This window comes from Monodelphis domestica, chromosome 8 (assembly GCF_027887165.1).
Source record: "Monodelphis domestica isolate mMonDom1 chromosome 8, mMonDom1.pri, whole genome shotgun sequence".
NCBI classification, from domain to species: domain Eukaryota; kingdom Metazoa; phylum Chordata; class Mammalia; order Didelphimorphia; family Didelphidae; genus Monodelphis; species Monodelphis domestica.
Window position 1 is genome coordinate 41733321 of NC_077234.1, and position 144179 is coordinate 41877499.

General features: G+C 39.5%; 2 protein-coding genes across 6 annotated transcripts; one reads left to right on the forward strand and one right to left on the reverse strand.

The window, feature by feature from the left end:
* Window positions 1-18546: 18546 nt before the first annotated feature.
* MFN1 (mitofusin 1) lies at window positions 18547-59773 on the forward strand. Of its 2 annotated transcripts, none has more exons than XM_007501968.3 (18): window positions 18547-18679; window positions 25215-25335; window positions 28421-28556; window positions 37273-37435; window positions 38316-38440; window positions 39207-39315; window positions 39650-39757; window positions 40748-40901; window positions 41006-41073; window positions 47343-47464; window positions 48329-48455; window positions 48561-48665; window positions 49355-49457; window positions 49988-50217; window positions 51242-51394; window positions 55307-55503; window positions 56532-56666; window positions 57815-59773. In XM_007501968.3, exons 2-18 carry the CDS (start codon window positions 25221-25223, stop codon window positions 57882-57884), a joined length of 2220 nt encoding a protein of 739 aa, XP_007502030.1. In that variant the 5' UTR covers window positions 18547-18679; window positions 25215-25220; the 3' UTR covers window positions 57885-59773. The 2 variants fall into 2 exon arrangements, with proteins under 2 accessions (XP_007502030.1, XP_007502031.1); XM_007501969.3 differs by having other exon boundaries at window positions 18637-18769.
* Window positions 59774-60917: 1144 nt separating this feature from the next.
* On the reverse strand, window positions 60918-109375 carry GNB4 (G protein subunit beta 4). 4 transcript variants are annotated; one of them, XM_007501972.3, is made up of 11 exons: window positions 108971-109108; window positions 98388-98441; window positions 87225-87327; window positions 77452-77490; window positions 75770-75876; window positions 73288-73351; window positions 71605-71767; window positions 70683-70749; window positions 70387-70588; window positions 65357-65573; window positions 60918-64848 (listed from the first exon to the last, which is right to left on the reverse strand). In XM_007501972.3, the coding sequence occupies exons 3-11, from the start codon at window positions 87279-87281 to the stop codon at window positions 64742-64744; spliced, it is 1023 nt and encodes a 340-aa protein (XP_007502034.1). In that variant the 5' UTR covers window positions 87282-87327; window positions 98388-98441; window positions 108971-109108; the 3' UTR covers window positions 60918-64741. The 4 variants fall into 4 exon arrangements, with proteins under 4 accessions (XP_007502034.1, XP_007502033.1, XP_056663041.1 ...); XM_007501971.3 differs by lacking the exon at window positions 98388-98441 and having other exon boundaries at window positions 108971-109375; XM_056807063.1 differs by lacking the exon at window positions 98388-98441 and having other exon boundaries at window positions 87225-87323; window positions 108971-109111.
* Window positions 109376-144179: the final 34804 nt, after the last annotated feature.

Below are 144179 nucleotides of genomic sequence, written 5' to 3' on the forward strand. Positions count from 1 at the left end.
ACCTATTTTGTCAAGAATTTGGGAAAAAGAAGGCAATTGGAGTTTCAGAGAAGTTGGGCCTGCATACATTTCAAAAGCCTGTGTGACTGTGAAAAGTAACCATTTTGAGAGCAGTGTTGAGTGCAACTAATCTGCCTAGTGATACCACACCCAAAAGAAACCACTCCTCCTGAAGGGAGGAGGCAACTCTTAAAGGGCCAGACTTAAAACCATTTTTTTTTCTGTTGCAAAAAGCTTTTCAAGATAAAAGATGGCAAAGAAACTATTACTTTCCATGGGTTATCTAGCCTGGATTGCATATTTCTTTTATATGTTTTACAACTTATTTTTTGTCATGATTCCGGATTATATTTATTTTCGGCTTAGCATCTATGAAACTTTGCAATGGCTGAATATAAGTATGTATCGCTTGATTTCATTCATTCCCACATATGCTGAAGCATTATTCTTCTTAACCCAATTATACTATGCCCTAAAAAAAGGTGTGCATCTAATTTATGGGAAAAAAAGCAAAAGATAATGAAATGGCTGTGACTATTTTAGCCATGAAGGAGGAGATAATGCAACTAAAGGAAATGATGAAGCAATTGACTGAAGTGAAACAATGTGGCAAAGGTATTAACACACAACAAGACATACCTAAAAATAACAATGTAGTTCAGCAAGAAAATACAGATGGGGCTGAAGGTGGAATACCAATATTGCCATTAAGACATCAAACAAGCCTACAACCAGATAGCGGCATAATTTATATTAAAACACATAAACCATTTACAACAGCTGACCTTAAAAGTTTGAAAAAACAGATGCCTTCCTGGTTTTCAGAACTGATGAGATGTTTAAGAGAATTTAAAAGAGCAATTAGACTTTATGATCCAGATTTCCAGGACATTGAAATTCTTCTCTCAGAATTATTTTCAAAAAGGGAAAAACAACAATTCATTGATGAAATAAGAAACAATCCAAATTTAACATCATGGCTAGAGGAAGGAACAGACTTAGAGTTATCTAATAATGAAAATCTATGTTACCTAAGAAAGGCCAGAGAAGACTTATTAGAGGCAATGAAAAAGTTTTTCAAAAAGACCAGATACTTGGGGAAATTTTGAGAAATTGAGAAAAGAAAGCGGGGAACATCCATCAAAGTTCCTCGATAGAGTTATTGAAGTAGCAGAGGATATGCTTGGATTTGAAAATTTAACTGAACAAAATCTCCAACACATAAGGAGACAATTTGTGAAAGGCAGTAACACACCTATTAGATCATATTTTAAACTTCAATACCCAGATTGGGAAACACTAAGTCTGGAATATTTAAGAAAAACTGCAACTTACATATTTTCAGGTCATAAAGAAATGCTAGAGGGAGTTCTACCAAACTCCTTTTACGACACAAACATGGTACTGATTCCAAAACCAGGCAGGTCAAAAACAGAGAAAGAAAACTATAGGCCAATCTCCCTAATGAATATAGATGCAAAAATCTTAAATAGGATACTAGCAAAAAGACTCCAGCAAGTGATCAGAAGGATCATTCACCATGATCAAGTAGGATTCATACCAGGGATGCAGGGCTGGTTCAACATTAGGAAAACCATCCACATAATTGACCACATCAACAAGCAAACTAGCAAGAACCACATGATTATCTCAATAGATGCAGAAAAAGCCTTTGATAAAATACAACACCCATTCCTATTAAAAACACTAGAAAGCATAGGAATAGAAGGGTCATTCCTAAAAATAATAAACAGTATATATCTAAAACCAACAGCTAATATCATCTGCAATGGGGATAAACTAGATGCATTCCCAATAAGATCAGGAGTGAAACAAGGATGCCCATTATCACCTCTACTATTTGACATTGTACTAGAAACACTAGCAGTAGCAATTAGAGAAGATAAAGGAATTGAAGGCATCAAAATAGGCAAGGAGGAGACCAAGTTATCACTCTTTGCGGATGACATGATGGTCTACTTAAAGAATCCTAGAGATTCAACCAAAAAGCTAATTGAAATAATCAACAACTTTAGCAAAGTTGCAGGATACAAAATAAACCCACATAAATCATCAGCTTTTCTATATATCTCCAACACAGCTCAGCAGCAAGAACTAGAAAGAGAAATCCCATTCAAAATCACCTTAGACAAAATAAAATACCTAGGAATCTATCTCCCAAGACAAACACAGGAACTATATGAACACAACTACAAAACACTCTCCACACAACTAAAACTAGACTTGAACAAATGGAAAAACATTAACTGCTCATGGATAGGACGAGCCAATATAATAAAAATGACCATCCTACCCAAACTTATTTATCTATTTAGTGCCATACCCATTGAACTACCAAAATACTTCTTCACTGATTTAGAAAAAACTATAACAAAGTTCATTTGGAAGAACAAAAGATCAAGGATATCCAGGGAAATAATGAAAAAAAACACACATGATGGGGGCCTTGCAGTCCCTGACCTAAAACTATATTACAAAGCAGCAGTCATCAAAACAATTTGGTACTGGCTAAGAAACAGAAAGGAAGATCAGTGGAATAGACTGGGGGAAAGCGACCTCAGCAAGACAGTATACGATAAACCCAAAGATCCCAGCTTTTGGGACAAAAATCCACTATTCGATAAAAACTGCTGGGAAAATTGGAAGACAGTGTGGGAGAGACTAGGAATAGATCAACACCTCACACCCTACACCAAGATAAATTCAAAATGGGTGAGTGACTTAAACATAAAGAAGGAAACCATAAGTAAATTGGGTAAACATAGAATAGTATACATGTCAGACCTTTGGGAGGGGAAAGGCTTTAAAACCAAGCAAGATATAGAAAGAATCACAAAATGTAAAATAAATAATTTTGACTACATCAAACTAAAAAGCTTTTGTACAAACAAAACCAATGTAACTAAAATCAGAAGGGAAACAACAAATTGGGAAAAAATCTTCATAGAAACCTCTGACAAAGGTTTAATTACTCATATTTATAATGAGCTAAATCAATTGTACAAAAAATCAAGCCATTCTCCAATTGATAAATGGGCAAGGGAAATGGATAGGCAGTTCTCAGATAAAGAAATCAAAACTATTAACAAGCACATGAAGAAGTGTTCTACATCTCTTATAATCAGAGAGATGCAAATCAAAACAACTCTGAGGTATCACCTCACACCTAGCAGATTGGCTAACATAACAGCAAAGGAAAGTAATGAATGCTGGAGGGGATGTGGCAAAATAGGGACATTAATTCATTGCTGGTGGAGCTGTGAAATGATCCAACCATTCTGGAGGGCAATTTGGAACTATGCCCAAAGAGCAACAAAAGAATATCTACCCTTTGACCCAGCCATAGCACTGCTGGGTCTGTACCCCAAAGAGATAATGGACACAAAGACTTGTACAAAAATATTCATAGCTGCGCTCTTTGTGGTGGCCCAAAACTGGAAAACGAGGGGATGCCCATCAATTGGGGAATGGCTGAACAAACTGTGGTATATGTTGGTGATGGAATACTATTGTGCTAAAAGGAATAATAAAGTGGAGAAGTTCCATGGAGACTGGAACAACCTCCAGGAAGTGATGCAGAGCGAGAGGAGCAGAACCAGGAGAACATTGTACACAGAGACTAATACACTGTGGTATAATCGAACGTAATGGACTTCTCCATTAGTGGCGGTGTAATGTCCCTGAACAACTTGCAGGGATCCAGGAGAAAAAAACACCATTCATAAGGAAAGGATAAACTATGGGAGTGGAAACGCCGAGAAAAAGCAACTGCCTGAATACAGAGGTTGAGGGGACATGACAGAGGATGGACTCTAAATGAACACTCTAATGCAAATACTATCAACAAAGCAATGGGTTCAAATCAAGAAAACATCTAATGCCCAGTGGACTTACGCGTTGGCTATGGGGGGTGGGGGGGGGGGAGGAAAAGAAAATTATCTATGTCTTTAACGAATAATGCTTGGAAATGATCAAATAAAATATATTAAAAAAAAAAAAAGAAATGCTAGAGGAAAAGGATGAAATAATAAAAGAGCTTAAAGCCAAGCTCAAGGAGGCAAATAGCTCAAGTAAATATAAAGAAATTGAAGAAATAAAAAATCTAGTCACTCTGCAATCATACAAACTCACAAGAAATTACACTTACAGCAATCAAAGGAGAAATGTACCCAGATGTTTCCACTGTGGAAAAATGGGTCACATGGTCCAAGACTGTTATTTAAAGGCACAATTATTCCAAGCTAATAACAAACAAAGGTCTTGGAAAAGCATTGTAAAGTATAGCAGCAATAATACACAAACAAATGCAAAATGTTGTAATTGCCATTGCAAGAATTCATTGCAAGCACCACATTTAGAAACCATGGAGAGATACATCCAAAATGGAGCAAAACCACATTATTCACAAGTAGTCTCAGGTGCTGCCAAACAAAGTCAGTTATGAAGCCAGGTACATGGGGTAACATCAAAAAGGAAAAATGGGGAAGGAAATGGAAAAAAGGAAAAGGACAGAGACTGCATGCAAATAGAACTTGGGGTTCCAAAATATTCAAAACTAAAACTAAAGAACAGATAGAAGAAGAAATCCAATTAGATAATGATGTAAAAGAGATTAAAGAGAAAATTTTTGGAACAGGAGAACAAGCTACAAAGAAAGGGGAAGAAACAGAACTGGCAACAGTCTGTAATACACAAACTGCAAATGAATTAATTGAAACACATGAGCAAACAACAGAAGGGTCCAATGGGAAGGAAAATGCAATAACAGAGAACATTCAAATTATCAGACCTCCTGGAGACAATGACTCTGAAAGCAGGGATGATATTACAAAAGAAAATACCAATGACATAATAGAAAAGTCAACCTTAAATCCTTATGCAGAAGAATTCCAACCAATAGTAACTGCACAAGAAAAAGCAAACACAAACATTGTTATGCCATCTTTAAGTCTCCATGATAATGCAATTCCATTGCAAACTGATGATGAATTGCGAAATGAATGTTCAAGGCAACAAGAAAAGTCTGTAGAAGAAGAAAAAAACTGGGATTTGAACAAAATAGAAATAGAGGTGCCTATGGTCCAAGTGTGCCAACAAAATAAGAACACAGAACCAAGGGTCATGATAAAAGTGAGTAATGAGATCTACCCAGCTCTTATCGAAATAGGGGTAACTAAATCTGTTTTAAAAACATCTGCTGAAGACAGCCAAATCACAAGTTATGTCCAAGTTAAAGAGCTTGCAAAAGACTTGGGGAATATAGAAATCACCAAGTAAGAGTCAATGCAAGACACAAATCACACAGAATCACTATATTCAATAATGTTTGGTTCAGGAAATGGAGAAGACCAAGAACCTTATGAATATATCAAACCTTACAATCAAGATCTCAAAGCTTTACAAGAGGAGACAGATAATTACATTAAGAACTCAAATCAAGAACAAACGATCCAGTCAGAAGAGTTAGTTTGATCTTTTGAAAAAAATTAATTTTTTTCCAAAGGATCATGAAAACATAATCAATTTAAAGATTACAATAATTTGAGGATAAGAGAAAGAAAAGAATAAAACCAATAATTACTGGACGCATTGACAGAAAGCCAGTTAGGGGGCAGTCCCCTTTGGCATGAAAGTATGCATACAAATAAATGTTCATTAACCACACCCAAAGTTCATTTTTGTGCAGCTTGTGGTCTGGAGGGTTCTTCATGATGGCTTCTCCAACAGTTCAGTTTCTGGATTCAGGGAAGTAGCATCTTCTTTACCTAAAATTCTTCTCAAAAGGAATTTAAACTTTGCAATTTAAATAATGATATTTTTTTACATTCCCCCCGTTAAGAGGGTGATATAAAAAAAAAAGGGATCACTTAGGGATGCATGGCTGAGGTATGAGGTATATGAATCAATTGGCAAGAGATATTAAAAAGACATCAGAAAAATAAAAAAGAAAAGAAAAATTTCTGGATGAAAATATAGACTATCAAAGTCTTATGTGTAAAAATTTTAATCTTTACACTGCTAAGATTCTGAATTAGACTAAGCAGGACTGATATAGAGTAGACGGGAGTGGGAGAACCCTCCACCAGCCTCGGGGCCTGGCCTCAACTCTGAAGCTGAGAAGAAAACTCCAATCCCAACTGGTTATTAAACTTTATATTATTTGAATTCACAGTCAGATAAGTGGACTATCTTTTCTGGTCATAGAGGGAGCTGAACTTCAGTTCAGTCATTCCAGGACAAACAGACTTAATGGACCCCTGCTTCTTCCTCTCAGGAGGGGGCATCTCCCTCCTTTGCTTCACCGAGAGATATTCCCTCTCTTCCCTCAACTCCTCCATACCCCATACAAACCTCCCATTATCTCCCATTTTTTCCAATCCTCCATTTCCTTTCCTAATAAATATTAGTTTCTTAATTCCCTCCTTTCTTTATCTTTCTTTGGCAAACAGGGTCAAGTGAATTTCCCATGGTCACACAGCTAGGAAGTGTATGAAATTAGATTTGAAACCAGGACCCCATCTCTAGGGCTAGCTCTCCATCCACTGAGCCATCTAGCTGCCTCATCTTTCGTTTTCAAAGGAGACCAATGATATCACAGGATGATGTTTTGACTTGCTTATGAATCGAATTTAAGTGAGGCAGAGTTGCACAAAATGATCAGCCATACTTTCTCTTCTGAAGCACTGAAGTCCTGTGGCAAGACAAAAATGATGCATGGCATTGGCTTGGGAATGCAGTGGATGGTTTAGCATCTTTGAGGTCTGACCAAGCTCTAAGCACTCTACAGCATTGGCTTCAGCTGCCTTCATGGCTAATGGAACAAATTATCCTCATCCACTGGAGGAAGTCTTCACACACTTGGGGCAGATGTCTTCCCAACTCACTGATGGTTTTGAGGCCTGTCCCTTATCCTGATTTGGCCAGTCTGCCAAGACACCCGGTTTTACTGAGTTGTGGCTGCTGGGCATGCTATTACTTCTTGGAGCCATAGGTGAGAACTAGGTGAAAGGTGCCTCCAAAGGTGAATAAACAGTCCTAGAAAAGGCTCAGTAAGCCCTCACACCAGAGGTGCTAGTGCTCCCTAAACACCCCACATACACTTCCAGGAACTTCTATTTTAATTGGAGAGTTGACATATAGAGGGAAATGGTGGCCAGGGAAAGGAGTTAGAGTAAAGGAAGTCATTGTGGTAGGCAGAGGAACAAAAGGGCACTTAATTGATAAAGCCCTTTCCACTGTCCATGATAGTACTAGCATGGCTGTCAGAGCAAGAAAAAAAGAAGATGGTGGAACACTGGTTAAAAATAAAGAGTCATGCTCCCAAAGAAGGCTGAGCCCAGTGACTTATGGTCTCTTCTGGTGGTTTGGAGAATATGCAATGTTTGACTTTCAGCCAAGGCCAATAGATTACTTTAAGGTCTCTCTGGTCTTTCTAGAATAAAAGATAAATGAGGAGAGGGGTCAATAAACATCTCCAGACCTGGAGTTAGGAAAACGAAGTGTTTTCTCAAAAATAACACAGAAGGGCTTCAATGTAATAAAACAGGTGAAAAGGGGATCTAAAAGGGCAGAGGGAAATCTTGGATTGTAACAAGAGGTTGCAGGCCCGAAGAAGGATTTGCCAAAACAGACTACAGCTCACTTTCTGGTAATTTGTCTCAGCATAAATGATACTCTTCCAAGTAACCTAGAAAACACTGCCAAAAATTACAAAATCTTGGGTAAGAAACTGAAGACTTTAAAAGCTGGGGCTGACATTTTCATTATTGCTGCCTACTGCAGGTATAACATTCAGCTGAGAAAAGCTAATCTGAGGAATGGTTAACAATAGAAAGGACTGTTATCCTGGGACATAAAACTAAGAAAATGATGGAGAATCTCTTGCGATTTGTCAAACCAGATAACTACTCCTCACTTTAGGTTCATGTCAGCAAACCTATAGCACGCATGCTGGGGGAGGCGCTCAGGGCCCCAGCACAGAGTTCACCAGAGTTCTTTATTAGTAAGCTAGAGGGATGCAGGTTGAGGCTGATCCCCTCCCCCTTTCCACACAGTTTGCAATTTGGGTACTTGATCTCTAAAAGGTTCACCATCACTGCTTTAGGCAATTCATATGGGCATAACTGATACTACCAGAAGCATGACAAAGTCTTGGGTGAGAAAGTCAGTAAAAAATCATCTATTAAGAACTTATTATTTGCCAAGCCCTGGGCCAAATTTTAGGGTCATGAAGGCAAAAAGTTTTTACCCTCAAGGAAGGGAAGAGATGGGGGAGATGGCATGTGAATAGTTTTGTACAAATTATATACGCAGAGGGTTAGGAACTAGGAGCCCCAGAAAACTCTCTTGCATGGGATTTAAGCAGGAGATTTAAGCTATCTTGAAGGAAGCCAAGATAACTAAAAAATAAAGAAGACTTTGGGAACACCAGTAGTTTTTTCCACTTCTAAGGTCCATGAAAAGTGATGGAGTGGATGGGATATGAACAGTTAATTAAGATGGTGTTTCAGAATGAGATTTGGGTATGTGAGCCACAGACCTCCTCTTTGCCCCACTCCCTGGAATCAGCACTTATAACAAGGGTTGATAAGATTGTGTTTCCTCGAATCTAGCAAATCTAATTAAAAGGTTTTTAAATGTTAATCTTAAGATCTTAGATCTAAAATTGGACTCAAAAGACACAAAGAAAAATGTGAGGTAATCCTTGCCTTCAGAGTTAAAATTCTATTGGAGAATGAAACCTGAACATAGATAAGATCATATCATCAAAACCAGCAACCCCCTACATCCTGCCTTTTCCAGCTCCCTTTTGGATGTCTTCTTCCCAGTAGAATATAAATTCCTTGAGGTCCAGCCATAATTCTTTGCCAAAAACCCCCAAACTCCATTGATAGCTATGATCTACGAAGTCACAGTCTGATAGAACTGACTGAATGACTGAATAACAATAACAAATAACTTAATAAATACTTGTTTCTTCCTTCTTTTGGACAGAATATTAAAACTTGGGAAATTCTCTTCAAGGAGACATAATAATTGAGCTGAGACTTTAAGGGAACTAGGGCTTACAGGAGACAAAGGGCAAGAGGGAGAGCATTTCAGGCATGGGAGAGTTTGTGCTGAGAGTTGAAAGATAGCAGATAATATAGCCTGTTTAGAGAACTTAAGCAGACCAACTTAGCTAGAAGGCAGAGTTTGTGAGGGAGTGTAATATACAATTAGGCTGGAATGGTAAATGAAGCCAGATTATGAATAGTTTAAAAGGCCAGAGTGTGTATTTATCTTAGAGGAAACAGGGAACCATTCAAATTAGTCCATTAGCAAGATGAACTTGAAGTTCTAACACAAAGATAAAATTTTTTCTCTGGCCAAGTGCTATTGAGATTTAACTGAACAAATTTTTGGAGTAAGCAATAAAGCCCTGGACTCCTTCTCTTGACTTATCCTCATATTGGCAAGTTGGGTCCCCAGAAGGTGCTGACTACTACTACTATTTTCAAAAAGGTTCAAAAAGGGGATGGGGAGTAATAGGGAGGGAGAAACAGAAAGAATATTGGGAGAAAACAAAGAATTTGGGAGAAGATCAATGAAGGGTAAATTAAAGAAATTGTGTCATCAGTGAATATTAAAGACCACCTGGATAGAAAAAGGAAATAGAGGCAGAGTTCTAAAAACAAACTATAAATCTGTCCCAGAGGCATGATGTTGTAGTAATAATAAATTTCAGTTATTTGACTGTCTTGTCTGTTGGAGCTCTCTACCAAAAATAAACAATTTACTGACTTGCCTTAAGTATAATTTCATCTTTCAAATGGTAGAGGAAGCAACAAGAGGAAATTCTATTCCAGATCCAATTCTTAGCAGAAGAGGGAATTAGTTGCTGGTGTACGAATGACAGAAACCTTGAAGGCACAGTGACCATCTATCTTAGAGTATTGGGGATAGAGAAAGAGGGAATTATGAGATCGTGTGACATGCCTCCTAGATTCGGAGAGAACAAACTTGAATAGATACCAAAAAAAATAGAAACTGTTTCAGAGGAACGAGGGATTGGACAACCTTAGGAATAAAATGCGGAAGAGAGAAATACTAATAATTCCACTCATAAAAAAGGGAAGTTGTCTGAAGAGATTGATGACTACTTGGGGAACTTGCCAACCATTGTGTATGTGTATGTATGTATATATATACATATATACATATATATGAATATATATTTTTTTTAATATGCAGAAGGTAGAAAGGAGTATTGGGAACAAAGATATAACAAGGCAATATAAGAATGGCATGAGGAGGCAATGCTAAGCTTGGAGTGAGCTATGATGGTGAGGGAGAACTTAAAAAAAAAAGCTCTATTTAAGAAACAAATATCAAAAAAAGTGATAGGACCAGTGGTCAAAGTAAATGGAATAATAACAATGGATGGGTTGTTGTTGTGAAGTCCTTTCAGTTTTGTGGGGTTTTGCTGGCAAAGATACTAGAATGGTTTGCATTTCCTTTTCCAGCTCATTTTACAGGATGAGGAAACTGAGGCAAATAGGTTTAGGTTCCTCACCCAGGTTCACACAGCTAGTAAGTGTCTATAGTTGGTTTTGAACTCAGGTCTTCCTTATTCCTGACCTGGTACTCTATCCATTTCACCATCTAGCTGCCCCAGATCATGGAAGACAGAACTGCTCAGTTCTCATTTGTTGCTGTCTTCACTGTCAAGGAGATTTACCACTGGACTGGAAAATACAAAAGTGTCTGCTAGGGAACTCCAGAGAACCTAGTGTAAACCTTAAAATTTCTTAGACTTATAAATGTTGGAAATTTCACCATTGGGAAATTTCATATTTGGAAAATTTCTTACTGATAGTGTATTGGAATGTGAACCCCATTGGCATGGGAGGTTCCTTCTCCTCCCTTCTTAAGATTACTTTAGGACAGAAACCTTTTGCTGAACAATGGAAAGGGCTTTGACCTATGCTTAAGCACAGAACAGGAATTTCTTTGAGTCATGATTAATTTTAGAATTGATACAATAGAGAGACTTGGAATGACAGAATCAGGTCTTGGAAAATACAATTTCCACCCCACTCAGTCCTAACAGGATTTACGAAGGGCTGCAGCATAGATCAAAATTTAATTATTTGAGAATATGACCTCCAACAGACATGTGCAAAGCCCAGACCTCTGGGCGGTCCTGGGTTAAGCTAGAGCCACCATTGGCACAGGGAAAATGATGGACAGTGATTGGTAGATGTGAGAACTGAGGGGAGGGAACTTGGATGGTTTCCTTAAAGAGAGAGGGGTCTGAGGACTGGGGGTGTTTGGAGAGTTTTGGCGCTGAGTGGTTGGAGAGGTGCTCTGAGAAGCTTGCTCTGAAGGAAGCTGAAGGTGGGGGCCTCTGAGACTGTTTCTCCATTTTGGTCACGTGAGTAATAGGGACTGATCTCTTTTCTTTGCCCCAGCTATCTAAGGGCTTAGGCCTTTTGGCCCAGCCTAAACAGAGGGGGTATTTAAGCCCTATTCCCTTCTCTCCCCTTTCTCTCTCCCTCTCTCTCTCTCTATCTCTAATTCCTTTCTTCCTCCTGTCTGTAATTAAACTCTATAAAAGGTTGACGGCTGACTTGAGTTTTCATTTAGGAATTACATAGCTGAATTCCTTGGCTATCCTTAAATTAATATATATCAGTCTTTTAAAAGTGATTTCCTTGTCACACTAGCTGTCCTTGATAAATTCAAAACGCTTGGCCTAGACAAACAATATCCTTAGATATTGAGAAACCTTTCAGGTGTTCTGCCACCGTGTGTATGATCTCTGAAGGGAGGAAAAGTTATTTATTTTAGAACTAAAAAAGGGTAAATATTCCAATTTTCTCAAAAGGAGAGAGAAAGGAATCTTCAAACTATAGTTATATGAGCTTAAATATATTATTAAAGAGTTGGTTAGTAAGTAGCCAGAAAAGGAAGCATGGATCACCACAAAGTGTCATAATTTAAAATTTTAGCAAGGACAGGTCATGATGGACTAACCTAATTTTCTCTTTTGATAGGGTTACTAAACCAGTAAATACGGGTAATCATGTCCATATAATTTTGTTACATATTAGCAACGTTTATTTGCTAAAGAATCTCATACTATTCTTATGGAAAAGCTGGAGAGATGTGACTTGGGTGATAGTGCTTTTAAACTGATTCATAAATGAATGGCTTAATGGGCAGACCCTCAAAGTAGTCATGGTTCCATGGGCAGCTAGGTGGTGCAGTGGATAAAGTGCCAGACCTAGAGTCATCTCCCTGAATTCACATCTGGGCCCATTCACTTACTAGCTATGTGGTCCTGGGCAAGTCATTTCACCCTATTTGCCTCAGTTTCCTCATCCAAAAAATGAGTTGGGGAAGGAAATGGCAAGCCATTCCAGTATCTTTGTCAAGAAAACTCCAAATGAGGTCACAAAGTATCAGACATGATCGAAAATAACTGGATAAATGGTTCCAAGAAGACATGGAAATAAGTCTCCAATGGAGTGTTCTGGGAAACCTATATTTGACCCTGTGCTATTTAACATTTTTATAAAAGGCTTGGATAGAGGGCATGGTTATCATATTTTTGGCTGAAAATTGATAGGGACATCTTAAAAGGAATCCTGGCTTTTCTTTAAAAAAACAAAAACAGACGCTTAAATGTGGAGTAGAAGGTGGAGGATGGGGGAGTCAAAACCAAGGTCCTGGTACAGAAAGAAGCAGAGATGGTGGTCCTAATGGAGAAAGCTTGGCTCAGAAATGGTTGAGAGGAACATCCATGATCATTAGATGAAGGAGAAAACATTAAAAGTAAAGGAGTTAGCCAAAGTTTCCCTTAGAAAGTAGCACATTAGCTAAAGAGTTGACTGGAGGATAAGGAGCATGAAGGGGAATAATGTATAATTGTTTTAAATGAGTGTTGCAGACAGGTTGTGAAGGCCTTTACATGCCAAGCATGTAAACAGAACATTGGGGAGAACATTGGGCCCACAGTCAGGAAGATCTGAGTTTGAATTAGCCTTAGATACTTAATAGTTGTATCACCTTGCATGTCACTTAACCTTACTTTTTCCACCTGTAAAATGAGGATAATAATCATTCTTCTCAAGGTTATTGTGAAGATCAAACGAGATAGGATTTGTAAAATGTAAATTCTAGCTATTATTTTTTCCTAGCTAAAAGTTTTTCAGCAGGTGAATGACCTTGGAATGCCAGTGACCCACTTAGCCAGTGACCCAGTTAGGATGCTGTCGAAATTGCTCAGGTGAGAGTTCACTCTGATGGCCCTCTAAGTGTAGGGAAGGAGATAGAGATGTATGTGTCCACTGGAGGGTCACCAGGGTAGTGAAGGACCTCAAAAGCATGTCATCTAAGAAGACAAGATCTAGGAAGGATAAATAAAAACTGGCAGTTTTAAAGTAGTTGAAGAGCTTTTAGGTGAAAGATTTTTTTCTGCTTGGCCCCAGAATGTAGAATGAGGAACCAAGGATAGAAGTTGCAAATAGGAAGATTTAGGCTTCCTGCCCTGAAGTGGACTAGCCAACTTTAGGAGGTGGGGGGTTTCTCTGTTACAAAAGATTTTCAAAGAAAAGCTGGAAGATCATTAATGAGGTAAAGAGAGTAGTCTCCTTTAGTACTCCTTGGAGCTAAGAGTCTCTGAGCTCCTTTCCAGTCCTTGAGATTCTGGGACTCTTAAATTATCAATAATCTCCACTGCTGAGGAGACCAAGCTATCACTCTTTGTGGATGATATGATGGTTTACTTAAGGAATCCTAGAGAATCAACCAAAAAGTTACTCGAAATAATCAACAACTTTAGCAAAGTTGCAGGATACAAAATAAACCTGCATAAATCATTAGCATTTCTATATATCTCTAATCCATTTCAGCAGCAAGAATTAGAAAGAGAAATTCCATTTAAAATCACCCTAGACAATATAAAATACTTAGGAATCTATCTGCCAAGACAAACACAGGAACTGTATGAACACAACTACAAAACACTTTCCACACAGTTAAAACTAGATCTAAACAATTGGAAAAACATTGATTGCTCATGGATGGGACAAGCTAACATAATAAAAATGACAATCCTACCCAAATTAATTTACTTATTTAGTGCCATGCCCATTGAACTACCAAAAAATTTCTTTACTGAATTAGAAAAAACCACAACTAAGTTCATTTGGAAGAACAAAGGATCAAGGATATCCAGGGAAATCATGAAAAAAAAATGCAAAGGAAGGAGGATTTGCAGTCCCAGATCTCAAACTATACTATAAAGCAGTGGTTATCAAAACAATTTGGTACTGGCTAAGAGACAGAAAGGAGGATCAGTGGAATAGACTTGGTGTAAATTATTTCAGCAAGACAGTCTATGACAAACCCAAAGACCCCAGCTTTTGGGACAAAAATCCATTATTTGATAAAAACTGCTGGGAAAACTGGAAGACAGTGTGGGAGAGATTAGGTTTGGATCAACACCTCACACCCTACACCAAGATAAATTCAGAATGGGTGAATGACTTGAACATAAAGAAGGAAACTATAAGTAAATTAGGTGAACACAGAATAGTATTCATGTCAGACCTTTGGGAAGGGAAAGATTTTAAAACCAAGCAAGACTTAGAAAGAGTCACAAAATGTAAAATAAATAATTTTGACTACATCAAATTAAAAAGTTTTTGTACAAACAAAACCAATGTAACTAAAATCAGAAGGGAAGCAACAAATTGGGAAACAATCTTCATAACAAAAACCTCTGACAAAGGTCTAATTACTCAAATTTACAAAGAGCTAAATCAATTGTACAAAAAATCAAGCCATTCTCCAATTGATAAATGGGCAAGGGACATGAACAGGCAGTTCTCAGCCAAAGAAATCAAAACTATTAATAAGCACATGAAGAAGTGTACTACATCTCTATTATAATCAGAGAGATGCAAATCAAAACAACTCTGAGGTATCACCTCACACCTAGCAGATTGGCTAACATGACAGCAAAGGAAAGTAATGAAAGCTGGAGGGGATGTGGCAAAGTAGGGACATTAATGCATTGCTGGTGGAGTTGTGAATTGATCCAACCATTCTGGAGGGAAATTTGGAACTATGCCCAAAGGGTGATAAAAGACTGTCTGCCTTTTGATCCAGTCATAGCACTGCTGGGCTTGTACCCCAAAGAGATAATAAGGAAAAAGACTTGTACAAGAATATTCATAGCTGCGCTCTTTGTGGTGGCCAAAAATTGGAAAATGAGGGGATGCCCTTCAATTGGGGAATGGCTGAACAAATTGTGGTATATGTTGGTGATGGAATACTATTGTGCTCAAAGGAATAATAAAGTAGAGGAATTCCATGGAGACTGGAACAACTTCCAGGAAGTGATGCAGAGCAAAAGGAGCAGAACCAGGAGAACATTGTACACAGAGACTGATATACTGTGGTACAATCGAACATAATGGACTTCTCCATTATCGTCAATGCAGTGTCCCTGAACAATCTGCAGGGATCTAAAAAACACTATTCACAAACAGAGGATAAACTGTGGGAGTAAAAACACCGATGAAAAGCAACTGCTTGACTACAGGGGTTGAGGGGATATGACTGAGGAGAGACTCTAAATGAACACTCTAATGCAAATACCAACAACATGGAAATGGGTTCGAATCAAGGATACATGTGATACCCAATGGAATCGCAAGTCGGCTGTGGGAGAGGTGGGGGATTGGGGGAGGAAAAGAAAATGATCTTTGTTTCCAATGAATAATGTTTGGAAATGTCCAAATAAAATAATGTTTTTTAAAAAAAAACACGTTAATATTAAAAAAAGAATAATAATCTCCACTGTGTTGATGGGTCCCAATATCCACATCTAACTCCACCCTTTCCTAACAATACTGCCCAGCTCTAATAAGGGTGGTATCCCTGGCATCCCCACCCCTCACAGACTATGTTAATTCCTGCCTTGATGGGTTAATAATACTGTTTCTGCTCTACCAAGTCACCAATGCAAATTCTACATTTCCTTACAAACTCAGCTCCTCCTTACTTTTTCAGACACCATCCAATACATAGATATTTGAAAACTTAGGATTCCTATAGTACATATTTGTATCACACAATCTAGAACTTGTTTTATTCCTTCTTTTCAATTACAATGTAGCTTGGAGTGAGGACATTTATATTTTTATCCCATATAGTAATCAGTCCCTCCTGGGAATAAAGTTGGGATTTACTAATGTGCTTAAAATTCTCTTTACAAATGAACTCTGAGACAGCCAGTTTGTTTACTTGAATACAAGGAAGTATTTGTATGTAATAAAATATTTCCAGCTATCACATTGCTAGCATGCAGTCCTGATGAAACTCTACAGGTTCCCAGACTATCTGGGTGAATTAGAAAGTTTAAAAGGGTGTTTTGGATTCTATAGGGGGAAAATTTTGGACTTTCTAGGTCTTTTCTTCTCAGCTTTCAGAGAATTACACATTTTCAAAAATCCATGGGTTTCTCAAAGGTTATGATGTTTGAGGTGGGAGAGAAACAAGCTTTTTAGACTATAAGATAAAGACTAAAAAGTTCCAAGTTTTTTTCCTAGCTATATGACCCTGGGCAAGTCACAATCCCAATTGCCTAACCCTTAAAGGTCTTCTGTCTTAGATACATGATTTTAAGACAGAAGGTAAAAAAAAATTTTTTTTAAGTTCTTTTCCTATGAGGGATATTCCTGATTGGTAGAAAAAACTCGCTACACTCATTTCCTGTTTTCTTTTATCACTCGGATTACCAGAATTGAGTGTTTGGAACTAAGTCATTCTTATGGTATTTTAAAATTAGGAAATTGTATTTGCACTGGTAAAACCGGCTTTTCCGACAACATTCAGCTTCAGAGAATCGTTTTCAGGGACTGACTTTTCTAAGTGAGAGACTTGTTCGCCAGAAGTAAGTCAAGGAGGTTGCTGGAATTCTCCTTATAACATATTGGGATGAAAACAGATGCAAATATTCCTGGAAAAGGGGAGAGTTTCACTAATTATGCCGGTAATGTCATTTTGACATCTGTCTGGAAAAGATGTAAAACTTTTCCCCGTTATAAGGCAGAATTAATAGAGGGTAAATAGCTTACTCACACTGATGGTGTTATGGGTGTGGAAAAGATACCCTTGGAGTTCGGGAAGGATGCCTTTTGCAAGCATGCAATGACTCCAAAACTTAGCTTAAAAACAAAGAGATTTATTAATTTAGAAAGTAATGTTGAGAGTGGCCAGGAGGATAGCAAGGTGGGGAGCAGTTCCTTGGGAGGACAGCATGAAAGGAAAGGCTGTTCCCCCAAGAGGACAGCATGAAAGGAAAGGCTGTTCCCCCAGACGACATCAGTTCTGGGGATTTTATACATTCTTCACAACTGTTAGTCACTCAGGCATGAGGTGGGGTGATCGTACTGGGGTCTGCCTGGGGACATAAAGATTCCTTAGTTTTAGGGGACAACCAGATGTCTGATAGGATCGAGGTGCGGTCTGAAGGTGCATCTTTCTGACCATCTAGAGGATGATCAAAGCAAGATAGTCATCTCTGGACTCTAGGTGGGGTCGTTGGCTGTTTTTAGTCTCAGAGTTAGAAAAACAACAAGGGAGTTTCCTTGGCAATAGCTCGCCTGGGTTTCTGGGGTACAGTGCCCATGTCAATAGAACCCTACCTCAGCTGGCTGGCTGACTCCGCAGGACCCAGACCTAATACACCCCCGCCCCGTTCAGGGCCCTCCTCCAGAGGCCTTTTCTGCTCCAGGCCACCACAAAGACCCTGGGAAAGATGGGATTTCCATGCACAGGATCTTATTTGGAAGTAATTCCCCAGGGGAAGCTTTTGAAGGGCGGTACTGTTCCAGGATCTCAGACTACGGGCTGGAAGGGACCCAGGAGGCCCAACCCCTTCCGGTTACAAACGAAGAAATTCAGAGGTCACGGTCTCGTTAGCGGCCCAAGGTCGGCCTCCCAGTGTGGGTGGGGGAGATGGGTGCTCCAAGGCCAGCCTCTTTCCGGGGCCCTCGGTTAATAGCAAGAGCTGTCACTTCCAGGGAAGGCCCCAGATAATTGAAACCACGAAAAACTTTCTGAGAGTTGCGGGTGCTCCTGCGGGGAGTAGGGTCTCCAACTCTGGAAGAATCCCAGCCCAGGTTCGAGACCCACGTGGGGCTCGGAGCGTGATGAAGGGGAATCACTTTCGGGTGACAGCTGGGGTGCCTTCTAAAGTTTCCCCGTGCCTCTGTTCCTGAGCTTGCTGGTTCGGATCACCGACCCAGCGCTAGCGTGGTGTCAGCACCGCCCACGATCCGGGACGCTCGGTCGCGGAGGCCCGATTCAATGCTCACAGAGACGCCACCATTTCTTCCGCCCTTAAGAAACATGGCTCCCACACGGACGCGCACTTCCGGCGTCAGAACCATCTAGAGTCCAGACCAGGAGGGCAGGACCGGAAACCGATCTTCCCCTTCCGGCCTTCGCCCCGCCCCCATCGACTGAGACCTCCTCCCGGCCCCGCCCCCCAGCCTGGCCTCACCTTCTCCCGGCGCGGGACGATGAGGCTTCGCGGGCTTCGTGTACCTGGACAGCTGCGGTTACCGGGTTACGAGTAGGGCCGGACGAGCCGTCGCAGGTCAGGCTTTGCCGTCCTCCCTCCGTCCACGATCCCCCTTACCAGCCGCTGGCCCGTATCGCAGCCCCTCTGCCAGCGCCACGGTCCCAGGTTGGAGTGGGGCGGGAGGAGGGGCGGACTGCCGGACTGCCAGCACATTGTGGGGGTAGGGGTCGCCCCAGGCGGGCCGTTGAGGTTCTCTTTCCTCACCCCCTGGGCCTGGCTCGATGAGCCCCGATCCGAGGCGTCGTAGCAGAACCATAGGGTCCTAAAGCAAGCGTCGCGAGAGGCCTTCGGGGGCCCAAGGGGCCTGCCCAAGTTTTCGTAGGGATCGAGTGCCATGGCTGGGCTTGGGAGCGAGCCCTTCCCGAGGCAGGGAGAGTCTGGGGCAGAAGGCCCCTCCCCGCACTGGGCTGTGTTCATTCTGTATGGATGCCAGACTAGATAGTGATTTTAGAAGCTCAGTATGGTGCCAGGCGTGTAGTAGGCGCTCAATAAATGCTCATTTCTGACCCCCGTCTAGGATCGCGGGGTGGATTTGGAGCTATTGCCTCCAAAGTAGAAGGTGAGGTTTTTGAGGCTTTGGGACTGGAGGGTTGTCATTCGGATTGCTTGGGCTTGTATGGGCTTTTCTTGGCAAAGATACCAGACTCCAGTGGATTAAGGCAACAAAGATTAAGTTTTAAGACTTGCTAACGATCACACTGGTCTTGAGGTCAAGCAATCTTTCCTGTCTCCAAGCCCAGCTCTTTATTTAGAGCCATTTAGTTGCTTCTGGGCTAAAAGGTAGCAGGAGCAGGTATTTCATAATGAACAATATAGCCAGCATTTATAATACTTATTTGCAAATCCTTTTACTTTTCATATTTAACCCTCAAAGCAGCCTTGTGGGGTTGGTGGTACTATTATCACCATTTTACAGATGGGGAGAGAGAGATGGGTTAAGTGATTCACCCAGGGCCATACCCCTAATAAGAGTCTTAGGCAGGAATTTAATTTAGGTGTTCCTGACTTAAATGCTTGTCAGTTACTTGATTAAATACTTGCTCTAATGGTTACCACTTTGTATGACTCTAGGCAAGGCCCTTTCCCTCCTTGTCTGTTTCTCCTTCATAAAAGGAGTTAGACTTTCTAGTTCTAAATCTGGGGTGCTTTCCCAACTCTTGAGGATCTGTTCCAGTTCTTGCCATTGTGCACCTTGGTCCTGTCCAGTACCTGGAATTCTCTCTTTGCCTTGGTTCAGCTCTGTTACCTTCTTTGGGAAATCTTTCTCTGATCCCCTGGGGGTTAATGATACTTTGTCCTTAATTATGGATATACTCATCTATGTACACATTTTCCAGCAAAATTTAAATTTCTTCAGCACTGGGACTACTTTTCCCTTTGAATTCTCAATTCCTTGCTTATCTGTGGGTCCTAATAAAAAAAAAAAGGGGGGAGATTTCTCCTGTACCAACAAATTCAAATAGTCTGTGATTACACCCATGCTTGTTCTGTCTCTTCTAGAACCTCATTTTTTTGTGGAAGGGGTGGGGGGAAGGACCATCCTGTTCTTACTTTATCTGTGGTTAATGCTTTTACTCCCCTACAACATCTCTGCTGCCCAAAATTAGACCTAGTGGTAGTGATTTGCCCTTGGTGACTTTAATGGGAAGAAGCCAAGAGAATCTTTTTATACTCCCTGAAGCAGTTAAAGATCTGGCTCTAAACCTCAGTACATTTTTTTTTACCCTGTATGTCCTTGTTTTTTGGTAGCCAAAGTGAATGTCCTTTGCTGTCATGTGTTGCTTCTGGGACTTGTGAATAATTTTGTCAAAGCCTATTCAGGCAGACCCAGTCCCCTTTCAGAAACTCCCTGAATAAAGTTATTGTTTACCAACTTGTTATCCAATGCCCTGGATGACTTAAAAGCTTCTATAGTGACAACATAATTAAAATGGTTTCTTATCCCTGTTAAAGGGCTATGTGTAGGACACTTGTCTAAGAATTAGAGCCAGTTTGACAAAAATAACTCCCAGGTTTCTCTAAAACTTTTCTCATTTAAAACCAAATGTGTGTTGTTGTTTTTTTTTTAACCCTTACCCACCATCTTAGAATTAATACTGTGTAGTTTCCTAGGCACATGAGCAGGGCTAGGCAATGGGGACTAAGTAGTAACTTGCCCAGGGTCACATAGCTAGGAAGTGTCTGAGGTTAAATTTGAATCCAAGGCCTTCCATCTCAAGGATTGGCTCTCAATCCACTAAACCATTTAGCTGCCCCCAGCCTTTTTTAATTTCTTAAAAAAGATTTTGATGTCTTTTTCCTTTAATTCCACCAGGAGAGAAATTAATAGCATTGGAGAGTGATTGTTTGGTCCTTTTAAAAAAGTAGAGGTTTTTTTGTCTGCCCTAATTCCATTTACATTCTTGTAAGTTTTAGTACCCTTAAAACATTTAGGAAAATGTTCTCCTGAAGTCTCTATAACTTAAGAGAATAGAATCATAGAGTTCGAAGGGGATCTTAATATTATCCAGTCTAGAGGGCATCTGCCTAAATTTTTACTACTAAATGGTCTTGTTAATCCTATAAACTAAAAAACAGACTCCTTTTTCCTTGTCTTCAGGTCATCTTCCCTCTTTTCCTCTTCCCATCTCCTAGTTGTTTGAGCATCTTATGTGAGTGGGAAATTTTTGTTATTTTATTAGTTCACATCATAACGTATTAACCCAAATATGATGTGATATTTTTTCTCCCAATATGTACCTTTGAAAGTCAACACACACCATGTTTGAGCACTTTTAGCTTTGAAACCATAAGTTGTGTGTTGCATGCCTCAGCATATGTAAAAAGCATGGCTATCTCCTGGGGCAGATGGGAAATGGTGACCAAACCCTGTCACATTTAATACTAAAGGTGCCTAAAACTAAAAACAGTGTGGATTAAAACTACAGGAAATGAGAAAACTGGAATGACTGTGATGTTTGCAATCATAGCTGATGGGTGAAAACTGATTCCTGACTCCTTACATAAATTTAAGGCATAAAATATTACCTAAGGAAAAGTTACCATCAGGAGTGATCTTTTGTGTGCGGAAAAGGAATGGATGAATGAAGAACTTCTGTTAGATTGGTTGAATGTGGTCTAGGGTAGGTGTTTCTAACCCTAACCCTAAATATGTTTCTAACCCTAAATACGATTCTAACCCTGGGTGCCTTACTGCCTCAGAGAGGAATACTCTTACTGGATGTAGTCCAAGGGTCACCTGACTAAAACTGTGAATTAGAGAATGGCTGAAATGCAGATGGACCTAGTTAGATGTAGTAATTAATAAGTCATTCATAGATTATTTGAGGAAAGAATATAATGAGTGGATGTTGGCCAGAAACCATGAATTTACTACATCGGGAAAAATAAAGAAACCACTGGTCACTGTATTAGGGAACTGGATTAAAACCACTTGGGACAAAATCTCCACTGAGTTCATTGTGCTTGGATTTTAAAAAAGGTATATCAAACAGCATGGATGGTAGTGAAGATGGTGATTTGTGGGAAGAAGAGGGTGATAACAATGGCTGGAATGATGTTTCCACTTTGGGTGGTGAGGACTTTGGGTGGTGAGGAAATAGAAGAGGAAGGAGAACATACTGTAAATATTGGAAGGTAGTTTCTCACACGTAATTATAAAAGTAATACATATTTAATAAAGGTGTTGGCATTAAAACTTCTTTAACTTGTTTTCAGGACCTTGAAAAAACTTCAAATATAAAATGCTTGCATTCACAAGTTAAGAGAAAATTGTCATTTAAAAGGAGAAAATAAAATGGGTGTTTACTCTTTCTGAGTTACCCTTCAAAATACTTGGGATCTTACTATATTCAGGGCCATATTATATTTGGGCTAATATACTAGTCCCCGGAAAACATTTCTCTGATCTGGCTCTGACTCCTGTCCAGATTTGAAGAGAAGTGATCCAGAGAGGATGACTTGCCCTCAGCCCCTCAAGCATGAGCAGAGGCAGGATGGGAGACTGGTAGTCTCTGCACAGTGTATATATATTTCCATGGTGTCTTGATTGAAATGAAACTTGGTATTTTTCATTCTGGTGATATTGTCATTCCCCAGGACCTTCTTCTGTAGTGGGGAAAGAGCACTAGCTCTATAGTCAGAAGACCTGGGTTGGCATCCAGTCTCTTTAGTTATGACCTGTGTGACCACGGGCAAGTCGTTGAGTTTCTCTCTGGGACCCAGTTTGGTCATTTTTAAGATGAGAGGGCTGGACTAGGGCTGTCAAGGTTTTATCTAGATCTAAATACTGGGTGCTGCTTAATGATTGGGGACGTCTATGGAAAGGTTACAGTTGGACTGGGTTGTTTGCTGAACAGATGAGCTAAATGGGCAGAGTCTTGTCAGTGGAAGGCCCAACTTAGAGGCCCTATAACTTCCTCTACCAAAGGAGGATCCACCCACCCACTCGGCTGTAATTTTGGCCTTCCATTGTATTGAAGGCAAAGGGCAGCAAGCACTGTGGTGCACCAGAGTGTACAAGGGCTCATTTGGCAGCCCATTCAAGCTAGGGTCTTCTACAGACAGGTTCCTTTATATCAATTATACATTACATGCCTGAAATGAAACATTTAACATGATAGACAAAGCTCTTCTTTTACAATTCATCTTTGCACTAAAATGTTCTATTATTCCTTGTAACTTCAGTAAACTCCAATGGTTTCGTATTCCCTAGGATTAGTCAAGTTGGCAGAAAATATTTCTTAAGCACATCAACAAGCTGAGAGAAAGACTGTCCTGGCCCTCAAGGAGATTACAATGTAATGGGGGGGAAGACCACCTTGGAAAGGTAGCTGCAAAGGAGTAGAAGGAAGGGCCTGAGGCAAGAGTTTGACCACTAAGATCAGAACTAAAGGTTAGAGGCATATCCAGGAGGGAATTGGGCCCAGCTGGGCCTGAGCTTGTCCCCCAAATGAAGGCCTGAGAAGGAGCAGTGAGAGAAGAGGGGGTGGTGGGGAAAGGGATGTTCCTGGAGAGGAGGCAGCCTGGTTATGGTGGCTGTAGTAAGCAAAGAAAGACTGCGTTAAGCAATCCCCTAATAACATGGCAAAGATCTTGGCAAAGAGTAAGCAGGCCAGAAGGGAAGGAGGAAATCCATTGTAAATCCTCTGGTTGGCATTTAAAGTGCTTTATAGCCTGACTCCATCTTACCTTTCCAACCCTTTTTTTTTCCATACATAGTACTTGGTACTTTCATACACAGTACTTCCTCACAAGGCACTCTAGCTCCCTTCTCATACCTTGGCCTGGACACACGCCATACCTGGAATGTTCTCCTCACTTCTGTTGCTCAGAATTCTTCCCAAGGAAAGCTACCTTTAACTGGTCCCTCCCCTGCCTCTCACCAACTCTTGAACTTCTTGCAGTCTGGTTTCTGACTTTATCCACTTGATGAAACATTTATTAAGCATTTGCTGTGTGCAAAGTAATATGCTAAGTGTTGCAGGCATACAAAGACAGGCCAAAGACAGTCCCGCCCCCCCCCCCCCCCCCCCAAGCAGTTCCCAGTTTAACAAAGAGACAACATGCAAAAATAACTGTTCAGGAAACCTATATTCAGGATATCTTGGAAGTAATCAAGGCCCTAACATTAAGAGGGATTTGGAAGAGCTTCCTGTAGGGGGAACTTTAACTAGGACTCGAGGGAGCTAGAGAATCTGGGAGATGGAGATGAGGAGGGAATTTCAGCAAGGAGGACAGCTGGTGAAAATACCCCGAGTCTAGGGATGGTGTGTGATTCTGCACAAGTCATTTAACCCTGTTTACCTCTGTGTCCTCATCTGTAAATTAAGTGAGAACAGAACATGGCACACCAGTCTAATATCTTTGCCAGGAAAACCCCAATGGGTTCATGAAGGGTCTGACAATTCAAGGGACTGAACACCAACAAAAATAGACAAATGATGGGACCTGGAGCAGTTTGAACCAGTTGGGGAGGCCTGAGATTGGAGGGAGGGAGATGAGGGTCTTGTTCAGGTGGCTGAGTGGAGGATGAACTGCAGTGGGGTGGGGGGAGATTTGGGGCCAGAAGACCCTCACTGTGCACTGTTGGGGCAATCTAGGCTTGATGTGATTAGGGCTTGCAGGCCTTGCAGTCAGAGTTGGTGGTAGTGTCCTAGGAGGTGTGTGAGAGATGTAGCAGGCCTTAGAAGGAGGTAGAGAGGGAGGGAAGAGGAAGAGTTATTTTCCCTTTTAGATTGAGAGCTTTGAGAGAGCCAACTCTTGCCTTTCTTGGATCTGATTGTTAGCTTAGTGTTTGACACTTCAAAAGAACCCTTTCCTGCCCCCAGTGGCCCTGGGAAAGATTACCTTTTTTTCTTTTTTCCTCTTAAAATAGAAGCTTGTTGAGGGTCTGAGCTTTGTTTTTAACCTTGCATTCCCTGTGACTGATACATAATAAGTGCTTATTTCTTTACCCATACAAGAAAGATCTTATGTGTTTTAATAGCTCACTGAAGTCTTTGTGTTTGCTTTCCTTTAGCCAACTTGGTAACATCTATTTTTTTCACAGTTAAAAATGGCAGAAACAACCACTTCTCCACTGAAGCACTTTGTGTTGGCCAAAAGGAGAATTACCGCCATCTTTGACCAGTTATTGGACTATGTCACCGAGGGCACAAGTTTTGTTGAAGGTTAGTTGTTACAAAGTTGCTTATGAAGCATTGAGGCAGAAGAAGAAGATAGTCACATATGTGAATTCTGTTTTTAAGCTTCCAGAAAATTTTGTTGGGATATGTATAACTTAATATAAATCTTAATATTAAAAAATACTTTGTGTTTTCCAGGTTTTTATTGTTTAAGCTAAATTTGGAGCAGTGAAGATATTTTGCTGAAGGAGTTTGGGAGTTACATTTTTTTCTTAAACCCTTACTTACCTTCTGTCGTAGTATGAATTCTAAGACAAAAGAGCAGTAAGAACGAGGCAACTGGGGTTCAGTGACTTGCTCAGCATCACATACCTAGGAAGTGTTTGAGGCCACCCAGGACCTCTCATCTTCTGGCCTGACTCCATGTGCTGCCTAACTGCCCCTGAGAATTACGTTCTTGAAGCGATAGAAACTTGAATTTCTAGTGATATGTCATCGAGCCATCTTGGGCTAGGCCCCATCTAACTTTTAATCTTTCCTTTAGAGCTTACAAACATTGTGATCTCATTTTGCAGATGATGCGACTGAGGCTCTGAGAAGCCAAATTACTTTTCCAGGGTCACACTGTTGGAGTCAGGATTCAAAAACAAGCCTAGAAAGGTGTTGCAAGTGATAGCAGAGGGTTCAATAGGTCTCCATCCTCTCAAAGTTTGATTATGAAATTCGTGTGAAGATGAAATGTATGGAAGGTTTATGATGGGGGGGGGGGTCTTCTCTGACTCGCCTCACTCAGAATTGTTCTCCTTTCATATATAAATCAGGAGTGACACGTTCCACCAATGAATTACTTTGTGTTTTTTGTTTAAGATGCTGTATTGGGTAAACAGGGCAAAATTGACTTGGTTCCCTCTTCAGATAGTTTCCTGGTCACTTGTTATTTTGTGAATGAAACCACAAGGGGAGTTTTTAAAAGTTTTTTTGATTTTTTTTGTTTGTTTTTATTTTCCTATTAGAAATTAAGGAGATCAAGGCCATAAAACAAAATGGTATATAAGATGATGCCAACATGTGCATCTATGATCCCTAAAAAATGGAGAACCTTACCACTCTAGCTGTTTCTGAGGCTTAAACAGGCCTGGGGTTCCTCAAGGTTATCAGGTAGAGCTTTGGGATGAAGAGGGACACCTTAATCTCTTGATACCCAGAGCATGGGACAGGGGCTCCCAGGCTCTTAATGGCATCAAGAACCCTGTAGTGATAGAAAAATCTTAATGGTGTTGATTTTGGAAATCCATTATTTCCAATAAGAATTTAGCTACTACTATCTGAGGGCTTTCTGTTTAAGAGGTAGTGTGAAGATAATGAATGGATCAAAAAAAAGAAGAAATTAGGTGGAAAGAACAACCTACATTAAAAAGAAACCCAGCTAATTCTTACTATTGGATTCATTCACTGTTGCAGACAGTGCAAATTTTATTTATGTCATCAGGTAGAATATGGTGAGATCTCTCTTAGTCTGAAACTTGCCTCCCTATCCCAGGTAAACTCCCAGTTACCCAATTTATAATATGGGAAAAGTGAGACCTTATTTTAGGTCATTCAACCCTCTCGGATAGAAAAGCTAATAGTAATGCAGGCTCTAATTTTCTAGATAGCAAATTGTCTTTGACTTAAGGCAAAGAGTTATAAACCAAACTCTAAAGGTTCTTGTGAGGTCTTCAGATTTGACTAGGACACTTGTAGCTGTTGTGTGGCCCTGAGTAAGTCACTTAACTCCAGTTGCCTAGCCCTTACTTGGCTTCTGCTTTAGAGTGATACTTAGACATAAGGTAAGAGTTTCTTAAAAAAGAAAAGAAATGAAATTTTCTTAGAAGTCTTGACCAATCCGGTCATTGACAAATACATCCCATTCCCCAGAAGATCAGATTTCCATTTTTAGAGTTTAGCATACTCTATAAATTTGAAGTCTACATTACTTTACAAATATCTTGCTATTTATATGAGCTAAAGCAATTGTATATAACAGCTAAATGGTGCATTGGAAATAATACTCCAGTATTCATCTCCCTAAGTTCACATCTGGCTTCAGACACTTATTAGCTGTATGAACCTGGGCAAGTCACAACCCTTTTTGCCTCAGTTTCCTCATCTTTAAAGTGATCCAGAAAAGGAAATGGCAAACTGCTCCAGTATTTTTGCCAAGAAAATCCCATAAAGACTCACATGTGACTGCATAACACTTGAACAAAAATAAATATAATTTTTATGTGTTTTTTTTTTACATCACCATAGTTTTCCCTAATAGTCCTCCCTGACTCCTCAAAAAGCCATCCCTTATAACAAATAATAATTTTAGACAAAAAAAAGAAAAAGAACAAGAGCAAATATCAGCATAATGTATCAGTACACTGAAAGAGTGTGACAAAATGGGTAAGAGAGAACTTTTGTGCCCCTTCTCCCTCTGTAGAGTTGATGGGGCTGGGTTTCTTTGTCTTTTCTCTGGCTCCATGCTTATTCTTTAGAATGTTGCCATGTTCACTTTTAATATTATCTGCATGTGTTTTCAATTTATATAATTTAACCCAAATTCTAATCATTGTGTATATCATTTTCTAGACTTGACTTGTTCCATTCTGCATCATTTCATGTTGACCTTTTTAATCTCCTTATTCATTACATTTATCATTTAATACAGCATGGTAATATTCCATTATATTCATGTACCATGGTTTTTTTAAGCTATTCCCCAACTGATGGGCATTGACTTTGCTTCCAGTTCCTTTCCATCACAAAAAGTTATGCTCTAAATATTTTTTATATATGAGGTCTTTATTTTTTTATCATTGACCTCCATGGAATAAAAACCTGGACTATCAGGGTTATAGAAAATGGATATTTTAATCATTTTATTTGCCTGATTCCAAATTGCTTTTCAGAATGGTTGTGTTGATTCAAAGCTCCACCAATGCACTAGTGTGCCTGTCTTTGCACAACTCCTCCCACATTGACCCTTATCTTTTGTCATCATCTTTGCCAACTTGTAGGGCAGGAGAAGAGATAGCAAGGGTATAATTACTATGTCATTAATCTTGAATGCAGTATATCTTATCCTTCGTTCTTATTTTTATAGCAACATTTAAGAATCCAGAACTTGACCGGATAGCCACTGAGGATGATCTGGCAGAAATACAGGGGTATAAAAATAAACTCTCAGTCATTGGGGAGGTGCTATCCCGGAGACATATGAAAGTGGCATTTTTTGGCAGGTAATTATATTTTTCCTATTAAGTGTCATATAGTTGTTAAAGTAAACAAGATTCCATTCCCTTTATTGAATTCCCAACTTTGGCAAGTCAAACTGTTCATTTGTTCTCTTAAAAAAAAAAAGAATTATTTTCAGGACACTTAACCATTTATTAGATAATTTGTATTACAATACTGGGATGTCTTTCTATAAAAATAATTATATTTCTCATGGCTATTGTAATGGTTGGAATGGGTGGTCACCAAAAATTATTATTAAGCTTTAAGTCACAAGACAAAGTTAATAGCTAGATTTATTAATAAGAAAAAGAAAATAAGAGAGAAATATAGAAAGGAGGTGAAGAATTTCCTAGCCTAATAATCCAGAGCCCAACAACTCAGTGTCTGTCTCCAAATCTTAGTCTCAGAAAATAACCACCCCACCCCCTTCCTGCTGGGTCTCATTTTATTAATCCTCATTACACCCACTAGCTCTCTTATATCACTCCCCAGGAACCAATCATAATTCCTCAATTGGCCTGGCACCACCCAGGGGGGCAGTGCCTGTGGATTCAATTCCCTGGTTGCTGATTGATCCAAATTCAAAACAAATGGAAGGGAGGTCTAAATCCCTGATTGAACAAATCAGAATACAAATTCCTCACAATCCTCCCTGTGATTCTATTGGGAGATGAATGAGCATGTTGAAATTGTCTCAATTGAGGGTCTTGGGAGATTAACATGCCTAGTCTCCCTAATGAATCATTCCACATAACCAACATATATCTCTAAGGATTCTCCCACTAAAGGTGTATAAAACATTGCCCTATCTAAGGGGGAATTACAGCAATCTGGGAACAAGAGGGAAATAAAAAAGAAAGAAAACAAAAACAATAATTAATAGACACATTGAGAACAACAACAAAAAAACAATCAGGGGCAGACCCCTTTGGCATAAGGGTTTACATCAGAATAAATGTGTTTAACTCCCTTCAGTTCATTCTGGATCTCTTGATGCAACATGAGGTTTCCTCAGGCATCTCCATGGCACCCTCTTCAAAAACAATTCACCTTCCCGATTTGAGGTGCTGGCGAGTCTCTTCTAAAATTTCTCCAAAAGATTTTCGAATTCTGGATTTTAGGACAACCATACAATTAAATCCATGTGCTATTTTTTGTATAAGTAAAACTTGGCTTTGGTTAGGGCCAGTGGGCATCTTTGGTCTTAATTCTTTGGCATGAACTATAAAATAGGTCATTCACAAATACATGTGAAGTTGAATTATTTTTTATCTATTAAAGATTTTAATCAGCAGAGATTGCTTTTAGTTTTGAGGTGAGAAGAACCTAGGAGTCATAATGTGGGAATTTAATTGTTTTTTCTTCTGTGTTCATTAGGAACTATCAGGCATGTATGATGCAAGTATTTTATTGGCAGGGTGGAAAGGATGGGGCTGGGGAAACTCAAAAGGCGTCATAGCCCAGAGAAGGATGGTGATTACTTAGTCAAGTATATGCTGTCATAAGGAGGGCAATTCTCTTACCTAGGGAAGGACCATGTACAGTGATGATACTTTACATTCCTATCTATTCTGTCATTTGATTCTGAAAACCCAAGTCAGGTGTAGCAGGTATTTTAGACCCATTTTCTTGCTGAGAACAATGTGGTTCTGGAAGTGATGGTTTTCTTTTGCCTACAAAATCCTCGGGTCTTCTCCAGGCCTACAGAGGCTTTCCTTTGACCTTCTGCCTTTCATCCTCTTTCTCCTCTCCTCCTTTTTATCATTAGACTTCTTGGGGATTCTTGTTCACACCCAATCACTCCTATTGCCTGTCTTCACATCATTGTTGTATGGAGGTCAACTTGAGATTTGTCAGCATATTGGATGTGAGGCATAAGGGAGAGCCATAGAGGATTCTGATGTTAGGAGCTTGAAGGACTAGCTGCCAGATCTACTCAGCAAGAACTGATTAAGTGTCAGGAACTGTGCTAAGGAAGGACTGGGGTTACACAGAAAGGCAAGACAACCCCTCTCTCAAGGGGCTTCTGTTCTAATGGGAGACACACATTCTCTCTCTTTTTTTTCTCTCTTTCACATATACACAGAAATTAACTGGGGTGGTGGTTGGGGGAGGCACTGCTGTTCAGTGGGACTGAGAAACTTGAGGGAAGCCAGAAGGCAGAGGGAAAAAACTCGGACGGGGGAGTCAGTGAAAAGTCAGGACATGAGTATCTCATTCAAGGAGCAGCCAGGAGACCAGAATCACTGAATGTCTGACTGTTAGAGTGGGGAGTGGGGAGAAACCAGAAAGACCAGAAAGAGAGGAGGCAGCCAGGTTCTGAAGAACTTTAAAAGTCAAACAGAATTTTGTATCTAGCTTGGGGCAAGGATTCACGCTGGAAGGTCCAGGAATGAGGTGTTGAGGGACTGGACCAAGGTGGGGGCAGCATTGGAGAAGAGGGCAGACATGGCGAAAGATTGACTTGGGAGGTAGGGAGTGAAAGTGAGGGGTTGAGGATAACAGCCAGGTTGTGAGCCTGGGTGACCTGAGGGAATATTGGTGCTCTCAGCAGTAGTTGGGAAATCTGAAAGAGGGGAAGGTTTTGTTAGGGAGAGAGAGAGAGATTTGAGGTCAGTTATGGGCAGGTTGAGTTTGAGACATCCAATAAAGCAGAAAGGTGAGAAAGTTTAGGACTGGATAAATAGATGAGAATAAATTGTAGAAAGACAATATTTCAAGCCATAGGCATTGAGGAGATCCTGGAAGGAAATGCTGTGTATAGAGAGAAGAGAGTGAAAGAAGTGGAAGTATTGACTGTAGAGATGTAGGATAAAAGCCAGCAGGGACAGAGGTCACCTGAAAGTGTTTTTTGGTTGTTTTTTTGTTTGTTTGTTTGAGGATGAAGGAGTCTTGGGGAAATGTTTTTAGGCAGTAAGAAAGTAACAGGTACATTGGGAGAGGTGGAAGATTATTGAGAGGATGGGGAGGATGGAGGGAATAGTCTTGTTGGAGAAGATAAGATAGGATGGTAGGGGTATTGGGTGTGTTTGTAGAGAGGTTTGCCCAGGTAAGGAGAGGGGCCACTACTTAATCAGAGACGACAAAGGAGATAGTTTGTAGTGAACTGAGATGAGGGAGCTCTAGATAAAGGCCATGAAGTATGAGTCAAGGTTCTGTAAAAATTAAAATTAATCTCAAATAATAAAGGAATAAAAAAAAGTAACAAAATATAAAGACCACATGCCCATGGCTAATCAGCCCCTGAACTTATCATCCTTGCCTTCAAGCCCAAGAGAGCAAGCAGGACCGCCTGCTGAATATTTATTTCTTGTTTACAGGAAGTACATAATGACAGGAAGTCAGTGGGTTCTCGGAAAATGTAGTTCTTTTTTAGGATAACAGATTTTCAATTATACATTCCCCCTTGATGATGATTGGGAGACTAGTCTCTCCAATTGATCATTTAACATAATCAACTTTTAAATTATAGTAATTTGGGGATGCAGTGGAAAAAGAAGAAAACCAATGATTGCTAGGCTCATTGACAAAAAGCCAATTAGGGGGCAGACCCCTTTGACATAATAGTATACATACAAAACAAATGCATTCAACCCCACACAGTTCAAATCACCACATCCCAAAGCTCACTCTGGATTTTATGGTGCAATGTGTGGTCCGTGCAGGCATGGCACCTTCTCCAAACAGTTTACTTTCTGGATTCAGAGAGGTAGCATGTTTCTTATCCTAAAATTACTCTCAAAAAGAATTTAAACTTTGCAATTTATAATAATAATAATAATAATAATTGTACATCCCCTCCGAAGTGGGTGTTGAAAAACACAGGGATCACTTAGGGATACATGGCTGTTATGAGGTATATGAATCAATTGGCAAGAGAAATAGAAAACATCAAAAAATCCAAGTAAAAGAAAAAACAACCTGTGGATGAAATATAAAATATCAATGTCTTATGTGTAAAAATTCTAATTAAAGGAAAAATAAACCTATAACAGGTCCTTGAATCAGGGCCCAATTAAAGTGATTTAAGCAATTATGTACTTACCGAATCAATAGCCAAGACTATAGAAAGTTTGCCACACAATGAAAGACGGAATAGGGACTAGATTATAGGAGCAAATGGGAGCCAGGATGGAGCCAAAATAATTGATGTTATATATTTGATATAGAGTGTGTGTTACAAGGAAGTCCTGCATTTAACACCTGTTAAACAGCCGCAACCTCGAGTCTCACACATGATCAAGTTCTTGCAGTCTTTGCGCAGAATGTCATCAATCCACGTAGGATTGGTTTGGTCTCTTTGACCTTATGCTTGATTGGCACTATACAAGTAGCTTTGTTCTTCTTTGGCACTGTGCAATGACTCTTTATTTCCTTCTCCTGGAATCAGACAAAATCATTAAGCTAAATGCCATAATTTTTTAAACAATCAATGGCACTATTTTTATAGTCTAAAGCTTTTTGGGTATGCATTGATATTAGGATAAATATATTTTAAACTTATTACTGCAAAATTAAAATTAAAGAAAAATCTTTAATACTGTTGACATGTACTTCAAATAAAAAAGGAGAGAAAAGATAAAACCAAAGTACTATATTGCACATGCAAGCAAAAACAATAATAAAAGTTTTTAAAATAAAAAATATATAGCTTACAATTATTGACACACTGTGTTAGCTAGGGAAAGGTAGAATACAAAGGTTTCTCACCAAAAATGAGATCCATTTTCTCTTCAAACTTGGCCATGATCCACTCTGTGTGAGTATAAATGATTTTCTCAAAGTAAGTTTTTTATAAAAGAATAGTAGTACAACAGGTAATGCACATTCAAAACGTATCAAAATCTCCTAAGTTATAATAGTCCGTTTAATTATAATAGCAAACAAACATTATCATTAGGATTCACACAAGTCTGCTGCATGACATTTTAAAAAAACCTTAGAAGCTAATGGATACTTGTCACAAGTTTTTCAGGTATAGCAATCTTTCAACCTTGGCTGAGATTTTTTTTTTTAATCTATTACTGTCATCATTACAGAATTCAGCAGAGGAGTCTAGATAAATCAGATCTCTGTACTGTTGATGTTGGGTCTAAAAAACATTGCCAAGAATCTAGATCATTCTGGTGGAAGGATAGAGTAAGCTGAAGAGTTACAAATGGGAGATGCTCCCTCTTGGGAGCCATCCAGGGGTACCACACCCTAGGAACAACTTCCCAACTTCTCTGGTATGAGACTGTTATGTCTCATCCATTTACATTTTTACAAATGTGGAGGTGGGGATTATAATTGTACTTCACTTTAGCTACTAAACGGACCCTTTACAGCTTATTACAAATAACTCAGAGGCAGGCAAAATGATCAGTCAGAGTTGTTGAAAGAAAAAATATCTAAAAATTATGTCTTAAGACCTTTTAAAATCAATTTGAGATATTTAGCTCATTAAATTCTTCAAAGTTTGTAGCCAGGTTGAGTTCATCTATCATCTATGTGACACTTAACATAAGCAAAAATGGGGGGGGGCTGTTTTTATGGGTTTATACAATGATATTTTGTTCAGTATAGTTATAGGGGAAAGGTAACAGAATATATCCAATATTTAAAACATAGTAGATTAAAATGATTCAGTATAACAGAATAGTATTGATCAGATTAATATATGAACTTAAAACAATAAAATTAAATCGTAAACAAAACAATCAGCAAAATACAAGAAAATACAGAGACTTTCATAAAACAATGAAGTCTGAAAAGGCTTAAAATTTTCACCTCCAGTGTCTTTAAAGTTCCTTCTCTATCTGTTCAGATTCCTTTTGTCAGAGCTCTGGGATCTCCCATAGTGGGAGGACATAGTTTTGAGGAATCCCAAACTGGATGACCCTTAAGAGACTGGGTACACCCAAATGGCAAAGAGTTGCAGGGAGATGAATTTCTCCCTTGAATCTCAGGCAAGATAATTGAAAGGATCAGTGCACCCATGAATGATAGAAAGGAAAAACATCCTAAAACTGTAAGCTGTTTGAAATAGGCACGGTAGTGCTCTGTCATAGTGTACCATGCTTGCAATTTGATTTCCTGTTTGGAAGAGTACACTTATTCCCTTATCCTCCACGCCCTCCTCCTTGAAGGAAAATGCTAGGGAGCAGTTTGTTTCCCCTGCTACATGGATAGGGAGTTAGGAGGCTAATCATTGCCTAAGGAAAATACACCCTGGTTTTTACCAGCTGCCTAGAGAGTGGCTCCAAGTTTATGAGTTCTGAAGATACAGCAGCAGCTACCAGCAGCTCAGCAGGACCAACAACAGTGGTTGGGGTTGGGAGCTGGAGATCAGGAGGAGGATTCAGGAACAGAAGCAGGCTGCTGGGATTTAGCAGCTGCAGCAAGTGGAAACAGGAGCAGTAATGCCAAAGGCAGCAGCTGAGTCTCTGGTCAAGTCCCTTAGAGTAAAATAGCTGGATCAGTAGGGAGGGTGATGTGACAAGGAAATCACTTTAAAAGACTGATATATATTAATTTAAGGTCGCCAAGGAATTCAGCTATGTAATTCCTTAATGAAAACTCAAGTCAGCAGTCAACCTTTTATGGAGTTTAATTACAAACAGGAGGAAGAAAGGTATTAGAGATAGAGAGAGGGAGAGAGAAAGGGGAGAGAAGGGAATAGGGCTTAATTACCCCCTCTGTTTAGGCTGGGCCAAAAGGCCCAAGCCCTTAGATAGCTGAGGCAAAGAAATGAGATCAGTCCCTATCACTCATGTGACCAAAATGGAGAAACAGTCTCAGGGGCCTCTACCTCCAGCTTCCTTCCGAGCAAGCTTCTCAGAGCACCACCTCTCAGAGCAAAAACTCTCCAACCACCTCTAGTCCTCAGACCCCGCTATCTTTAAGGAAACCATCCAAGTTTCCTCCCCTCAGTTCTCACATCTACCAATCACTGTCCATGTCTTCCCTGTGCCAATGGTGGATCTAGCTTAACCCAGGACCGCCCAGAGGTCTGTGGCTTTGCACATGTCTGTTGAAGGTCATATTCTCAAATAATTAAATCTTGATCCTTTGCTGCAGCCCTTCCTAAATCCTGTTACCCTGAGTAGGGTGGAGATTGGAATAATTAAATTTTGACCTATGCTGCAGCCCTTCCTAAATCCTGTTACTCTGAGTAGGGTGGAGATTGGAATAATTAAATTTTGATATATGCTGCAGCCCTTCCTAAATCCTGTTACCCTGAGTAGGGTGGAGATTGGAATAATTAAATTTTGATCTATGCTGCAGTCCTTTCCATTGTTCAGCAAAAGATTTCTGTCCTAAAGTAATCTTAAGAAGGGAGGAGGAGGAACCTCCCATGCCAATGGGGTTCACATTCCAATACACTATCAGTAAGAAATTTTCCAAGTATGAAATTTCCCAATGGTGAAATTTCCAACATTTATAAGTCTAAGAAATTTTAAAGTTTACAGTGACCAGGCAAAAAGTAAGAGAGGGTGACTGGGCAAAAAGTAGGGAAAGAAAAAAAACAACGAACAAACAAACCAACTGGCAGGAGTAAGGCAGCAACTGGTCGCGAGGGTTGCAAAAAGCCTTGGCAAGAAAAACGTGGCTTAAAAACAAAATTTAGTCTATCTTAAAAAGATTTGAAAATTCTTTTTTCTAACTTCTGTTTGCCATAAATGTAAAAATTAAAATCTCAAATAATAAATATTTTAAGGGATTTGTTAAAGGATCATTAGAAATAAAGGGGAAAAAAAGGTAACAAAATAAAAAGACCTCTTGCCCATGGCTAATCAGCCAGTTCAAAACCCCCTCACTTACCATCCTTGCCTTCATGCCCAAGAGAAAAAGCAGGACTGCCCAATGTCCCCTGTCTACAGGAGGTATGTAATGACAGGAAGTCAGTGGGTTCCTGGGAAATGTAGTTCTTTTTTTAGGGTAGCAGATTTTCAATTATACAGTTCTCAGTGGAGAGTTTTTAGGGAAGGGAGCCCCTGAAGACTTGAGGAATAAAACAGTTTGGAAGAGCTGCTGTGGGGAGGCATATAAAAGGAATATGAATGTACTGTAAGAAATGATCAACAGCTTAATTTAAAAAAAAAATTTAGAAAGGCCTACGTGAAATTATTATTAAAAACAAAATGCATAGAACCAAGAGAACATTATATTACACCTACAGAATTAATATTTTAAAAACAACTTGTGAGAGTCCATCTTCAGGAAAGAACTAATAAATAGAAGCATGAAAGACATAATTTAGAAATATGTTTTTTGGGGGGTTAATGCCTTGTATGGTACAGGGAAAGTGGGAAGAGGAGGAGATACCTGGGAATTTTAATGTACCAACAAGCAAATAAATTAATTTTTTAAAAAATTGCTATGCAGCAGTAAGACTGGTTGAGAACATGTAGCAAATTTATAGTGGATACTTGACACAATTTCATGATTTTTATCCAGTTCCATAGTCATGGAACTTCATAAAAGAGGTTAAATTGATATCCATATTTCAGATTTAATCCTCTTCCCCTAAAAAGAAAACTTTAAAAGTAATATTTCTAAATTTAGAGGGACATGAATAAAAAGGGGTTAAAATCTTACCACTAAAACCAGTGGCTACATGCAGTTTGACATTTTAAGCCCTAAAACTTCATAGGTTGCAGATGTCTTTGAAGAGGAAGAGTTTTTATTCTCAATGTATTTTTCTGCTTCTTCTCCTTTCATGTTCTCTTGATTCAGGACAAGCAGTGGCAAGAGTTCTGTCATCAATGCGATGTTATGGGACAGAGTTCTTCCCAGTGGCATTGGCCACACAACAAACTGCTTCCTGAGCGTGGAAGGAACAGATGGAGATAAAGGTTATCTGATGACGGAAGGATCAGATGAGAAGAAAAGTGTCAAGGTATGCACTGTCATTGGAGAACTTGCCTGGAAGTATTAGCTTTTCCAGCTCTTTATTCTGTGTACTTTTTGTATTGCTGGTGAGGACTAAGACGTTTTCTGTCTTAAATATCTTTCAGTATCCCTGAAATTAAATATTTGTGGAATCATTCATAGTTGATAATTTAGATTCTTCTCGAATAAAGGAGACCTAGACATACATAGATAAATGCAGCAGCAGGTTTTGGAATCAGCTTTGGAATCACCTAAACTTTTTGTTGCTTTTTTTCTTTTGGTCCTGACTTGTGACTTCATCAGGAGAGGGTACAAAGTTCCTCTCCCTCACAGCAGACCGGCAGCAGCTTAGGTACTTAGTTGAAGAGAGTTTGGGGCCTTGAGCTTTAGGTTTAGTCCATATTTGCATAACTATTAGGTGTCAGAAGGTCGAATTGATCCCATGTTTTCCTGACCCTAAGCCTGGCCCACTAAGCCCTCTTCACATATGGCCTAAAGTTAAAATACTCAACACTTAGGCCCTGAGATGAAACCCATAGCCTATAGATCGTGGCCTGCCCATTGAATATTTTTCACAAGTTACTGAAAATTCCACTGAATTCTCAGGATGAGTGGTGTCGGGAAGGCTTCAGCCTAACCTGACCCTGAAATAGCTTACACAGTCTGTAAATATGACTTTTACTCACATTGTCCATCATTTTACATCCAGATCTAAGTATTCTCCTCAAAATAAGTACACACAGACTTTGCATTCTAGACAATAGAATAACCCAGGACAATGGGCAAGAAACAATCAGCCTTATTTATTTGAGAGGAAAATGGGCATCCTACTTGCTTTGATTTCTGCAGCCCTTGAAGACCTAGAAACCCTTTTGTTTTCTTTTCAGACTGTTAACCAGCTGGCCCATGCTCTTCATATGGACAAAGATTTGAAAGCTGGCTGTCTTGTACATGTATTTTGGCCTAAGGCAAAGTGTGCATTATTGAGAGATGACCTGGTTTTAGTAGACAGGTAAGTGTGTGTTCAACTTGTTTTGTTGACTTTATCAGATATCATTTAATCCAATGCTTGGAAAAAATTCTTAAGGTTAGAAAGTGGAAAGGATAAAGTATTGAGTTTCTTGGACTAGTTTTGTTAGTGTTGCACATACAGGGACCAGCTTTGCATTTTTCAGGTCTAGAGTAATAGACGTCCTGTTATACCCTCATTAAATATTTCTCTCCATTTTGTGACCATTTTTGTTTTGGAAATCATGTTATCAACAATGGAATATGATTTTAAGTAGAATAGATGTTGTGCATATTGCAAGTTTTTGGCCTACTGTAACCTAGGAAATGCTTACTTTTATAGGTAAGAAAATAATTTAACTCCTAGGCCTTGAACTTATAATTAGAACCATTTCTTTATGGAAATTATTTTGGATGATCTACTCTACAGAGACTACAATCTACTTTACTTTGTATTTATGTTCTCAGTTTATAGAGTAAGAGTTTTAAAAAATATATTCTTTCAAGGGGCAGCTGGGTGGTTCATTGGATAGAGGCAGGCTTGGAGATAGGAGGTCCTGGATTCAAATATGGCCTTAGACACTTCCTAGCTTTGTCCATGGGCAAGTCATTTAACCCTATTTGCCTAGCCCATACCACTCTTCTGCCTTGGAACCAGTACCTAGTATTGATTCTAAGACAGGAAGTGAGGGTTTTTAAAAATTATTCTTTGAATTTTTACTAAAAAAGTCATTTTGTTGTCTAACCAAATGTTTATTTTATCCCAATAGTCCAGGCACAGATGTTACTACAGAGCTGGATAGCTGGATTGATAAATTTTGTTTAGATGCTGATGTCTTTGTTTTGGTAGCAAATTCAGAATCAACACTAATGAACACGGTACGATTTGATCACATTTCTGTCTTTTAATGTTGGGATTCATTACTCTTGTTAGTGATAATTTTGAAAAGTGATAGAATAAAAAAAACAATAATTATTATGTAGAAGTTAGTAGCTTTCTTTTACCACAAAAGACTTGTCTCTTGGAGAATTTCCAAAGTTTTGATAGTTTTGTTCATCCTTGACTTCTTGTGATCATGGTGATCTTTTCCAATGTTTAAATTTTTCTGAGAGATCCAAAATGTTTGTGTCATAGTAACTAAAATTTAGCTTTTAAATGTAAATTGACAGTATATCTTTGAATAAGTGAGTTGTATTTTTTGGCCTCTTTTAGGAAAAACACTTTTTTCACAAGGTAAATGAGCGACTTTCCAAACCTAATATCTTTATCCTGAATAACCGATGGGATGCCTCTGCCTCAGAACCTGAATATATGGAAGATGTGAGTTGTTTTCTTAATTTCTGAAGTGATCATAGAAGCATTGTATTATCAGTTCAGGAAATTTATCTGCATTGTAGAGCTAAATGTTATAAAAGCTATGCCTTTGGCCCATAAACACTGGTTTAACTTTTAGCTGAAGCATAATAGAATCTGCTCCACCCCTTTACCTTTACTCCCTGCTTCAAATGTGTTTCTTTATAGAGAGTATATTGTGGGATTTCTGTCTTTTAATCTACCCATTTTATGGGTGAGATCATCCTGTTTACATTCACAGTTATGATTATATAACTGTGTTTCCCTCTCTTATTTTCCCTAGTTTATTTTTCTATTTCTCACCTTTCAGCCTTTCCCTGTTCACAAATGAAACACTAGTTTAGAAAAAAATAAGGTGTGCGTGATCTGGATCTGAATATGAACTCCTTTAAAGGAAAATATAGAACAAGATGAATAGTTCTAAGTACTTTTGTTTCTGGATATTTTAAAGAAGATATTGAAATAATATAAATTGTATTACATTTGTTTTCTAACTAGTTTTATTCTAATATGTCATCATCTTTCCTGGATATTTTAGAGATTTTTTTTTTACCTTTGACTATAAAGGGTGAATATAGTTCTTATTTGCAAACTTTAGCTACCAGAGAAGGAAAATTTCTTTGACTTCCTGAGTCACATTGAAACAAAACCAGCATCCTCTGGCCAGTAGAATTTAGTATAGGATTGTGGGACTGGAATTTGAGGGAACTACCAAAATATGAAATTACCTAATTTGGTGGTCTTGTGAAATGGACCTGAAGGACATCATGGGACCCTGGAGAAAGGCCATGGTGGATACTGGATGTTCTTAAGGGCTTTAGAGATAATGATCATGGAGCCAGAAGGGGAATGCTAGAGATCACTAATCTGGGTCCAATACCCTCATTTTGCATGTAAGCAAACTTCATTTGCCTTTGCTCTTTCTTCAAGGTTTTTCATAGCTTTCACTTTCTGCAGGTTCGTAGGCAGCACATGGAACGATGCCTGAATTTCTTGGTGGAGGAGCTCAAAGTGGTGGATCCCTGTGAAGCACAGAATCGCATATTCTTTGTTTCAGCAAAGGAAGTTCTCAGTGCCAGAAAGCAAAAGGCACAAGGGATGCCTGAGAGTGGTAGGTAGCACTGATCGAGAAGGTTTGGCAGGAGAAGTTTCTTGCAGATCTTGACTTAAAAAAAAAAATCTCATCCTTATAGAATCTTTACCTAACTATTACAGGTGGAGCACTTGCTGAAGGATTTCAGACAAGATTCCAGGAGTTTCAGAACTTTGAACAAATCTTTGAGGTAGGATTTGTTTGGATTTCCAACTTCTTCCTAGGTAGGTGGTAAGATGCCATTGCTTTGCCGTTGTCGCATTAATTTTTTCCAACCTGGTCTGTCATTATTGGTGTACCACAGAAAGGCTAGAAAGAAGAGAAGAAGCTGGGACTCAGTTAACTTGTAAGCTTTGTAAAGTGGAGAATGCAAAAATGTCTCTTTTCCTTCTTTCTGTGTACTTTAATTAAAACTAGTGCTCTGTTTCATTTCTGAACAATATTGAAAAAAATACTCACATTGTACTCTGTTTTAAGGTCAAGTTTGCCAAACAGTCTTTATTAACATTATTCTAATATCCAAGCATTTCTAGCTTAGAGAGAATGTCTAAATCAGCACAGATCTTTCCATGCCCTTGGGCATATGGGTCTCCCCCAACATGATTTGAGGTAACATGGAATCTTGAACAAAGAAAATCTCAAAATATGTTAAAAGTCCAGTTTGAGGTTAATGTTCTACTTCTCCAAGTAGAACACTAGTCTCTTATTGCCTGTGTTCCTTCCCTCACTCATCTCCCCTCTAGAATTGAAAGGTCTCTAAAGGAGAAAGAAAGAATGGGAAAGGTAGGTCACAGGTCAGTCCCTAAAAGCACTGGGGGAGCAGTTACTGGAAGAAGACAAAGGTGATCGTTGTTCTGGGTTTGGTTTCTACCCTTCAATGTTTCTGTCCCAGATAGGCTTTTTATACATCTTGAAAAGTATGGAAGGACTTTTAGACTAGAGAAATGTTTGTTGCTATTTGTGGAGAAGCTGAAAAGGAGATTTTTGGATATGCTTCTTGCAGACTACTTTTGAGTCTTACTTGTCTCTACAAGAGCCATTAGATGTTTCCATTCACTTTTTTCTTCCCAAAGCCAGCCAATATTATCTTTGTCTAGTAGTCATGATCTTTAGAATACAAAGGTAGGGGAGAGGTGAAAGGGGAGGATCACCCCTTGTTCTCTCTTTAGCCCCTTTGAGATAAGAACTAGTATAGGGATATAGACAATGCAAGGCTTATAGAAGAGCCAGGTAAAAAAGAATTTCACTGCTGTACAGGAACATAAAACCTATGGTTTATTAGAACATGATATGTCAGTCTACAGAGATTTTACTTTTTAAATGCTTCCTTCTGTCTTAAAGTTAACACTAAATGTTGGGCAGAAGAGTGGTAAGGGCTAGGCAGTGGGGGTTAAGTGACGTGGCCGGGGCCATATGGCTAGGAAGTTTATGGGGCCAGATTTGAATGTAGGGCCTCTTGTCTTTTGGACTGGCTCTATCCAGTTACACAGCTGCTCCCAGAGAAGAGATTTTGAAGAATGAGGTTTGAAAACTCCAGGCCTTCTCCAGTCAGTGATTTTCCTTTGTTGGGGTGCTCTTTGTACCTTGTCTGAATGTACCCTGGCTGGTTAGGGAGAAATTCGAGCCAGTTGCCCAGTATGGTATGTTTCCTGTGTGATCTTTCTCCTCTCCTGCTTGTGGGAAGCTAGGATGGAGCCCAGATTACTAAGAGTTTTGATGCCTTCTAAGGCAGACAGCTATGGCGCTGCTTGGCCAAACTTCCTCTCTCTAGCTAGAATGTTAATCCTGGCTTTATTTCTCCTGCCAGCCATCACACAGTGAAGGGTGTGAAACAGCATGGAGGTTGAGGGGAAAGGGTCTGCTCTGAGCCTGGTATTAGAAGGCTGTGCTGCGGAATCTGACCTCTCCTCCTTCTTAATGGGGAGTTTGGTGGTCTTATCAAACCCTGAGCTGTTGGGGAGGTGCATAAGAGTTTCTAGGGGTGAGTACTTTGGCAGAATGGATAGAGAGCTGGCCTCAGAGTCAGAAAAAAGTAGGGCTCTGTCTGGTATGGTTTCTGGCAGCGTCTGAGGCCTTAGCAGCCACTCAAGCTCTGCTGGCTCCTCAAGAAGGGGCTCTCCTAAGTTTGTGGAAAGGCAGCCATTTACTGCCACAGATTCCTAATTTATAAGCAAAGGAGATGCCCACAGAGTGTGGGGTACCAGCAATAAAACGAAGACAGTGAGTGCTTACTCTGTGAGCTTTGGATGCACTAACAAGATACAGGAATACACGGAAACACAAAAACCACCTTGCATTTAAGAAACATCAGCTTTGAAATATATAGTATAGACTGTTAACGGCGTCCAAAAAAAGCTATTGGGAAAGGATAAAAGTACAGGAAGTTCCTTCAGATAGGCATAGTTATACGTTGCCCTGAGTGTACTACAACAGGCTGTGTGATTATTCCTGGAAACCAAGATGGAGTTACTTGGGTTCAGAATCAATTAAGCTTTAGTATAGTTAGTTGGTGCCAGGATTTTCCTTCACTGAGAATTCCCTACTAATGAAATAATAGTTCCCAAACCTTTTTTCTCCTGTACCTTTTTTACGTTTTCCCAAGGACATCTCTCAGAGGAGAGTTGGGGTAAGTGGAATAGACTATGGGGTTAGTTTTAGATCAATTGATATGTTTTTAAAATATATTCAGAGCTTCTTGGTGCTTCCACTAAAAAAAAAAATCTGCAAATAATCAACTTTCAAGATAATTGTGTGGCCTGAAAGCAACTTGTGCATTCAATCATATTCTCAATAAATCTTTTTATACTTCAGAAATACTCAAAATTATTGCCATAAAATCAATACTTTAAGTATATATATCTTTTTTCTTTTTTTTTTTTGGCCAGAGACTTATGTGAGTCTTAATGGTTTCTGCTGACCCATGAACCTAGCTCTTTCAATAATGATTTATGGAGGTGTGGGGCGGGTCCATAGATTCATCATGTGGTTTGGTAATTAATAAAGTAACCTACATAAAAGGGAATGGATCTCTTAAGAAATGATGGTTGACTTTTCTTAGAAACTGGTTGGATCCTAAATGAAGTGAGTTGAATTTTAGGAAGGAAAATTCCCTTGATGGTACTACATTCTGTTACCTCCCTATTCTGTCTGGGAACTATTAATTATACTTTGATTAGGAAGTTCATAGTTCTTTCTAGAAAAAATTTAGGGCCTCATGATCTGAATACAAGTTGGAAATCTCATGTTGTTCCTCTTGTTGCTTAAAACCACCTCAATCACTGCTTTGATAGCACCTCTGTGCTTTCCATCAGTGCTGCTCGGGGGACTACTCTTTATAGCCACATGGGGCTTCTTTTAGGGTTTTCCCCTTCTGTCTCCATGTCACATAGGAACGATGCACTACATGACTTTTGCCATCTTGTGAAAGATGGAATTCCTAAAATGGAAACAACTGGCCGATTCGAAAAGTCAAAGTCCAGGAGTGTCTCTGCATGAGGGACTCATTTCTGCATCTAGGAGCTGCTCAGTGACTGTTGCCTGTGTTGAGGCATCTGAGGGGTTTAGGTAGCCAGTGGGAGTGAGCTTTTGACTTCTAGCTTTGCATCCTACAGTATTCGGTCAGCTTCTTCTTTTCTGAGACTTCGCACAGCTAAGAGTTTCTAAAGAGAGGCGTTTCTTAGGCCAAGAACACAAATGTACCAGATTCAGTGGGACAGTTTGCTAATTTGCTGGGTTTTATCCTCAACAAAGGTGTAATGTGGCTTAATGTTGTGGCGTATTTTGTTTTGTTTTAAGGAAAGTTTTATTTCTTGCAAGGATTATGTAGAAAAGCACATGAATCAGATTACAAAGAACCGCCATACTCAATGGATCTTAAATGCTATTTTTGACAAATTTAGTTAAGGCTTTTGTGTTTGTGCAGTATGAAAAAATGACTTCATTTGTTGTTACTTCTTTTTTAATGACAGTTTTATTACAGAGAAATTTACTTTCTCCTCTTCATTTTTTTTTAAACTTTATTTATCTGTCTGTTTCCTACTAACTTTTGGGGCTCTTTTTTCCTATCCAGTCTAGCTCTTAAATTGTGCTGTTACTTTATAAAACTGAATCTTCATGGCTGAAACCTAGATCTACTTCATCGAGGAGCATTTGCCTGCCTTGTAATCATTCTTTTTGCTTTTTTTCCCCCCCTCTTTCTAAAATTTGTCTTTTCTGCTTTCATCATATAATTTTAAGATACTTAACTAGGGATGTGTATCCATAAGTGTCCATAAGAGATCATTTACAACCCTTTTTAGTGATTGGATAAGCTAAGACATGCATTGCTACCAGTTTTGAAGAAGTAAAATATGCATTTGTTTAGAATTAAAGTGTCAAACAAAAGTACACGATTCACAAAACTCCCCAGTGCAGCTTGAACCAGATGAGAATTCATTGAGAAGTATTTAACAAAATTAATAAAAATAGATTTTAATGGGATTTTCTTTCTTTAAAAAAAAAAACCAACCCTCATTTTCTGTCATGAAATTGATACTGGGTATTGGTTCCAAGGCGGAATGGTGGTAAAGGCTAGGCAATTGGGTTACGTGACTTGCCCAAGGTCACACAGCTCGGAAGATTCTGGGGTCAGATTTGAACACAGGACCTATTGTTTCTATGCTTGGGTCTCTATCCACTGATCCACTTAGGCGCCCCAGTGTTTGATTTTCTAAGTGGCCCTAAAGTACCCTTGAGTGGCCCTTACATAGCCCTCAGGTATCCTTAGCAATGTTTGGTGGCCTTGTTTCTATTTACGTTGGATGTACCTGCTGTAGGTCACCTGCTTATGTTAAAAATAAGAATGATGCGTTCATTCCTTCAAACAACCCAAGATATGGGAGAGTCCTTGATAGCAAAGTAGGAAACAAGTTTCAGGTAGGTTTAGAAGGGGATCATGCATATACGGGGGGAAATGACTTAACTCGGAGATCATCAGCGAAGACCCATGAAAAGAATTTACCAGTCATAATAAATTAAAGCTTTTGGCTCCATTCCAACATAGAGTGAGTAGTTCTTGCTCTTATATACCTCAAAGACAAGGAAGGGGGGAGTGCAAAATAGGTTGAGGAGGGATTCAGTCTAAGAAGAAAAGCAACGTTAAGAGAATATGGTCAGTTTTAAAAAATAATAAAGAATGACTTGGGCAGCCAGTTGAGTTACTTACTAAATTATGACACCAGATCTAGTGAGCGCCTCCTGAAGTCTGAAACCAATTCAAGAGGCTCTAGAGAAAGAGAAAGCTTTAAGACACTTAAAGAAAAGAACAGTTTTTACCCTGCCAGAGACACTGTCTCTTACGGATAGAGATATGTCCTCCAGTCCAGGAAGAGCTCTGACACCTACTGGCTGGATGCGAGTGACCCTGCGCAAGTCACTGAACACTCTGCAGACAGTTCTCTGAGACCGTGGCTGACGAAGGGTGCCAGCCTGCCAGGGTTCGTGGAGCATCCTTATTTGGCTGCCCCTACTTAGGAGACTACCCGGCCCTTTCAGACTTCATCTCCCCAGGACTCAACTGAGGGAGCTCATTTTAGACTCAGGAAGTGGTACAGACCGAAAATAGAGGCTGAAGAATGCATAACAAAAAAGACTACGGCTCTTTGGTATTTCCTCAGCTTTTCAGGGCCAGGGTCATAAAGAGCAACATGTTCTTTTACAAAACATACTTTGATAGCAGACTGTTTGGCCTAGTGCAATATTTCTTGCATTATTTTGAAAAACGTAATGAAATTTTAGCCACTTAAGTATTCAAGTTACCATTAATTAGCCCCTACATTGAGTTAAAGGTAAAACGAAACCAATTGATTTTGGCCTTGATTTAGGAGAATAAATCATTGGAGTCATATGGTGTTATAGCTGTCAGAAACCAGATGTATTTGTATTCATGGTTATGAAAATTGTAGGAGTTGTTTTTGAAAGTCGTCAAAATTAGAGTTTAATTTGAATCTGATTCTAGCTATTTTCATGACTATTTCAGCTAGGTTTTGAAGCATAGAATTGTGAATAAAATGAAAACGAACTTTCCTTGTTAGGAAAACTTTTAGGCTACCTGCTTTAATGTAGGAAATTGGGGACTGGTTAGAAAGATTAAATAGGTTCATAGTAACAAATATTTTATGTGGGGGAAATTATCCTGCTTTGTGTTAGAATTTTTAACTCATTATATCACCATATTTTCCCTTTTTTCTTTTTTTTAATCTTTCATTATGCAGTTGACCGTGCACATTACTGTGGAAAAATACACAAAGATAGAGACTTGCTGTTAAATCTTTTTAAGTTTTGAGTTTATAAATGCTTGATTTTATTTGTTTATTTTGGAGGGGAGGGTTTTACTTTGATACAGCAAGTTTTTGTGTTTTAAATTCCTGAACATATTGAGATGGAATTACAGTAATGTGTTGTGGCTTGGGCCCCTCGCAGGAGTGTATCTCGCAGTCAGCAGTGAAAACAAAGTTTGAACAGCACACTATCAGAGCTAAACAGATAATAGATACTGTGAAAAACATAATGGATTCAATAAACGTGGCAGCTGCCGAGAAAAGGTATGATTTCATTTTGTTCCAATGAAAGCATGTTAATTTTTAGTAATCACTTAGATTTCCAAAGTCAACTATTTAACAAAATACGTTAAAATATAACATTACAAAATCACCTTTGATTTACTAAGCATTTTGTTTCCTTTTATGGATAATAATGTTCACATGTATTACAAAGTAATCACAACTCAACTGTAAGTTTTTGGTCCACAAAATCAGTTGTCACTGAGATTCCCATTTTTTTATAGGGCAGAAAATACATTTTCAATAACCAGAATATAAACCAATTTAGCAGCATATGAAATGAGTATGGAGGGAATCGGACCTGCTGATAGGAGAATCAGAATTTTTGTAGGAGTAAATAACCATTTTAGGGGCAGGGATCATTATTTTTAGTTATAAACTATTTGATTTTTCTCAAGGAGTGCCATAGAATTGTTAAATTAAGGAAATTTAAGCTCTGTTCTCAAAACTTGATAGGAATAAGAATTTTGGCTTAGATCAGTAAATTAGATTGCTTTACACTTTGTGGATTTTCCAAATGCTTCCCCCAAAACAATGATTTATACCAGAAATTAGCTGATTCACTTAGTATTGGAGTGCCCCCTTGGTGTCTGGCCCTGTGGGAAAGCAAAAAGGAGGGAGGGGTGACCCTAGCATTCATGGAGCCTGTTAGCAATAGTAATGACTAAGTTAAGTTCATTTTAATCCTTCAGATTGCTAATGGTATCTAATGTATTTCTAACATAGTTAGCTGTTAGTTTTTTTTTTTTAATTTAATTTCTGTGAGCAGACTTAGGCTTGCTTAGTTGCTTTAATTCCTTTGTATATGCCTTAACTGTGTATTGTTGCCCCATAATGATACCTTAGGATTTATTCACTGGAGGAGAGGGAGGACCAGACTGACAGATTGGACTTCATTAGAAACCAGATGAACCTTTTAACCCAAGATGTTAAGAAAAAAATCAAAGAGGTTACGGCTGAGGTAGAGAGCAAGGTATGTGCATTTAAGAATAGCCTCAAGGGGCTTGTCTTGGCAATGGTGGCATTCTGGGATGTTTACGATGTTTCTCAATTTCTTGACTCCTTCTAATGCTCTCAGGTTTCCTGTGCCATGACAGATGAAATTTGTCGCCTTTCTGTTTTGGTTGATGAGTTTTGTTCTGACTTCCATCCTTCTCCAAGTGTGCTCAGAATGTATAAAACTGTAAGTTTCATGGCCGCCCAGTTCTCATGGGCGTTATTTCCTTATTTTATACTATTGGATGTAATCTTCTTAGGGTCTTAGTAAATCCCAGTTTTATGTCTGCCGACGTTTTCAGATAGACTCACATGTTCGCCTCCACGTATCCTTTATTTGCTTTTAGTCTTTATTTCTATGTGTTAGAGAGTTACAACAAACATTAAAAGAGTCCACTCTAGGCTTAAACTGGAGTTGTCTTTGCCTTGGTCAATAGAATGGAGTTCATTAACTATTTTTTTCTATATATGATGCCTAACTTGGCTGAAACATTATCCAGGATTTTATTCCTTTTAATATTTGTCATTTTAGGGATGACAGAACATTCCGTTGAACTCACTACCCTATACATAGGTGCCTAATAAATGTTTGCTTAATTTAATCGAAGCTGCAGCAAGGAGAGGCTTTCCTCCCTAAGCAAGATGGAGGGGATCTTTGTGTGTTAGCAGGTGATGAGAAGCAGAGGAAGCATTTTTGAGGGGAGGGAGAGAGACAGACAGACAGACACATTTGTGAAACTATGGAGAAACATAAAAAAATGTAAAACATGTTAGCTTTTGTTAGGCTTGAAAGATTTATATTGTAAACTATTATTTTATGTCTGCCCTGGGATATAATTGGTTATGAAAAATAGTAATATATACATTTAACAACAGGAACTAAACAAGCACATAGAAGATGGTATGGGAAGAAATTTAGCAGATCGCTGTTCCACAGAAGTCAATGCCTCAATGTACCAATCACAACAGGAAATGATCGGTAATAGTTTTGTTGCCCTAAAATGGAGATTTTTTTTTTTAACTTAAAGGGTTTATTTTGTCATTTGACAAAAATTGTGTGCTTGTCCTTGAGTTGTTTGAAAGTCATATTACTGTGAACTCTTTAGTTGTCAGGGGTAATACATGATTGGTCATTTTTCTGCTTTCTCATACAGTTCTAAGGGGTTTGGTATTATTTTGAAGGTAAAACAAGTATAATCTTTTTTTTTTTAAAGTTTATTTAATTAATTAAGGGTATATTTCCATGGTTACATGAGTCATGTTCTTTCCCTCCCCCTCCCCCAGCCAAAGATCAATTCCATGGGTTTTACATGTGTCATTGACCAAAACCCATTTCCATATTATTGATATTTGCACTAGTGTGATCGTTTAGAGTCTAAAACAAATATAATCTTACTGTATACTTCAAATTTGTGGGAAATTTTTTGTAGAAAATTATAGAAAAAATTTTAAACACACAAAACCCACTCATACTTGAAAGGAGTGTTGTTTTTTTTTTCTGCTTTTCAGAAAATTTGAAGCCATTGCTTCCTGCTGGTATACAGAATAAGCTTCATCTATTAATCCCTTGTAAGAAATTTGATCTCAGCTATGACTTGAATTGTCACAAGTTGTGTTCTGACTTCCAAGAAGACATTGTATTTCGGTTTTCCTTGGGATGGTCATCCCTAGTTAGTCGTTTCTTGGGCCCTACAAATGCCCAGAGGGTCCTCTTAGGATTATCAGAGCCCATTTTACAGGTATAGTAAAACTTGTTAAAATTCTGCTGGAAACTCTTCTGTTTTACTGTATATGATTTTAAACAAAACCAGATCCGGCACACTCATGTATTTGTTAGCACATAGACCAACAGTTGCTTTCAATCTGGCTACTCTTCCTTTTGATATACAGAGTGTGTCTTTGAGAGAAAATAGGCCCTTGACTTTGGGAGATCTCGATTCTCCTTAAGCCTTTGATAGGTCTTGGTGCCTCTGGAGCTGGCACACAGTTACGGGAAGGATGGGGCTTTACTTGCTGGTTGTGATTCACGGTGACTGAGCACGTTAGTGCCTTTGTGGCCACAGACTTTTAAGATGCAGAAAGTGTGCCTGGAACACTTCCTCTCAGAGATAGGAGCCACAAAGTAAGGCCAAGAAGACCCAGAATGAAGGGCAGCCATTAACCTCTCAGACCACCAGGACAGCCGAGTGTCTTGTGAGATGGTCTCTGCCTCGAGGCTGCTTGTCCTTCCTTCCCTGCACCACGGCCACCTCTCCAGTGTGTGCCAAAGGTGTACTTGATGCACTCAGCTACAGGGAGTCCCGCATCACTGGCTCTCTGGCCCAACTGTTGTCTTTGATACTCTTCAACTTTGAAGTAAACTGAAATGCAGGATGACGTCTTCCAAACTGCAGTTATTGACCCAGGAAAATTGGGACTACAGTCTGCTCACTGTTTTAGCCAGTCCATTTTTCACATTCTTCACAATTAGCTTTTTGAGGTTGTGGGGTAGTGGGGGTACAGATGACTTTTTTCTGCATTATTTATTATTAGTGTTTCCATCTCCATTTTCCTCAGAAGGACTTCATGAACTACTCACTAAGGGAATAACTTCTTTCCTTTAAATTCAACAACTTCTGGAGAATTTGAAGGCTAAAAGATAAAGATAGGGTCTCTGTGCAACCAGTCATGCAGCCTTGAGAGAACTAGTAAAGGGGGCGGCTTTTAGTAGAGTTTTGTAAATATAATAACCATCTTGTTCTGTTTGTTTTTCCACATTGCCAGGTTCCTCGATCTATAGCTTCTACTCCCTCTGCTCCTCCTAATCCTGCCACACCAGATGCTGTGTCTCAGGAAGAACTGATGGTTACCCTAGTGACAGGGTTAGCTTCTTTAACGTCAAGGACTTCCATGGGCATCATTGTTGTTGGGGGAGTGGTGAGTAACACTATGCTCTCTGAACTACAGCCAACATTTGGGTAGTGCTTTATAGGACTTCCAGGAAAGGGGACATCCTTGGCTCTGATTCCAGGCTCAGTGATAATATTCAGGAGTTTTATAGATTAAAAGTATACAATTGTGAAAAGTGTGATCACAAATAAAAATATCTCTTTGAAAGATGTACACTGTACCAGATGATCTTCAGTATTAAGGAACTTGTTTCTAAATTGGATGGTTAATAATATGAAACATAATGATTTTTTGAACATTTTGCTTTTAAAATACCTTGGATTTTGTTTTTGTAGCTCTGAACTCTCCCAGGTATGTGGAAGTAATAAATCTGAGATTCACAGCTCCCAGGCAGTTAACCTATTGTGTGGCAGATTGGGAGATAAAGAAAATGAATTTACTCATTTAATTTTATTTGTTAAGATAGTGAACATTGGAAGCTTGTCTTATCTGTGATTATCTTTAGTGCATGAGAAAGTTTAAGGTATTCCACGGACTGCTGGGAATTCTTCTTTGTCACAGACCTACAAAATTTGAGAGTTGAAAAGGACTTCATTATGGCCCAAAAGTTTCACCCATATGTGAAGGGAATCTTTAGCTCTGCCATAACTAACGGGGGTTATCTAGTCTTGGCTTGGAGGAAGAGCTCCAAGAACTGGGGAGCTCACTGGGAGGTAGCCCTTTGCCCTTGGGCACACTCTCATTGTTAGGAACCTTTTCCTGACATTAAACCTACTTTGGCCTTTTGTCCACTGGAGTCACATAAAACAAGTAACATAGAATCCAGGTTTTTACCATCTGGGTGCTCCTTCTTGAACACTTTTCGGCTTATTAATAGATCCTTCTTAAATCCCTTAAACTCAACCCAGTAGTTGAGATAAGGAATCTACTGGAACTGCCAATTCCTTATTCCTGTAAGCTCCATCTTCTGTTTCATTGAATTGTCATATTACACTGCTGTCTCATTGACCTTGGAACCCACTAAATCCCCCTGGATCTTATTGAAAACAAATTACTTTCTAACCATGCCTTGCCCATCTTATTTTGGTAAAGTTCATTGATTTTGTACCCAGGGATTTTTTTATCTTACTAGATTTGAATCCAACACTTCTCAGCCTATCCACGTACTTTTTGAACCTGATGCCGTCAGAACAATGTGTTAACTGTCCCTGTAGACTTCATGTCGTTTGCAGGTTTGAGGAGCACTCCTTCTATGTTTTTGTCAAATTCATTGACAGGAATGTTAACTAAATATCTGAGGGCCCCGTGCAGATCTCTGGGGCACTCCACTGGAAACCTTCTGCCACATTGGCATTGGACAATTAACAAAAACCTTTTGAGACTGGGCATCCAGTCAATTCAATTCTGAATCCATCAATTTCCATTATCATCAAATCCATTTCTCTCTATCTTCTCTAAAAGAATTGTAGAACTAATCAATACACTGATCCACAAGTCTCCAAGAACTCATGAACAGTTCTGCCTACCTCCAGAAAGAGCACAGAATGAACTCTTTTTTTTCTACTTGATTTTTTCTTGCTTTCCCACTCCCTCACAACCTGGCTAGGGTAACTTCGTATGTAGAATGGGTATTGTACTTCTTGCCTTCTCAGTGAGCAGGGAAGGGACTAGAGAGAGAGAGAAAATAGGGAACTGAACGTTTAAAGTGAATGTTAAAGGAAGAAAAAGTAGATCGTGCAGACACAGTAGTTGTGGGGCTTTGAGGAAATCATTTAATCTTCTTAGCCTTAGTGTTAGTACTCTGTCTTTATAAAATGGGGATAATAATTGTTTTTACATATTCAGTGAACTCAATGAGATAAGGAAGCTACAACACTTTGTAAACCCTATATTTAAAAGAAAAAAAAGAATAGTTTCTTTATCAAAAGCTTTGCTAGAATTTAGTTAAACCTCTATCCCCAACAGTCTCATCTACTCATTTAATAGTCCTCACAGAATTAGTTTGGCGTGACCTGGTCTTGATGAAGTCATGCTGGCTTTTTCTAGCCTGTTTCCCCTTTTAGATGGTTGCCAACCATCTCATTTAGGATACCCTGGTATTGGAGTTGTTGTTACTGACCTGGCAACCAGTGGTAGGGTGGTAAAGTACTGGACCGAGAGTAAGAAAAAATAGCCTCGGACATTTGTTGCTTTGTATCCCAGTTTCCTCATCTATAAAATGAGATTGAATTCAGTGACCGCGATCTATTGATCTCTTGAATTCAGTGACCGGGATCTATTGATCTCTTGAATTCAGTGACCGGGATCTATTGATCTCTTCAATTTTTTTCTCTTTAGAAAATTGGGTTATTTGCAATTCTCCAGTATAATGTTACTTCTCTAAAATGACCTTAAAAACATCACTGACAATGCTTAGTAGTCACAATTACATTTCTTTCAGAAACCAAAGATGTTCATCAGGGCTAGGTGACTATAAATTAATTTTTTTTTAATTAAAATTAGTTTTTTCTCCCTCTCACTATTTCTCACTTCTTGTAAAATAAGCATACTCAAGCAAAACAAATTTCCACGTCGGCCATATTTTCTTAAAAAGTTTTATTCATTAGGGCGGTGGATTGAAAGCCAGATGGGAGGTCCTGGGTTTAAATGTGGCCTCAGACACCTCCTAGCTGTGCGACCCTGGGCCAGTTACTTAACTCCCATTGCCTAGCCCTTTCTGCTCCTCTGCCTTGGAACCAATACACAGTATTGATTCTAAGACAGAAAGTAAGGGTTAAAAAAAAAGTCTTATTCATTCTCTACCACCCTCTTTCAATGGGGGGTAGCTCCTTTCATATTCACTAGCCCTCTGGAATCCTGGTTGGTCATTGCCCTGAGTTCTTTATAGCTCTAAGGGGTTTGCTTTTGAAAGTATTATTAGTTCTGTATTAATTGTTCTCTTGGAGACTGCTCATTTTACTTAATTAGCTTATACAGGTCTTGCCAGGTTTCTCTGAAGCTGTCCCGGGCATCATTTTTATGTCCCAGTAGCACTCCACCATATACATAGGCCACGATTTGTTCAGCCATTCATTCCCTAGCTGATGGGCACCTCCTTGGTCTCCAGTTCTTTGTTACTACCACCTTGGTTCTATAGGTGCACCTAGTGGTGGAATTGCTCGGTCAAAGGGTACACCCAATGTAATGAATTTTGGGGACCTAGTTTTGAATTGCTCAATTCACAGCTTGCCCAGTAAATAGTATATTAATGTTCCTTTTCCTTGAGAAGTGCCTCGGAGCTCTCCAGCGCAGTGAGGTGCTTTTGCTTCTCTCCACAGTTGTGTGACCTGTGTGGCCTCTTGCTGGCCTCAGTTTCCTCAGTGATAATGATACTAGCACCTACCTTTGTGAATATCAAAGAAGTTAATAATTGCCAAGTGCTTAGTATGGTGTCTGGCACAGAGTAAGCCAGGCCTAAAAGTGAGCTGTCAGATTTTCCTTATAAGCAAAAACAAAGCCAGAACCGGCCATGGCGTCTTTTATGCCATCCAAGCTAAGGCCCTTGTCATCGTCTTGAGCTTCCCCCTCCCGCCTCCGCCCCTTCCGTGCTTGATGCGCTGTTCTCTGCAGCCGCGCCCATCCTCAGACCTCTTGGGCGAGCTCCCTTTGCACCCACGTCGGTCTCCGGGTCTTCAGGAGGGCATTCCTGTTCTCCCTGCAATGCCCATGGAGCCCCACTCCGCATGATCCGGGCCCTCTGAAGAAGAGGCTACACGTTACTTTGCGCACGAGTCTGAGGCTCAGCAAACAGCAGGCCGGCCGGGCCGCTGGCTTGGAGCTTTGAGCTCGGGCGGGTGCGAGTCTTCCTGCAGTCCCCGTGGGATAGTGACGGCCCTCGAATGGAGCTGCTGCCCCGTTCAGAGGCCCCACGCAGTGTTTGCTCTGCCCTTTCTCCTACAGGTCTGGAAAACAATCGGCTGGAAGCTCATCACCGTGTCCCTCAGCATGTACGGAGCGTTGTATCTCTATGAACGGCTGACGTGGACCACGCGAGCCAAGGAGAAAGCCTTCAAGCAGCAGTTTGTCAACTATGCCACGGAAAAACTGCAGATGATCGTGAGCTTCACGAGTGCCAACTGCAGCCACCAAGTGCAGCAGTAAGTCACAGCCGGCCTGGAGGCCCCACGAGACCCGCTGACTCGGCCCGGGCCTGTCCGGGGTGGGCGAGGCTGAGGTGTGAGGCCCGGCCTCCACCCTCGCCCGGATCTCCTCTTGGTGCCTGGAGGTCAGGGAAGCAGCCGAGGGCCTCTCACTTTAGTGTTGATGGACAGCATGAGCTTCCCTGGGAACTGAAGGCCCCGTAGACTGCTCCAGGGCAGGGACCAGCTCAGGCCTGGTGCAGGCGGCACCTCAGGACTTGTCCACTGATTGTGTGCAGGGATGGACTTGGGCCCATCTGCTGGGCCAGGATCTCCCATGTCCCCGGCCGGGGGTGGGGAGGGGCAGTTGGGGACCTCCTGGGCTTCGGGCTCCCCTGGCCAGCATGGAACACTGACGGCCCCTACTCAGTAGGGAGTTGGGCTGTAGCTTCCTGCTCTAGAAAACCAGGCTGAGGTGGACCAGAGTCACCTGATTCATAATTAATGAGATAAGTTCCATGAAACTAACCTGGAAGGTAATCAGTGGGACAGGAAGGCCGGGGGGAGCCCGAGGCGGCTTCAGGGACAGGATCTGAGTGGGAATGAGGAGAGTCCTGTCTAAAGCTGAGGAGCCAATCCGGGTCAGAGCAGGCCGAGCAAACCCCGCTTTCCTGGTAGCTTTGGTGTCGACCATCCAAGCTGCCCCTTCTGCAAAGTGGCATTGAAGCTTTTGTTTCTGTTTTAAATTTGTTTGTTCAAATTCACAGGTATCTCCCTCCCTAAACCCTCTTTTCTTATTTGTTTGTTTTAAAACTTTGCAACTTAGGAACAATTCTAAGGCAGCAGGGGACGCAAACAGGGTTAAGTGACTCATCCAGGGCCACACAGCTGGGAAATGTCAGAGGCCAGATTTGAACCCAGGACCTCCCAGCTGTAGGCCTGCTGCTTTAAATGGTATACTACGAAATCACTTGCCCTGTCCCCCAAGTAAAGCAGACTGGCTGAACGTGGTTTTCTCCTTAATCTGTTTTTTCTTTCTTAAAAAGGGAAATGGCCACAACTTTTGCTCGGCTGTGTCAGCAAGTCGATATTACCCAAAAACAGCTGGAAGAAGAAATTTCTAGGCTGTCCAAAGAAATAGACCAGTTGGAGAAAATACAAAGCCATTCAAAACTTTTAAGGTATGAGCCGTGGAGAAAGTGTTTTCTAACAAAATACAGTCATTTCGTCCTGCCGCTTTGATGCAGAGCCATAAAGGAGGGTCATCCTGACATAAACTAGCGAATTGGTGGTACAGTGTTGACTTTTCAGTGTTGCTGTTGGAGTTGGAGTGAGAGAAGCTGTTTTATCAGTAGGAAAAACATTTGTTAGTGCGGCTCTCAAAACCGAGAATTGGGTCTCTTGGGAGCTCGGTATATCGCGCAGGCAGTTAAAAGCCGTTTCAATGAAATGAAAACAGCGTTTGTCACTTGGAGTGGCGAGATGGTCCCTCGTGTGGGCTTCCAGGGCTTGACCCTGGCTTGTATGGTGTCGCCTGGGATGGTACAACCAGCAGCAGCAGCGTTTCCCGCAGCATTCAAGGGTTGCTGCGCCTCTGGGCTGGGCCAGGGAGGCAGGGTCACACGGGTGTCGAATGCTGGGCAAAGCCTGTCGGCTTTCCAGGCCCACGCTTGGCATTGCTTCTAGGGCCGGGGATCCTGGTGTGTGCATGGTTTTCTCTCTCTCCCTCCCTCCCTTCTCCTTATCTTCTGGCTTGGAATTGCGCCAAGGGTCAGTGCCAAGGCAGGAGAGTGGTAGCAGCCAGGCATTTTCCCAGGGTTTGGGAAGTGTACGTGTCTGGGCTCGTATCTGAACCCAGCTCCTCCCGGCTCCCGGCCTGGCCCTCCTACACTGGGCCAGCTGGCCGCCTCGGGGGTGCCGCCTTCTGTCGGACTTGTTCGGGGCTCCGTTGACACGCGCCGAGTGGCACGATTTTCCAGACCGGCAGAAAGACTGGACTTTTTACAGTAGCGAAGTAGGAAGCTGCGAGTACGTTAACTGGCGGCCAGATAAGCCTTGTTCATCTCTGACTCACTGGAGAAATCTCCCATTAGCCGGAATCAGGCCGGCCTCCGAACAGGGAGGACTTGGAGAGCTTGGCCTGCTTCATCGGATGGGCCAGGAACGGATTTTGGAAGTTGATGAAAGACTTTGTGTTCTGGCTACTTGCAGGGAAGCCATAGAGAGCGGTAGTGGCGCCGTGACGTCTCTTTCTGGCCTGTGGGCCACAGTGCATGCTTATGATCCATAGCCTAATTTGGGGTCATCTTTTGTCTACTTTTAAATACAGAAATAAAGCGATCCGACTTGAAAATGAGCTGGAGAGTTTTACAAGGCAGTTTCTCCATCCGGGCAAATAGAAGAATCTCAGCAGACGGCTCTGGTGGCACCGGAGGGAAAGCAGGACTTCTGGGAATGATATGGACTATGCCTGTCGAATATTGCAAATCAGGGTATAGATTGTGGCAGTGAACATTCTCGAGGTGTTTGCGTTTCATTAACAGTGGTTATGTGGTATGTCTGTATCCTTACGTGTGAGGGGGATAAAGAACCAAATTTCTTGCTGATTTAAAATAATGAATGAATTTGTGAAAGGAAGTACCACTAATTGTGATACCCATGGCTGGGGAATGGGGTCTTAAGCTCTTTAATAGGGCTGTTTGATTCTGAAAACCCTGCTTCCTGGCATCCAGGAATTACGAAAGGCCATTTCAGTCCTATCTTTTCCAGGATAATTTCCAATAGCTTCTTTTATTGAGAATAACCAATCTTTAAAAAATTACTTCTATTTCTCTAACAGCCCAGAAGAGGAAGATTTCTTAAAGTGTGTATTATTAATGCAAGTAACATTCATTTTTGTCACCGGGCAGGTAAGCAGAGAACAACCTATTGATAGGTTTCTCACTGTTGCCCATTATGACTGCCTAACACATCACAGGCCTTGTCATCGAATTGTTGTTCACTTAAAGTGGGATTTGTGGGTGATGGAGTGATCTCCGGCCTCTGCTGGGCTAAGGAACAAACGGCATCTGTGAACCTCGTGAAAGGAAGCTGGAAGGGTGCGATGCACAGGAAGACAGCCTGGCCACCTAGAAGAGTCATGATGTGGAGGAAGAGGAGCGTTTATCAGGACGGATGGCCCTGGGCTCCACGAGGAGCGCCGGCCACCTGGGCTTCAGGGTGAACTCGCCAGCTTGAACAGCATTTCGTCTCACCAGTGTGCTTGACTAGACACAGAAGTGTCATTCAGTTTGCTTGTATCTCCAAAGTGGGTTGAGAGTTAGTGTAGGAATGATTTTGTGACTGGCTAGCCAGTTCTGGCCAGCTTTGACATTTTACTGGGGAAAGAACAACTTCAGATGCCCTTATTTTAGGTACCAGAGCTGAGCTCTTTCCCTGGGCCGTGGCTGCCTGAGCAGTTTTCTGTTGAGAACATTTTACTGTATATAGGGATTTGGGGGATTATTCATTCAGTGCTTCCCTTTTTGTGCCTTTAAGGCTTCTGAATGCTATTTATTATTCAACCTTCTACAGGCAGGGGTGCCTATATTTTTAAAGAATAAATAGCATTGTTTTTGGCCATTAAAAGCCTTTCAAATTATTTATATATTTTTATGCAAATTAAATGTTTAACAGGATAAAACCATCAGGTCTGGAACTGAATGAAAAGTTAACAAGTTGTATGGATTGGCAGTCCCAAATAACTTGTCTCACAGGGCCCAACTGAGGAATGGGAGAAGTGGAAACACTGGGTGGTCTTTGACTGAATTAACACACTACCCTTTGGTCCAAATTGGCGTTGGCCCTCAGTAGGAGACAGTTCTGTATGCATGTGAACAGCACAGGGGCTTTGGTTGCATCAATCTGATTAATGTAGCAATTATAAACATTTTCTTCAGTTCTCTGAAATAAATAATTGCCACCTGATTGGACATCTGCTGTGTGCATGTTGGAAATAAAACAAGATGGCTGAAGACAAAACACAATCAACCCCCCAATCCTGAAGCCACCCCAAGCCCTTTCTTGTTTAATAAGTCGGGGAATGACAAAGCCTACGACTTGCACAGAAATTATGTCATTTTAGCACTAACGGGGTTCAGATTTTTGCAAGATACTCGATGTCTATTTTCTATGTATGTTTGCAAGATCATTTATAAACTTTGTATAATTCTCAACTTTTTACAAACATTATAGTTAATTTTATAGCTGTTCAAACTTGCGAGGGACAAAATAAAAACTATACCCATCATTTGCTTGATAGAAAAAGTTTATATTGGCACTTGGCAAATCATGCATCACTTTTTTTCCCTTTAAGATCCTTACGTTCTGTCTTAGTATCCGTTCTAAGGCAGAAGAGCGGCAAGAGCTAGGCAATCTAAGGGACTTGCCCAGGATCACACAGCTTGGAACTATCTGAGGCTAGTTGGAGTTGAGGCCCAACTCCAAGCCTGGTGTTATTCATTTTGCTACTTAGCTGCCCCCATGCGTCGCTCTTAGCTTTTTTTGTTTTTAAACCTTTACCTTCCTACCTTCCCTCAGTAATGTATATTGGCAGAAATAATAAGAGCCAGGCAAAGGAGGTTAAATGACTTGCCTGCCATCACACAGCTAAGTTTGTGAGGCCACATTTGAACCCAGAATCTGCCTCTAGGCCTAGTTCTCAACTCACCGAGTCACTGAGCTGCACAGCAAGCTTCTGGGGAAGACCACCATATCCCCCTTTGTAGTTCTGAACTGTTTGTTAAACTAGTGTCCTGTCAACGAGGCTGGCGTGGGCAGGCTAGAAAGGATCTTGGCTCCCTGCTACTTGCAAAAAGACTCTGGCATATGGCAAAGCTAACCTGTGACAGTTGAGCCTGATAAATTACTACTCATCAATTGAACAAATGTTGCATTGGAGCCTTTGGGAAATAGAGGTACTGTGCATTTTGTTTGAAGTAGAGTTTAACTTCATTTGTTCTTCATTTAATGCATGCTTAAATAAAAAAGTCTAGATAATCCCACTCATTCTCCCTTTCTCTGCCTGGAAGGAAAGCCTATGGGCATCATTAATAGTCCCATCTCTGGGGAAGTTTACTTAAAATGATCAGGGCCACTCCTTGGGAGAAAAGGACTCCTGGGGGCAACTGGGTGGGTAGCTCAGTGGATTGAGAACCAGCCCTAGAGATGGGACGTCCTAGGTTAATATTCTTGTAATTTGGAATTTCCAAATAGTTATCAGAACCAAGCAACCAAGAGTCACCTAATCCTAATCTGTCTTTACCCAGACAGACATTTTTCAAAATCATTCAGTTTAATTCACCGTTGGGCGACGTTAGTCCATGTCACATATACAAAGGCTGAATCTTATATCACAACTGTGGGAGGGGAAAAAGACCCAAGCTTACAGAGAGTCTGGTTAAAAGCACTTATTTTATTGGTTACAATATCAACTCATGGCACCATGTTTCACTGAGCCACTGTACAAATACAAAGATCAAATCCATTGGAAAAAAGCTATAAACAGAAGTTCATAGCAAGTGACCATTTTCACAGGGAAGTCATTGATGCAAAAGCACTATTGGAGAATGCACGGCACAAGTCCCTGGTTTTTATTATTAGCTTAAATTAAAGCTGTTAAGATGTGGATACAGACACACTCCAAAGGCAGTGTGGAATTGTTTGTAATCTTTACTGACTTGTCTGGTCCAAGTCAGCACAGAGTGTGTAAAACAAATATCCTAAGTAAGATGAGAAGAAATATATCGGAAATTTGACTATTATACAGTGACTGCAAAACAAAAGTTTTTAAAAACCAATTACGTTTGGACTCCTTTGGATGTATTATGTAGTACAAGTGTTCGAATGCCTCTTTGAAAGGAGAAAAAACACAGAATAGAGCACCATTGTGTAAGTAAAACAAAGGCTTGAAATATCTAAAGACTATTCCACTGAAGTCCATATTAGTCAAAAACCTAACATACTGTGTGTGGTACAAGATTTGGTCAGGCACATTTAATCTGTTATCAATTATATCAATTAGTAACACTTTACACATTTTACCATTACAACACTGCATTAACATTCTGCATGTATTTTACATAACCAGCAACTGGATAAAAAGGCCCGGGGTGCCTCCAAAGTGTAGGAAGAAGTTTTACCAGCATGCATGCCAGATTACGGAATACAAGGTGCACCACCAGCCCATGCTTGCTTAATTTATACACGAAATGTGACCTCAAAATCAGTCATTCTGCGGCCCAACACAGCAGACAATGCATGTTTTCACCTATTCTAACTAACCAGTATTTTAAAGTATAGCACTATGGTCTAGTGGCTGCTGACTGTCCTCCGAACAAAGGGAGAAAACAAATGGAATGTTATTCATGTTCCTCTTATAAACATAAGACACGATGTCACAATGGAACAGGCGGCACAAAGATGAATCTGCCACGTCCAGATGAACTGGCAAAAGACTTGGCCAATGCCATGATTTTGTTCGTTATAATGGGAGGTTAGAAATATCAGTTTCAGACATTGTTGTTCTATTCTGAACTAACGTATAAGCAGTCTTTTCACTCAGGAAAATTCCAGAAAGTCCTTCATAGTTATCAGAACCGGGTATACAGTGTCATTGGTTTCGTTCCGTTTGGGGGCTGACCCCAATCCATGTAAAACAGAATGAATTCTGAGTACAGAATGTTAAACTTCAGCCACACTTAGAAGTTTCTCATTTAAACCATGAGGCACAAATTAAACAGCAGAAAGGGGTCCCTAAAATACCGCTTTGGAAAGATTGATTTTCTGTTCCTGTTGCCCGCTGCCCACTGGGACCCAACAGCTCTGAAAATCTGAGGACAAATTTATTTCCCTATGACACAAACTACCAGGCCAGGTCACCTGAGCCCTTTGCAGAGACTAACAGTTAAAATCTGTTGGAGAGGAAGAAATAAAGAATCAGACTTTTTCGGAACCTTATTATGCCAGTAGTCATCTTGTTTTAAAGTGCTTTATGCTCAAATGTCAATCACTGACATTTATAGTAAGAAACAGCTGAATAAATTTTAGGATTTGAGAACAATTTTATTTCTACCAATGCAACAGAAATTGCTAATATTTTTGATACAAATGGAAGTGGCATTTGAATGGCATTAAGTTTTCTTTTCAACCAATTTAAAGATCGGTAGATTTCCCTTGTGTGTGTACCTTCCGGTCAACTTTAGGAATACTTAAAGAATAATAGAAATCTATGGTAGACGGCTGTGCTGAACTCTCAATATGCAGATAAATTTAACAACCGGCAAACTACCATTTGGTGCATAGAAACGAGGGAACTGTCAGCCTACCTATTTAAATTTAATGAAATAGCCTTGGATGCTGCTGGCAGTCACTCACCACAGCACAAAGATGACTCTAACTTGTTAATCACTCGAGTCATCAGAGTAATTTTAAACTGGTCTATTCAAATTGTTGAAATATTAAAGTAAACACTTAACCCTTGTGGCTTGTCCATGTGCTACAGACAATTATGGCCATTGGCACGCAGCTTCCAAACGGCTGGCAAGGACTTCTCTCATCTATTTTGCTTTTTAGCCATTTTTCCTGATGTTGAACCAAATGACAATGCTTTTTCCAGAGGTTTGCACCTTCTGTCTGACCCCAAAGAGCTGCTCCTTAGGAAGACACACAAAGACACAGGACATCATTAGGACAGCACACCATTCACCAAAGTCATCTTGCAGAAAAAGGAAAACGCACGAGTTCTTGTGATCTACAGTGTAGAATAATTTTGGTCCGACACCTCCCGAACTGGCCCTCAGTGTATTCTCTTTCTAGCACATCCTATGGAATGGCTCCCAAATTCGTGGTGGTTGGCACGCTTTACTATTTGTAAACAAGACAGATTGACAGGCACAGTTTGGAAGTGCTGACGTCGAGAGTAAAACGTGACCAAAATGTCCTGTTGGTCTCAGCAGGAGTCTGTGGCCCGAAAGCTTAGCAACAAGGGGAAGCCACATCACCCATGAAGTGACTGATTTCCAAAGGAAATCCGAGTCCAGCTCTTCTGGCGGACCCGGTGCTATAACACCAAACCACTCCGGTAAGGAACTCTGACTGCTGAGACTGGCTCCTAAGGGGCCAAAGAGCTCAAGAAATGACGGTTGGCACTGGAGGGAATACTGAGACACCACAAGTGATGGATTCCTGCTTCCATTTAACAGACCCTGGCAGCTACTAAGACGAGAAGGCACGGGCCATTTTCACTACCCTAAATGTCGTAGAAACAGTTTACTTAAGGTTTTAAATAAGGTTACTGACCCAGAGACAAGGGGTCATGCTCTTCACTCAACACAGTGCGATCTCGCTACGCTAACTATACATAAAAGAGGCATATATACTTGGGTGAGATCCTGGGCAGGATCACCAGGTTTCTCTTCATCTCTGAGGCAAAGAACCAAAAAAAAAAATTCAACCTGAAGTCTTCCAAATACCCTAAAAACTCAGCGTAAAATCCAATTGGCCCCGCGCCCAGTGGGACTCGTCCCTCCTAGTGTCATCGTATTACAATTAGCCTTGAAGAATGAGCAAGAACGTTGGCCGTGGGTCGGTCTGCGCCTCCTGTCGGACGTGCGGGCAGAGCCCCAGAGGAGTTTGGCAGGGTGGAGAGCGCGTCTTCAGGAGCTCTGGGAGTGGTGTCCGCCGGCCCTCCAAAGCCGCGGCACCACTTCCCGGGCAGAGCCGTTTCACAAAGACGAGATCCTGCCAAACTATCATTTGATCTCCAAAATTCAGAAATACGACATTTCAGATAGATGCAAAGCTATACATGTAGTTCTTTAAAAAAAAGCAGACGTACGTTAGACAGACGGACATGTTACGGGAGAGGCTGCAATAGTGTGTGCATTCTGTTCCATACCAGGAAAATGGAAGATTAGCAGACTCTGAGCACAAGCAGAAATTCCTCAGATCAAGCTACCCAAATTTCCCAAACAAAACTGGGTCTGTATTCGCTTTCTTGTCCCCCTGATTTTATACACCGGCCCCCCTCCCCCCTTTTCTTCACTTTATTTTCTAATAGTTTACATAAAGCCTTTGTGTGTGTGAGTGTGTGTAATAGTGAATAGAAAAAACCCTCCACTTCACCTGCAAATACAAGGTAGAAATGTTATTTCACAGCTACAGGCTGCAGCATTGATCTCTCCAGATCTCAGCGGAGAATGGAAAACAGACAACCCAGTTAATTCCAGATTCTAAGAAAACTGTCCCAAGATCCTGTCGCTACAGCCATGCCATCGTCGGTGACACCTAAACAGCTGACGCGGTTGTCGTGGCCGGCAAGAACACCTAAAAGAACAAGGAAGAGAAGCAGGATCAGACGCGGCGCCTGCACAAGCTCGGCTCCCCCATCAAGGTGTGCTGTGTGGAACCGCCAACAGGGTTGGGATGGACCTTTCCACCAACTCTGCTCCATTTTACAGGGACCAAATGGAGGCAGCCGGAGTTCAGTGACTTGCCCAGGGTCACTCAGCTAGTATCTGAGGCCATATTGAAACTCGGCTGGTAATTCGGAGATCGCCATTTGCTCGAGAGAGCCCGGTGCCAGTGGGACGGGACGGCCAGCGTGGGCGTCTGCCAGGACCTTCCCAAGGAGTTTGGCTCAGAGTGGGGACGCTCAGAGGAGACACAAGGATCTCATGAAGGAAACGGAGGGCACAGACGGGCTCCTGCCGGGCCACGCCAGGCTTCAGCGGTCCACATTCCCCAGCCCCAAGCTTGTGCACGGGCCTGGCCGCAGTGCCGGGAGAGGGTCCCGTCCCATCTACATGTTCACAGAGAGACACTAGGGACTGACCTGCACGTTCTCCTTTCAGCGTGTCCCACACGTTACAGTTGAAGTCGTCATAGCCGGCGAGCAGGAGGCGCCCGCTTTTGGAGAAGGCTACAGAAGTGATGCCGCAGATGATGTTATCGTGGGAATACATCATCAACTCTTGGTCTGCACGAAGGTCAAAGAGCCGGCACGTGGCATCATCAGAGCCGGTGGCAAATGCGTGCCCGTTGGGAAAGAACTGAAAAGGGAATTCCAAAGACAGCATTAGAGAGGGGGGAAATCACGCAGCTTTTAAAAAACACTCCAGTCCAAGAAATCCAAGGAAAATGCTTAAAAATCTCATTCATATACCCACAAAAATGCCTCAAAGAGGCACAATAGAAAACAATCATAAAGATCCTACAAAAAGAAACAGCATTTCTCTTAGGGAAGAAGACAAAGAAGGTGAATCTAATTTGGTATGTAATTAGGCTTGGCTATCAATTCATTACATTGCTTTAGTGTAACACAGCTTTTCTGAGAAATAACCCAAAGGTCTGTGAATTTATTTAAAGTTACTTAATGGCTCTTAAGAAAGGATAATTGGGGTGATTTCAGAAAAAGCTGGAAAGATCTACACGAACAGAAGCAGAACAAAATCCGCAGAACCACAAACTGGCAACTTGGCTCCTCTGAGCTATGCAATGCTGGGATGATGACCGTCCCAGCACCGATGACAAGGAACGCTCTCCTCCCCGAGAAAGATCTGCTGGAGTCGGATGGATGCGCATTGCAGCTTGCCATCTATCACATCAGTGTACTTATGGCCTTATTTTGGGGTTCTGCTTTTGTTTGCGTGTGCTCTTACAACAATGGCCAGTGTGGAAGTGTGCTTTACATGACAGTACCTGCACAGCTTCAAGTCGGGGAGGAAGACAACTTGGATCTTATAATTTTGGAAAATGATGGCTAAAAATGATCATTACGAGGAATTGGGAAAATAAAATATCTTTGAATTTAAAAATGATCATGTTAATTAATAATGGTCATGGATGAAAGCTAAAGGAGTAGAATGGTTTGGATTATTATTAATAATTACTTATTAAAATATTTTTTCCTTTTCGATGAACAAAAACTTCTCTCTCTCTCTCCCTTTTGCTCCTAGAAAGAAGGGTAGAAACCCTTGCAAAAATAATATGGAGCGTCATGCAAAGTGTCTTCCCATATTGTCCATGTCCAAAAACACGTTGAATTCTGCATCTTGAGTCCATCACCTGTTAGGTGTTAGGTTATATGCTTCATCAATGGTACTCTGGAATCTTAAATGGTAATCAAAGTTCTTAAGCTTTCATAATTATTTGTTATTATAATATTGTGGTTGATGAATAAATTGCAATAGTTTCGCTCACTTCATTCTACATCAGTTCTTATGAGTCTTTCTAGGGTTCTTTGAAAATATCCCTTCAACAATATCTTTGGGCCCGATTACACTAACTGAGATAACTACTGCTTCTCAGGGCATGTAAGCAAGACCTAAAAAAGAATCTCCCAAGACTTGTTAGAACAGATGTTCACTCTCTTCTGGTCATTTACACTGGCACAAATGGAAATAAGTCAATCAAGCATTTATTAAGACTCAATACTATGTATTAGGTACTCTGCTATGTGGCAAGACAAGAATGTCATAAGAAAAGCACTGAGTAAAGGGTTAGATTTATTTTAAAAATGTATTTGCAAAAGGGCTTTACTTTGCCAAGAAAAGGAAAAGGAGGGAGGTGGGGACTGCCTTCGTGTATTCACCGGACTAGACCTCATAGAGAGTAAGTACAATGAAGACAGAAGAATGGTAGTAGAGACACAGACCAAAAAAAAAAATCAAAGAAAGAAATGATTAGTAGTAAAATCCACAGCCTCACATATCTATGCATGAACAGTCAGTTTGGAAAGGTAAATTGAACCAGAAATTCTAAAGCAAGAGGGCGAATTTAACTTCTTAGGTGTCCCTGAGACTTGGTAGAATGAGACACAATTGGAATATGTTTCTGGGTAGTAAGGTAAAGGGGGAAGGTAGCACTGGGTAGAAAAGTAATAGATTATTATTCCCATTATAGTACACTACAAGGTGAAAAAAAGAGGAAACAGATGCATTGTTTAGGAAATAAAATGAGAATGCTTGCATTTGAGGCATGGTTTAATATTGATGAGGGCTTCAATTACTCAGACATTTACTGGTATTCTCTTTCTGATCTGCATTAATAATAGGTTTTTTTCTTTAAAAGGTAGAGAAACTGGGGGCAGCTAGATGACTCAGTGGACTGAGAACCAGGCCTATAGAAGTGTGGTCTTGGGTTCAAATGTGGCCTCAGACAATTCCTAGCTATGTGACCCAGGGCAAGTCATTTGACTCCCATTGCCTAGCTCATACCACTCTTCTGCCTTAGAACCAATGAACAGTACTGATTCTAAGATAGAAGGTGAAGTAGAGAAGCCAACAAGTAGATTGTATCTTAAATCTAATTTTTTCCAAGGATATGCTGACTGCTCTATTAGAACTGATAAGAACCTAAAGGTAAGTGAGTACTTCCTCCAAGTTTACATATAAGTAGTTATTTGCATCTTGCCTCTCCCATTAAAAAGTGAACACCTAGAAAACCACTTTTGCAGTTTGTTTGTTTTTTGCAAGCCCAGTTAGCACAGTGCCTGGAAAATAGTAATCATTTGATTGAATAGAATTTGTTTTCCATACAAACATATTTTCATATTAACCATATTGTTTAAAAAAAAGCAGGAAAGTTTAAAAAAATCTACTTCATTATGTCTCAGTTCAATAGTTTTCTCTGGAGGGAAGTAAAATTTTTTTCATCTTAGGCCTTTTGAAACTGTCTTGGATCACTGTTTCGAAGTAGCCAAGTTTTCCAGAAGTGATCAACATTATAATAATGCTGTTACTGTGCACAATGATCTCCTGGTTCTGCTTACTTTACTCTGTATCAATTCACATAGCTCTTCCCAGTTTTTTCTGAAATCAGCCTGCTTAGCATTTCTTATAGTACAAAAATATTCTTTTGTAACTAGATACTGTAACTTGTACTGAAAGAGGAGGAGGAAAATTAGTCACAAACTAACATAAATCCTAGATTTGGTGAGAACAGATTTCAAATGGTTCCGAGAATCAAGATGCTGCTTCTAAAGGGTTCAGCTGTATTCCTTATAAGGAATGGGACAATCTCAAGATGAAATAAACCTTGAGAAATAACTGAAGAGGAAAAACACAGTTAACTGAAGAGACTGATGTGGATGTACAGAAATCAGACCCATCAACTTAAAATCAAAACAGAAAGAGGATGGGGGCAAAAACAGTGGACAAATACGAGAACACGAAACAGCAGCAAAGCCAAAGCTAACAATGAACTAGTGCTGGGACGGAGGCTTAGGGCAGTTTTCCCAGGAGTTGTTGAACAGAACTCTTCCCACTACAGTTTACACTGTCAGGTTTACTGAACATGGTACTTAACTGCAGACATTTCCCCCCCTTAGTTTTCTTTCACTAAGCTGTTCAAGTGATAGCAACAACAACAAAAGAGTTCTGATGATTACTGTTTTATAATATAGTTTTGAGGTCTAGAAGTGCTACACTTTCCTTCATACCTACTTCTTGCCATTATTTCCCTTGAGATTTCAGAGCTTTCATTCCTTCAGATGAATTGTGCTATTATTTTGTCCAGCTCTACAAAATAACTCCTTGGTGGTCTGACTGGCAAAAAATTAAGTCTTGATCTAGTCACAGTTTTTATCATATTGAGGTGGCCCAAATATGAACAATATCTATTCAATTGTTCATATATTTTATATCTGTAATGAGAGTTTTATAACTATATATAATCATGGTTGGTTAACTTTAGATTTCAGTTTTTTCTTTTGCTTGTTATTTCTCTACATTAGTATTTCCAATTTCTGTGAATTTATTTTGTATTTTGCCACTTTACTAAAACTAGTAATAACTGTTATCAGTTCTTTAGTTACTCTCAAGTTTTCAAAGTAGAGCATCATGTCCACTGGTAAATAGAGATAATTCTGTCTCCTCTATGCTCATGTTCATGCCTTTTCATTTCTGTTTTATGGCTATTAGAATTTCTAAAACTATGTCACATAATAGTGGGGAAGATAAGACTTTCTAGTTTCCTAGGAGAACTTATATTTCCCACTGAAAATCAGCCTAGCTTCAGTTTTTGATAGCTAAAGATACCCATATTAAAAAGGACCTTTCCATGCTTTTACATATTTTGGTAAGAGTCTTCAGGATAGATGTATACTGTATTGTGATAAAGGTTGAAAAGCAGTTTAGCAGAAAAGTTTTAGAACAGTATCTTAGTGTCACAAGATGCTAAGAATGATGGGTGAGAGTTTCAAGGAGGCAAATTTAGTCTTCATGTAAAGAAACATTACCTACAAAATGAGAGCTTCTAAAAGTGGAATGGGCCAAAATTTTCAACAGTTAAAATCTGTGATTCTTTGATAATAAATTATTTTGGCAGCCAAATTAATTAAAAGATCTTGGGTCCTCCCTAGTCACATACTGAATGTATGTTTAGTCCCTCTTGGTAGATTACATTAGCAGAAATTTCCTTCTTAAGCCTAGCTTACATTTTTTTTTCTGTTTGAGATTTCTTTTTTAAATAAGAGAGAGAACCTTTTTTCCTTTAGGATTTTGTGGTAGTTGTTTTTGAAGCATTTTTACATATATTTCTGTTTGGTATGTTTATTTCTCGGTTTTCAAAGAGATGGTCCTGATTTCTTCTCATTTATTAAGGAGTAAACACTTTAAAGGACTACTTGTTTTTCCAAACCGATAGATTCCCTTGGATTGTTTAAGATACAAATTATGTTTTATCTGTAGGTGAACCAGTGTTTGTGGTAATGAATCATGGTTCTATCATAAAGACTTTGATCTTAAGAACACAATGCCATAACATTTTATAAATATAATTCAAAACAGATAATTTTGAAAATTAGGCAGAATGCAAGACTATATGCAATATGGTAAATTCTCTGTATTGATACCATTCACTTACACAGACAGCATTAATATCTGACACATGCCCAATGAAAGACTGCCTACACATGCCATCTCGGATATCCCAGAGTTTAGAAGAGGCATCACAAGCACCGGAAACGAAAGTTTTCATGTCAGGACTTAGAGACAGACTCATCACATCTCCAGTGTGTCCAGTGAACGTGGTGGTCTGTTGGCCAGTTTCAATGTCCCATAAAGCACTGTTAAAAAAAAAAAAGAAATATTTAGTATCAGTTTTCCTTTTTCAAATTAAATTTTTCTTCTCCGATCAGTTTTCTTCTTACATAGACATACCAGGTTGTATCTCCTGAACTTGTAACAATTTGGTTGTCATCTAAGAAACGGCAGCAGGATAAGTAGCCTGCAATATACAAAATAGAAAATGTTATCATTCAGGAAGCTGAGTGCATGCAAAATGGCAACAAATAAAGGTTACAGCCTGTTATAATGGTGTTCAATGGTAAACGAATTCTTTTAATATTGAAGTACCTGGAAAATTGATACCATTTGTAAATCAATGAAGATGGTTAGCAGCATTTATTAGGTATATTTAACTATCTTTACCTAGTAAATGCTGCTAACCAAAAATTATTTAAAATCATTAAAGTACTCATTTTGAAAATCAGAAACAGTTAACAAGATCTATCTCCTTATAAAATTTGTATAACCATTAAGAATTTCTCATTTATTAACTGTATACAGTTGCTAATGACCTGAAAGTGCTATTTGACAGCAGAACATGCAGAAACCAGTTTTGAACACCAAAGGTTGCATTTTTGAAATTTTCAGAAAGCTAAAGGTTCCCACAATTCTGTTCTCCTCACTCCATTAATAGTTCTGCCATATTCAACTGAGCCCAAATTTTGCTCACTATTTTGCACCGGTCACTACAGGTCATTATTGTTCTTCATTTTATTCATATCCCCATTTGGGGTTTTCTTGGCAAAGATACTGGAGCAGTCTGCCATTTCCTTCTGTAGCCCATTTTAAAGATGAGGAAACTGAGGCAAATGGGGTTAAGTGACTTGCCTAGGGTCACACAAGCCAGTAAATGCCTAGGCTAAATTTGAAACCAGGATGATGAGTCTTCCTGAATTCAGGCCTGGCACTCTATGCACCTTACCCACCTAGCTGCTGACTATAAACAATTAAGAGACTAGGCCTGGCCAGGGCAAAGGGTCAGCCTAGACAAATGGTTATAATGACTATAGCTCACCTGTATGGCCTGGTAACTCCCGGCTCACTCTCACATTGCCTTCCCTAGTTTTCAGGTTGTAGATGGAACAGATGTTATCCAAACCACCACAAGCAACATAATTACCAGAGGGAGCATAAGCACAGGTCATCACCCAGGAGGATCTCAAAGGAATGGCATGCATCTTGAGAACAAATATAATATATCAAAGCACTGATTAGACATTTTTTTAAATAGACATACTTATCTATTAATGCTTTGGGATCTGCTTGAATCTTAAATAAATACTACTAACATTAAAAATTAAAGATAACATAAGAATTAATCAAATAAACTGTTAAAGTGAAAAGATTTGAGGGGGAAAGTGAGAAAAGCAAACATTAAAAATTAAATATTTTCTCATGATCAAAACCATTCTGAAATAAGACTCCCCTAAGATTATTTTTTACCCTATTCAGATGACTCTCTATACGCTTTTAAAGTCTGCAATATCTTTTAGAATACTGATTAACACAAAAAAATATAGCTCTTTCCCTAGCAGAATCAAGTTTTTTACAATACTCCAAAGGTGATGTTTAGACATACCAACTGTTAAATGTTGAATGCTTCTTTAAATACCGAAAGTCCAAACAGGATTAGATCATTTAGGGAATAAAAAAAAAAGCATTTTTAGAGCCTTAAATAAAAGAAATATATATATATATAGAAGGGGGAATGATTATTCCTTTCAGCCACAAGACTAGGCAATAGGGGAAAGGAAATATTATATAGATATTAGTTTTATGTGATTTTTAATAATAATCCTTTTTTAAATATACAAAAAGGTTGCTGCTACTCCTCTCTCACCATGGTGACAGATTCCGTTTAGTCCATCCTTTCTGTTGGTCCTTTTGTGTCCAAACAGAAGTCACTTGCAAAATAGCTGACTGGTCTTGAAACTGAGCCATAAGGAGGTCAAAGCCATGAATCTTAGTATTATGTTCTTATCCAGCCACAGTGATAATGACTAAATATTTATATCCTGACACTGAGAAAACTGTGTCAGTTTGTATGTCACCCCATAAGTTTATGTCATTGCCTCATGAGGTTGGAGAGAAGCATGGAGGGTAATGTGCCTCTCCAAAATTCATTTTCTAGGCTTTCAGACCTGTTCATTTTCCAAAATCAATCTAAACCCCCTATAAAGAAGTTCTTACCTAACATGGCATCTTGCAAGCTATTCTCAAAGAAGAAAGGCAAGTTCATATAACTGTTTTGATATTTAAGAAATCAATGTTTTCCTATAACTTATTAATGCCTAAAATTTAGACAGGTCAAAATATATCTACAATTTTTTTTATAAAGGAAAATCTGGATAAAACAGCATCAAGAAAACTGATGCTGCCAGACCATTGGGAGAGACTTTTAAAAAACAGATTTCATATTAAATGGTCTATTCCCAAGTTCAAACCTGAAATTTAAGCATACTTTGCAAAAGTACTCATGTTGAATTAATATCCATGATTGCAGGGGAAGAAGCAAAATAATATTCATAAATTTAATCTAAATCTTAAGGAGTATGTCAATATTCCAAATTGCTCTTAGAAGTAAATTACAAATGAAAACCATGTTTAAAGCAGCAAAAAAAAAAAATAGGATGAACAATTAATGGATAGAACATCAAAACCCAGGAACAAAACAAAAGGACCTAGAAAGCAACCCTACCTTATTTGTTGTATAGCTATCCCAAATGATTAGTTTTCCATCTTGGGAAGCACTGACTAGTAGCCTAAAGGAAACCAATAGACATAATTTGAATATTTAGGGAGAAATTTCATATTAGTCATATGGCATATTATATACATAATATATAATATACATAAATATTCAGAAAACAACTATTTTTTCTATTGAAAAATAAGTTTGATCCAAATAGTACTATAAATAGGTGAAATGGCAAGCCAGAAAAATCTTATATACCCACCACAAAATAAGAATAACATCTCACTAATACCTTGTCTTATTCTTATTTAACTTTATAGTAATGGCAGTTATGGATTTCTGAAAAAACAAACAAACCAAAAAACCAGCCAATGCAAGTGTGTCATTGGTTGTTTTGGGGTTTTTTTCTTTTCTTTTTTGCCAAATTCATAAAACTTTCTGCTATAAAGAGAACTGGAAGATGAACTGACTGTCATTTGTTTCTAGTTCAACTATTTATTAAATAGCTATGACATGATATATATAATTTTAGAATTAAAATGTATAATAAAAGATAACATTTATATAGCACTTTAAAGTTTAAAAAGCATTTTATAAACATCTCACTTTGTCCTTAAAATAACTATTAAAATAAAAATAAAATAAAATAAAATAATGACTAGGAGGTCATTGCTATTTTTTTTTAAGAAGGAAACTGAGACAGTGACTTGTCCAGGGTCCACACAGCTATGAAGTGGCTTGAAGCTGACTCTGAACTGAGGCCTTCCTGACTCCAGGCCCAGAGCTCTGTATACGATGGATATCTTGTTTTGAAAACATTTCCCAATTCTGTCTCCAATTCCTCATCACCCACTTATTTCTTGATATCTATCTTAAAATCATCTTCCCAAATGTTCCAGAAAATGCTCTTACCAATCTTAATACAACCAATTATAAATATCTTTTACCTCCCACTCCAATTTCTCCACTAAACTCATCCTTTGGTTAAGATAACCACCACCTCCTGGCCAAATGTATTTGAAAATTCTCAACTTCCCTTTTGTGGGGGCACCACCATTCTCCTACTTGTGCAGGCTTAAGGACTAACAATGATTCTGGACTCCTTAAACTTGGAGATGCCAAATCCTCCCGATTCTGTCATAAATCTCTTGCACCCATCCCAACCTGTCCATTGATAGGACACACACCCTAATGGAGGCCTTCATGACTTCACTTTGAGCTCTGTAATCTTCTGAATGTTTTCTGTTTCTCTTCTCTTCCTTCTCTAATTCATCCTTCCCACAGCTGTTTCTCTCACACAGGTCTAATCAGGTCACTTCTCTCCTCAAAAACCTTCTCCGACTTCCCATCACCTCTGACACAAAATACAAACTACTTAGTCTGGGATCCAAAGCCTTCAATCATCTGGCTGTCAGCTTATTCCTCCAGGCTATATTCTAGCCAAACTAGACTTTGAGTTCTTCCTTACTCCCTGGACTCTCAATGCTGGCTTCTTGTTCCCCTTTCCACACTGTCTCCTTTTGGTTTCTTTAAAACCTAGTTTGAGGTGCTGGTTCTTAAACCTTGAAATCTTCCTCAATGGCTGCAAATGAACTCAATCCCTCTCCTCCTAGAAATTCTCACTTTTTGTTGAATCTTTATATATTTAACATGTAACAAAAAATTATGTATATTCATTTCCTGTCCTCCCTACAAATTATACGTTAAACTTCGATAAAGCAGAGATAAGTACCCTGAACCCAGCAGGCACTTAATAAATTAAGGGATTGAATATTATTTCAAAGGAAAAAAACCCCACTGAAGTAATAATTCTGAATAAACTCTGCTGCTCCTGCTACTACTGCTCTACCCTCCAAACCAGAGCTCCAGAGGATTATGCCTCAATGCCCCCCAGTTCTGAATTCCTTTTAGAGTATTCATGCCCACTCTTTACCTATCCCTGGAGCCTTCAACTTTTTTTCTTGAAAAAAAAAATGCTATGAAATCAATAATAACTACTTTTGGAAAAAGCATGTCAGTGGAAGTCTTATTCCTCTACTCACCATTCCTGAGACTCAAGAGACCAAAACATTCTTTCCTGTCCAACATTCCCTAAAATGTGTTGCTCCCCATTAACATGTAAGTTCACATTACAGTTAGCTCACTTTTATACCTATATTACCAGTGTGTATCACAATACTTTGTACATAATAATGGCTTAATACTTTTAAAATTCACTTATATGATTTAAGTGCACAGGTTAGAAGTGAAATGAATATAAACTCATTTCTATGTAAATTTAATTAAAATAATATAATTTATTTGAGAATTAAGTTTAGCTGAAGCTTTTCAAAATGTTAATGAAGATTTTCTGGGAAGGGGAAATTAATTCTCACAATGTATGTGTTATTCTCCAATTATTCTAAACACTACTTTAATGCAAATTTTTATTATTAAAAAATAATAACTTCATTCTGTTATAACATTGAAAACTTCAAGTACAAACCTTGAATCATATCCCCAGTGCATGGCATAAATCTTAGCTAAGTGACCACGAAGTGTACGTCTTGTTCGCATCTGAATTCTTCCTACAGAATCCAGACTCGTTGTCATCTTTAGAAAGGAAAGAAAACTATTATCTTAAAAGTAATCCTGTGTCGATAAACTTTTCTCAAACATATCCCTCTTTTCTTCCTACACTATAAGCATCCCTTTGCAACAAAGATTTTAAAAGGAAGCTTAAACTAAATAAAAAAAATACTTAAACTACTGTAATCCTACAACTATAGACTATATTGGTAATTATTCCTCAGAAAAATTTTGTCTACAAACATCTGAAGATCTCAGAATTTTTTTAAAAGCTGGAATTGGCCTTGAGATCATTGATCCAGTCCATTCATTTTACAAATAAAGTGCAGAAGATATTACTGTCACACAGTGGCTGAGTAATAATAACTAATACAAGCTCAGAACATTACACCATACTGCTCAAAAAACATGATATATTTGTAGAATATAAACCTAAATTAATACAGATAAATCTTAATCTTGAATTATTAACAAGAATATTGAAGTGGGTGATCAAAGGATAAAAACCAGGCTTTCATAATGTCAGTGTTATAAATCTTTACAAGCAACTAAATTCTTTTCACTCAATTGAAATGGCAGAAAATAGCTGAAAGATCAACTTTTGTTGCCTTGCCAAGATAATATATTATTAACAAAATAATAAAACCATAAGTTTATCATTTTATTCAACTTCATGAGTTTATAGATAAGGTCCTCTAAAAGCTTTAATACCTTATGCTTGGGGAAACCACAAATCTCTTGCACCAGATCTCTAAAAGGGATATAGGGGGCAGCTGGGTAGCTCAGTCAGGCAAGAGATATACAACTATTTGAAGAGAGCTATGTGATCCTATCCTACATAATATCACTCACATTAAATTTAATGTACCATTAAATATACTATCAAACTTTATTTTTTAAAAAAAATTTTGGAAGAAATGAAGCACAACCAAACTTTCTTATAATAACTGAAGCCCCACTCTAATGCCATTGTTCTGATCACTTAATGGCAGAATCATAGAAGGAACCTAAAAAACTATCATCTAGTTCAGGAATTTTTGGGGGGGGGCAGGGGGAGGGGGTATCACAGACCCCTCTGGCAGGCTGCTTTAAACTTTTGGACCCCTCCATGAAATGATTTTTTTTTTATCCACATTCATTAATCGAAGGATAGGCTTCCTTCACTGTCTACTCCCTGCCTCACAAGAACATGAGACCCCCAAATCTACCCCCAGTTACTGTGGGGGGATTAACAGCCCCTGATCCAGTCTAACTACCTCATTTTATACATAAATAAAAGGAGGCTTGGAGAGGTCACCCAGTGGACCTGTGAGAAGAGTCAGGCTCTCCCCCAAGGCTCTCTGCCTTCTGCCTCAGAGCCACTGTGTTCTGCCCAGCAGCTCTGGGTACCTGAACACTTTAATGCATCACTGTGTTTTGCATCCTATTTCCCAGAAACAATCAAGGATGTTAGGCAAGCTATACCTGTATGGTCTCTATCACTCTATCTAGCCCCTTTAACAAGAATGCAATTCAACTTTTAAGCATTGTTTAAAGTAAGGATGACTTTCAATGCCAACTTGTCACACATAATTAATGGATTAAGAAATAATACTTTACCTGACCAAGTGTTGTGTCGCCACATGCTTTCCTAGCATCCTAGAGAAAACAGATTTAGAATTAATTTGGACAATGTTTTTAATAATTCTGAAAAGTGTCTATTTTATTTTTTAGTGTGCTTTTTTAGTACAAAGATTTAACACTTTCTATAACATCATTAACAACTAAAATAAGAGATCATTATTTATCTATCTTTATTTATCTAAAATTTAACCTAAAGGTCACTGAGTCAATACATAGTAGGGTTATTCTCAGTTAAAGGTGTTGAGAAGTTTGAACATCCCCAAAAAAGGTTCTCATTAATGTCCTTTACAAATATCAAGATAATCTTTCTAAGTTTTATTTTTTTACAGTAGTTTTCTTTCTTTTTTCTTTTTTCTTTGTAAACCCTTACTTTCCACTTTAGAATCAACAGTTTTGGTTCCAAGGCAGAAGAGTGGTAAGGGCTAGGCAACAGAGATTAAGTGACTTGCCCAGGATCACATAGCAGGAAGTATCTTAGGCCAGATAGTTTTAAAAGTCAAGAAAGTAACTTTATGTTTTCACACTTTGAAAGCCACTTACTTCCACACAATTATATTAAAAAACCTCAAGGTGTTCAGAAACCTCCAATGTGGAGGCTTTGGAAGTCGCATGAACAGGGACCTGCGACCAACAGCACTTAGTCTCCAAAGTCAAGTCCTGAAGATCTCACTCCTTGAACCTCAAAGATCCAGGGAGCCTAATCCTAGTAAAGAGCAGTCAGCACAAGAACCCTGCTCAGGACAATTCTATCCCAAAGTGTAAATCTAATTTAGCACCACCTACAGCTAAAGGAACTGGGGACAGCTGGGTGGCTCAGTAGATTGAGAACCAGGCCCAGAAGACTAGAAGTCCTGGGTTCAAATCTGGCCTCAGATACTTCTCAGCTGTGTGACCCTGGACAAATCACTTAACCCCAGTTGCCTAGCTTACCACTCTTCTGCCTTAGAACCAATACCCAGTATTGATTCTAAAACAGAAGGTAAGGGTTTTAAAAAATAAAAATAAATAAAAAATAAAGCTGAAGGAATTAATAAATCAAGGAAAACGCCAGAAGAAAAATTATTATTGTAATTCCAAACTAATTCTGTTTCAACTGTAAACAAAGATGCAAAAGAAAAAATGAATTTTCTACAAGATCTACACAAATATTTGGAAGAAATGAAATAAAGAGATTGAAAAAATTAAATAAAATCTCTAGGATAGAACTGAAAGGAGAATAAATAGTTCTGAAGAGAAAGTGCCAAAGAAATGGGCTCCTTGAAAACTAGAATATACTAATCAGAAATTAAAGACTATGAGACTGCAAAAAAAAATGTTAGGACAAAACAAAAGATTGAAGTAACAGAAGGGAATGTAAGATATATGATGTAAAAAACAAGTGATATGGAAAACTGCTCATGAAATAACTTAAGACTCATTGGACTCGTATCACCTCACACCTAGCAGATTGGCTAACATGACAGCTATGGAAAGTAATGAATGCTGGAGGGGATGCGGCAAAGTAGGGACATTAATGCATTGCTGGTGGAGTTGTGAAGTGATCCAACCATTCTGGAGGGCAATTTGGAACTATGCCCAAAGGGTGATAAAAGACCCTTTGATCCAGCCATAGCACTGCTGGGTCTGTACCCCAAAGAGATAATGGACACAAAGACTTGTAAAGAATATTCATAGCTGCACTCTTTGTGGTGGCCAAAAATTGGAAAATGAGGGGATGCCCATCAATTGGGGAATGGCTGAACAAATTGTGGTATATGTTGGTGATGGAATACTATTGTGCAAAAAGGAATAATAAAGTGGAGGAGTTCCATGGAGACTGGAACAACCTCCAGGTGGTGATGCAGAGCGAGAGGAGCAGAACCAGGAGAACACTGTACACAGGGACTGATACACTGTGGTACAATCGAACGTAATGGACTTCTCCATTAGTGTCAATGCAATGTCCCTGAACAATCTGCAGCGATCTAGGAGAAAAACACTATCCACAAGCAGAGGACAAACTGTGGGAGTGGAAATACCGAGGAAAAGCTACTGCCTGACTACAGCGGTTGAGGGGACATGTCTGAGGAGAGACTCTAAATGAACACTCTGATGCAAATCCTAACAATATGGCAATGGGTTCGAATCAAGAACACATGCGATACCCAGTGGAATCAAGCGTCGGCTATTGGGGGGGGGGGAGAAAATGATCTTTGTCTCTAATGAATCATGCTTGGAAATGATCAAATAAAATATTATTAAAAAAAAGAATCATTGGACTCTTAGAAAACTTTAATTTTTTAAAATTGTGGATACTACTATGTTTCAAGATATCAGAAATTAAAACGGCCCAAATTTACTAGAACCAAGCAAAAGAGATGGAATAAATCCACCTATATTTCCCTTAAATAAACTCCAAGAGGAAAAATTCCAGGAATTTCATGGTCCACATCCAGAGCTCTCACATCAAAGAAAAAAATACTGCAAATATCCAGAAAGAAGCAGTTCATGTACCCAGGAACCATACAGTCAGGAACACATAAGACCTAGTAGATTCTGCTATAAATAGAGGAATTCTCAGAACACAATATTCCAAAAGAAAAAAAGAGATAAGTTCACAACCAAGAACAACTTACTGGTAAAGTTGAGCATACTCCTACAAGGAGAAAGAATTGCCTTTTAATGGGAAAAAAGAGAAGACTTTCAAGTATTTCTCATAAAAAGACCACAGCTGATAGGACATCTGAAATACAAACACATGAGGCCCATAGAAACCTGGAAAGGTTTTGGGATGATGCAGTACTAACATTTTAATGGAGGAAGAAGAAATAAATGTCCCTTCATAATCTTATTGATTAAGAAAAATAGAGGTCCTGGGAGTAGATTGGTACTGTTCTTGAGATTTTAAAAAACAAAGGGTAGGAGGAATATACCTCCTCAAAAAACAAGGAAGGGGGTAGAACTTGCCTTTTCTCATAATTAGGTTATATTAGAAGAAAAGAATACAAAGGAAAAGAAAGAAATGGGAATCAGATGAACTGAACTCTTATCTAAATAAACTCATACAGTTGGTGTAGAAACCTATGAAAGGCACAAGGAAACAAGTGGAGATGGGCAGATGGGAAGTAAGAGGAAGGATGATACAGTGAAGGGAAGAGTCACAAGCAAAACAACCCCTTATACTAAAGGGGGGATAAGGAAAAAAAGCAAAGATTTAGACTCTAAGACATGCCTTAGGTGAGTCACCACTTAGACAGTTGGGGAATGGCTAAACAAAGTGTGGTATAGGAATGTAATGGGATATTATTAAACTTCAACAAAAGCAAAGGAGATCTTTCAGAACAATTTACAAAGGAGAGCAATAGGTAGAGAAAAGCAACCTTGAAAGACAATGACCAATTGGCCCAGAGAGCAGAGGAAGTGCTCCCTTTGGGCGGCTGGACAGAGGGGCCAGACAGGCAAAAATGGCCTCACAATTGGGATTAAGTGATCTGCCCAGGGTTGTGTAGTTAGGAAGTGTCTGAGATCTGAACTTGGGGTCTCCCTTCACTAGCTGACCCATCAGAAGCATTTTTGTAGCAGTAAAGAAGTGGAAGGGCAATGAGTAACCCATTCTTGGGGAAAATGGTTGAACTAACTGTGGTATGTAAAGATATACCAGAATAGTATTTTGTTATTAAGAAATAGAAAAGATGAAGAATTAAAAAAAAATCTGGTTACTTGCATGAATTGATGCACAGTAGAGAGAACCAAGAGAACAATTGACATGATCTCAATAATATTATAAAGCCAACACTGAAAGACTTTTAAACTGACTTCTTCAATGACCAGTGTGGCCTAAAAAGGACTGATGTGAATGCTTTCTGCCTCTGGGCCAGGGAGGTGGAAGACTATAGGTGCTTAAAAAAAGGCATACATTTTCCAGACATGGCCAATGTGATAAATCTGCTTTGCTTAACATTATTTTTTACAAAGGAAAGCTCAGGGGTAAAGTGAAGAAGTTATTGGACAATGTCAGTAACATAAAACAAAACATTAATAAAAAGAGGAGCTGTTCTGTTTTTCTTTCTTTAAAAAATAAAAGTAGAGAACAGGGAGAGCCTAAAGGTTTGGAGAAGTGCAATGGTTTCAGTTTTTTAAAAAAAAGAGTAAAAGACTAGATCTAGGTCTGTGAGCTAGGCTTTAATTCCAGCAAAATATATTACTAAAAGGAGTTAGTAAACAACTAGGGAATATTGGTCACAAAGAACCAACATGGCTAGGTTGGATAGTGCTGGATTTGGAGTAAGAAGACCTTGAGTTCAAATCCTGTTTCAGACACTAAATGCTATATGACCCTGAGCATGTCATTCAATCTCAGTTTCTTTATATGTAAAATGAGGGTGTTGGACTTGATGACCTCTAAAGTGGCTTTCCAGATCCAATTTTATGATGCTCTGATTTCTCAATAAATAGGTGGTGTTATAAATATAAATAAATAGGTGGTGTTGTAACACTTTTTTTTAAACAAAGAAATGACAAGTGGGTTCCCATCAATTGAGGAATGATTTAAGAAATTGTAGCACTATGTAGGATTGAATATTATTGTTCTATAAGAAGTAACAAATATGATTAATTCAGAGCAATTACCCAAGAGGGACAGTTTAACACATTGGAAGGCTGAGTTAGGACACTGAACCAAATCTAGTAATATAGAATATAACAGAGAAAAACATGAAGTCCAACATTTGGGTTAAAAAAAAATTTAAAAAGAGGAATGTGGCAAAGCTAGGCAACCATTCATCTGAAAAACATCTGCAAACTTCCCTCCTAATAATAGTGCTCGAAAAACAGGCTGAGCCCACTAAAATTTAGTACATAATCTCAACTGGACCCTCGCTGCAGCAAAGCAAACCTCTTCCACCTCTCTACTTGATTCTCTATCTCATTCACCAGTGATCATTACAAACCATGTGTCTGTCCTCAAGCCTCCCATGATATTCCTTCCCCAAACTGAAGAAAATGCCTCACAGTTCACCAAACACCCACAAACAACCCAAAAAAAACACAACTGAGTCCATTTTCAGAGACCTTCTGCTTCTCCCCTCTTCCTCATGTTGTCTCACTTACATATCTTCCTCTACTTTTTCCTCTTTTGCCCTTGTTTTACTCAAAAAGGTAGCTTTTCTCTTCACCAAGGCAGATCCTTTCATTGTTACAAGGCTAACAAATCATCAATATCTCCCATCTACTGGTTGTGTCCCTGCTGCACATAAACAGGGCTGTATATCCCTCATTTTTTAAAACAAACAAAAACCCTTTACTTAACCCAACCATCCCCATAAGCTATCATCCTATATTTGCTTTCCTTTCATGGCTCAACTGGAAAAATTAATCTAAACTAAATGCCTTTAGTTGCTGTCCATTCCCTTTTTTCTTTTAATTGAAGAATTTTTATTTATTTCTGAAAAATTTATTTAATTACTATAGAATATTTTTCCTTGGCTATATGATTCATGTTCTTTCCCTCCCCTCCTTCCATCCCCCTCCCGTAGCCAATGAGCAACTCCACTGGGTTTTACATGTGTCATTGATCAAGACCTATTTCCATATTATTTATAACTGCAACAGGGTTTTCATTTAGAGTCTACATCCCCAGTCATATCCCCATCACTCTCTTTTCTAAACCGTCCTCCTAATCTAATCATTTATCTGAAATCTCATTCTCTAAAGTTATTAATAGTCCCTACCTTCCCAATTATTGAGCTTTCCTCTTTCTTACTTTACCCTCCCATTGGGGAAAAAAAAACCTCTTGTAACATATAAGCAAAACAAACTCCCCTATAAATTATGATATTGCCCAAACCTCCAAATATGTCTTTATTTTGCACATTCGTCCATGACTTCTTTGTCAGGAGGCAAAGTAGGATTCATCATCTGCCCTTTGGGGTCACATGACCAATGTGTTAATAAAGAGTTAAGTCTTTCAAAATTATTCATTTCCACAATTCTGATGTTACAATATAGACTTTTTTCCTGGTTCTGCTCCCTTTATTCTGTATCAGTTCATTCAAGTCTTCCCAAGTTTCTCTTAAGCTATCTCTTTCTTCATTCCTTACAGCACAGTAGTATTCCATTCATAAACCTAATTCATTCAGCTACTCCATCTGATGGACATTCCCTAAGTTTCCAGTTATTTGCCATTACAAAAGGAGGTGCTATAAATATTTCTGTACACAAAAGGACCTCCTCTTCCTGTGTTTATGACTTTCCAGTCTTCCAGATCACACCTCAGCTAGTTTCGCCCTGTGACATTCTCGGCCCCTGGAACCTTCTTAGCCTGAAATCTCCATCTGCTGGGCCTCTCCTTCCATTGGTAAGTCCGTCTTGGGGTCCCTTTACAACCCCATCCCACTCTCCAGTTCCCTTTTGAATGTCTTCCTCCATTGGACTGGAAGCTCCTGGAAGCCATGGACTGTCTTTTTGTGTTTGTACCCCCAGTACTCAGCACCGTGCCTGGCATACAGGAAATGCTTCCTAACTGCTTGTTACCTCAATGCCTTTTCCTTTGCTCTTTGGAATATGGGCCCCAGGAGTGCTATAACTGAGTCCAAGAGCACTTTAATAGATAATAATGAGGGAGAATATTTGATCTGTAATTGATAACTAATAGATCAGGCAATTATCTTCTTTTGCCTACCCTCCCTTCCTCCCTCTCTCCCAGCCCCCCTCTTCAGCCTCTTCAGCTTCCCTCCCTCTTGTCTTCTACTTCCTACTAAATCTTTCTTCCACAGCACACACAATTTGGCAAATGTAGGGTGGAGTTCTGAATGACTTTCCAGAGTGGCTGTACCAATAGGGTATCATGGATCAATCACCAGTGCATCAGGGAGCCTGTTTTCCTGCAGACCTTCTGACATGTCACTTTTTGGGGGGTAGGGAGGTGGGGGAGTGCCAATTTTGCTAATCTGAGGTATAAGGTAGAACCTCAGAGTAGTTTTAAATTAATAATTCTGAGCAACATGGAGCATTTTTTAAAAATATGGGTATTGACAGAATGGACTTCTTCCCTTATAAACTGCTTTTTAGAAAATATCCTTTGACCATTTCTCAACCACAGAAGACTCTTAAAAATTTGAGTCAGGGGGCAGCTGGGTGGCTCAGTGGATTGAGAGCCAGGCCCAGAGATGGGAGGTCCTGGGTTCAAATCTGGCCTCAGATACTTCCTAGTTGTGTGACCCTGGGCAAGTCACTTAACCCCCATTGTCTAGCCCTTACCACTCTTCTGCCTTGGAACCAATACACAGTATTGATTCTAAGATGGAAGGTAAGGGTTTAAAAAAAAATTTTTTTTTGAGTCAGTTTCTCACATGGCTTAGAACTTAGGTGTTTACCAGATAAACTCACTGCAAAGATTTTTTTCCCCAGTTAAGTGTTTTCCTTCTAATATTAGCTTCACTGGATTCGTTTGTGCAAAATCCTTTTAATTTGTTGTAAACAAAACTGTCTCTTTTGTCTTCTCTACCCCTTGGTCATGAACTATTCTACTTCTCCACAGAACTGAAAGTTAATTCCTTCATTTTTCTTCTAACTGGTTTTTTATATACTCTTTTATATTTAGGACATGAAACTTCTTATCTTGACAAGTTAAAGTTTGGTCTAACCCTACTTCTCTTCCAGACTGCTGTCCAGGGCTTCCAGTAGTCTTTGTCCCATAATAAGAGCTTGCCCTTGCAGCTGGGGTCTTCATGGATGTTGAACATTCGCAGTGATACAATAATACTAGTATAAAGCTGATATTTAAAAATCAGTTCTTGGTTTTGGGAAAAAGTTGTGGTCATAAAAAAAAAGTTTGGTAATCTGACTTTTCTTAATGTCCAATAATTATTCCATTATATTCACATGCTAAAAGAAGTTCAGTTTTAGGGGTACCCATTTTGCTTCTAGTTTTTTACTATTACAGACAGTGCTGCTGTGATTACTTTAGTATATGTGGGACCTTTTGTGTTTAAAATTTTTAAAAACTCTTCTTTTAAATCATGAACTGAATCATCAACAAATATTTCACTAGATACATAAAACAGTTACTAAATGCTGTGTTCTAGCCCTTGTCTTAAACTCTGGGCATACAAATAACAGAAAACAAGATGGTCCCTCCTCTCAAGGAGCTTATGATCTAAATGGAGAAGATAAAAACAAATGGGAACTAGAATATTTATTTCAGTGATATAGAGTGAAATGAGGAGAGCAGATCTCAGAGTCAGGAGGACCTGGGTTCAAGTTTACTCTCTGCCACTTACTGACTGGAACTCTGGAATCATGGAACTCTGCGATGTTCCAGGCAACTCTCTAAGGCTATGAGTGATAGAATGGTTGTACTGGTAGAAGGAGCTTCCTCACCTGGAGTTCCCCAATCCCTGAAATCTCCAGTAGAGTGTTAGGCACTGGTGATATAAGAAAATGAAAACAGTCCCTGTGCTCATGGAGCTTAAATTCAAGGAGTGAAAATAACATAAGTATTTATAACATAAACAAGATAATCTTGAGGGAGAAACACTAATGGTTCAGGGGAAGAAAGGCTTCTTAAGACTAAATTTTGAAGGAAACTAGGGATTCTAAGAGGCAGAGATAAGGAAAGAGTGAATGGCAAGCATGGAGGGTTGGTCCCTGGCTAAAGGCTTGGAGACAGGAGATGAAAAGCCCTGATGCAGTGCAATAAGAAGGCCAGATTGCCTGGAACACAGAGTGTATGAAGGGAAATAATGTTTAATAAGGTAAAAAGGCAGACTGTAGCCAGCTAGTGAAGGGCGTCTCTGAATGGAAACCAGGTTCCAAACAGTCTGAACAATATTCAAGACAGGATGCTTATGTTAACAAGCATAAGATGGCTCTGACTTTTCTGGAAGCAAAGCGAAATGCTGACTAATGAGAATTACAGCCCCTGCAATCCAAGGTCTCCTTTAGTGGGCACTGAAGAAATAGAGGAGTCAATCCAGAGCGCTCCTGTTACGAAGCACTTTCCCAAATGCCGACAGGAGGCACAGCGCTGGCATGCCACCCGCTGCCCTTGCGGCTAAGCTCCCCGGCCAGGGCTCCCGGACACAAGGCTGAGCTGCTCTGCTCTCCTGCAGAAGAACAGGAAGCGTGCGAGCCTTATGCTGCGGGGAGGAGCGCAGTGAGGGGCTGACCGCTGGGGTCACCTGCTGAGGGAGTGTCTGAGGTCCCCTGGAACCCCCTCTGGGCCAGGGCTCACTCTGCTGCCAACGCTCATTCGCATGCCCCCGAGTCTGCCACTGGAGGCTCAGCCACTGGCACAGAGCAGTTTCTGGAAGTCTCTGACATTCAATAAAGATGGCGTGAAGCTGCTGAGCAAGAACATTTCTTCCAGAATCAAAATAACCCTATGATGGGTTTATCTCCGTTGTTTGGTGGGCCTCAAGCCCTGGGCAGCCGGTCAATCAACAAGCTCCTACCAGATGCCAAGAGCTGTGCTCGGCGCCAGGGATTCAAACGAAGGCAGACAATTCCTGCCCTCAAGCAGCTTACACCTGACAAGGGAGGCGCCACGGCAATAACCACGCACAGCGCAGAGCGCAGGCAGGCTCTCTTGTGGGACGTCACCAGCCCAGAGTCCCCTGGCTACACACTGGGCTTTACCCCAAAGGCCTCTGGGCTTCCCGTGTCCTCCCTCCGAGGATGTGTGCTCTGTGCCGGGAGGAGTGAATGCTACTGGTTAAACTGCTGCATCAGGCAGGACAACAACTCCAAGACAGCCAAGTGCTGAATCTTACCTTGATCTGACTCCGCAGCTGCTCCGCTTCCTGCCGTAACTGCTCCAGCTCACTCATCCTCCAAGTCGGTGTTTGCCCCTCGTGTAGTGACAGATGATACTGGCTGTCAAGAGATTTTCCCATGTAAATATTAATCTCTTTAAAGATGCACACACAACTCTGTGTTCATTATGAAACAAATAAAAAAGCGATTGCTGGAACACAAAGTTATATATGTTACATACAAATAATCAATTAAATACCCTACTTTTAAAAAGAATGTTATCAAAGTGCTAAGCAGTGGGGAGGGAAAAAAAATAACCTTTTAGCTAAAACATTCAGCACTGATGACAGGGGAATAGTACTGCTAGAAGGGAGTCAATAAGAAATAAAATTAAATCATCTTGAAGGCAATTAGAGGATTAGAGATTTGGTTTTTAGGAGTGAAAGGGGCGAGCACAAACAATTTAAGAAAGAGCAATTAAAAAAATTTTTTATAATATTTTTCCATGGTTACATGACTCATGATTCCCCCCCCCACACACACACAGCTGACAAGCATTTCACTGGGTTCTACATGTATCATTGTTCAACACTTATTTCCATGTTATTCATATTTGCAGTAGAGTGATCCTTTAACATCAAAACCCCAATCATATCCCTATTGAACTATGTGATTGATCCTATGTTTTTCTTCTATATTTCTGTTCCCATAGTTCAGAAAGAGCAAATTTTAACAGCAAACCAGCATTTGAATACAAAGAAAGGCAAAAGATAGCATCTGCTTTCAAAGAACTTACAGTCTAGAGTCAACATATAGACAACTATGAACAAATGACAGACAGGATAAAAGGGAAATAATCAAGAAGTCACTAGCATCAAGGGGGACCAGAAAAGACTTACTACAGGAAAGTAGGGCTTTAGATTTGAAGGAAGCCTGAGATAAGGAGGGAGAGTTCCAGGCCTGGTGGGCTGCCAGAAGACTGTTAAGGTAGGAAGGATTACAGAAGGCTTTAAAAGCTAAACAAAGGATTTTATATTTGATCATAGGCACAACATGGTGCCACTAGAGCTGGTTGAGCAGAGAGATGACAACATCAGACTTGTGCTTTAGTTAGATCCATCTGATGGCTGAATAAAATATGGACTAGAATGATGGAAGATGAAGCAAGAAGATTAACCAACAAACTATTCCCAACAGTACAGGCCTGGGGCAATGAGAACACATACCAGAGTGGTGGCAGTGTCAAGAGGAGAGAGATGGGAGTATCATGGAGTGGTAGAAATGACAGGATTTAGATATGGGCATCAAGAGGAAAGAATAGAAAATAAAAGCCCAGGCTGCAAGCCAAGATGGCTGAGAAGATGGTGGTATTCTCTACAATAAAAGGATAGTAAGAAAAAAAGAAATTAGACTGGGAGAGATTTAAAATTAGTGAATGAGGGGGCAATCTGCTAGAGAAGATGGGATGGGATGAGATCGCTTATGCATGTAGAGGAGTTTACCTCAGCAAGGAGAAGGATCACCTCAAGATGTTAGCCAAGGGTGAAAGAAAAAGTAGTGAAAATCATCTGGAGTAAAGTGAGATGGAAAAGGGTAGGTAACAGAGGGAGCTCTCAAGGCATGGCTTCTAAACTATGAACTATCAACTGGGGGAGAAGAGAAAGGAAACCATGGGCAGTTTGAGAAGGGATGAAAAGGTTTGGAAAAACTGATATTAAATATTGAGAAAAGGCTGCCCTTCTACAGTGAGGGCCCAGTTGAAATTCTGTAACATAAATGTGTAGTGGATTGAATCAATACAGTTTCATGATTTTCTCCATCATTCAGAAGCATGTAAGAATGAAGGCAGGGAATGATGGGAATAATTTAAGGCTGGAGTTTGAAAGAAGATCTTCCATAAGATACAGGGGAAGGGAAATCACCAGAAGATGATAGTGTAAAATTGAACTGGTTCACCAAAGGATCAGAACTGGGATGGGAACAATGCAGGGTTGACAGTCTGGGAAACTGAGGGCTATGCAACTGGAGGTCCGGTGAGGATAAAGAACCTTAGATCTGTTGGTGAGTTAGGGGAATGTCTACCCCAAGCACATGCAAACTTCCCCCGGGGATATATGTGAATAAGAACAATTTGTTTTAATGGCCATGACGGTGGCTGAAGCAAGTGCTAAGAAGTGCCTGGTCAGACATAGAAGATTCCCAGGTGATCCACCACATCCCAGGTTATTGCCAGTCACCCTGACTTTTGTCCTGCCACTGGGCTTCAATGACTGGCACAGAGAGCCTGATGACTTTATAAACCTCTGCCTCACTTAAATCCAATTTACCAGTAGGTCAAGGCTTTATCCCGTGATGTCACTGGTCCTCTTAGAAAATGAAGGACAAACAACAGCTTTAAGCTTTAATACCTTAAGTGTTATTAAAACTATTATTAAACATTAAAGCCATTAATAATAGTTATAATAAGATTTCAGTTGCACTAAGATTCTTGGAACACCACGGAGATCTGGAGGTTATGTATGTTAAGATAACAGAATCCACAGAGACCTAATGAAGCCAGAGAACATGTAGAATTAGGAAGGCTCAGGGCAGAGCCTGAATCAGAGAGCCTACATGCCTTTCCTGTTCCTCCAAAGACTAGTAAGTACTATCTTTCTCTCCATGGTTACCTTGTACATATTTTGCATATATCTACACGTACATATATATTTGTATATGTATGTGTGAGGCGCTATGCAGGGCATTAATCATGAATACAATAAAAATATAAAATATGGCAACTTGCAAGGAGTATACAATCTTTAATTATTTGCCTTTAAAATTTTTTTTGCATCTTTTGAAAGAAGAATTTAACTCTAGAATTAATACAGATTTAAATGCAGCTATCTTCTTTATAAGCTCTTTGGCTTTATCCAGATAGGATGACCATAGCAATGATGTCATAATAAATGTCTCAGAATTAAGTTTTAAATTTCTGAAATTACTTGTTTTGGTGCCACCTGTCCAAAAATGAGATTCCTGATGGACAGCTGGGATTACCACCAACTAGACACAATTATTACGTTTAATGGGATCAGACTAAGAAATTAAGTTTAAAAACTGTCTTTTAAAAGAACTCAATTAAAGGGAGAAGCTGGGTGGCTCAGTGGATTGAGAGCCAGGCCTAGAGACGGGAAGGTCCTGGGTTCAAATCTGACCTCAGACACTTCCTAGCTGTGTGACCCTGGGCAAGTCACTTAAGCCCCATTGACTAGCCCTTACCAGTTTTCTGCCAATATACCATATTAACTAGGTTTAAGGTAAGGGTTTAAAAAAACAAAACAACAACTAAAGTGCTTTTAAAAATAGTTTCCTTCTTTTAAAAAAACAAAACCCTTCTTCCATGTTTGGTTAGGTCCTTGACAAAATGCAGAGATACTGATTTAATACTCCAAAAAACCCATTTACTGTTTATGGTTTTTAATTCGAAAAGTACTTGCAAATGTTAGGTAATATCGCTATTGCTATTAGTAATCTTTTACGGACAACAATAACTATAAGCATACACATTTGTTATGGGAGGAGCACATTTGAAACCATCATTTCTTGCCTGGGTGGGGAAAAACTATATGTGCTTGAAGTTTTAGACTATCACAGCAACACAAATATCTAAATTAAATATTATTTACCAATATATATTATGCATACTAATATGTACATATTATTACTATTCATCAAAATATAAAACCAAGATTTTAAAAAAACAACCCATTTCTGGAATTGAATTATTTTTCTTCCCATTTTTCTATGAAAAATGACACCGGCTTTTTACTAAATATAATTACTATACTAATAATTCTTGTCTCCCAAAGGAAAACACGAATATAATGGGTTGCTGGAGGATTTTTTAAAACTCTACTGAAGGGAAAGAAGAGGTCATTTAGGATGGACATTTAAAAGCAAGAAGGGTTAATTTGACTTGAAGTATGAGTATGTAATAAGGGATTATTTAACATTTAATATTTAATAAAAAAATAGCTGTCTATGGTATGCATATGTATTTGATAACCATCTAATTTAAATAGGGTAGTATTTTGTTTTTTCTTGCGTATCTTCTTCAGTGTCACTATCTCTTTGTCACTTTAATTCATCAATCATTTTTACTTGATTCTAGAATCATAATGTTTTGCTATTATTAACTTCAAGAGAAACAATATGCTCTTTTTCTCTGTCCAAAAAGGTAAATAATCATTAACTTACAGCATAATATGTGAATTTAGTGTAATTAGTATATTGCTTTTTAAAACTCTGATCACATACTCATACCCTTTGAAGCTCAAAGGGAAGGGGGATAGCTTATAATGCAAATCTCTCAATCTTAAAAGAAGTGTCCTAAAATGTATGTTCTAAAATTTTCCATATACAATTAAATGCTCTTTTTAAAAGAAAGTAGCTCAATTTGAATATGTGATCCAACACAACTGAAATTATTTATCAATATTATGAAATGTTATATACATAAAAACGCTGAATACATGAACAGAACTGAGACAGTCAAAAGCTTGAGATTTCTTTTTCCAGCCTAACAAAGGAAACCACTCAACATTTCTCTGGAATAAAGAACCTCTGAAAATCAGCAGGAGAATTGCCCCCAAGAATTACTAGCAAAAATAGCAAAGTTCACTTCCCAGATCTACACTTCATTTCTGAAATTATTCCTTGTTTGTTGTGATGAGGAAAAGAAAAGATATCACAGAATTGGAGAGGAGTAAATATTATTTCAACCTCTCCACTCCCCCAAAAAAGGCAGGGAGGAAGAAAGTCTAACAAAGTGAGTCCAAATTAATTTACTTCTTGGCAAAATTCTAGAATACATTAATAAAGAAATAATTCATTGAACACTAAAAAAGGAAACAATAAGCACAAAGACCCAGTACAGCTTCATAAGGGACATCCCAGAACAAAATCATCATAAGAAAACCTTATTTCCTTTTTTTTGGATACAGTTACTGGACCAGTAGTATTAGATCAGTGAAGGTGCTAAAGAAACAGTTTACAAAGATTTAGCAAAGAATATGACTAAATCTCTTCTACAAGATGGTCAGAAATCTGGGTTTCATGATACCAGAAATAGCTGAACACTCAGACCCAAAGAGCAGTCAGTAAATCATTCAATATCAGTTTGGAAGGAGGCCTCTAGTGAAGTAGCCCTGGAATATACTTGGTCCCGTGCTCTTTAATACTTTTATAAGTGATCTGGATAAAGGCATATAAGGCATACATCAAATGTGTAGACACTCTACCCACCACAACAAAAACAATACTAAAAGCAAGCCAGGCGGATTTATCATAATGGCCAATCTCAGTACCAACTGGACAATGTTTGAAGCAAGTTTCCCTTGGCAGCCGAGAGTTGTCAGATGCTCCAGCACTTGGTTGTTGTTGGGGCAGGGAGGAGTAGAATGACGAGATTCAGGTGTAACTCAAGTAAAACAGGTTTTATTCAGACTTGGGCTGCTTGGCCCCAGAGGGTGGAGCAATCTGTGCTGGGTCATGGAGGTCAGTTTAGGCCTGACAGAAGGAAACAATTAGGCCTGTTCAAGCTGGCCAGGAGAGTCATGATTCCTCCTAACTTATCTCTCTGAGAGAGGTGAGAGGACTTCTTGTCCCAGATTGTGTGACGATAAAGTCGAATCTTTCCAGGTACTGTTCCGGCAGGAAAATTCCTGCTAAGGTGAAGGGCAGACTATATAGCCTAGAGGGCTTCTGAGGTCCCTTCCCACTCAGGTCTTGACTGTTCTTTCAAATACTCCTGGTTCTCCTGACTCCTCTGGGGATGGAGAGTGCTCCAGTGCATCTTGTTTGTTGATAGACCAAGTAAAAGGGGAAGAGGCAGTGGTTAAGAGCACTGGGCCTGGAATCGGGAAGATCTGAGTTTAAATCCGGCCTCAGACGCTTCCTAGCTGTGTGACACTGGGCAATCACTTAACTGTTCACCTAGAAATCAGCCAAGGTGGCTAAATGGAGATAGTGCTGGGACTGGAATCAGGAAAATCTGAGTTCAAATCAGGCTTCAGATACTTCCTAGCTGTGTGACCCTGGGCAAGTCACAAAAGGATCCAAGAGATTCACTGGAGAAGGAAATAGCAAACACTCCAGTATCTTTGCCAAGAAAACCTCATGGAAAGCTATGGTCCATGGGTCAGGAAGAATCAGACACAGCTAAACAACAAAGTAAAGGGGGAATGGGATTAAAGGTAGAATAGTCCCAATCTATTTTTAAAAAACCCTTACCTTCTGTCTTATAATCAATATGGAGTATCAGCCCCAAGGCAGAAGAGCAGTATGGGCTATCTAATGGGGATTAATGACTTGTCCAGAGTCACCCAGCTAGGAAGTATCTGAGGTCAGATTTAAACCTGGATCGCCTAATCTTCATGCCCCAAATTATTTTAAAAGTTAATTCTCCCTATCGCTTAAAGATTCATTTGGGCTAATAAGTGCCTCCTCAAAATACAAATGAACTCCAGGAGGGTTATGCCTAATTCATATCTTTATGTAAGTTTTTATTAGTAAAAGCTATCAATTCCATAAAAGCTCCTTGAAAGCTGGTACTGTTTTTTTCATCTTTGCATCTTCAGTACTAGTACAGCAGCCTGGTGAATAAACTATTTGTTGAACTAGAAAAATGAAATTTTGGATTTAAAATCTTTTAGAAGTTGGGATGGAGCATTTGAAAAACTTAACATCCAGGAAGACTCTGTATGTATGAAGGGGAGACAGAAAAGGCAGCAAGCTCCAGGATAACAAAGACACATTCCTGTCTGAGCTGCCAGGATGCCACTGATGTCAGGGAAGATTTCAAAACTAGCTCACAAGGTTACAGAACTCTGTTTCTCCTAGTTTCTCTAGTCCTTGTCAGTCTAGTTTGTGCAATTCAGCTCAGTGTTTTTGTTCACTCCAGAGATGAAGGAAATAAAAAGGGAATGTACTCAGAATTCTCACCTTATTTAATCAATCAATCAAGAAGCATTTTTTTAGAGCCTAGCATGTACCAGGCCCTGTACTAGGGACTTAAAGACAAAAATGGAACAATCTCTGACCTTAAGGGGCTCAGGAGAGGGGACAATAGATACAAATATAAATATATGTAAAAACAAATATCCAGTAATGGGGAGAGGGAGCAGGGAGCAGGAGGAGCTGGCATTTGATTTGAGCTTTGAAAGAAACTAGGAATTTTAATAAAAGGGGAGTGATGAAAGGGCATTCAAGGCATAGGACCAGCCTGCATAAAGGATCAAAGACAGGGGATGAAAAGTCTTATGTACAAAAAGGCCAGTTTAGCTAAACTTAGATTGTATGAGTGAATGAATGAAAAAAATATTTATATCTGCTTCTTGTGTGCCGAGCACCATGCGAAGTACTGGGGACAGAAACAGGAAGCTAGGTAGGACAATGATGAATTTGTTAATAATAACTGAGTTCAAATCACACTACAGATACTTCCTAGTTGTGTGACCCTGGGCAAGTCACTTAATCTATGCATCAATTTCCCTATATGTAAAATTCAGATACTTCACATGGTTGTTGTGAGGAACAAATAAGATATGTGTGAGGCATTTTGCAACTTTTAGGCACTCTATAACTTCTGGCTATTATCATTATTTAGAAAGTGAAAATTCTTCTCAAGAAGCTCACACTCTAAATAGAGGCATCAATACAGGTAAGGAAAGTTCAGCTAGAGGGTGGTCAGAAAAGACCTAAAAGTTCCATTGGTGCATCAGTGTGGGGTGGATGGCAAGGCCGGGGGTACAGCATCGTGTAGGGGTTTGGAAGGTGTAGTAGCAGCAGGTCGATTATGATGACTTCCTGCTCGTCTAAGCAGTCTGAGCAACCACTGGAAAGAGCTGAGAGGGCCTATGGTAGGAAAAGGGAAGGACCCAGCAGAAAAGCTGGAAAAGAAAGTGCCTCTCTATACTTGCAGGGCCTGGAGAAAGTCTAGGCAGACTGTGCAGAAGATGGGGGAGAGGAAGGAAAGCTCCCCACATCCTCAGGGATGACATATGGAAGGTCTAGGGCAAGTGGGGAAGAGGGGTGCGCCAAGAGAGCAAAAGTCAATCTTGATTCTAAAGGGAGTCAGTGAAGTTTACAGAGGAAGGGACTGGGGAGATTAGAACTCTGCTTCACAATAACCCTTTGGTAGTTGCTGGCAGATGAATTAGGAAAGGGAGCTACTCCAAGAAGAGCTCCATTCAGAGGCTGTTCAGCAATGGTCAATTGAAAGATGAGGAGATGGTTCTGTGAGTGGAGAATGGAAGGATGGTCATCAAGTGCAAACCAGATCCCCCTCACCCCCAGGCAAAGAGAGTTTCCATTCTAATGTCCCAAACAGGAATTCAGGCAGCCTGGGCCTCAGAAGGTGGTAGGCTGCTTTCTCTGAGTCAGTGGGCTACTCTCTGAGTTGATGGGCTGTTCTCTGTGCCGGTGGGCGGCTCTCTGTCAGTTTAGATGCAGTTTTCCTAGCCAAGATCACTAAACATGTCAGCGGCTTCCACACAATTTAATCTGCCTTCCACATGACAGCCCTTCACAAATTTGATAACAGCTGCTGATAACAACTCCCTCCAAGTTCTCTCTTTCTAGGCCAGACACCCCCATTTTCTTCCCTCAACTCTCCAAAGTCATGGGCTCAGGGGGTTCTTCAACCTAGTTGCCCTCCTGAGAGCCCCTCTCGCTTATCCACAGCATTCTTTTTTTTTAAACCTTTGTATTCTATATATTGATTCTAAGGCAGAAGAGTAGTACAGACTATGTAATAGTAAAGTAATTTACTCAAGGTCACACAGCCAGGAAGTGTCTGAGCCAAATTTGAACCTAGGACCTTCTCATCTCCAGGCCTGGCTCTCTCCCCACTGTACCACCTAGCTGCCCCCATATCAGTATCATTCTTAAATTGAGCAGATATATAAGCACTGTTGTGGAGATCATCTTTCTTTTTTGTTATTAGTACAGAATAACATATAAAGAATTTCCTTATCCATGAGAATTAGTTCCTAAAAATACTTTGTTATTACAAAAGACTCCACTAACAAATAAATCATTGTGACATTATACTTTCAGGGACAGAGAATGATAGAGGAAAAAAAGAGGCTGAGAGACCCTCCTGGTCAAAGATCTAGCTTTACTGTGAGTAGAAAAATCACAGGGCCAGAGGTCTATGTAGCAGTCCAGCCCATAGGTATTATGGAGAGACAAGGATTGTGAGTGAGCACATGGCCATCCTGCGCATGGCAATGGGCTCTATTCCCAGCGTGGCTGAGGTTAGGGCTCGAAACCTTGCTTCCTCCTGTCTCACTCACCTGAGGATAATAACCCCACCTTCACCTTGTCATAATTTGCAATTATCCAATGGCAATACACTAGGTAACTCATCCATATGTATTGAGGCATCATGTAACTTATCAATATGTATTGAGCTCATTTGTATATCAAAGAGAATAAAAGAACGGGACACAGCCAGCTCGGGCACTTGGAGGATGTCGACAGGTTTGCAAAGGAGCAACTTCTCCCCTTTCTCTCTCCTCTCTATCTTTCTCCCTGAGGCCTGGCCCTTCGGTCAGGCCTTCCTGTCTCTCTCTCTTTTCCAATGCTAATACCTAGCGTTATCTACCTCCTTTAGTTTCTAATCTCCTTTCCTACTGAGCTAGCATTATCCTCTGACCAGTGCAGTGTTAAATTGGGATCATTGGATGGGAATAACCTGAATAGTAAAGTCCAGTGGTCGGAGCAGGCTGTGGCTCCCGAATATCAATAATTGATTACTGACTCGTTTATTTACATCTCTAAAGCCGGCTCGTTCACGCCCTTCGTGGGATCCAAAACTTCTATCCTGTTTCTATTTTCCTTCCTTAAAACTTCTCGCGGGCCGGGAGGTTTTAGTCTACAGGTTTCACCCTAGTTCAGAATCTGAGATCTTGAACAGCAAAACACACACACTTATAGCTTCATGTCTGCCCCTAACCCTGCTCTTTTCCAAGAAATTCCCAACTCTTATGAGCTTTGGCCCTCAGAGGGTCCCAGCTCTCTCTCTAAGAGCTTTTGTTCTTCATGACCTTTAGGTGACCCTCTGGTCCCCATAGCCTCTTTTGTGAATTAAGTTTGCTATAAAATAGATTCACACACAGGATTAACATAGTAACTCCCTTATGATTGATATAACGCACTCTCTCATAACTCAGGTAATATCCTAGAACTACACTTTTAATCTGTTACTTTTATCTGGGACTAAATCCTAACTATGAACTACATGGTTACATCTTATAGTTCTAAGATTATAATTTGTTCACACTCCAAATATTGATTAAGCTATTATTGATTTTCTGATTAAATAGGACTATAAGATTTTAGAGTAGGAAGATAAAGTTCACAATTATCAAAAAAGAAATTTAGCATCAAATAACATGGTTCCTAAAAGAGCTGAAGATAAAAATAAAATAAACAAAAATTATGGCAAATTTACTACATAAGGGCAAATTTATGTGATTTATATATAAAGTGGATTAACCAACTGTTAAAATTAAAAAATTTCAATACAAATTATTAAAGACATGTTAAAGATGTTCATTTCCACTTGCTTAAGAAAGTTTGTATTTTTTCTTTGCATGTAAAAAATTTCCAAGAAATAATGTATTTCACAGACTTTAAATTACAACATCATGTAGTCAGACCATTATGAAGTTGGGAAGAAAGCAGTAAATCCAGATATTTTATAAAAACAGCTGAGCTGTACCAGTTACGATAATTTGAATGATACCAATGAACCATTGTATCCAAGCCAATTTGTTAAATGAATTTTAAAAACACACACACAGATATGTAATTCAGATAGTTTTCCTTTGCTTTCTTTCCGTTCAAATTCCCACAGAACTGGTATAAAATGAAACATTTCATGACATAATTATGCAATTGTGTCAGTCAGTATATAGTTATATCAATCCACAGTCAAGCTTTTCTTACCTACTTGTGATTTTCATACTAACAGTTCCCAAAGTTAAAGCAAATCATTCTAACACCCATAATCTGAATTTGAACAACATTTGAAACATATACATCTTTTTGCTTTTTAAAAGCAGAAATCTATAAAACTTACAGAAAGGAAAATAATTTCAAACTTGTCATTACTAGAAACATCTAAAGCTTACCTGTGCTCTACGGTTCCACGTGGATTTTCATTTTAGTGCAGCTCTGGGCTTTCACTGATATAGAGAACAACTGGTGAGGAAACTCATTCACCCAAAATAGATGGGTATTCCCTTTGCAATTCAGAATATTAAGAGAGCTGCCCAGCTGGGTAGCTCAGTGGATTGAGAGCCAGGCCTAGAGATGGGAGGTCCTAGGTTCAAATCTGGCCTCAGACACTTCCCAGCTGTGTGACCCTGGGCAAGTCACTTGACCCCCATTGCCTAGCCCTTACCACTCTTCTGCCTTGGAGCCAATACACAGTATTGATTCTAAGATGGAAGGTAAGGGTTTAAAAAAAAAAAAAGAGAGAGCTGCCCAGAGCACTGAGGGGTGAAGGGACTTGCCTAGGAAGTATGTGTGGGAAATGGGACTTGAACTCAGGTCCCTAGCCTAAAGGCAATGGGAAGCCTCTGGATTTGGTTGGGTTGAGGAGTCACATGATTTGCAATAAAATGATTTGGTAAAAGTATGGAGAATGTGAGGAATGGAGGGAAATTTGAGGCAAGACCACTAGTTAGAAGGCTGCTGCAACAATCTAGGCAAGAAGTATTAAGACCAGGACTAAGGTGCTAAGGTGAGAAGGAATCCAATGTGAGATGTGGAAATTCTAAAAACGCTAAGTTTTAATGAGTAACTAGCTATATGGAATAAAGAAGAGACAGTATTAAGTCCAGGATAATGCTGAAATTACAAACCTAGGGCAAAGGACGAATAGAGGGGCATATGACTAAAATAACAAAGTGTAGAAGAAGAGAGCATTTAGGAGAAAAGATGAAAAGTTCAATTTTAGATATGCTAAGTTTTTAAGCCATCTCCCCAAAGTCTAATAGGCAACAGGTGATCCAGGACTAAATCGCAAGTCAAAAAAAAAAGCCCTTATAGATATCAAAATATTCAGAGTATCCTAAGTGGTAGTAAAAAAGAACTGGAAAAAAATATGTCCATCAATTAAGGAAAGGCTAAATAAATCACTGTTTGTTCATGAACATCATTTTATGTTAGTGTACTGTATAAAATGATGCCTATGGAGAATTAAGAAGGATGAGAAATATATGAACTGATACAGAATGAAATAAACAGATCCAGGAAAACTAAGCAAAAGGAAAAAAAAAGGGAAACGGAACTGTGCAAATTAGTAGTGAAGGATCCTAGACCTGGAGAATGACAAAAAACATACTTCCAGAAAAAGAATATTGGAGTTAAGATGTGGATCAAAACATATTATCTTTCATATCAACATATTTATAGTTTTATTTGGGGGTTTTGGTTATGTTTGAGTGTGCTCTTACAACAATAACTAATATGGAAGTGTGTTTTGTATGACAATAAAATTTAAAAATGAAATAAAAGGTGGGGCTAGATAAAAATGGTCCCCCAAAAGTTGAAAAATATGGTGTTCTAGCAAAGAAAGAGGCCAAAGCACATTCCTGAAGCATCATGACTATACAACATGAATACTTTCTTCAAGAAAAGAAGTGGTTTGCACTGGATATGATTAGCAACAAATACAAAAAATTAAAACTGGTATTTTGCCAAATAGGAAACCAATTGTTACTGATATGCCTGTGTACATACCAGCAACTGTCAGATTAAAGATCAAAATCTGTACAAAGTTAAAGAATAAAATTTCGGAGGGAATTGCTCCAACCTGACCAACTTTAAATAGTTATTTTAAAAAAAGGGAAATAAATGGTGGAAAGACACAGATCCCAATTATGGCAATTTAATATAGAACTTTAGCCAGTGAAATACACTGAAATGAAACCAAGAGCAACCCCCCCCCCAAAAAAAAAAAACTATCTTAATAACTAACAAATAATTAGGTCTCCTTGGCAAGTGAAAAGACACAGAAGCCAAGGGCCAAGCCAAGTTTAGAATATCCTCCTCTGTCCAATCCTTCAGAACAAGATGGCAGAAGATTATGAACAATATGGCCTCAATGAACAGTAAGAACTTACAGAGAAAAATGAAAGATTAAAGAAAGTAAGGAAGAGCTCAGACTAAATAAAATCACTCAAAAGGCATTAAGGATAAAACTGTAAAGAAGATAACCAACCAAAGACAGAACATCTTCACAAAACTATGGAAACATCACATCCGAATGGGCTTACAGAAGAGAATTGAAGCTCCTTAAGTACAGGGACTGTTTCACTCATATCTTTGTATCCTCCCCAGTGCCTGGCATACAATATTTGTTGAATTAAACTGAAATGAAATAGCACTGAAAAGAGAACAATGATGGAGGAAAGTAGTTTGATTACACTAAAAATGCTCATATTGGATCAACTGTACACAAAGGAGATCCATGTGTTGGAGGCAAGGATAGTAAGGATTCATTTCTCAAATTATGTGAAAAGGAAGGTACTAAAGTCATAGGGAAAAGTCACATCTTATTATCTATGGAAGGCAACTGAGAGGTCAATAAACTACAAACCCATATGCCTGTTTTCCCACCTACAAAAATGTTTTCAAAGAATAATGTATGCATATATAAGACATCCCTGATGATGGTATTTGAAGGGAATAGTCAAATTTTTTAAAAGGAATATTTCATTGCAGATGAAGTGTTGATATCATCTTATAACAGAAATATGTAGAGAATTCGAGCTCCCACTATGTTTATTTTTTGCTGAATATATATATATATATATTTTTAATTCCATAAGGCAAAACATTTGTCTTAAATACTCTCCAACAACAAGATGTAGCTCATGCAAATGGCAAAATTATACAAGATTCTCTAAAGGACAGAACAGAGATAACTTTATTACAGAATGCTCTGGTCACTAGGAATGTGTGATGGAGAAGCCAATAGAATTTTATTAATTCAAGGAAAACACCTTTAAAGTATAACAGATACTTGTTAACTCAAAGATCAAATGAGAAACACTGTTTCTAAGATATGGAAGGAGTACATACAAATAAAGTATGAAGGAGAAATACAAGAATGCAATTCAAATTCTGTTTCCTACTTCAAAAATAGATGTAACCACTTCTTAATTTTAGATATATTGGGGGGAAATTATCTTTATAAAAGTACTGAAGTACTGATTTGGGGGGAAATCTATTTTATTAGTTAACCTATGTGATATTAAATTTATATTACACGTAATTTTGTTTCAGAGGATGGGTTCTGCCATGTTAAAAACTAACCACATTAATAATTGAGTTCCATTGTATTAAAAATATTATTAGGAATATTATTTGTTCTGGAAGGGAGAATTTGAATGAATGATAAACTTAGACTGAAGCAATTACTACATGTAGTTTTATTTTGTAAGGATAAACTGGCTTTTTTAAAGAGATAACTTCCAAATCTGACTTCCGTTCTCTTCTTTCTTTTATTTACACTGTGACTAATTTGGAAGCGTTGTCTAAAACAAGGCAAATCGGCCAATTCTTGATTATATTTATTGAGGAACCTATCTGGATTGTAGTTTTCATTCCATTTTTCTTCTTTCCCTAACTTTTTGTTTCTTGTTAATATTACTTCCACCAGAGGGCAGACAAATGAAATAAGAGGTTAGGAAACAACACTGTTACTTTTAACTTCCTGAGAAGTTAAACAGCTTCCCCTTACACTCAATATTAAATGGTAGGCCAGACAGGATCCTTTGGAACCTGCTTTTGTTGCTACTGCAACTAAAGCAAATGTGCTACAATACAGCCACACCAGCCTTATGAGTAGACTAGGAAGCAAAACTGGAAAGGACCAAAAGTTTTTCCCAAAATATTTCCTCATCTGTCTACCACCAGACTCCCACATTCAATATTCCTTAAGTCCTACTCTTATTTGAGGGCTATTAATCCATTATAACAAATTTTTAAAAATATATTAAGATCTTTTAAGGAAATAAGTTCTGATTTTCTAAGCCATCACCAAGCAAAGTCTCTAAGGTGGTAAGAAACACAAGAGAAGCATATTTGGGAAAAAAAAAATGTCAAAGTATGGTAAGAGCTCTGAGTTAGGAAGATTTTATAAGCAAGTATTAGGACCTTTGCAAAATATGCTGGACAGAAAAATGGGACTCATTAAAAACAAACCTCACCATTTTGCTCAGGCCTAACTCAATAGCTGCTCAGAACTGGACAAATTGCTACTGTATGGATAGATAGTAAAACAGGGTCAGACAAAAAAGAAACAGTTTTAGAGAACTTTATGAAGAATGTAATTTTAAAATGTTTAATTTGTCAAGCAGCAAGCCAAAGTGATGAAGCCTGGAACAATAATGGATGCAGCCATGGATTAAGGAGCAGTCTTTATTCCACATACTCTGAAGTAAGCATTGTTGGCCTGTTCAGTTCCCAGCACAGACAAATACAAGGCCAGAAGCAGTCTCCCTGTTGGCAATTTTTGGATGCCTAATGACAGAAAGATATTTCTGTACTATCCATGCTATTTCTCCTATTAACAGAAACAGATTGCTTTTCTTTCCTTTCAAATAGTAATGGCAATAAATAAGGTTTTTTATACAAGGTGAGGGAGGCAACATAAAGAACACAACTGGAAGGTCCAGATCCAAAAAATGGGGTTCTGGTGCCAACACTGCCATTAAACTAGGGCAAACCTTGATAAGTCCCTTCACCTCACTGTCCCTATTTTTTTAATCAACAAGTGAGGGGACTGGATTATATATCCTATAAATTTTCTTTTCACTCTAAACTTTGATGATAATTTGATACCATCAAGAAACAGAGCAGTTTGTGAACCTGAACAACAGTTTGTATATGGTCACTGTTCTTAGCTTACTTATCATCACTGCCATGACCAAAGAGAATTAGATTGTAGGCACAGTTCTGCCTTTTGGTTTAAGCAATAGTTTTTCTTTTAATTAGGAAATTCTAAATCTGAGAAGTTTGGCAACAGACTCTATCAGCCATAACTACTTACTCTGTACTACAATAATGTTACCGTTTTATTTTTACAAACTAATTTAGCCATAGAACACTTTGGGACTTGAATGAAGTCTGTACATGTTGTCTGGGGGGATGAGGGAACAAGGTCTAAGGATATGTAATACTATCTAGGATATAAAAGAATAAGAGAGTTGGAAAATTCTGGCACAAGAAAGTGCAAATTAAGCCCAGTTTCCATTACAATAACAAAAAATAAAACTGTCATAAGTAATTTTAATAAAGTTAATATTTAATTTTTAGAGGAAAAAACATTACTAGCATCAAAAATCTCCTAGAATTCCCATACACATCTTTTGGAAAACCAGAGTTCGATTGCTAGCATAAACATTATTAAAAAAAAAAAAGCAGGCGGTGTTCCATGGATATTTTCCATAAAAACTCAAGGTCAATGTTACTGAACCAATTTTAGTTAACTGCTCTCTTCCAAAATGAGAGTAGACACAATAGCGTTCTGATCTCTCTCTAAGAGATTTCATCAAGTAATCACATTTAGAATATAAAAACTGGTTAAGACTAAGGTAGAAACGTGTACCAATGTGCAACAGAAAATTCTGAGTATGAAGTCTTCCACTTATTACAAATAGAATCCTCAGAATTTACATATGCATGAATCAAAATTCAATAGTTCAACTACCATAAAAGATAGGTATTTTATTTAGCTCTAGACATTTATTTAACTATATAGGAACATTGTATATTTGTGCAATAGGTAAAATATTAGCCAATGTCTCATGAGGTTGAGTATCTTTTATGATAAGAAAATTAATCTCCACAGTTCAGAGAAAGAGAACTCCAGGGCTGAGCCATGATAATATGGGTTTGACTCTGGCCTTTCACACATCCTGAATGGATGACAAGCAAGTCACTTAACCTCTTAATGCCCCAGATGGTAAAGACTGCAGATCAGGTTCCCACCTGCATTTTCAGAGAAAGAACTAGGGTGCACTGATGAAATCACAAGTCAAAATCCCCTCTAAATAGGGGGAAGGGGGAAGACAGGCAATGTGCTAGTTACTGGGATACAAAGATGAAAATGGAGGAGTATCTGCCCCCCAAAAAGCTTATATTCACAATTTACATTGCCACATTTACAAAGAAAAACACTCACTACAATATTCCAGTATCCCATATCTGAATAACACAGCTATATTGAAGTCATACAGCAAGAAAATTCATTCTAGGCTCAACAGCAAAAGATTCTTACAGAAGCACACATCATTATCTCAATACAACTTGCACCATGCAAAAACAATGTAGCCAACAATTAGTCCAGTACAAATTTTATTTACTTTTTAATTGGTTCAAAAGCCTATTTTTAAAAAATACCCTGATGCAACACAAATTGACATCACATCCCAGTCATGGGGAAAAAGAATTAATTCTATAGATTTAAAAGGAAAAAGAGCTACCAAACATATCTATTAGTGGTCCTATTCATAAGCATTATCTTTGCATCTAAGTACTTACCCCAATTTTACAAACCTATATATTATTTTCAAAAAAGGTAACTGATGTAGAACATTAAAGTATAAATATTACTTTTATCATGATGGCTAAGTTTATGATTATTCTGAGCAGTAGGTAACAGTAGAAGTTTATAATACTTCTTTAAATTGATCTCCAAATGCACTGTACTAGAAGAAAAAAATACTTATGGAAAATTATTATTCTGATCTAAGTCTGAACAAAAGACCCAGTTAATTGACGAAAAGCAAAATTTCAAAAATCTAGTAGTGATGAGGAAAAGTGTCACCTAAAAAACCACAATTATGCAAGGCAGAATTTCTCCATTCTCGTTGGAATGAACAAAGCTGAACTCCCACACAGAAGTTATTTTTAAAACAAAATTTGAAATTATTGTTAAATTCTTGTCAAAGGGCTTAAAAGTACAGAGATTACATTTTGGAGTTGTACATAATTTTAAGTAGCAGGAAAATAGCCCCCAAAATATGTTTTCTCTACCAGTAGAAATTCTACCAGATCTGAAAGAAGTACAGTATCTGTCTCAATCGCAGTTCAGGAGACTGGGAGAACAGAATTGTTGGACTGACTAACAGAGAATCATGTACCGATTATCAATTGAGCCCTAAAGTATATCCAAATGCAAAGTCATCTCAGCGGAATGATGATTTAACTTACTACAAGGGATGGGAAAACCCCCACCCCTTTCTTCATTTATTTACTGGAAAAAAAAAAGGAAAAAAAAAACTGATCCATGTTGGCACTGGCTTGCCACTGCATTAGCATGAATAAAAACTTTTTTTCTTTCACAGTAAATCCAAATGTTTCTGAATAAGTGAAGAGCAAGTTTTAAGGCAGTGATGTATTCATTAGAGAGGTGGAAGAATATTCAGTCATAAAAAGAGAAAAAAGAAGGAAAATAAAACCTCTCCTTGGTAAACTTTCTCCACTTACCACCTTTTAAAATTTCCACAGAACTGTATTTATGTTCTTCTAGATCGGGGTTCTTACTTTTTGTGTCACAGACTCCTTAGGCTGTCTGGTGAAGCTTATAGACCACTTTTCAAAATAATTACTTAAATGCATGAAATAAAGCTCACAAAATTATAAAGGAAATCAATTATACTGAAGTACAGACATCAAAATACTATTTTTTAAAAGTCTATGGACCCAGGTTAAGAATTTATGGACAATATATATAAATTGCCATTTAAGAAATACTTTGATTCGATACCAAAGGCATCATTACTTCATCTAGAACTTAATGTTTCTTGAATTACACATGGGTTCTTTTATGTAACTTATAATGTCTTCTACCTTCTCCTATCTCCTTCTAAGTTTTGTTTTGAACAAATAAACATTACTTTAAAAGATTCAAGTACAGTCTAATGATAATTAAAGGGTACTGGTGCTAGATTGGTCTTTAAGGAAAGTTGGGTGGTCTGAAGGACACAAAGGAAGTAAACAGCACTCAAACTGAAGGGGTGCTTTACTATACATACATACACAAAGAGACACAAACAAACACACACAGACACACTCATTTTCCTAGACAATGGAGCCATTTGTAAAGCCAAAGCCCTAATCTACAGATAATATCCCTGAAGCAATAAATCAAAGATAAGATGGGAGATGGGGGAGAGGGCAACAGCAGGAGAGTAATGGAAAAATTTATGTCAGAAAATCTGAGTTTAAATACAAGTTCTATCTCTCTGATTCCCCCCCCCCAAACCTATGATGCTGTTTTACTCACATCAGGGTAGCAAAAGACAGGAAACAATGCAAAAACCCCAGTTCTAATCTCCAGATGCAGTTGAAGATTCCTTACAAACAAAATAGGAAGAAGTAAAATCAGAGAATCATAGGATTTAAAGGTAGAACAGAACTTAAGAGATCATGTAATCCAACCTTCTATTTGACAGATGAGGTAACTGAGACCCTGTGAGTAAAAATAACTGGTCCAAAGTCTCACAGCTAATGTGAGACAAAGCCTGGAATAGAACCCGGGATATTGTTCTTATTACTACACAACGGAGATGAATTGGATGCCTGTACCAATCCATTCAAATGCAAACTCCTAGAATCATAGATGTGAAAGGGGAAGGAACCTTAGACAACAACTCGTCCAACTGTTACTTCAAACATGGATAAGTAGAGGACTAGAAAGGTGCCAATTTCTTTGCAGGGGGGGAAGCATTAAGCTTGGAGGGTAGGAAGAAACAGCCATAAGGACATCTCCTGGGAGAGGAGGTAACCCAGCACACAGCAGGAAGGGCATTAGAGAAGGAAGAGGAGGTTTTAGTATAAAGCAAACTCCATTACAAGTCAACAGTATATGGTAGGGGGAAAAAAACCCCTAATGCAAACAGGCTTCATTGAAAGAATAGTGTCTATGAGCAGGGAGCTGATAACACTCCTACTGAACTCCACACACAGACCAGACAAACCAACCATATGTTCAGTTCTTGGCACCTCACTTTAGGACAGCCGCTGGTAAGCTGCAAAATGTCCAGAAAAAGACAACCAGAGCCTGGAGATCATGACAACTTTGTAGCATGAAGTGGACATGCTTAGCCTAAAGAAGACAATTCTGGAAGGGACATGATAAAAAGTTTTCAAATAAGGTTCAAATGGAGAAGATAGGACCCGGGATTAGAAGTAATGGGTAGAAAACGTAGAGAAGTGAAACAAGAAGCATTTATTGATGGTCTACGACCTTGGGCGCTAGGTAATAGGGTTTAAAAGAAAAACAATAGTCATCCATTCCACCCTCATGCCCCCTTTAGGAAACTTACTTTCTAATGGCTGAGACAACGAGGACAAAGCAGATTTAGACTTGCTGCAAGGAAAAAAGTTAGATTCCTCAAATGATCCCAGAGTGGATAGGTCTGTCCCTTTCCTAGAGGGTACCAGGCAAAAGGTGAAGAACCACTTGGATCTCTTGGAGGCAGGAGAAATGACTCTCATTAAGGCAGACCTCAGGGTAAGGCATCTTACCTTCTAGGACTTCTATTTCTTCATTTGTAAAATGAGGGGATTGGACCAAAAAACCTCTGAGACTCATAGGATCACTGATATATAGCCCAAAGGAACTAGAAGCCTGCTAGTTTCCCCTCCCCATTCCCTCATTTTACAGATGGGGAAACTGAGGCTTAGGGAAGCAAAGTGACTTGTCAAGTGTGACAGTCGGCTTAGAATTGAAGTCTTCTATTTCTAAGTGCTCTTTTAAATGATTCTATTGAATGGCTTCCGAAGGGAAGGGAATAAACATTTATTAAGCATCCACTATGTGCCAGGAGCCTTACAAATATGATCTCATTTGATCCTCACAATAACACTGCAAAGTAGGTGCTATTATCCCCAATTTGCAGCTGAAGAAACTGAGAAAGTCAGAGGTTAAGTGATCTGGTCACAAAGATAGTAAGTCTCTGAGGCTGGATTTGAACTCCAGGCTGACTCCAGATCTAGCCCTCCATTCATTCTTGCACCAACCACGAGAGTCCCTCTAGATCTAAATCTCTGATCCATCCCATGGCTCTTAGGGCTGGACTGGCTCCAAGGCCTCTAAAGGCCCTTCTTCTTCACAATCATAAAGTTGGGGAAATTGAAGATGGAATAGGAGGAGAAGGAAGAAGAAAAGGAAAGAGAGAAGAGGAGGAAGGGGAAGGGGAGAAAAAGGAGAAGGGGAGGGAGGGGAAAAAAGGAGAGGGAAGGACAGAAAAAGAAAGAGGGGGAGGAGTGAGGAATAAGGGGGAGGGGAAGAGAAACGAAGAAAAAGGAAAGGAATTAAGGAAGAATAGGAGGAATAAGAGGGAGGGGGGAAGGGGAGAATGAAGAAGCAAAATGGGAAGGGGAGAGGGGAGGACAATCTCAAGGAGGAAAAGGGGGAGCAGGAAGGGGAGCCGGTAGGGAAAGAGAGAAGGAAGAGGAGAGAAGTATAGGAAAAAGAAGAAAATGGGGAGAAAGGAGAGAGGAGAGGAAGACGAGAATGGGGAGGAAAGGGACGGAGGAGGGAAGGGAGGGGAGGAAGAAGGAAAGGGAGGAAGGAAGAGGAGATGGGGGAGGGAGGAAGGAGCGCAGGAAGGAGGAAGAGGAGGAGGAAGAAGAGAGGGAGGAACGGAGAAGCAGGATCAGCGGGCGGCTACTCGCCGAGCCACAGGCTCACCTGCCTGAAGGGCCTGGCGCGCGGTTCCCTGGCTCTTTCCCTGCTAGGCCGGGCTCGGGCTCGGGCTCCTCTAGCTGAGGCGGCGCGGGCTCGGGCGCTCGCGGTTCATAGCCCCGGGGCCGGAGGCCCGGACCGCCCAGCCACACCCAGAGCGGCGCGGCTGCCTCAGCAGCCGGGAGTGGGCTCCTCGCCTGAGCCGAGGATCCTCAGACGCCGACGCCGCTGCCGTTGCCCCAGAGCCTCCTCTTCGTTCTTCACTTTCGCCGCCGCAGCAACTATCACCGAGCCCCGCGCAGCTGCAGCTCCCGCTCCGGTTCCCGCAGCCGAGCCACCCTCAAGCAGCAAGCTAGGGAGGGAGTGGCCCGACGCCGCCGCGGGGGGCCGCGCAGGCACCTCCCTCTCCCCCCGCCTCTGCGCCGCAATGGTACGGCCCCCCAGCCAGGCCTCCGGCGGACCGACCCACTCTGACCTAAAAAGGGGGGAAGAAGGGGAAGAAGTACAGCGCAAGCGCGGGAGGCGGCTGCGGCCCGGCCGGCTTCCTATTTTCTCACTGAGGGCCAGAAGGGCGGGGAGGAGGGAGGGTCCTTCCCGGCCTCTGGTTTTCGCCGCTGCGGCAGAGTCTAATTCCTGGATTTTGGAGCGAGAGCTCTAAAGGCCTCGGGAGCCCTGCAGGTACCATCCTCTTCCAAGGCCATTGAGGAAAGGCGGAGTGTAAGCTCCCTGAGGTCAGACCCTTTGCACTTTTGTCCTGGAATCTTCCGCGCCCAGCGGGGAGTCGGCCCTCTATAGCCCTGACCCTTCAGTCCTCAGGCACCCCATCCGGGTGCGAATCTCGTCACTTATCGGCTGGGGCCGGTCCGTGCGCCCCAACTCTCTCCGCACTCTCAACCGCCCTCGCCATCTAGCGGTCCAAACGATTTCCGGGGAACACCACCCTGCTGATCTATAAACCCCTGTGGCTCCCTAGTGCTTCCAGAAGCAAATACTGGATGCTGTTTGGCACGTAACATCCTACATAACCCAGCCCCTCCCACCTTCCCCATCTTCTTTTAAAAAACCCTCCTAAGGTCTTAGAGTCAATACTGTGTATTGATTGATAGCAAAGCAGAAGAGCTGAAGGGCTAGGCAATGGGGTGGGGGTGGGGTTGTTAAGTGATTTACCCAGGGTCACACGGAAATGAAGTGCCTGAGACCTTTTCTCTTTTTCTGCCCGTTCTTTCCCCTGTCCTTCTCTCCTTTTCCTCTCCCTATTCCTCTACTTCACTCACTCCTCCACTTTCTCCTTCCTCCTCTCTTTTTCTGCCCTAACATCCTGAAGAAGTATCCTGATCCTTCTATCTCCAGGCCTGGCTGGGTATGTATTTGTGTACCTGTTGCCTCTCCCATTAGACTAAGTTCTTTGAGGGCAGGGACTGTGTTTTGCCCTTTTTGTATTCCCCAACACTTAGCATAAAGCCTTGGCACTGAGATGCTTAATAAAACCTGATTGATCGATCAATACGTGAAGAACCAGGGGGCTTCCGAGGTTCCTTGGGCCAGATTCTGATCAGTCTGACAACAAGCATTTATTGAGCAACTATTATGTGTCACACACTCTGTAAAACTCAGAGAAAAAAGTCGTAAAACTCAGAGACGTCCATATGAGAAGATATATTCAGGATGAATTGGGGATAATTAACAGAAGGCACCAGCATTAAGGGGGTGATACAAAGACAAAAATAAATATGAAAGGGCATCGAGGTGGTTCAATGGATAGAGATACAGACCTGGGTTCAAATGTGGCCTCAGATACTTCCTAGCTGTGTGACCCTGAGTAAGTCACTTAACCCCAGTTGCCCAACCCTTGCCACTCTTCTGTCTTAGAACTGATACTAAGACAGAAGGTAAGAGTTTTAAATATATTTATCACACATTTGCTATGAATATATATTCATTAAAAGTGCATAATAACTGCCCACTATGTAGAAGGTACAGGTCCAAACTTAGCACAGCTCATGGCAAATAGTAGGTGCTTAATAAATGGGGATTGATTGACTTGAGCAAGTCACTTCACTTTCTGGGCCTCGATTTTATCATGTGTAAAAGGGGTCTGGGTAGCCGAGACCCCTTTGGGGTCCTTTAATTCTATGATAGACATAGAATAAGCTAAAATCCAAATTTGCTTTCACTTCTCAGTTTCTGGTCCAATGTGTTATTTCCTCTAGTTTCCCCACAGTCTACAGCTTCAAGAGCATTGCTCCCTGGGAACCACCAGGAGAGCTGTAATTGCAGGCTACCTGCTCTGCTCGATGAAGCCAGTATTTTAGATTTGTGTATCCAACTAAAATCCAAAATAAACACGCCCATTACATGGGCTCCTTCGGGAATCTATGCAACAGGAAAGAGTAGTTTTCCCCCTTTCCCCCTTCGCCCTCCCTTTCTTGGGGGCTAATCCGATATGATGGACCGTTGCTATAGCATTGGATCTCTGACGTTAAACAGTTTTAAAGAAACAACGCAGAATTTTGAAAACTGCTGAGGAGTTAGTGCACTGAAACCTCTTTGTTGGGAGAGAGGGAGAAGAGAGAGAGGGAAAAGAGAGAGAGGGAAAAGAGAGAGAGGGAGAGGGAGATGGGAGGGAGGAAGGGAGAAAAGAGAGAGGAGGGAGGGACAAAGAGAGTAAGAGAAAGAGAGGGAAGGAGGGGGGTGGGGGAAGAGAGAGAGAGAGAGACTTGAAAAATATTTCAAGACTGGAATACTCCCACAGCTTTCCAGGCTGTCATCCCTAGATAGAAACTAGCACCTGCAAGAAATTAAGAAAATTTTTGAAAAAAATGATACCTCTTAGACTTCCAGGAGGTGGAAAGGTGAAGAAGAAAGGGAGGAAGAGAATGGAGAAGAAAGAAGAAGGGATACATTTGGGGATCAGGTCTAGGGAGGTTAAATCAGGGGATCTAATGGACACATACAAATTGGACTCCCCCCCCCCCATTAGATGCCAGCTTCTGGAGGTCAGGGACTGTTTTTTGTTTTTCCATTTATCCTTGATGCTTCCCCCAACTCACATAAAAGTAAGTAAGCTCTTAATCAATGTTTGCTCATTATAAGATCCTCTTATAGAATGTAAACTCCTTGAGGGCAAGGAATGTCTCATTTTTGTATCCCAGTGTGCCTGGGGAATATTAGGAGGATGTAGATATATGTGTGCATTTTTCCCCCCTCAGCCTCATACCAAAGAGATCCTCAGAAAATTCTAGAGGATTTGTCATGTGTTTGAGAGGCCTCCAGGAAAATCCAACTGAGAGATTCCACTCTCTCAGAGATCAGCAATTCTTGATGTGAGATAGAACTTGGGGGCTGGGGGGAGCAGGAGGAGTGAGTTAGTTTGGAAAAGATTATCACCTAGCTTTTCTCATTAGATCCTACCTCTTCAAAATAGCTTGCATTTAAAGGCATAAAAGCCTTAAAAGCATAAAGGGTTTTGCTGTTACTGCTTTGAACATTTAGAATAAATAATGCAAAGCAAACACTTCTATATTTCTTTGACTAATAAATGATCTGGGCAGAGAAATTGCTGAATGGATAAAATCCAAGTACCAAAGGGGTGAATTTTAATTATCACCACAACGATTCCCCTTCCAAGAGCATCATTCATTATATTGGTGTTTTGCTTCATCTTGTGCCATGTCATTCTGCAGTCAGAGCTGGTCAAAGCATAAAGCCATACTGTACATCTGAAAGTGGAATTGATAAACAGAATTTCATTATCAGAAATCATCTTGTAAACCCAAGATTGCATCTAAGCAATCTAGCAATTATGGATTGTGCTAAAAGATAACAGAAATTATGAAAGAGTTAAAAAACACAAAGCATAGTTAAAATTTTAAAACCTGCTGTACTTTGAAGCTGTCAATTATAGTTGGATATTTTTATTCTACTATTTATGGTTTTCTTTGTAAAGGCATGATGCCTAGCACATAGTAGGTACTTAATAAAAACTTACTATCTGACTGATTTTCCCCTGTATACTAAATATTTTTCTTTGAACATAATGTGTTAATTGTAATGGTCGAAAATTCTGAGCATCCCACAAACAAACCATGGGTAATAAGAGTAGACAATTGATGCTGGAGATGGCAAGGACCATCACCAACAAAACCTCTACCCTTTTTTTCAACTTTTAGAGTATCAGAAATGCTTAGAGATGTAATTTCAGAGATGTAACTGCTGAAACTAGCCCCTTTTATCTTTCTCACAGTGTGTCCCTTGATGCATATCATCTTCATTACCAACCAACTATGAAAATTAAAGATGAAAGTTATTAACCAGATCTACTGCAGTGTCATGGTTTTATTGTTACCCAGTGATGAGGCAGCTCAGGTATTTTTAGGAATCTGGAGGAAGCAGGCCCTTAATCGGTCCCTGGAAAAGTGTTTATTGGTCTTTGTTTAATTCTCAGAAGACTGACATTCTCAGCACACAACAGAGATCTGGAAGCTATCCCCTTGTCCACATATACACAATGCACTATTTTTGTCATATCTTTTTACTGCTTAGGTTTATGAAGCTTCCTTCTATTTTTTCAAGGTCTAAAATCCTATGATCCTAGTCTTATGTCTTTCATAATCCCCAGCACTGTTATCAAGTTACAGACCTGGCCTCTTTCCTTTGCATTCTCTCTCTTTGCTCTGGTCTATATAGGCGTGAAAATAATGGGAAGTCCTACAAATTCACGGTCTGGCCCAAAGTCCATCAATGCTTATCCTTTGACCATAAGGAGATCCAAGCAATGAAACTTCCACTATTTAGTAAAATTATGGCCTAAATGTTTTCCCTTGCACCCTCTGACAGTGTTCCATCATAATGCATGTAGGTATATTGCAACTGATCTCACCCATAATAAAGTCATATTTGCATCTATCCTCCTGCCACAGAGGTAACTGGAAGTTTTTCAAAGACTATTCCTGGGGAGCATAGATTATGATTTATGGTTCAGTGGACCTAGTCAACAAGCCAAGTCAAATCAACAAGCATTTATCTAGCATTCACTAGGTGTTAGGCAATTCGATAAATGTTTAGAATAAAAAAAACAAGCAAAAAGAAAAGATGATCTCTCCATTAGCTCATGGAGCTTACATTCCAAGAAGAAAGATGACACATAAAAGGGAACTGAAGAGGGGGTGGGAGAAGGAAGAGAAGGTGCCAGTATCAGAACATTGTGGTGAAGGGGCAAATATATGGCATAGGAGAGAGTGCCAGGCCTGGAGTTGGGAAGAACTAGACTTCCTAGTTGTGTGACTCTGGACAAGTCATTTAATTTCATTTGCCTAGCCCTTGCTCTTCTGTCTTAGAGTTATTTCCTGATAGAAAGTAAAGGGTTTTTTTTGTTTTTTTTTTTTGTTTGTTTTAATTGTTGTAGAGCTGAGAGTCAGGAGCAGAGCCAGGAAAAGAGTGAAGGATGGATGGCCTGGATAATTCCTCAAAAGAGAGGTTCCCAAAGGAACTCACCACTGGAAGGAGAGAGTTGCAAGGGCAGAGAAATCTTCCAGAGGGCTTATCTGGTGACTACCTGTATCTCTTTTGTGTGAGGATCAGCCTAGATACGTTATTAAAGGATCATAAGCAGTTTAGCAGACTACAGAATCTCTCCAACACCTTTTACTAAGTCATAGAGGGTAGGAGTACCCATCCCATCAAAATCATGCACCCTGGAAATACTGAAGTATTGGGTCTTACAATTCAATTATTAGGAAAAGTTATTCTTGGTATTGTGAACTAAACTTGGCAAAAATGAAGCTACATTTGGGCCAATCCATATTATAGTTTTAGAGATGATAGAATCTAATGCTCTACTCTAGTCCAATGCCTTCATTTTAGAGATGAAGAAACTGAGGCCAAAAAAAGTAACATAACTTGCCCAAGAGATTGCAATTGTTATAAGTAGCAGAGATAAGATTCAAGTGTAGCTCCACTAACTCCAGATTCACATTGTACTTTAAAGGGCACAGTAGATAGTGTGGAACCTGGAGTGAAGAGGATTCATCTTTATGAATTCAAATTTAGCCTCAGGCACTTTCTAGCTATGTGAACCATGGCAAGTCACTTAACCCTGTTTGCCTCAGTTTCCTCATCTGTCAACTGAGCTTGGAGAGGGAAATGACAAAAATGCCATTTGCCATTATTTTTTTCCAAGTGAACCCTAAATGGGGTCATGAAGAATCAGACATAACTGAATAACAACCACAACCTTAGATTTAAGGTTCCTTGGGGAAAAGAACTCAGTCTTCTATTTGGGGGATCCTCCCCAGGCCCCAAAGCCTTGTCCAGCTCAGAGCGGATAATCAGTAGATCTGTAGTTTACTAACTCTTCTCCTGTTTGGCATTCAAAGCTCTTTATAACCTGGCCTCCTACCTAGCTTTCTAGTGTTCTTACACTTGACTCCTCTCTATGGACTTTACCAACCAGTGACTCTGTCTTGACTCTCCTCCAACAAAATACTCCATCTCCCATGCCTGGAGTGCTCTTCCTCCTAGTTTTCTCTTCTCATTTAAGGAGGATGCCCAGAACAGTATCATTTCCCACTCAGCTGCACTCCTCTGGACTTTGTCATACTCTCCCTCTTATTCTGGCTCCTTTTTGGTTTCATCTTATATATTGTCTTCCTCCTTCGTTCTTTTCCTAGTTCCTTGAGGGCAGGGATTACCCATTGCCTTTCTCTCAATCCCCAGCACTGCATCTTTTTTCTTCTCTTCTCATTCATTCCTTAGTCCTTTGCAATGAGTTCAAATCACTTTCTCCAGCACTGTCAATAATCTTTTAATGGACAGATCTGATGGTCTTTTCTCAGCCTTCATCTTTTTCAATCTATCTGCTACTTTCAACACTGATGACCACCCTCTCTTCCTGGATATTCTTCCTCTTTGGATTTTAATGACTTCAATTTCTCCATTCTCCTATCTGTCTGACTCCTTTATGGGCACTTCTCATTACTCATCTTATGCTTTTCAGCCCCTTAATTAGGGATGTTCCCCAAAGTTCTGTCCTAGGTTCTCATCCCTTCTCCCTCTTTGTCCATATCAGTGGCTTCCATGGATTTAATTATTATCTTCATGCATTTGACCCCCTAGATCATCAATGTCAACAAATATTTATGAAGTGTGTGAGCCCTGGAAGTGCAAAGGAAGACAAAGGCAGTTACTACCCTTAAGGATTTTACTGTCTATTGGGACAGACAAAATTTAAAAAAAAATTAGGTACAAACAAGATATAGACAGAATAAAAGGGAGGGCATCTCAGAGGCAAGGCTCTAGAAATTGGGAGTGGGACCAGAAAAGTGTTCTACAGAAGGTGGGATTTGAGCAAAGAACTGAGGTGAGGAGGGGTAACGTTCCAGGTATGGGGATAACCAAGGAAGAATCATGAGATAGGAGACAATATAATGGTCAAGGAACAACAAAGAGACCTAGCCTACTTCCCCCTTGAGCTTCTGTCTTGTATTAATAATTGCCTATTGAACATTTCAAATCAGTCCTGAAGAATCCTGGTTTAAAAAAAATACAAAAATCCAGGACAATTCCAAGAGATTCATGGGAAAAAAAAACAAAACACCATCCACTGTCATAGAAGAAACTGATTGTCTGAATATGGAATGAAGCATACCATTCTTCATTTTATTTCCTTACTGAGTTTTTTTTTGTTGTTGTTGTATCAGCAATATGTGTCATCTTTCACAACATAATGCACATGGTAATATGTCTTACATGATAGCACATGCACCACCTACATCAGATTTACCTGCCATCTTGGAGACAGGGGAGGGAGGGATGTAAGGGGTAAAATTAGGGGTTATTGACTGAATGTATTATACTAGTGGTCTCCAGGGATTAATTCAATCCCAATAAAAATGCTCAAGTCAGTTTGGGATTTTTATGGTGGTTTAATTACAATAGAGGGAAGGAATTAAAAAGAAGAGAGAGAGAAAAGAGGTATAAGATTTCTCCAGCCTAACCTAAGCTAAGGGAAGTTCAGAGACCTCAGCCATGAGGCCTCCTCAGAAGATTAAAACTAGCTTGGCTTCCAGCCACAAGGTCTACTCTGAGCCTAAGAGGATAGTGCTTTAGGAGGTAAAGGAAGGAGGAATCAGCCCCACCACTCACCCAGGTCACTCAGGGAAGACACCTTACCTAACCCACGCTACAGTCCGTTACCAGCAAGCTGCAAACGCCAACCACCAAGACGCTAAACGCCCAGCACTCCCCACACTGCTGACAGAGACTGTCTCCACAAGCGAGAGTGAGAGAGGAAGTGATATGAAGTCTCACATGTACCAATGGTAGCTTAAGCTTGACTTAGGACAACCCAGGGGGTCTGTCAGTTGTTTCTTATTTGTCACTTGCTAGCACATGTCGGTCTTAGGCCATCCTCCTCAACACTTAATTCTTAAGTACGAGGGTATACATTCCTGGTTACTAGGATTTTAAAGACTAATCAGGGTGTAGAAAATCTAAAATTCACAGGGAGAGAACATGGGTTTCAAAATGTCAGAAAATGATTATTAAAAACGGTATCTTCACATTAGAAAAAATCAAGATGTAGCTCAAACACTACAATTTGATCCTCCTAAGAGTGTGAAAACCCCTTGTGTGCAAGCTCTGTATTGATTTTTATCTTTTTATTTCAGTATTGCAAATAGTAAATGCTTCATAAATCCTTTTAATTGATCCTTTTAAAAAATTTTATTTTAATTAATCCTTTAATTGAACTAAATTTTAGGTGCTATCTGCCTGGTTTTGTGAGGAACTACTTTGTTAGGTAGGTAACACTGTACATTGGAAAGAGCCAGGCTTTAGATTCAGAGGACCTGAATTCAAATCCTGACTCTCATACTTATTGTCAATAGGCCATAAGGCAAGCCACTTAGCCTTAAAGGATGTTCTGGACCAGGCCTAACTCAAGCTGGTCTAATAGTTTAGGTTCAGTATAAGGACAAAAATGATATAATCATAGGCCATTCAACATTTAACAAAGACATTTACTTAATAATAGTGTTGAAAGAATCTCCAATAAAGATACAATATTGATTCAATGGGGTATAACTTTACCACATTTGCCTTGATGGTACCCAGTTAGTCAGGGTGTGTGTGTGTGTGTGTGTGTGTGTGTGTGTGTGTGTGTGTGTGTGATCTGAGTAACTACTGACTCCTCATGTCCTGGGTATTTGTACATTAGGCTTCATCAAAGGTTCAAGCCTCAGACCTTACTTATAAGATAGAGACTGGCAGATGTTGCTCCTAGGTCTCAGAGTTGTCATTTAAAAAATGAGAAGATTGGGCTTGATGAGCTCCATAGTCCCTCTCTGATCTACAATCTTTTGAACCTTAAAGTTTTCTTCTTCTTTCTTCTTCTTCTTTCTTCTTCTTCTTCTTCTTCTTCTTCTTCTTCTTCTTCTTCTTCTTCTTCTTCTTCTTCTTCTTCTTCTTCTTCTTCTTCTTCTTCTTCTTCTTCTTCTTTTTTTCTTCTTCTTTTTTTTTCTTCTTCTTTTTCTTCTTTTTCTTCTCTTTCTTCTTCCTTCCTTCCTTCTTCTCCTTCTTTCTTTCTTCTTCTTCCTTCCTTTCTTCTTCTGTTCTTTCTTTAGGCTCCTGGTTCCCAAAGCCTGAGCCAAGAAAGTCCAAGCTCTGGTAGCTCTTACCAAGGTAGAAAGACTTCAAGTTCAGTAACTTCCTGAACCAGACCAGTTAATTTTGGAGAACCTCATCAACAGGTTGGTAGTAAGGAGATGGTTGCTTTAACCACAGCAGTTCTCAAAGGTCATCTACCAACCATCATTATTCATTGATGCTAGAATTAGACTGGATCCAAGAGGCCATCTAGTTGTAGCATCATGAAACTAGAACTAGAAAGGGAACTCAATGGGCATCTCATCTGAGCCCTTCACAGATCAGACAAACCAAGATCTGGAGAGATGAATTGATTTCTCCAAGGTCACTGGGCAGGATTGAACCTCAATCAGTTGAAGAAGTTTGAACTGGGTAAGGGAGTACCCACAATGGCAATATCACCAATCCTAGAAGTACTGGAGCAACAACAATAACACAGATTTCCGTCTTTTAGAGTATAATTTCTTCCTTCTCAGGTCTTGGATAAGTTGAGATGCTAATAAAGACTCAGCTTCCTTGTACCAGTGACAGGTTTCATGCTGGAGCTCAGATGGCTCATTCTGTCATCCTATTTAAGAAGATGCTGCAACAAGGGCTCAAGGCAAAAATGAACACATATGTGCCTAATAATAGCACAGGATAAGGGTTCCCTGGTCCACAAAGATATTAGCATAATTACTCTGTTCAGGAGCAAACATGGGGATAACAAAATGCTTGTTCTACATGTTTCTCCAAGGATTAGAAGCTGCTTCAAGCAGCTGACTTTGGAACGTGAATGTATTCAAAACATCGTTGCCAGAATAGATTCAATTCAATTTTACAAACCTTCATTAAACACCTACTAGGGGTAAAGCACTGCGACAGGCGCTAGGGATACAAAGACAAAACGAAAAACAGCCTTTCAGGTAAAAAAAGCTTACAAGTTTTTATATTCTATATGAAGTCTTTAAACATAACTAAATGTTACTGGTAGAAGAAGAAAGCATTACTCTAAGGAAGGGCTTTCTTCCCTCTCAGAGATGGCACCTCTGTAGAATATTAAAGAAAGCGAAGGGGGCATCTAAGTGGCTTAGTGAATAAAGAGCCAGGCCTGAGACAGGAGGTGCTAGGTTCAAATGAAGCCTCCAAAAAAAAAGTGGCCTAACTGTGTGACCCTGGGCAACTCATATAACCCAAATTGCCTAGCCCTAACCAGTTTTCTGCCTTGGAATAACACTTAATACTGATTCTAAAAGAGAAGGTAAGTGTTTTAAGAAATAAGAAAGCCAATGATTCTATGAGCTAGAGACAAAGAAGAAGTGTTTCAGGGTCTAAGGACCATAGATTTAGAGCCAGAAGAGAAACTTGGGGGCATTAAAGTCTAGTTACTATTGCCTTATTGATTAAAATTTAGTTTCTCTTGGTAGTTCTGTGAAGGATTGATTGGTAAGGGGAGAAATTGGGAGGAGGGAGACCAATTAAGAGGCTACTGCAATTGTCTTAGTAAACTGAGATTAACATATGGCCAGGGTGGTGGTTATGGAAAGGATGGATGCAATAATGTTCTGGAGATAGAATCACAACAGCTAGCAACTGATGAGATGGGGAAGTCAAGGCGAGTGAAGAGGCAAGAATGAGTGAAGCTGAGGATGTAGGTGACTACAAGGCTGATTGGATCCTTAATAAAAATAGGGAAGTTTGGAGAGAAAAGGGCTTGGTGGGGAAAATACTGAGCTTCATTTGGGATGTCTAGAGTTTGAAATAGCCATGATACAGCCAGGTGAAAATACTCACTTCCCATTTGTGGGACTATTCTGCACTACTGTTGGGAGCACAGGAGAAGAGGCTAGGAAAGAATTAAGTTGTTGTTTGTTTAAATAACTCTTACCTTCTGTCTTAGTATTATTTCTTTTTTTAAAAAACCTTTACCTTGTGTCTTGGAGTCAATACTGTGTATTGGGACACTGGGAAGTGTCTGAGGCCAGATTTGAACCTAGGACCTCCCATCTCTAGGCCTGACTCTCAATCCACTGAGCTACCCATCTGCCCCCTTAGTATTAATTCTAATTAATGTATCTGTTAGTATTATTTATTTAGTATTATTTCTAACAAATTTGTATTAAAGAATAGCAAGGGCTAGGCAAATAGGGTTAAGTGACTTGCCCAAGGTCACACAGTTAGGACGAATCTGAAGTTAGATTTGAACTTGGGTCCTCCAGAATGCAGGCCTAGCTCTCTATCCACTGAGTTACCTAGCTGCCACCAAAGAATAAAGTTTTAAAGATCATAAGATTTGTTTGACTTTTCTGACTAGAAATGTTAGTGTTTGGAAGTAATAATAACATTGATCTAGTATTTTAAGGTTTGCAAAGCATTTTAATGACACCATCTCATTTGAACTTTAAAATGGCCCTTTGGGGCAGGTGCTTTTTAATTTTTCTATTTATTTAATTTTATTCTTTTCATTTCATGTAGAAACAATTTTTGACAATTGTTTTCTGACATTTTGCAATTCAGATTCTCTCTCTCCTCCCACTCCCCAAGGCAGTAAATAGTCTCTTACAGATTATGTCAGGACTTTCATACAATGCATATTTCTATATTCCTCACATCATGACTAATATGTGTATATCACACATGCAAAAAAAATACTCATAAAGGAAATAAAGTAAAGGATGCATGCCTTGATCTGCAATCAGATCCCAACAATTCCTTCTTTAGCTGTAGATAGTGATTTGTTTGTTTTTTATCATGGTTTCCTTGGGGTTATCTTTGCATTTCCTTATGCTGATAATAGTTTAGTCCTTCAGATTTGATCATTGTACAATATTTCTGTTGCTATCTACAGTGTTCTCCTGGTTCTGCTCACTTCACTTTGCTTCAGTTCATATAAGTCTTTCCGGGTTTTTCTGAACTTGTTTTGTTCATCATTTCTTATGATGCAATTGTTTTCCATTGTAACTATATTATATATATACATTATAACTATGTATCATAACTTGTTTATCTATTTCCCCAAATGACAGATAGTCCCTGAGTTTCAAATTCTTTGCCACTACAAAAAAGACCTGCTAAAAATATTTTTGTACAAATAGCTCCCTTTCCTTTATTTCTGATCTCTTTCTTGGGTATAGAGATGGAGTAGTGGTATTACTAGATCAAAGGGTACACATAGTTTATGGACCTTGGGGCATGACTCCATATTGTTCTCCAGAATGATGGAATATCAGTCACAATTCCATCAAAAGTGCATTAGTGTTCCAGTTTTCCCACATCTCCCCCAACATTCCAATATTAGGTGAACAAATTCCTATAATGAAAGCAGATAGGGGTCTGCTCTACGATTAATGGGCTGTCTGGGAAAATGACATACCTAGGGTCATACAAACAATAAGTGAATGAGACTGGATTTCAATTTAGGACTTTCTGACTCCAACTTCAACTACCTACCTGTCTATTTATATACATGTCTATATCTGAATATAGCTATATATTTAAATTTGTACTTGCATATTTTTATGTGTATGTTTACCCAATGTATCTCCTGGTAGGATGTAAGCTCCCTGAGAACAGGTACATATTTCATTGTTGTATTTGTCTCCTGAGTGCCGAGCAAAATGGATGGTCCAGAAGAGATGTTGAATAAATACTTGTTAATCGATTGATCTAGGCAATTGTAATTAACTAGTTGTCTTGAGAAATTCTTGCTTCAATAGAACAAAGAGAAACAATATGCACAATGTTCATCAAAATGCAAAGGAAAACAATCCCCTAAATATCATAAATCACATTAATACAATTATCTTATAGCTTGGCTCCCCAATACAGATGATGAAACCTATCTCCTTCCCTCCTCTCTTTAAGGGATTGACAGACTATGGAAGCAAAATCAGACGTGCTATTTTAACGTGATCAATATATGTGTTTTGCTAACTATATTTAATGGAAAAGGATGGTAATATTAAAAAAACAAATATCAATAAAGACAAAAAATTATACTGCCAGGACAGCTGGGTGACTCAGTGGAACCCAGAGAAGGGAGGTTCTGGGTTCAAATTTAGCCTCAGTCACTTCCTAGCTGTGTGACCCTGGGCAAGTCAATTAATCCCCGTTGCCCAACCCTTATGATTTGCTGGGGAATCAGTATACAATATTAATTCCAAGATGCAAGTTAGAGTTTAATAAAAATTATTGTACCTAGGGAACAGAAGTAAGAGTTGACTTACAGGCACAAGTTACCTTTAGTTTTGTAAGATTAAAATGAATATCCAATAACTTCAAGTATTCTATTTTATAAGATTTATTAATAATCACTTAAAGTAGAGGAAATAAAAGACAAAAGTAAAGCTGAGTAAAGAGAAATTTTTTCCTGACTGTGGTAGAAAGAGAAGAGTGGTGAGGGGATGGGGTTACAGAAACTTTATCTCCAAAATGTAAGGATGCAACGTGAGGACAAAAGTGGGATTCTGGGAAACAGAGTCCTGGAGTACAAAATTCTAATTACACAGTTTTCAAAACCATTCCTGGAAGCACTGACCTATACTCCATCCTCAGCTGTTTTTAAGTGCATTCAGCCTGAGCTTTGAGCTTGATCTCAAGGGAAACCAATGAATTAGTACAATAATGATTATTTAAATAGGAACTACTTTTTAGCTCCCCAAGAGCTTAAAGAGTGTATCAAGCTGAAACACTTAGAAATAAAGACTTGAAGGAAATATCTACATCTTCTCTCAAGAACCACTCAGATGTTTACCTTAGCTGTGTATTCAGCAAACTCCAGCAGCTCCTTAGGAAGTCTTTGCTAAGTTCAAAGTAAGATCACTAGAGGAATAACGGGCAGTCAGATGGCTCAATGGATGGGAAGCTAGGCTTAGAGACAGAAAATCCTGGGTTCAAACCTGGCCTCAGCTACCTCCTGACTGTGAGCAAGTCATTTAACCCCCTTTGCCCAGCTCTTATCACTCTCCTCTCTTAGGACCACTACTTCGTATTAATATCTAAGATAGACGGTAAGGGTTTTTCTTTATTTTTTAAATGGTAGAGGAAGTTTTTCAGAGATAGAACCATAATCCCAGTTAATCACTCAAAACGGGCTCTTCTTTGGAATTCATGGAATACTGGATCCAATCCTATCAAATTCCTTTTGCCTCTTTTGATTTTCATTTTGGGAATACCAATTCCAATGCCAAGTCCTTTGTACCTTTCTCTGCAACTCCAATAGCTAGATGCGATCCCTTTCTGGTTTTGCTTTAAATTCACCTACTGTTCACTATTGTCCCTGCTGATCTGTTTGATGAGTATTTGATGGTTTCCTAATTTCAAGGTTTTAAATTAAAATGGCACTGCTTCCACATTGTCTGGATGTCAATCTATTGCTGATTATGAATGTTTATTTGCGCTTACATTTTGAGAATTTTAGTGAATTTTTCATTGAAACCATGTTACTGATCTGAATTGTCACAAAACCAGAGAATTTCAGAGTAGTAAGGGACCTCAGTAGACATGTCTCACCTGATCACAAAAAGGACCTTTCTCTTTGATATCCCCAAAGGAGGGAGTTGTTAAACCAGGAGAAATCTCCCAGGGAGCTGGAGCCCCTCACTTTTGGATGTAGCCCATTCCACCTTTAGATAGCCCTCATTGTTGAGAAGTTGTTCCTAGACATTAAAGCCTTATGTCTGCCTCTTTGCCACGTCCATCCATTTTATTAGTCATTTCCCCAGTGGCAAAACAGTTGTGCTTTGTTAAAAAATACATCTTGGGGGAAAAAATTATACTTGTGTCTGCTTTTTTTCCCTGAAATGTTGCTTTAATTTCAAAGATAAAATATATTGTGTTCACTGAAACCAAGAGAAGTATATCTTCTTTAGAGATCGATCCCTAAAACAATTGCTCAAATCTTTGCAAGGAGGGCTGTTCCTCTTCTTTGGTGACAGTGAGTCAAATTTATATTGACTCAGAACTGAGATGAAGAGAGGAAAAAAAAAAACTCTTGTCAGCCAGAGAGTGGTTTTCTTTCCTCCTTGTTTGGTAGATTTAGCAGCAGTTCTAAAAATAAAATTCCCTGGGAGGGTTTTTTTCCTCCTAAATTTCAAAACCAAAACCCTTTCCTTTGACTTGTTGGCCTTCTTTTTCTCATTAAAAAGTCAGGGAAATTACCAATTGCATGCTGAAACGCTTCATGTTTGGTCTCAACAGAATTGCAGCAGCCCATCCAAATCTCCAGCACTATCCTCCTGTTGGAGATTGTGTTACATGCCCTCTATTTAATTTCTTCCCCTCCCAATCTATAATTCTCCAGACTTTTACATTCCCTATAGCTTTGCATTGCTCTGGCATGATATAATGGTGCCATGGGGGAAGAAACCACTAGATATTGAGTCAGAAGACAAGAAGATCAAATCTTGGTGCTGCCACTTACCAGTTATGCACAGACAAGTCAATTCATATTCTAGGTCTTGTTTCTCTCATATATAAAACAAAGGAGTTGAATTAGATTGTATGTAAGGTCCCTTGCTGTTCTAGGTCTTAAGTCCTGTGATAACCTATTTTTTATTGGTAATTTTTTTAAACCCTTAACCTTCTCTCTTAGAAATGATACCAGGCATTGGTTCCAAGGCAAAAGAGTGCTAAGGGCTAGGGGTTAAGTGACTTGCCCAGGGTCACACAACTAGGAAGTGTCTGAGGCCAGATTTGAACCTAGGATGTCCTATCTCTAGACCTGGCTCTCAGTCCACTGAGCCACCCAGCTGTCCCCTGAGTGTTATTTTCATCATTAACTAGCTAGTGAAGAGTAAAAAGAGAACAATTGTATACAATCTGAGGTGGAATTTAAAATAATCTAACACATTAAATTTGGATATTCAAAGGAGTTAAATTGTCCTTTGTCATCATAATCTGTGATAACCTGAGTAAAATCAAATCATTAAGAATGTATTAAGTATTTACCAGGTGCTAGATCCTGCGCTAAGCCTTGAGAATAGGACAAACAAGAAGACAGATCATTCTTGCCCTCATGGAACTAGCTTACACATAAATGAGATTTTTTCATGGAGATTTTATGGAGAAAACAAGATTATTTATGGAGAAATGATTCTCACTGAGGACAGTAACAAAATCAATATATTATCACTTTCTCAAATAAGCCTATGGATCTGTGATCTCATCAATTTCAAGGTTCTTTCTAGTGATGCAAAATGCAACCCACCCACCCTTGCCCAACCTGAGTGACTGGTTCATCTTTCTATTGGTTAACCACAAGGAGTCCAACCTAAGGGTTCCTCAGTCTCCCCTTACATTTTGAGGATGCCACTGGAGAACTGAGGCTGGCAGCCCTCTTTTCAGATGACCAGCTCATATCTGTTCTCTATCATACTTTTCCTGGCAGTAATTTTTCCTTGACCTGGAAGTTTTGGATTTTGGATGTGATGTTCCTAAGAGTCTTCATTTTGAGACTTCTTTCAGGAGGTGATGAGTGAAGTCATTCTATTTTCACTCTGCTCTCTGGTTCTAATAGAAAGTTCAGCAGTTATCCTTTAAAACAAATGTGATATCTAGGCTCTTTCAGGTCTTCCAATGGGTGTTTATGGTTTTTCAGTTATCCAATGATTTTCAGATTGTATCTCTTTGATCTGTTTTCCAGGTCGGTTTTTGTTATGAGATGCTGTACTTTTTCATCTGTTTTTTTTTTTCAGGCTTCTGATTTTATGTTAATATTTATTGTTAGCTTGTGAAGGCATTCACTTTCATTTGGATTATTTTAATTTTTCAAGAGTCTGTTACTGTCTCACATTTTGCTGAAAACATCAGTTCTTCAAAGTTCCTCATTTGTCACATGTTACTGCCTATTCACACCCACCGTGGCCTCTCTGTTGCTCTCTGAGTAATTTCATTTTCAGTTCTTCAAAGATTGTTGTGTACTATGTGTCACAGGCTTGCAATCTTGGTAGAAAACTGAGGTTAAAAATTAGGACTCAGGGGGCAGCTGGGTGGTTCAGTGGATTGAGAGCCAGGCCCAGGGATGGAAGGTTCTGGGTTCAAATCTGGTCTCAGTCACTTCCTAGATATGTGAGCCTGGTCAAGTCACAATTCCTAGTTATGTGAGCCTGGGCAACTACTACATACAATTCTAAGACAGAAGGTAAGGTGTTTTGTTTTTTTTTTTAAAGGGATAGACCTTCATTTCTTTGAGAAATTTAGAGTCACAAAGGAGCTTTGCAATATCTGGAAGGCTATCCAACCCAGTTTCCTTTTCCTATACAACCCATCATATCCTTACACCATTGGACAAATTGATGATGATGATAAAAAGACAATGTGTTGCAGTGAGTTATGAGCCAGTCTTGAGGCCAAGAAGACCTGAATTCAAGTCCTACCTTTGATAGATGCTGACTATGATTCTGGGCATCACAATCTCAGCACTCTAGCAATCTCTCTGTTTTAAAAAAAAATCTCATCTTCTACCTTAGAATCAATTCTATGTATTAGCTTCAAGGCAGAAGAGCAGTAAGGACTAGGCGATGGGAATTAAGTGACTTGCCCAGGGTCACATAATTAGGAATTGTCTGGGGCCCAGATCCTCCCATCTGTAGGCTTGACTCTCAATCCACTGAGCCACCTAACTGCTCCCTAGGAAACTCTTTAGGATGATATATTGTAGAGAAGGTACTGGCCTGCATTGGTAGAGAGAATTTGCTCATTTAGGAGTTCTCTCTACCAATGAAATCACTGTTCCCATCCCTATCCCTATCTGAAGATTGAAGGTTTGGGTTTCTTTGTGGTTGCCAAAAATGTAAGATTTAAATTAATATTGAAAACTCCAAGAAATGTTTTTTATAGATTTTATTAATAATCACTTGAAGTAGAAGGAATAAAAAGGAAATAGAAGTAAAAAAACTCTAATAATCTAACAAAATTAAAACCACATGAGCAAGTTCTCCCATCTCTTCTCTTCCCTCACCTCCATAGCACGCTATCACTGAAAGAGAGAGCAAGAGGCAGGGTTACACCAAATTTATATCCTTCCTACATCAGCATATAACATGAGAAGGAACATGGGATTCTGGGAATTGGAGTTCTGGGGTACAGAAATTAATTACACATCCTCCCTAATAATAATAGCTAGTTGAATGCTTCCATGCTCACCTCTCAATCCCTAGTTGATAGCACAGTGCCTTTTACATAGCAAACCATCAGGGAAGAAAAGGAGAGGGATATGGCACTAGTCTCTGTGGTCTCAGTGGCTGACTAGTCATTATGACAGACTAATAATTATTTAGCATGTTGACATCTGCAAAGCACTTTATACATATGATCTCATTTGATTCTTATAACAACCTTGTGAGGTGGGTGCTATCATTATCCCCATTTTATGCATGAGGAAACTGAGACATAGAGAGCTTTAAAAACTTTGCCTTAGGTGACATAGTCCCTAGGAACAACCTCAATTTTTCCACCAAAGCCACCTTTTCTACACTTTGGCTCTGTTTTCTGATAATTCCCTTTCAATGGCTCTCATCTTTGCAACTGCTCAACAGATTGTTTAGCCCCCATCACATTTCAAAAAGTTGTGATGTCCTAATGATTTTCTTGACCTTCTTTATACAATAACACTTCCATACAACTTGACATTTTTGGAAATCATAAGGTTTCCATCTTGTTAGCAGTATGACCTTGGGCTCCATTTCTCCGAATCTCAGTTTTCCCATCTGTATAATGAGGTGATCAAAGTAGCTGTTCTTTAAGATCCATCTCAGTTCAGAAATGCTGTTTCTAAGTTATCTGCCCCAATGGCAGCCCATTTTCACTCCCTTCTCCCCTTTTTTCTAGCCCTAATTATTTGTGATCAGATGGGAAAGATTCTATAATCCTCAGAAATAATAGAAGGGATTGAACGGGTGCTTGGAAATTCTGAATCAAACTGTAGCTAATTTGTAAATATAAGGAGGTGCCTGGAATGTCCAAATCCTCTTTCTTCTCTCTCTCAGCTCTTCCTCTTCTTCCCTGCTTGGAATTGGTCATGACCCTTATTTACCTAGAGCTTATGGAGTGGTATGAGCAATGGAACACACTGAGAGGGGCAAAAGAGCCAGTCATTAGACTTTCTTTGCTTTACAAACAAACACACACACCAGACAAAAACTCCTTTTTTTTGTTCTTGAAGGATATCTGACCACAACTCTGTGGATGGGGTGAGGGTGGTACCTTGATAGTAAGGTTCTCAGCTGTTGCCATTTACTCCTAATCCCAGAATTGGAGGTGACACTTTGGGAATGCTAAATTGCTTTTTTGAACAGGGGAAAGTTTTACTTTTAGCCTGCTCTGTTAATCTGAGAAAATGCCAAAACACAGTCCCTGACTCTTTGTAAAGCTGAGATCATAGTGCAGCCCATCTCCCATCCTTGAAAACACCACTTTACCAAATGTATGCTTTAGTGCCTTGATGACATTTGAGTTGTTACTTCCAAAGATGGGTGTTCACTTGGAGAAAGGCTGATGCTCCAAGAAAAAACTAACAGCAACAGAATGCATGCTCTTCACAGGCTGGGATCTGGGGGACTGGCTTTCAAATAGGGGAAGAAATGTCACCAGAAGCTCGTGATATTTCAATCTAGTGTGGCATGGTGGGAAAAAACACAGAAATAGTATAGTGGAAAGAGTACTGGATTTCAAATCAGAGGACTTGCATACAACTTTCAGCTTGACCACCTGTTTGACCTTAAATTAGATTAAATATGCTTATTTAATATGAAATTAATATTGAATTTAAAATTAATTTTAATGTTAAAATTTTGATTAAGTTAACATTTTAATATTAAATTTAAAATTAAATTTACTATTACATAATCAATACTATTATATAATCAGTAATTTACTAGTAAGTAATTACTTATTTTTAAAATTAATTAATTTGTTTTCATTAAAATCCCCAGGTATCTCCCTCCTTACCTCTCCTTCCTGTACTAGAGAGTGTAGCACTTGAGAGAAAAAAGTATATATAAATTAAATTTCCTATTTCTATTTATTAGTTCTTTCTCAATTCTTTACTATATTGTCTATTCTGAGTTAACACTGACTTAAGTATCCCTACTTAATACCTCACTAAACTGAAGACAGGACTAATTCCCCTTGTCTACTTTTGAATTGAATCAACAAAAGATTTAACATTCTACTTAGTACTATGTGAGAAGCTAGCAAGGTACATAGAGAATTCACACCCTTAATTCACACCTTTAGAAATTCAGTCAGTCAGCAATCTGTGAATCTTTTTTGATGAGAACTCAACCTTCAGAAGGGGAGAAGTTGATCCTACAGACACTGTCCCCTGGACTATGCTAGACAATTTTGAAACTGTGATTGGTCCCTGTGAAGAGGGGAAGGAACAAGAAGTTACCATAAAAAGCAAACCCCGAACTCCTTTAGAGCAGATTGTCTTTGAGAAGATACTATGAAGGGATTGTCTTCTGGGGATAGTCTTAGATAGTCTGTGAGGGAGCTTCACTGGAGATTATGGCTTGGATTGTGGGCTTGGAGCTTGGCTTCTACTTGGACTCTGACTCTTGTATTACTTTGTTAGGTGAGTAAAAGGCTGACCCCTTTCCTAGCTTCTGGAGAGACTAGCTTCCATCTTGGAGGAGGCCACATGGTTACTCACTACTAGCCTTCCTGGTTCAGAGCTAATTAATCTCTGCTTAGATTAAGCAGAACTGGGGCAAAACATTTAGGTTAATAGATAGATAATTTCTCCACCCACCTCACATTTCTCTTCTTTATTGTTTCCTCTCTATTTGTAAATATTTGTAAATAAATTTCTGATACAAGATATAATAAATACTGGAAACCACATAATTTTATATAATCATTGTCCAACCATTAATTTTAACCTTTACACTCTAAGTAATGGATATTCACAAATTATTCTTCAAGCATTAATTCTGTAGCTATATATAATGTTCTATGTTTTATTAATGTTTCACTTTTCATAATTTAATGTAGATTTTCCATGTTTGTTTTTTAATTCTTATCTTCTATCTATCAATTCTTTTTTTTTTAACCCTTACCTTTTGTCTTAGAATTAATAAGGCAGAAGAGTGGTAAAGGCTAGGAGATGGGGATTAAGTGACTTGTCCGGGGTCACACAGCTAGAAAGTATCTGAGGTCAGATTTGAATCTAGGACCTCTTATCTCCAGGCCTAGAGTTTATCTATTGTGATACTTACCTGTCCCTCTTTCCACGTTTGTTTTTTTTTTAAATTAGTCTGCTCATCATTTCTTACAGTAACAGGCATTTATTATTCTTTTATATGTTGTCCTGACTTTTGACTTGTCATTGGATTTTTGATGACTAGAAGAGAGAGAGAGAGGCTAATGACTTTGTGCAACTCTGTCTCATTTAAATCCAATTCACAATCAAGTCAAGACATCTCCCTGGGATATCATTGGTCCTCTTCTAAAATAAAGGATAAACAATTATGCTCACCATGTGCTGGGCACTGGGCCAGATGGGGGGATATAAATACAGAAGGAAAAAAAACAACTTCAGGCTATGCCCTTATATTCCCAGAAGCCAAATGAAGCAGAACTGTTTCATATGCAGTCGGCACTTAATAAGTGCCTGTGTACCCATATACAAAAGAATCACAAGAATGTAAGATAATTGGGAGAGGGTAGGAAGAACTAGGAGCTGGGAGAATCAGGAAAAACTTCTGTAAGAAGTGATACAAGCTGAATTGTGAAGGAAATTTGAGATTCTAAGAGGCAGGGGACAGGGGAGAGTATATTCTAGGCAAGGCTGAGCCTGGACAAATCACTTTCTCTCTCCAGGTCTGCTTCCTTCTCTGTCAAATGAGGGAGCTGGACAAGATGACCTTTCAGGTCCCTTTCAGTTCTAGCTATGATCCTATGAATCAGAGGACCTGGGTTCCATTGCTGTTTCTCCTCTTTATTCTCTCTCTGATTCTCCATTTCCTCAGCTCTAAGATAAAGCAGTTAAAGTAGATGATCTGGAATAGTCGTTTCAGTTCTAAGTTGCTCAGACAATCTGAGGTGAAGCTCGCCGGTCAGTTTCAGTTCTGATCTGACTCCCTTCTTGGCCAGAGTGCAACTTAAGTTACCCCTCTGTTTCCCTATTTCAAAAACAAGGAAATAACTTTTTTTTTTCTGAACTTGCCTTAAATGTATCTTGGTGCTGGGTTGGGCTATAAATACAATGACTAATGTATCACCCCTCTCTTAAAGAAGGATTGGTGTTTCGGTTTGGGGGGAGGAGGAAATGTCTGGCTTAGGACATGCATCATCTTTTAGTGATAAATGAGCAGGTTCAAGCAATTCCTGCCTTGGGCTTGGGCGACATATGGGGTGAGGAGCAAGAGTGGCATTGAGATAAATCTTAGAACTCTTTCCTTTGTGGATTGGATCTACAGCTATTGAAAAGAAGAAGGAGTCAGACCTTTTTGACCCTTACCCTCCATCTTAGAATCAATCCTGTGTATTGGCTCCAAGGCAGAAAGAGCAATGAAGGGCTAGGCAATGGGGGTGAGTGGCTCACTGGCCAGGGTCATGCAGCTAGGAAGTGTCTGAGGGCAGATTTGAACCCAAGAGGATAAGTCTTCCTAGCTCTCTATCCATTGCAACACATAGTCACTGATAAAGTATTTACTAAGTACTTTATGTGCCAGGTACTTAAATGGGGATACATATACAAGCAAACTATATATATATATATATATATATATATATATATATATTTTTTTTTTTTTTTTTTTAACCCTTACCTTCCGTCTTGGAGTCAATACTATATATTGGCTCCAAGGCAGAAGAATGGTAAGGGCTAGGCAATGAGGGTCAAGTGACTTACCTAGGGTCACACAGCTGGGAAGTGTCTGAGGTCAGATTTGAACCTAGGACCTCCCATCTCTAGGCCTGGCTCTCAATCCACTGAGCCACCCAGCTGCCCCCAAGTAGTTTATATTTTAATAGAAGACAAATCATAAAGGAGAGCTGGAAATAGGAGAGGGAAGGGATGGGAAGGGAAGGGAAGGCAACTGGTGGAGAGATGAAGTTTTATAGACAATGAGTTGAGCTGGGAGTAAAGTGAGCAACCTAGCTAGGGCTCCCTCCAAAAATGGCAGCTCCAACCAAGGACTCTCCAGTCCTAAATTGGAGACTTCAGGAAGGAGTCATTCCAAAGTGGGGAGGTCCTCTCCCCCATTAGACTGTGAGATCCTTAAAAGCAGGTGCTATCTTTTAGCTTCTCTGTGTTCTCAGCACGTAGCACAATGCCTGGCACAGAATAGATGCTAAATAAATGAAGTGGAGCAGTTCAGGGAGCTGAGTGGTAGTCTTTGTATGGACTTACAGCTGGCAATGTTCTCCTGAAAGGATGTAAGCTTCCTAAGAGCAGGAGCCATTTCCTTTTCATCTTTGTATCCTTAGCACAGTACCTGGCACATAGTAGGTGTTTACTAAATGCTTCTTCACTGATTGCTTTAGGAGAATCAAAGTATTCTGTAACATCTTGAAATTTTATATCTACATTTATTATGATTGTGATAAGGCCAGTTTTTCTCTCTTTTAGGTCTATATATTCTATTAAAATGAACTTTAAAGAGAGTTATGTCCTAATACTCTCAGCTTTGTAAGTTCCACACACTTTCAGAAGACAGCTTTGTATCTAATTCCTTTGGATGGAACAGTTGGTAAAGATGTTAAATTAAGAATGGCAAAAGTACTACTTCAAAGGGCGTAGAGCTAAAATTAAATGAGAGGAAAATATTATCTCTAGTTAGAAAAAAACAATTGAAAGATTTGTGACAATCCTAGGACAAGGTTTACACACATGAAAAGGAATGGGTAGATTAGAATCTGGGGGAGTAGGTGGGAAACTGAGATAATAAATCCATTGAGGTATTGATTGGTTAATCAATCAACCAATAAGTAGAAGCCTGCACATCAAAATAGAAGGGATAAAGACGAGAAGATTGGTTGCATGCAATTAGAATTCTTCCAAACTACTTTGTTTTTTAAAAAAGCTGCTGACTTTGAAAACCGGAAGTGGATGAGAAGAAAGGTACTGAATTTAATTATCACCATTTCTTAGAAAAGTTGAACTGATTTAAAATAATAGAATCTCTAGTGACTAGGCCACTCTCACTTTTTAATTGGAAGACTGACCCTGGTTTACCTTCTAATTTCATTCAGTAACTAAATTCTTTCTAAGCTTTCCCTCGAATCCTGACACAAACATATGCCTCATATATTACCTTCTGCCTTCTTTTTCTCGTCAGGATATCCCTCATTGACCAATCTTCCCCAATGATGAGGGGTCAGGAAGGACTGAGCTAAACTGGAAAGGACCACATCTGTATTTCTGAGGCTAAATCTGGAGGACATAACAGAAGATTATAGATCATAGGTGGGATCAGAGATCTGGAATTCAAAAGCATCTTGGAGATCATCCAGACCAACCCCTTCATTTTACAGATGATGAAACTGAAACTTAAAAGAAATGAAGCATGTCTCGACTCAGGTCAAACAGTTATTAATTATCAGAAGCAGGAGGTGAACTCAGATCTTCTTGAATCCAAGTCTAGAACTCAATCCACTATACTACGTCATACTCAAATGCTATTAAAAAAAACACCAATCACCTGAAAATTGTTATTACATGTAATTGATAAACTATCTTTATAAAAATATAATAAAATATGTAGGCATGGTACAATAAAAACAAGAAAAATGACTGAAAAGCAACAAAAATGTAGCAGATGGTGAGAATGAACGTGAGTTTGGACCATTTCTGGTGATCAATGAATGATAAAATGACCTTTTGGGTGCTGTTTTGGATGGACCCTCTGCTTTGGCTTAAAAGAAATGGTAGATCTGGGTCAGTGGTATTAGGAGATAGAGAGCCAGGCCTGGAGAAAGGAAGTCCTGGATTTAAATCTGGCAGCAGACACTTCCTAACTGTGATCCTGGTCAAGTCACTTAACCCCAGCTGTCTAACCCTTACTGTGCTTCTGCCTTATAGATGACTTTTAATATGGAATGTAAGGATTTTAAATAAACAAACAAACAAAAAAAAAGAGTGGATCTTATCTCCTGGACTTCATAAGACTCTCAGGGTAACACAAACACACCACCAAGTTCTTAATTGACTGCCCTCCTTGGTGCACACAGAACAGCAGGGACAACGGGATGAAAGCACCTAAAAACCTGGTATCGTAGGAAAAAACACTAGATTTTGGAACCAGATGACTGGGATCCAATTCCATTTCTGTCACTTATTTCCAGTATAAATCTTGGGCAAATCATTGAAGCTCTCTGAGCCTCAGTTGACTTTTTTTTTGTAAAAGGAAGAGACTGGACCACACTAGACTCTGGGGACCCTTCTGGAGCTACATCCATGCTCCTATGACTTCAGAATATTTTCTTCCCCCCCCCACCTCCTATTTTATCATCATTTACAATAGTTTCCAAACCATGCTGATGATCTTTAAGGGATGCTAGCCTCATGGGTCCTTAACCTCATCTTTATTCTATTGCAGTGACAAGTATACGTGATCATATCTTGAGGTACTTTATCATTAAGAGCTGGTCCACTTGCAAGATCATAAACTTAGACTTCCCCCATTTTTTTCAAATCAACTTCTTATTATGATGTTTATGCTCCAGCCCCAACTCTCTCAGCACCAAATTTGCTCCACCTTCTCTCAGGGTACTCAGGTACACAGAAGATTGGAGTTTCTCTTTTCTCCTGTCATCTTCTTGAGCTCTTCCCCACTACACTGCACCCCACTAACCCATTGTTAGGGGCCAGTGACAGCCATTTAAGCACTTCAGATCCATTGACTTTTGCAAAGTCAATTTTTACTTTGACGTTATAGCAAAAATAAATACACAAACATTTCCCCCAATATCTTCAGGGCATGAACCAAAGCTTAGTTTCTGCCTAGCATGGATCCCACCAAGTTCATGTCCAGATGTGATATGGCTGCTGGGTGAGTCCTTCCATAGGACTGGGGTCTCTAAAATAATTTCTGAAGATCACTACTTGCTCCTTGGAGCCCATGCTGCCCTGGAAGAAAAGTTTTGCTTGATTTAAGGGGAAATAAAAAATCATGGACCAAGCCCTGTCTCTTGGTGGGGAAAGGAGAAAGGAAGAGATGATCTCAGAGAGGGAAAAGAGGTCTTTGTCCTGGCCACATGGTCTCTTATCAGATACTATGAGCAAAAGAGTCACCAAATGGGTAAATGAGGCAAAAGAGAAAGGAGCCAAATCCGAGACCCTTTTAAGTGTCTCTGAAGCCAATCAGAGAGCTTTTTTCTTACCATATTGCTAGCTAACTGGAACCAGTTATGGGATGTCTACACCTGTCCTATGCTTAGAACCAATACATTGTATTGATTCTATGATGGAAGGTAAGAATTTATACATATATACTGTTAATAGTATTAGTTAATGTTTGTGTTTAAATACTTTAATTAAACAGGATATACAATTAGAGTAAGACTTAAAGAAATATCAACTACTTAAGTATTATTAAGTATCTGTCAATTTCTTGACTTATTGATTATTTTATCCTTCAACAGGTGGATATACCAACAAAGGTGAATCCAGTTTTGGATGTGATTCTTAGCAACAGTGAAGTTAAGGAAGTAGAAATGATAGAACCTTGTAGGGAAGTAATTACTCCATCTCAGAATTTATGATAGGAGAAGAAAGGAAAGCAGGTACAGCCTGTCATGCAGCCTGGTTTTCTAAAAAGCAGATTTCAGAAAATTCAGGGAAAAGACAGGTTTAAGCTCCCATGGCCTAAAATTATACAGGAGAGTTGAGAAGGCTCTCTTTTGTGAATCAAATTATAAAAACACAAAGGGAAACAGTTCTGATGAGGATAAAAAGGAGAGGAGGTTTGAAGAAACAGATGTGTATGCCCAAAGAACATATAATAAGCTAATTTATATTCGGGGGATAGGTTAATTCCATATGAGGGGAAAACATGCACAGAAGATGGAAGTAAGGACACAATGGGAACTGTATTAGAGGTCTGGATTCTATGTACTTTCTTGAGCTCTTCTTCTTTTGCATTTCATTTCTTCTCTCTGTGCCCATTTCTCTCAATCACAGAACAAAGGTGTAACATGGTACAGTAATAATAGAACCAGGAGTGCCCACACTTAGAATGAGCTGAAGCTAATAAGGAAAACCTAAAGAGAACAAGAAGAGATATTTAAAAGCTACATTAGGGAAAAGAGGAGAAACAAAGAAGGAATAGAAGCTCTGTTTGGAGGACAGAATGTGAAGCTCCTTAAATCTTATTTTGCTTCTGTTTTCTTTGTCAAGGAAAGAGATCATTGGATTGGGAAGGTTGTATAGAAATAAAGAGTTGATACTAGAGGTAAAAGGGAATTAGTGAGAGAGCCCATGGCTATCCTGGGTGAATTCAAGTGAACTTCATCCAGATGAACTGCATTCTAGATTAGTGAAGGATATGGCAGATATTCTGCTGGTTCGCTGTTCATGATCTTTGAAAGGTCGAAAATGGGAGAGATTTCTTAAGACTAAAGAAGGGCAAATGTTAGCCTAGTTTTCAAAAAAGGAACAAAAGTATATGCTGCAAGATCCAAGCCAATAAGTTTCATTTTAGTTCTTGGAATGATTCTATAACATATGATTAAAGTTTAGTTTAAATGTTTAGTGAGTAATAAAAGGAAGTTATGATCACAAAAAGCTAGCATAAGTCATATGAAACAAACTTTTTCTTATATAGAGTTCCTGGACTAGTAGATCAGAGAAATGTTACAGATGTGCTTTCTCCAGATTTTTAGTAAAGAACATCCCAAAACTTTTCAAGTTATTCTTATAGACAAGATGCAGAGCTAATGGCCTAAACAATGATATCATTAATTGGATTCTGAAGTGGTTGAATAATTTTCATTCTTCAGTCATGTCTGATTCTTCATGACCTCATTTGGGGCTTTCTTGGGACAGATACTGGCATGGTTTGCCATTTCCTTTTCCAGCTCATTTTATAGATTATAAAACTAAGGCAAATGGAGTTAAATGACTTGCCCAGGGTCACACAACTGGTAAGTGTCAGAGGCCAAATTTGGACTCAGAAAGATGAATCTTCTTGTCTTCAGTACCAGCACTCTCTCCACTATACACCACCTAGCTGTCTCCATTGAATAGTGGGACCTACTAAATGATTATTAATAGTTCTAAGTCAACTTGGAAGGAGAACTCTGGTGGAGAGTCTCATTTCAACAACTGAACTCCTTGGGTATTATATGATAACTACCTTGTATTAAATGGGATCTCCTTTAAAGGAGGGCATACCATTGAATAGGGAATGGCCAAATAAATTGAGGTATGTGAATATGAAGGAATATTACTGCACCACAAGAAATTCATATGAAGAAACCAGAGAAGTATAGTAAGGCTTCTATTAACTGATGCAGAGGGAAGTAAGCAGAACCAGGAGAATAATAGATACAATGACCACAACATTTTTAGCAGATTGGTGCCATAGTGACTAGAGTGCTGGATGTGGAGTCAGGAAGATGTGTTCAAATCCTGCCCAGACTTACTAGTTCTGTGACTCTGGGCAGATTACTTAATGTCTCAGCATCAATTTCCTCAGAGTTTGTGTGGGAATCAAATTGTAAACTTCAAAAAATGTTCCTTATTGTCATGATGATGGCAGTACTGTAAATGGAAAAGATAATAACCACAAAAAGAAATTGCAGTCTGGGTAATTATAATGGCCCAGCTGGCTCCAGAGAAGAGCAGAGAAGTTCCATCTCCCTCCTATCTTTGCATAGAGAGATGGGGAATATTCCATCCTGTCAGACATGGTTGATGTGTGAGCTAGTTCTAATGAACTCTTTTCTCCCCTCTTTCATTTTCAATCTTTGTTATAAGGGAAGACTTGCTGGGAAGGGGACATATTTGAAAATGAATATGATAAAAAATAAATTCAATAAAAATGTTAAAAAGAGAATATATTATGGTAACCTTAGTTTAAGAGTGTAAAACACTAGCCCTAGCCGTGAGAGCCTGAGGCTTCACAGTTCCTGAAAGTACTGTCCTTCTTGAAATTGCTTCCTTTGCCAGGAAGTGATTACCAACCCTCCAGCAAGGGCTGTAAAATACTTGGAATGGCCATTTATCCTAAAGCCACAGGATGTATGTAGATAAAAAATGTCCCATAATGAAAAATAGTGGATCAGAATGCATAGGGGTGGGGTGGGAGGTGCATCTTAATGACTAAATTGTACCAATGCCAGGCCAGTTAGCTCAATTATAGACATGTCCATTGCTGTGTTTGCCAAAAATGTCAATCCAAATTTAAAAAAAAAAAGGTTGATTTCGTGGCTATGTACAGATAAGGGCACAATCATATTCTAGGTCTCTGCCAACCAAGGTCTGACGTTGGGTATTGTCACAGATGCAGACCAATCACAAGCATTGCAGCAGACTATTCTCCAATGGCGTCCTCTGTCCCTAGACTCTGGACCAGTATCTCAGTCTGATGCAGGCTGAGAAGACATCCTTAAGAGAAACATATATACCAGCCACTCTACCATTAACTTCATTTTACAGATTAAGAAACTGAGGCAAAAGAAGACTTCATAGAATCAGTAAATCTCAGAGCTGGAAGGTATCTTAAAGTCAGCCAGTCCAGGGGTTCCTAACCTTGGGTCCATAGATTCCTAAGCGAGCTATGGATTGATTTTAGGAGTTTTATAGACTTGGATAGAAAAAAAATAACAGCTTTATTTTTTATGACCATTAGCTGAAATTTAGCATTGCCTTCAATTAATTAAAAAGCATTGGGGGCAGCTGGGTAGCTCAATGAATTGAGAGTCAGTCCCAGAGATGGAAGGTCCTGGGTTCAAATCTGGCCTCAGACACTTCCTAGTTGTGTGACCCTGGGAAAGTCACTTAACTGCCATTGCCTAGCCCTTACCATGCCTACCTTGGAATCAATGTACAGTATTGATTCCAAGACGAAAGATAAGGGTTTTGAAAAAAAATTAAAAAACATTATTCTGAGAAAGGGTCCATAGACACGTCTTTCTCCTACCACAATTGTGTATGATATAATAGAGGTGAAGAACTGATTTAGTCAACTCCCCCCACCAATCCCTACCACAACCATCAAACAAGTGATCATCTGGCTTCTGCTCACAATCTGCTAGTGAGGGAGGTATTCGAGCACTCAGAAGTTAGTGATTGTTTTATCCATAGCCCATATTCTACTTTGGGACAGCTCTAACTGGTTGGAAAGTTTTCCTTACGTTGCCTCCAAATCATTCTCTCTGCAGCCTCTGCCCCTTCCTCTAGTAACAGAAGTACTGAATCTTGGAACTGGAAGGGACCTTAGTGACTCTTTGGTCCAGCCATCCCTGAATGGTTTCCTATAATAATAATAATAATATCAGACATATATGTAGTGTGTTTCCATGTCTGATCTCATTTGAGCCTCATATCCACCTTGAGAGTCAGTTACATCCATCATTACGATTGCCTATTTTCCAATGAGAAAATCGAGACCCACAGAGCTACTCAGGGTTACATGTTCAGGATCACACAATTTGGAAGCATTGCAGATGGGATCTGGATCCCAGCTCTCACCTGACTCAGTCACACAATCCCAGAATTTCAGAGTTAGAAAGCAAACTCAGAAACCATCTTCTCCCATCTGTATTTGAACAAAAATCCCCTCTAGGTAAGCTTGACCAATGGCCCTCCAGTCTCCACTTGAAACCTTCTAGTCCTAGAGGACTATCCAAACCTTGGAGATGTTGTGACTCTCCCAGGGTCACCTCCTAGCTGGTATGGGTCAGAGGGAGGACTTGAACTCAGGTCTTTCCAGTTCTCTATCCCTAATAATGCATCAAGCTGATTTTCATTTAAATAATTAATCAATATTAATTATTATATAATATATGATATTATATAATATAATAATATTAATTTCCTCCTTCAGGGATCACTTGTGCTATTCTCCATTTTCCAAGGGAAGCATTCTCTAATGAAGTGGCTTTCCTAAAGTCATTACCTCTGGGGGATCACATGTAAAACTCAACCTCTTCAAATTGTAGTTTCCATCGCTGTAAGATGGGACTAATACTTGTAGTACCTCCCTTTCAGGAATATTGGATGGCTCCAATGAGACCAGAGATGCAAAGGCTTTGTCTGCTTTAAGGGTAGGTTCAAATCTCACCTCTAACCCCAATTGCCTTATAACCCCAATTGCCTTATATCCCCAAGCAAATCCATGAAACTCTTAGTGTTTAGGCAACTCCCTAAGATTACAAATTGCAGAGAAGGGGCCAGACTATATTGGTACATGGGTCTTCCTCACTTGGCAGTCCCCAATCCCAAGGAAATCAAAGTTGATTCTATATATCTTATTACAGGGAAGATCCCTCAACTCAAAGAGAAACTAGACTGTATCTAGTTCAATCTTGTCACGGAGAGAGGAGGAAACCGTGGTCTAGATCTGTTAAATGTCCCATGAGCAGAGAAGTTCTCTGACTCCAAATCTCATCCTTCTTGTACGTTGACCAAGTCGACAGGTTTATTATTTGGGAATCTGGTCAACAATGACATTCTGACTACCAGTAAAACCAGAGGTTGTAAGTGGCAACAAAATGGAGGGATACTTCCCAAGGTCTCCTTGGGAGGAAAATTAATGGCATGGTGCATTTAGTTTCATCATGGCTCCCAAGACAACGAAAAACATCACTGAATGGCACATCTAGTCATTCTGAGGTTCAGGGCTCTTGAGGAGCCTTTGCAAAAAGATCCCCACGAAGATCAGGGCAGCTCATGGACTAACACCTGCTGATGTGGAGGAAGAGGTAGGGAAAGTCTACAAAACCTCATAGAGATCCTCCGAGACTCTAAAACTTGCTGACATTCTTGGCAAAGAAGGACAAAGAAGTTGGTAGCAAATGTATTGGAAAATGCGACTCTTGGGTGAGAATCGACAAAGACCAAATGTTGGGAGAAGGAAGCCCCATGCAAGCATTAATTAAATTCTTATTGTCCCCCAGGCATTGTGTTAAGCTCAGGAGATAACTAAGAAAGACAGAAATAATCCCTGCCCTCAAGGAATTAATAGAAGAGACAGCATATAAGTAACTAGGCATATTCAAGATCTGTAAAGAGTTGGAAAGCCTTGGCCATGATTAGCACCAAATGACATCCCCCAAAATGAAATTGGTTACTTTTTATCAGACAGAAACTTCTGGTTATTCATGTGGGAGTCACTTATAATAAGAGCTAATATTTAGAAAGTACCTACTATGTGTTGGGCACTGTATTAAGTGCTTTACAATTATTGTCTCATGTGATGTTCGCAACAGTACAGGGAGGTAATGCTATCATTATCCCCATTTTACAGATGAGGAAAAAGAGGCAAAAAGAGACAACGTGAACTTGCCTGGAAGTCACACAACTTGCAAATATTTGAGACTGAATTCAAACTTGGGTTCTTCCTGATTCAAGGCACAAAACTGAACCATTTAGCCGCCTCTGAGTCATTTCTGAATTGGCTATCTGAGTATAGACAGATTACTGGCTTGTTAAGAGCAATGAGGCAACAAGTCAGCCAATATCTCTAGAAAGGGCTAGAGAAAGAGAGAACTGATTGGCTTTATAGGCAAGACATCAATGGCGGTGAGCATGGAGACAGAATTAGAGTGAAGGGCCAGGCAGTGAGCCCTCAGGACCAAGAATGAGGCAGATCCAAGTTGGGTGGGGAATGAAGTAAGGGTGAAGTAAACGATGCACAGGACCACCTGGTACTCAGCAGCCACCTTCGATGGCATATACAGCAGGCAGTAGAGCATGCATGCTTGCCTAATCCCTGCCACGGCATGGCCCTGATGGGCTGAAGGATGGGGGGATTCACCCCTTATTTTCTTCTGAACGAGAGTTCTAACCAGTGCCTGAACCTCCTGACATACGTTTGGACTACTAAGCCTTCATCCAGAAATAAGACTTCAAGAAAGAGGTGACGGCTTGGCATCTTTTGCCACCATTTAAAATGTACATTTTCCTAACCAGTCCTTCAGTTTTTATGGGCAAAAAGAGACTCAGTTCCTGCACTGCATCTTTAGAGAAAGGAAGCAGAGAGGAAGGAAGGCAAACATCCCTCAGTTAACAATAGAAAACCTCTTTTCCTGCCTGGGCCCTGATTAGGATTCTAATTGTGAGGCAGAGGACATTCTTGCTGTTTTCATGAACATGCTCTGGGATAGCCCTGAACACAGGGACATTCATATTTTCTAAGCACTAGTTTTTGGGGTATTTTTGCATTTTGCTTTTTAATTGGAATGTCAACAGGGGAAGTTTAGGTGTCTCAGTGGATTGAGAGCCAGGTCTAGAGATGGGACTGTCCTGGATTCAAGTCTCATTTCAGACATTTCCTAGCTATGTGACCCTGGGCAAGTCCCTTAAGGCTTAGTCCTTATCACTCTTCTGCCTTGGAACCAATACAAAGAATAAATTCTAAGATGGAAGATAAGATTAAAAAAAAAAACCAAACAGAATGTCAGCTCCTAGTGGGCAGGGATTATTTTGCTTGTGTGTATTTGCATCACCAGCACAAGCAAGCACTTCATAAATGCTCACCTTCTCTGTCTCTCTGTCTCTGTCTCTCCCTCTCTCTTTCTCCCTCTCCCTCTCTCTGTCTTTCTTCTTCTCTCTCTCTCTCTTTCCCTCCCTCCCTTCCTTCTTTCCTTCCACCCTCTCTGTCACTCTGTCTCTCTCTTCCTTTCTCTCTCTCCCTCCCTCCTTCCCTCTCCCTCTCTTCTTCTTCTTTTTCTCTCTCCCTCCCTTCCTCTTTTCTTCCCTCCCTTCCTCCCTCCCTCTCTGTCTGTCTCTTTCTCTCTCACACACACATACACATTTATCTCTGTCCATTTATTTCTACTTATTTTTTCCTTTCCTCTTTCTATCTTTATTCACTCTGTATCTAAGCCATCTACCTCTACCATCTATTGCCATTTAAATTATCATTGATTCATCTATCATTTAGCTCTCTAATTCTATCCATTTCTATCTCTAAACTATCATCTATCTATATTTTTCTCTCTATACCATTCTCTCTCTCTCTCTCTCTCTCTCTCTCTCTCTCTCTCTCTCTCTCAATATGTTTCACCATCTGTCCTTTGGACTCTTGATTCTATATAGTAATGGTATAAAATTTTAATTAATTAGCACACCCCCACCATACACATACTCTCTTAGTTTGCCCATTTCTTCATTTAATTTTCTATTCATATTTTGGTCTAATGTAAAAGGTAAGCTACATGCTCTCCTATAAAGAAATAAGTCAGCATTTATCTTCCATGGACAGTCACCCATTCCAGCTATATTTACAAAGCATTTTCTTCCCAAGAACCCTGAAAGGCAGACAAAATTATCCAATAGGTGAGTAATAAATAGCCCCATTTTACAGGAGAGGGAATTGAGATTCAGGGCTTTGCTCAAGGTCCCTTAAAGAGCTTCAAGGTGGTGTTGACAAGTCCAGTTCCATTCCTTTTATACTCCCATTGCTTTTTAGGGGAAAAAATG

Coding starts and splice junctions, on each gene's coding strand:
- MFN1 (XM_007501968.3), top strand. CDS start 25,221: ATGGCAGAAACAACCACTTCTCCACTGAAGCACTTTGTGTTGGCCAAA. Junction 39,758..40,747: donor AACCTGAATATATGGAAGAT/GTGAGTTGTTTT, acceptor CACTTTCTGCAG/GTTCGTAGGCAGCACATGGA. Junction 47,465..48,328: donor GTGGCAGCTGCCGAGAAAAG/GTATGATTTCAT, acceptor ATGATACCTTAG/GATTTATTCACTGGAGGAGA.
- GNB4 (XM_007501971.3), bottom strand. CDS start 87,281: ATGAGTGAGCTGGAGCAGTTACGGCAGGAAGCGGAGCAGCTGCGGAGT. Junction 73,352..75,769: donor CACTGGGGATATGATTCAAG/GTTTGTACTTGA, acceptor GGTTTCCTTTAG/GCTACTAGTCAGTGCTTCCC. Junction 70,750..71,604: donor GGAGTTACCAGGCCATACAG/GTGAGCTATAGT, acceptor TGTATATTGCAG/GCTACTTATCCTGCTGCCGT.